This window comes from Heptranchias perlo, chromosome 13, assembly GCF_035084215.1.
Source record: "Heptranchias perlo isolate sHepPer1 chromosome 13, sHepPer1.hap1, whole genome shotgun sequence".
Classification (NCBI taxonomy): Eukaryota; Metazoa; Chordata; class Chondrichthyes; order Hexanchiformes; family Hexanchidae; genus Heptranchias; species Heptranchias perlo.
This window is the reverse complement of record NC_090337.1, coordinates 51,599,781-51,743,959: the sequence shown is the minus strand read 5'-3', so window position 1 is coordinate 51,743,959 and position 144,179 is coordinate 51,599,781. Positions and strand designations below refer to the sequence as shown.

The window sequence follows — 144,179 nt, the reverse complement described above, 5'->3', positions numbered from 1 at the left end:
CCCATCTGGGTTAGTGGTAGAGGTGCCTACAGTTTGCCTCAGCACCTCTGCTTCAGTCAGGGGAAAATCAGCTAGGGTTCACACCTCTGATCGCCATTCAATGATCCTTGCTGGAAGTACATATGTGTGGACAGCAGATGAGGACAGAATCAGTCTCAGCTATGGTTCTACCTGTGGCAGAATAGACTGTCTGCACCCACACATGGGCACCTGGCTGAGGTACTGGAGGGTGCCTGGGCACTTGTAGAACCATGCCCGGCAAGGAGTTGACATCCTCAGGAGGAGACAAGAGGGAAGAAAATGACCAAATAAATTGAACACTGGAAATGAACCCAAGATGGCAGAAATGTCAAGGCTAGGGAATACATAAGTATAAGATTCAATTAAATTAATGTGTCTAGATATCAGGAAATAGTAATTCAAGAGAATGAGAAAAGAATTGAGAAATAAATTAGGAAGTAAAATTGTACAGTGAAAGTTGCGGTGAATCAGGAAGCCAGATAATTGGAGTACTGATAATAGAAGTTCTACTGCAAACTATTAAAGTGTGGGATGAAATGAAGAATAAGACCATTGGAAAATATAAAGACAAATTAACAGATAAAATTGATGGGAAAAAAAGAATCAATGGACATTAGGAAATTTAATAGATTTTTGGGGTAAATTTTTAGCAAATACAATGGAACCTTCAATGTCACCATAATAATATGAGGGACGGGAGAATGGGTGGATAATTGATAGTCCCTCAAATTTAGGCACATTATTGAAGGCAGGTACAACATAAATGACTTAAACTGAATTTAATCTTTCTTGGGGTGTGGGTTGATTTATGTCAGACAGGAGACTGTTCTCAGCAAGTTGTATAATGAGGTAACGTCTCATACAAGGCTTTGATCTGTGAAAGTTCTGGTGGATAATCAGGGCACCAGGTAATTGGAGTGCTGATAAAGATACCAGTAATATTGCTCCTTGGTAACAAGTGAAGTGGAGAAAACAATAACAGGAACTAAAATGCTCTGTCACTCTTCAACAATGTTCACTCCAGACACCATGGGAGTGATTTTAAAATGGAGCCGGGAAGGGGGCGGGGGGTCAAATTGAGGTCGGGAAACCCATTATGTAGAGATGCCGGTGATGGACTGGGGTGGACATATGTAAGGAGTCTTACAACACCAGGTTATAGTCCAACAGCTTTATTTGGGCGCCCGGTAATTGGAGTGCTGATAAAGATACCAGTAATATTGCTCCCTGGTAACTAGTGAAGTGGAGAAAACAATAACAGGAACTAAAATGCTCTGTCACTCTTCAACAATGTTCACTCCAGACACCATGGTGTTGGGAAACCCAACCTGGTGTTGGGAAACCCATTAGAATGGGTTTCCTGGACATCCTTACGATTTTGACATAAGAACGTCTTTTATATTTTTTTGTCGATTTCCTGCCTGACTGACCGGCTGATTGACAGGCTGGTCTCAGTCAGACGGGAGACCAGCCAGGGAGAGGACGTCTACAGGTAAGTCTTTGTATGGATAGGGGGGTGCATGGGTGGGCATGGGGCATGGGTGGGCATAGGTTGGTACAAGGGTCGCGAGTCATGGGGGATGGGATCGGGGGTCAGTCACGGGGAGGGGTGTCGGGATCGGGGGTTCGCGATCGTTGAGGGGGAGGATTGGGGTCGGGTCCGCGATCAGGGGTTGGGGGTCCACGATCTTTGGGGGGGTCGGTGCAGGTGGGTTTGTTGGGCCTGGGGGAAGCGCTCCTGCTCCTCCTGGCCCACGAGCTGTGCCTTTCTAGGAACTTACTTGTTAGTCTCCAGCCTTTTTGCCTCCTTTCATGAGGTGTAAAACAGAAGGCCCGGGAATCCATCCGCCCCCCCCCAGGGTTGAAATTGGGAATTGGTGAAAAATGGAGGCCTGAACCCTCCTTGAAAGGTTTTAAGGCCTGACCCGCCTCCTGGGAGTGGGTTGGTCGCCCATCCCTCGTCCCGCCCCGTTAAAAAATGGAAGTGGGCGGGTTGGGGGAGGGTCTGAAATGATGGTGATTTTCAATGCCCCCTGCCCCCAACCCACCTGATTTTTTTAATTTAAAAATTGAGCCCTTACATCCCAACTAAACTCTGAAAAAAGTACTGACTCCTCACTTTCAATTCCCCTCTATCTATCTAATGTGTCTCTTTCCATCCTCCCTAGGATTCATCAAAATTGTTTTCATTTTGGGAATATATCCTGCCATTTTATTGGATATATTTTTTAATTTAATCCAACAAATTTAGTAACTGAATAACAAGAATGCTTAAACCACATGAATTCTGGTATCCAGCATGGGCCAAGCAAGTTTTCTGTTCCTCCATTTTAAATGGAACAAATCACTCCTTATCACTAGTTTCACTTTAATTCAGGACTCACTTTAAAAAAAAATTGAATTGCAAGTATTACTACACATAATTAGTATAATATCTCCACTGCTATTAACTGGTGTCAGGAGGACATTGCATTGATACTGGGCAGGGCAGCCACTTTAACCTACAAAAGGCAGAACAGCAACTTATACAGCACCGTTAGTGTAGGAAAATGACCCAAGCTACATCAGAATGTGATCGTGCAGAGGTATGGGAAAACCCTCCAGCTGTTAATTTATATAATGAAATTAGTCTCAACGCTACGGCACACAGTTTGAATTCTATTGTGGTGTAAGCAACTTCACAAACGCTCACCTTTAGGATCATTCCCATTACACAGTTCGGTTATCACTGGGTTACTGGTTGCGTTACTAACTGGGTTCTCTGTTACACATCTGTATGCACGTTGTTCCTCTTCATTAACATGGTTTATCACCAGTATTGCCCCATTATGTATCCTGTTGCTGGCTCCAGGTAAGTGATATTTTTGCCAGTAAAATGTGACATTGGTTCCCTTGGAAACAGAGCAGCTGAGAGTGATATTTGGAGTTGAACAGTTACCAATAATTACTGCCACGGGCTGGGAAACTGGTTCTGAAAAAGACAGAATACAATGGACATGGAACCTGTTTATTTTAAAATAGTGATCTTCACCAAATGATGCATTCCCTCCATCGATGCTGTAATGCATAGCCAATTAACCAAAGTGGTGTCTGCAGGGGATGAAATTCCTCTTTCAATGGAAAAGAGGAGAACGTCTGTTTTTTCCATAATTACTCACCCGTTAACAGTATCACAAGAACATGCCAGATTGAAATATGCAATTTCTGAGAATGTGATTGACGAGTCTTTAAATAAGGAGAAAAACAGGCATCCTTCTGTGTTTTTATTAAGAGAAATTTCATCCTGTAAATATCTGTAAAAGACAGATTCTGACTTGCCAGTAGATGTGACTGACTGAAAAAGTCTCAATTCACAGGCAATGCTTTTAAAAGGTGCAATGTTCATGAAAAAACATTTGGCAAACTTTTGTTTTCGCAAGGATATTGCTTTGCTGTGTTTTGACACAAATTATACCACCATGTTCATTTGTGAAGATTTGCCAAACACGATCACATGAATACAGTGTCCATTAAACTGGTTTCCATAAACACTGGGGCCCAGAGGTTCCTCCAGCTCTGCTCCATTGATGGAGGAGCAGTGGACCTCTGGCCGCCCATCTTCTCCAATGTTGACCTCAACACAAATCACACGGATCGGGTCACGTACATAAAGGCATCCCCTGCACTCTACAGTGTCCAGCTGATGAGTGGGGTTGGGGAGGGGCAAGAATTTGGAAGCCTCACCTTATCGTTCTATCGGGAAAAGCTGGCCATTCTGGCCAAAGATTAGAATGGTCTTTTTTTAAAATTGCTGCCGTTTCATTCTTGCCAATTGGAAACCAGCGTGAGGTCCCCACTTCTGTGGTCACTTACCAAGCACGTCCATAACATGCAGGCCTACTTTCTGTGGGCTTCAAGAAAGATGGACCTACTGAGATTTCTGGTGACTGCATCGTCCTGCGAGTCCTGCCTCTTTCAGTGATATCAGGATGGAAGGGGGTGAGTGCAGGTCCTCCTTGTCCTATTGGACTTTTGGATTGTAGGGAGAAGGCGGCAGAGAGCTGGCCGAACAGGGTCCTGCCCCAATATCCTGCCCTCCCATGCCCTTTCAGTTGAGTTTTATGTTGAGTAACAAAATCTAAAGATATTTAACTGCTTTGAACTCTGTTTTGAGGGCAGCGTTAAATACTTTTGTTCCAATAACAGCTTGAAACTGGCATATCCAGAACCTAACAATGCATTTCAGTGGGGAGGAGAAGGAATTTGTGCACCAACAATAAAGGAAGGGAAGGGACTTGTTATAGTACAATAGACAAATACCATTTCACGAACAGTAAAAATTTCCCAACAGTAACTTTAAACAGAGTTTTCTAAGATTATTAATTAACTTACCAAATACGTGGAGCTTGAAAATATTTCGATTACTGCTCACCAACTCTGTGCGGTAGTAGTTGAATTCTATTTCGTACTCTCCAGTGTCGTTGACCTGTACATTGTACAGTATTACAAAACTGCCTCCCTGTATTTGTATTCTGTCTTTATATAAGGGGTGTATACTGTGTGATTTTTCAGATGTCCATCCTACTATTTTAGTAGTAACTGGGAATTTGATTCGAAATGTCACTTCATCTTGATCTCTGCCTTGGTTGTTTACAGAGAAGTGGACCTCGTCTCCTACAGCGACAGTAGTGATTGTACCTGGGATGGCCTGTGTTACTGCTCCACACACTGTAAGCAGATGCAATACTAGGGAATAAAAATTGCATTTGGATTTCAGTACCGATTATTGTTTAGAATCTGTACAAAAATGGTGTTAATATGATGCAGTTTCATTACCTGGGATTAAAATCGTCATTTTTATAATGTTTAAGAAATGTTGCTCCTGATATCTGTACATGTTCCTGTTCTCTGTGTGATTTCCACCTTGGGTTCCTTTCTGTACTAGAAGCATTTGTCTCTCTTTCTGTAAAACAAACGTCTTCTCTTGAAATTTGCGCAACCCAGGCTCGTGGACAATCCGTTTGCCCCAGTTAAGCGTCAAGATGTCTGTTTGACATTTGTTTTTAGTGAATTTTATACTTTTATTGGGAGGAATCCTTATATTTTTAACCCAGATAATAAAACAGGAGAAAAGGCAGAAAGCTACTTTTTAAAAAAAAAACAGATGGAAGGGACGTCCCCTTTTTGCGATGATGGGGGAAGCCATGCCTTCCTTCTGCATTTTAACAAAATAAATGCAAAAAAAATAGCAGCCGTGAAGCAGAGGTAGAATTTTGCGAGCCATTTAGAGCACACATTTCCTTCAGTTTACATATAAATCACTGGGATCCTGAGGTGATTTACTACCTGCCTGGAGTAAATTAAAATGTGAATTTAAAAATGGAATTTAATTTGGAAATAGGTATAAATATTGCATTTAAATACACAGTTATTTAGGGAGATCAGTGCTGAACTAGAATTATATTCCAAAATGAACCAGGTTGAACATTCTATGTTTGCTTTTATGACTATTTGAACTGAGTGCAATTCAGGACACTTGAGATCCTGATCCTGTCCCTTTGCCTTTTAAAAATGCTCATACGGAATGACATTATTCTCATGTTCCTTGTGCATATGGAAGTACAAAATACACCTTAGCATCTCTGCATTTGAATGGAGCCATAAGCGTCAACTTGGTTTAGTTGGTAGCACTCTTGCATCTGGGTCATATGGTGATAGGTTCAACCCCTACTCCAGAACTTTACCTCATAATCTCACAATACTCTAACCTCAGATTTCCTATGCTGCTGAGGTCTGCAGAAGGAATTTCCCTCCCTTCATCAAGATAGATGCACCAACATAGATGAGAATCCTGTCAGGAGCCCACCAAAAAATATTCCTGTGAACCTGACCCAGGGACATAGTGGGGGTGGAGCGCAGGCATAGGGCTGGCAGAAAAATCGACCCTAGTGAATGCCTTTGATCTCATGTCTAATATTTGCCCATATGAATACAGCGGTGTAGTGGTTACTGCACTGGACTAATAACTCAGAGGGAGGTGAAGTCAAATCCCACTGAGGCAAAGTTGTGAAATTGAATTGACTAAATCTGGTAATAGTACGAGAAAACAATGACCGTGAAAGCTGTTAGATTATTGCAAAAGAACTAACTGCTTCACAAATGTCCTTCAGGGTAAGGGACCTACCAACCCTTATTTGGTCTGGCCTACACATGACCTCACCCGCACAATGTTGTCACATTTTGAGATTTTTGGCAATTTTTCAGTTATGTTTTTGAAGCAAGATGTATTCACATAAGTTTAAAATAAAAACTTAGTTAAAGATGGTTAGAATGCTATTGAGCTGGGCGTTGAAGTTGTTTCCCCAAAGACTGAAGTCAAAACGCTGTTTGTTGGCCTGTTTTGCTACTTGATAAACACCTCACACTCTCAACCCATTGTGTTGGGAAGTCCCTGCTGCAAGAGGCTTGGCAGAGCTTGTCAGGCACAGACACTGCCCTCTGGTTATGAAGATTGGGAGATAAAAATAGGGGCAGAAACATACATTGGCAGTCAGGTATTTAAACAGAAAGTTGCTAGGGCAGGCTTTTGTCCAAACTCTCATGATTAGGATGAAGTAGAGTAGTTAGAAATGATTTTGCTTAAATCGAGCAAGATGACTCATTGATGTGGGAAAGTATACCATGTTCTTTATTTTGCATTATTACACAAAAACTGTTGCACTGGATGTTCATTTGCTGTCTATGAAATAAAGCAACTTAATGATTTTTGTTTTGCCTTCAAAAGGATGCAGAAGTACACATGGGGACATGTGCAAAAGAGGTGATATCCAGTTTGTGCATCAAGGGAGGCAGATTGTTACATCTCCCGGGTTATGCTATTGTTAAGTGGATATTGGGCAGTGTGAGTCAACTCTGGCATGCAAAGAACATGGGGTCCATTCATGGGAGTGACTGATGCCATTGAACCTGAGAAGGTAACATTGATTGACTCTGAATGCCCTCCGAAGTGGCCTAGCAAACCACTCCATTGTAAAACAAATGCATCAAGAAGGCAACCCACCAGCACCTTCTCAGGACAACCAAGGATGGGCAATAAATATGGCCCTGCCAGCATTTCCCACATTTATAATGAAAATAATTTATAATGGGGAACAAGGAAATGGCAGAGCAATTAAACAAATACTTTGGTTCTGTCTTCATGGAAGAGGATACAAATAACTTCCCAGAAATGCTAGGGAGCAAAGGGACTAGTGAGAAGGAGGAATTAAAGGAAATCAATATTCGTAAAAAAAATAGTGCTGGAGAAATTAATGGGACTGAAAGCCGATACATCACCAGGGCCTGATAATCTGCATCCCAGAGTACTAAAAGAGGTAGCCATGGAAATAGTGAAGTTGTCATCTTCCAAAATTCTATAGATTATGGAACAGTCCCTGTAGATTGGAGGGTGGCAAATGTAACCCCACGATTTAAAAAAGGAGGGAGACAGAAAACAGGGAACTACAGACCGGTTAGCCTAACATCAGTAGTAAGGAAAATGCTAGAGTCTATTCTAAAGGATGTGATAACAGGTCACTTAGAAAATATCAACAGGATTAGACAAAGTCAACATGGATTTATGAAAGGGAAATCATGTTTGACAAACCTACTGGAGTTTTTCGAGGATGTAACTGGTAGAATAGATAAGGGAGAACCAGTGGATCTGGTTTATTTGGATTTTCAGAAGGTCTTTGATAAAGTCCCACAGAAGAGGTTAGTGTGCAAAATTAAAGCACAAGGGATTGGGGGTAATATACTGGCATGGATTGAAAAATGGCTAACAGACAGGAAACAGTAGGAATAAATGGATCTTTTTCAGGGTGGCAGGCGGTGACTAGTGGGGTACCGCAGGGATCAGTGCTTGGGCCCCAGATATTCACAATATATATCAATGATTTGGATGAGGGAACTAAATGTAACATTTCCAAGTTTGCAGACGACACAAAACTAGGTGGGATCGTGAGTTGTGAGGAGGATGCAAAGAGGCTTCAAGGCGATTTAGACAAGTTGAGTGAGTGGGCAAATACATGGCAGATGCAGTATAATGTGGATAAATGTGAAGTTATCCACTTCGGAAGGAAAAACAGAAAGGCAGAATGTTATTTAAATGGTGATAGATTGGGAAATGTTTGTGTGCAAAGGGACCTGGGTGACCTTGTACACCAGTCACTGGTGCATGGTGCAGGTGCAGCAAGCAGTTAGGAAGGAAAATGGTATGTTGGCCTTCATTGCAAGAGGATTTGAGTACAGGAGCAAGGATGTCTTACTGCAGTTATACAGGGACTTGGTGAGACCACACCTGGAGTATTGTGTGCAGTTTTGGTCTCCTTACCTAAGAAAGGATATATTTGCCATCGAGGGAGGGCAGTGAAGGTTCACCACACTGATTCCTGGGATGGCAGGACTGTCGTATAAGGAGAGACTGGGTCGACTCGGCCTGCATTCACTCGAGTTTAGAAGAATGAGAGGGGATTGAAACATATAAAATTCTGACAGGGCTAGACAGACTGGATGCAGGGAGGATGTTTCCCCTGGCTGGGAGGTCTAGAACGAGGGGTCACAGTCTCAGGATACGGGGTAGGACAATTAGGACTGAGATGAGGAGAGATTTCTTCACTCAGTGGGTGGTGAACCTGTGGAATTCTCTACCACAGAAGGCTGGGGAGGCCAAGTCACTGAATATAATTAAGAAGGAGCTAGATAGATTTCTAGACACAAAAGGCATCAAGGGGTATGGGGAGAGAGCGGGAATATGGTATTGAGATAAAGAATCAGCCATGATCATATTGAATGGCGGAGCAGGCTCCAATGGCCGAATGGCCTATTCCTGCTATTTTCTATGTTTCTATTAAATGAAAACAAATAGTAAACCCCTGTGGTCTAGTGGTAGGTTTTGCCCCATATTACTTTGCAGTATCTAAAAAGTATTTGGCCTCCATTTCTCAAAGCATGTTGGCTTCACTAATAAATTTTACTACTACCGATGCAGAAGAAAAGAAATACGTTTCCATCCTAGTTATCAGCAATAACAGGAATAAATAGTAGCAGCCAAGTGACATCCTCTTCGACGCTTGTAATGTATCATTTGTAGTTAAAATCAATAGGGCAGCCTAAACTTTAACTTTCACCCTTTATATACAGGATTATTTAAATATAGAAAATGGAATCAAAGTTACATCATAAAGAGAATTAATTTTTTTATATAGGACTCAACCACCAAGACTCTTGCTATATTTAACACTAAGGTAAGCCTTGTCTTACTTTCAGTTTAACAAAAAGTCAAGATCAAGATAGTAAAATTTTACCTTGTGTCACAAAATGTGCTCCCAGAGGGTATCGTTGAATCTGTTTTAAAATAATTAACTACATTCTGTAGATTTGCATTTTTTAAGAATAAAGCTGTTTTAGAAATAGAAACCATACTTCTATAAACAGAAAGATCATTGCACTCATATCAGGAAGTGGGGATCATAGCTTTTTTTTTGTTGTTTCATTTCATGGCCAGTTAGTGACCATAACACCTTTTATGGTGATCGAGATAGATGTGGCCATCACCTTCATTTTTTCCATGAGTGGCATTGCTGTTCTGGCTGCATAACAAGCTTCCTTCCATCTCGAAACCATGTTTGTGTTACTCCTTAGTGTTTTGTCATTGCCTTTAGTAGTTTCAACTTCTGCTGCAATTACACAGATAAAATAATGGCTTAAATTTAATACAAAAATTTAAACTCTTAAAAGACAAATTGAGATTTTAGTTTTTTTAATGAAGTTGGCCACTGAATGGCCTACTAAACCTATATGCCTATATTTTCTACTTGGGTAGAAAATTGCACGGTGGGCTTTGTCCACTGACTCTGGCATATTTTCCAGCGATGCTGCCAATCCTTGCGTCCAGCGAGGCTATGGTGGTAATGACAGAAAATGTGAAGACAGTTTGCATATGCCTGGCCATATATGGGGGCCGATTTTCGGATGGCCGAGCGGGTGCGTTGGGAGCGGGGTGGGGGGCTCTGAAAATGGCGGAACCCCGGAGCGGGTTTAGAGCCCGGCTCCAACCCTCTAACTTCCGGGTTCCCCAATGACGCGTTCGGGTGCGTGTGCAGCTCCTGCATGTGGGACTCCCACTGGCAATTAAAGCCGGCGGGATGATAATTTAGATACTTATTTAGCTATTTGAGGTACTTGACAGACCTCATTGAGTGGAGATTTTTGCAGGGGTGCAATTTTGAAGGATCCTCAGCGTGTTTCCCATGCTGTGGGAAACACTCCCAGTTGGAGCAGACGTGTTTCAGCCAGCAGCCAGTGGGAGATGCAAAGGATTTTTTGACAGTTGGGGGGAAACCTCATTTATTGCAGCAGACAATAATTCACTTCAGACAAAGTTTTGGCTGCAACATCTTTGTCTTTCCACTCAAAATGATTAATTTATACCCAAAACACTGCTGTGCAAACACATTTACCTACTTTGCGGACCCCTCAAACTCACACCATCAGGATGCGGGGCGCCATGGCTGCATTCATCACTTCATCCGAGGACGAGCAACATCGCCAGGCACGTCGTTCACCTCCGCCACATGGAGCTCCACAACACAGTACTGTGCCATAGTGCACCTGCACAAAATAGTCGTGCAACTACACATACACCCACTGTAGGATGACCCAATGAGTGGCATCAAATGTGGGTGTTCATGGTGAACCTCATGAAAGGGACTTATTACACAAGCCAGTCAAGAATGGCCAAGACGTGGCAGTAGTGGTGACAATAATAATATTTAATGTGCCATTAACAAAAATCAAATATAAATAAAAAATATAACAAAGCGTCAAACACCCTTATGCATCCCCTTTGTGCTCACAAAACCTTTGCCTTACGCTTCTGACTACTCCTACGTGGTGCTTCCCCTGTGGCTGCAGCAAAGGTAGTGGCAGGTTGCTCTTGTTCATGCCCTGACCGATTAGATGCTTTGGGCCTACGCCTTCTGAGTTTCGGTGCCCGTGAGGGCCCCTCCAAAGACTGCTCCACCTGCACCTGTGCAGGGGCAGACTCAATCACTTGGAGAGGAGGCAGTATTGCGGGTACTGGTTGAGGGGGGGCAACCGGTGAGACGTGGGAGCGCTTTGAGTGGCACCCAACTTCCATGTCCCCTTTCGCCATCACCCCTATCCTGGGCCAGGCCCACATCACTCCTACCACCCTGCTGGACGACAGTTTGGAGGACATGTGTGAAGCCTTTTAAGGCCAGTGCTACTGTATCTGCCTGCCTGTTTAAGGCAGCAGAAAGTTGCTCACCCTGAGTCTGAAGGGCCGTTCTCAGGGCCTCAATGGACTCATTGGTGAGCCGTGATTGAAGCTCGATGGAGGCTGGCCTTCCCTCCATCGCAGACATTCCCGCATTTACCCGTGACACTATTTCAGAGATGCCCTCACATCCCTGTGACAGTATATCAGAGATCCCCTCCTGTACCTGTGCCACCATTCCACTCATGTAGGAGTTGGACTCCTCCATCCTCTGCGTGATTGTGGAGAGTGCGCGTGGCACCTGTTCCAGCACCTCGCAAATGTGCTGCTGCCCCTCGATCATTCTCCTTTTAAAGGATGGCCCCCAGGGTTCAGCATCTGTGTCCAGCTGAGCAGAGCCTGGAGAGGAGTGCTCCCACCGATGCTGACTCTCCACAGCTGCCTCTGCCACCAGTGTCTGCTCCTGCTCACGTATGCAGTGATTCACCGTGTGCGACTCCAACTAAGTGAGGACGGGGACCCACCGAGGTGTGTGTATCTGCGCTGGTGGATGGCTCGCTCAGGTGTGACGGTGCCCCCTCAGAGGCCGCAGGTCCTCTGAGGAATCGCCCTCCGCCATCAAGGCGGTCACTGAAGGCCCTGTAAGAGAACAGAAGGCAATATTAAGCATGATGACAGATGTTGAGGTGCTGAAGATGGCAAGGCATGTTAACATCATTTGCTATTGTGAATGTTAAAGTTCTGTCACAAGCTGTTTGTCGGGTGGCAGTCTCGGCATCCCCGGCGGACAGGTACTCGAGGGTGCGGCTTAGTTCAAGAGTCCCCTGCTCCGCGTCCGTGAGGACGACCTGATGTTGCGGCCCTCCTCCGGTCTTCATCCTCTCCCGTGCATTCTGGGCTCTCTTCTCCTGTAAGGGGAGAAAGTAGAGAGGCATGAGTGAGGGATGGTGACGTGGCCAACCGCTGAATGTATTGGTTTGGGTGAGGCTGACCGTGAAAGAGATACATCAGAGGGTGAGTATGAGACAGAGCCATGACATTGTATGAGGATTGGATTGAGTGGTAGTGGTGGGATGAGTACTGGGGAGGTGAGTAAGTGCAGGTAAGTCGAGAATGAGGTTTGAGTGGGTGTGAGGAGTGATGTGATAGAGTAGTGTCGGCAGTGCAGAAGGAGTTGTGGGATGGGGCCGGTGATGTGGAAGATGGAGTGAAGGAGAATGAGTAAGTGTACTCACTTTGGCTGACCTAGTTAGGTCATTGAAGTCCTGCACTGGATCCATGTGCGGGAGACATTGCTGCTGCTGGTGACCTCCTCTGCCACTTCGAGCCAGGCCTTCTTGGTAGCAGAGACAGGCCACTTCCTCCCGTCCGCCAGGTAGAAAATATCCCTCCTCCTCCTCACCCCATCCAGTAAGACCTGGAGTGAAGCATCAGTAAATCTAGGAGCAGCCTTTCCCCTGGTCTGCTCCATTCTATAATTTTGGTTCTTTGCTGCAGGAGCAGCATTGGAGGACTGCCCCTTTAAGTAGAGCTCCTCCAGCTGACAGCCTGTGATGCGGGTGCGCAGTCCGCCCGCTGTGCAGGTTTCCGACGGGAAACCTGGAAGCCATGTTAAGTGGCTTCAATTTACCAGCGATCGTGTGGGGGAACAGACGGATTTTACTGGGCGGGTTGCCCATGCACCCAGTTGCCCCCACCCGCTGCCATCCCGCCTCCCTGGTAATATCGGGGCCATGGATGGGTTTCGGGCAGATTATCCTGGAAGTGATGTCAATCAGTGAGGAGCTGGCAGAGCATTTCCCCAGATGATTTTCTGCCCCATCCACCCCACATCTGTCCAAAATCAGACAGAATCTGAGTGGAAGATCCCAGCTCTAGTGTTTAACGCCAAAATGTTTAGTGCCTCATATTTGGTAACACGTGGGAACCATGCTTGATGACAGTATGACTGCTACCATCTACAAGGTGATCATTGTGAGTGTTAAGATTACAACTCATTTGGCCATGACACCAAATACGGAAGTAATGATGCCAGTAACTCGTATGGCTGCAGGGTGCCAGGGACAACTCCCTAGTCCTAAGTCCAGTAGGAGATGTGCACGGAGAGCAGCAATAGAGAGTGAGGACTTGGCAAGAATTCAAAGCCCAAAGATAGTGAGCTAGAATATTTTAGAGATGTGAACAGTCAGTGCTATTCTCAAGCGTCACAGAGGGGCCGTCACTGGTCAATAGTTCAAACCCAGAATACACACACTTGATACAACGGGGATGAGATCCTTGCACTAGCGGTTCCATCTGAAAGCTGCTGGCTTGATAAAGCCTGCAGCAGGGAAGCTAGGAGAAAAGGACAGAATTTAGCCAACTCTTGAAGGAACAAATCAGCTTTGGATTCTCTGGGAAACCAGTTTATTGCTTGATTTGAGAGAATAAATGCCTTCCAAAAATCTATATATACCACTTCTACTGCGTTCCTTTTATCTATCCAATCAGTGACTACTTCAGTCTGAAAGAACGTCGGCAGCCAGAATTCTAACAGAGAGCTCAGGGAATGTTGTAAAGTCACTGCATTCCTGAAGAGCATAAGGATTCTTGTGGCTTGTAAACTCAGGGTTGCAGGGATACAAGAGCTGCTTTGTTCCAACCAACCTCAGTTTATGGATAAAAGGCTGTGGGATTCTGGGCAAGCCTGTAGGAGCACCATTTAACACATGAGAAAAATAGCCCCTGTACACACGCCAATCTAGAACACTCACAAAGTGAATGAACAGCTTCAAAAAGTTGCTGACAACTGACAATACAGGCTCCAATCAAAAAAATATGGTTTTTGCAGTGGCAGATTTAGAAATTTCTGTAAGAGGAAATGTTTAATTAACAGTTTCTTTATGATTCTGTAACAAAGTGCATTATTAATATAGTGACCCTGAAATGTTGCTGGGGTTCTGATGGATTCCTGCAGTAATTTCACCAGGAGACCAGCAGAACCCAACAGAAAACAATGGATGCCTGATTGTGCTGGGAGTTTACAAGATTGTAAGGGGCAGAACTATTGCTCACCCTTTAAAAGGCAACCATCATTGGGGGAGACAGAACCTGGGTGGGGACTCCCTATGCCAGGAGTTCCAGCTTGCCTGGCCTTTGGATGGGCAAAAGTGATCCTCACTGGTGGGGTCCAGGCAAGGAGAATGGTGAAAGGGACGTGACTGGGGTCACGGTAGAGAGGCGGGGGATGGGAGAGGTGCCTGTAGTGGCGATTGCACCCACCTGCCGTGTGCAAATTAGGTGCCCTCCCACTGGCCCCACAAACTCCAAAGGGGTCACCGCTGGTGGGCAAAATTCCACGAACCATTGGAGTTTTGTCCAGATTTACATACCATGAGCCCAAGAATTTCTGGCTGTTTTGTCAAGTAAAAAAATATTTTATAAGGGTTGTACAGCAGATCAAATGCCCTTGGTTTAATTTCCGGCCTGTCTGAGCAGGGGCCGACCCAGAATCCACTAGATCGCTTGGCCATGCAAGTGCAGAAGAGAATTGTGGGGCATTCTGGGACAACCTCAGGAGGGCAGTCAGGCAGCGTGGGAAGTGCTGATTTTTTTTTGTCAGCGCAGATCTCTGCAAATGCTGACAGCCATCAATCAGTAACGGCGAAAAAAATCAGCGAGCAAAGCAAGTAACCAGCGGAATGAAATGGGGCAGTTTAACAAGAAAAAAGGCTAATGACAAACTTTACTTCACTGTAAGCTTGAAGCTGTCTTTGTGCTGAGAATTGGAGCAGTGACTGAAATTGTGTGACAAAAACGAGACAATACAGTTGGATGGAATTTAACTCTTAATTTCTTCAGCGAATAACCTAATAATTAAATAAATGCCATTAGACACTTATACAATGATATAGTATCATAGTAGGTCCAGCACAGGAGGAGGCCATTCGGCCCATTGGCTCTTTGAAAGAGCCATCCAATTAGTCCCATTCCCCTGCTCTTCCACCATAGCCCTGTAATTATTTTCCCTTCAAGTATTTATCCAATTCCCTTTTGAAAGGAGCGATCCATCAGGAAGAACATAGGTATCAGGGGTGGACGATCCCAGGCAGCGGAGGCTCTCAGGTTAAGGCCTCCCTGTACATGGATGAAATCACCATCTTCTGCTCCGATCAGCAGTCGGTCCACACACTGATGGGCACCTGCGACCATTTCGAGCTGGCCTCGGGGGCCAGAGTGAACCAAAATAAAAGCGAGGTCAGGTCCCTTGTCCCCTTCATCATCAGGTCTGACTACCTGAAGGTGCTGGGGACCTGGTTCGGGGGGCCCCTGGCCTGCATAAATAACTGGGAGGAGCGGATCGGCAAGGCCAAACAAAAGCTTGGTTTGTGTGTGGGGCGATCCCTCTCCATAACCGGCAGGAACCTGGTGATACTCCCAGTGTTGCTCTATGTGGCCAGGGTCTGGCCCATTCCCCACAACTCCGCCGTCACAATCACATGAGTTATCATCCACTTTGTCTGGAGGTCCAAGTTCGAACGCATCTGCAGGACCATCACGTATGAGTCCCCAGATAGAGGGGGGGAGAGCGCCTCCACGCCGCTCTGATCCTGATGGCCACCTTTGTGTGTGGCTGCCTCAGGATATGTGTAGAGCCCCAGTACGCAAACACCAAGTGTCACTACGTGCTGGGTTTCTACCTGTTCAACACACTGAGAAGGCTGGGTCTGGCTACGCTGGCCGAGCAAGCGCAGGACATCCTGTCCAGCTGGACTGCCCCCCCCCACCTGTCCCAGGTAGAGAAGTTCCTGAGGATGAACCACTTCGACCTCAAGGTCATCAGACAGTGGGCGACATGTAACGTTCTAAGAGTCCTGCAAGGAACAGAGAGGGTGGACTCGATCATACGGTCGATACTATTTGGCAGAACGTCTCGTCGCCGGAACTGACCAACAGGCACCAGGATGTAGTCTGGATGGTGGTGAGAAAGGCCCTCACAGTGCGGTCCTTCCAACATGCACAGAATTTCAGTACCACCGCGAGCTGCCCTCGAGGCTGCGGCAGGGAGGAGACCGTCGTCCACCTCCTGATGGGCTGCCCCTTCGCGCAGAGGGTGTGGAGAGAGATGCATTGGTATCTGTCCCGATTCATCCCAAACAGTTCGGTAACACAGGACACTGTGCTCTACAGGCTGTTCCCCGGGACATTCACCAGGATTGATATCACCTGCGGCTGGAAGGTGAAGGAGGCCCTTTGGTCCGCCTGAAACATGCTGGTCTTCCAGCTGAAGGAGCTGTCCACGACCGAATGTTGCCGACTGGCACACTCCGAGGTCCAGAAGTGCATGCTGTGGGATGCACTAAAGCGAGCTGCGACCTACGCAAGGCTCTATGGGGATAGGCCACAGTGTAAAGCCATCCCACCCTGTATTGTGCACCATGGGTCATAAGAAACACTGAGTTTGAATTTTAATAATGAGATCACTTTGTGTACGATCCTGTAGTGTTTTGGTTTGAATTGTACTGGTTTGGAATTGTGATATTTACATTGAACTGTGTGTACCTTTAAATTCTATGAAATAAAATATATATTGAACTTAAAAAAAAAGTGCAGATGAAGGTTAGCCAAAGGACACCATCATGAATTATACAAGGAATTAAGGCTTTTTATATTGGAGGGCGTACTTTGTGATAATATGATTTGGGTTTTAAAAATGATTAAGGGAGTGGATTCTATCTACGTGGATAGGTTATTTGAGCTAGATAGGGTGGAGCCTAAAATACAAAAACAAAGAGTATGGGCCTGATGTTACCAGGGCTGCAGGTTCATGGCGGGGGGGGGCTATTGCGCCCGGTGAAATCAGTCTGCCCCTCGATCGCAGCCTAATTGGATCCACTTACCTGGTCTTCCGGGTTCCCCACTGCTGATCTGCGCGTCGGGCGGACTGCGCATGCGCAGTAAGATATGTCAGCTGGAGGAGCTCTATTTAAAGGGTCAGTCCTCCACTGACAGATGCTGCAACAAATAGAAAAAAATACAGCATGGAGCAGCCCAGGGGGAAGGCTGCTCCCAGTTTAATGATGCCTCACTCCAGGTATCATTAGATGGGGTGAGGAGGAGGGGGAGGACAGAGATCTTCCCCCCAGCGGGCGGGAGGAAGCGGCCTGCCTCTGCCACCAGGAAGGCCTGGCTCGAGGTGGCAGAGGAGGTCACCAGCACCACCAACATATCGCCCACCTGCATACAGTGCAGGAGGCGCTCCAATGACCTCAGTAGGTCAGCCAAAGTGAGTACACTTACTCATTCCCCTACACTCCATCAGCCACATCACCGCCCCCACCCCACATCTCCTTCTGCACTGCCAACACTACTCTGTCACATCACCCCTCACACCCACTCAAACCTCATCCTCATCTTACCTGCACTTACTCACCTCGCCAGTACTCATCCCGCCACTACCACTCAACCCAATCCTCATACAATCTCATGGCTCTATCTCATACTCACCCTCTCATGCATCTCTTTCACAGTCAGCCTCACTCAACCTGCCACTACCTATGCTGCAGCCACAGGGCATGCATCACATATGTGCAGTAGGCAGCGTAAGGCAAACGTGTCGTGAGCATGAAGGGGATGCACAAGGGTGTTTGAGGGTTTGTCCTGGTTTTTACTTATATTGAATTTCTGACCAACTCACATTACATATTATATTGGCACCACTACTGCCACGTCTTTGCAAATCTTGTCTGGTTTGTGCAATAATGCCCTTTCCTGATGATCACAATGAAGACCCACAACTGCTGCCACCCATTGTGTCACTGCAGAGTGGGTGTAGGTGTATTTGCAGGACTCTTTTGTGCAGACGACTGAGAGACGTCGGCGATGTCCCCGGTGGCACCCTGGAAGGATGCGGAGGAGAAGTTGTTGAGGGCAGTGGTGACTTTGACAGCGACAGGTAAGAAGATGGTGCTCGAGCCAGCCGGGAGCAGCTCGGCATGAAGGAGGCTGCAGATGTCCACGACTACATGTCGAGTGACTCTGAGCCTCCGTGTCACTGCTGCTCAGAGAGGTCCAGGAAGCTGAGCCTCGGTCTGTGGACCCTGTGGCGAGGGTAGTGCCCTCTGCGACGCATCTCTCTCTGCGGTTGCCCTCCCTCCTGCTGTACAGGTGGATGTGTCACAGCACTGTGTTGTGGAGCTCCACGTGTCAGAGGTGGACGGCGAGGCTGGTGATGCTGTTCGCCCTCCGAGGAGGTCATGGCTGCAACTACGGCGGCCCCCATCCGGAAGATGTACATCTGAGGGGGTCCGCAAGGTAGGTAAGTGTGTCCTCACACCGGGGTTGCGGTTCCAGGTCGGTGAATTATCTTGTTAGGAGGAGGGTGGTGGAGGCCAACCTTTGTCCAATGTGACGGAGTGGCCACCTGTCGAATGCACCTTTGCAGCTGCCACAGGCTGCTGGCTGCAACACCTCCGTTTGAACTGGGAGTGTTTCCCCCAGTATGGGAAACAGTCTCAGTTCAGTATAAAATCCCACCCCTCCTAATAAAACAGCTCAATCAGGTCTGCAAACAACCTGAACAAGCAACATAAATAATTTCAAGTGGCATCCCGCTGGCTTTAATTGCCTGCGGGATTCCCACCTGCGGGGGCTGCGCGCGCACGCTGGCACGTCAGTGGGGAACCCGGAAGTGGGCGGGTTGGAGCCGGGCTCCGGACCTGCTCCGGGATTCCCCGATTTTCCGAGCCCCCCCCGCCAGGAACGCACCCGACAGTGGGTGCTAAAATGATGCCCTATATGTGGCAGCAAGTATTTCTTTTCGGAGTCTGTGTTTTTTTTTCTCTGAGGAGCCTGCATGATGGGGTTGGGGTGGGGGTGTGGGGGAAAGGTTCGCTGGTCCATATAGGTTGCACCATGTGGATCAGATGGGCTTGATGGACCAGCTGGTCTTTTCCTATCCTTTTTCACATTCATCTGTTTGTCGTTTTCCCAATGTCCTGATAAACGTTTATTCCTGAGGAACACCACCAAAACAGATTAGCTGGCCATTTACCTTATTTTGCTTTGTGATTTTGCTTTGTCCAAAATAGCTGCCGTGTTTGCCTACATAACTACTGTAACTATACTTCAAAATTAATTAATTGGTATAAAGTGGTTTGAGACATCCTGGGGATGTGAAAAGCACTATGTAAGTGCAATTTCTTACTCTGACTCAATACAAACCTTGCAAGTTTGTCAGCTATCTGAAAAGCTTGAAGGTGGAGCCAAGCCTTCTTTTAGAACAACCATAGACTGTGTGATTTGTTTAGTTTTATGTGTGTGACAGCCAATTATTTTTATGGTCAACAGCTATGCAAATCCAGGATGTGCCAATAACTGTCTTTGTGGGTATTTAATGAGTTGTAGCTGCTCTGAACTGACTTGAGTCTGTTCGGAAGTTCCAAAAGATATAGGTCAGAGTCACAGAGCTCCCTCTTGTGGTAAGAGAAACAAGGAGAAAAGAAACACCGTATCTCAGATGTTATTTACAAAAGACCAGTTTAGCATTTAGATTGCAACCTTTTATTGTTTTTCTTTTGAGGAGCTAGACAAAAGGATTTCTCTTGTAAGTACGTATATGTATTATATTATTGTTATTTACTCACTTGTTCATCTGTTATTAAATAAATTTGCTTAATAGTGTAAACTTAAAATGAAGTCTGAAGCCCTGCTGCTTATTGAGGACAGGATAGAGATCCTATTCCAGCAGCTAAAATAATTAACAGAAAGTTTGTACTGTTTATTATCCTGGGTACATTACTGAAAGTTTATCTGGATATCCAAGGTGAATGACGATGCTTTTGGTGGCATTTAAAGTTGGGACAACCTATAAAAGTGATCTAAAATGTGTGGTCTGACCTCTCTGGGATCACTTTGTTTCATCCTCCTTTTCTTCCAAACACCTCACCTAGGGATATCCCCATTGGGAAAGCCATTGGTGCCAATAATGGTACTGGAGGAAATGGAAATTAAAATTGGGAGAGATGTAAAACGGGCTGCCGACTCGCTATCACCCACTTTACATTATCACACAAAGTTAAGTTATACCCCTTCCAGTGGGCACCGGAAATGATGATAAAAAATGGGGAAGGCGCTAAAGTGGATGACCATCCGTCATAATGGATTTCTGACCCATTTCTCACTGCTGTATGCCCACTTAGCACCACCAAATTGGGCAGAGGCCAGGGAAAGTCTCAGCTAAACTACCTGCTCCCAGTCTGCCTTTGGCCGACAAGTTGAAAACATAAGACAAGAACAAATAAAGACTGAGAAACCAGTAAGTGTATAGGTATCTATCTATCAAATTATGTGGGGGAGTTCTGTCTAGGTGTTGGTTGTGTTACTTTCAGTGGTTGATTCACAGCCACAATTATTGGAAGATTCAGAACACATTAGTCTCATGATGTGGGGAGAGCAAAAAGAGGTGTGGGAGGGAAGACTTTTCTTCTCCTTTCTATCTCTATGTGGGAAAATGATTGGTCTCCATTTGGTAGCATTTTGAGATTGGTAACTTAAGATGTGGGGAACCATGGGCACAATCCCACTTTCTAGAGTGCAGCCTATTAGTGTTCCTCTAATGTCCCTTTATAACAATTAGGACGATATGCCAATTCAGATGGATACACTTCCTCTTAAGGCTTCAAATCGTGTGGTTTTGATGCCTAAAAAGTGCTCTGCAAATGTTAGAGTATGTGCAATTTCCTTTGAAGTATCAGTTCCTTATTTTGATATGTGCGAACATTTTCAGCTGGCAAGTTACACTGTGCTTTACAGCAACGACATCAATTTGCATTTATTTGGTGTCTTTAACGTAGAAAAGTGTCCCTAGGTGTGCGTACTGTGGCTTTTACAGTTTTATAAGTGTCGAGGTATATCGCAGCATTTTATGCAAATAAGCATTTGTTTCTCATGTATTAATTCCTGCATGGAAATTACAACATAGAAACATAGAAAATAGGAGCAAGAGTAGGCCATTCGGCCCTTCGGGCCTGCTCTGCCATTCAAAATGATCATGGCTGATTGTCTAACTCAATACCCTGTTCCACAACTAATACCTGACTGGCATAAATTGCTTTTCTGATATGCTTTGGTGACAGTATTGTACACCTAAGTTTGGTTTGCACTTCCTAAGGTAAAATTGCAGCAATTTTGTCAAACAAATTAAGTTCCTGCAACATGCCATGCTGTTAAACATTAAAATTATGTAGCAAGTACTATTAAGAATAGTTTCATGAAAATATTTCCCTCTAATACCTGAAGCTGTGCACTGTTGGAATTCTCTCAGTAATTTTAAGATTTGCTTGAGGAATGTTCAGTGCTTCTCATCTTTGCATTTTTTTTTATTGGGAGTTTCCAACCTAAAACATAGAGTTACATAGAATTTACAGCACAGAAACAGGCAATTCAGCATAATGCTCCACACGAGCCTCCTCCCACCCCTCTTCATCTAACCCCGTCAGCAAATTCTTCTATTCCTTTCTCCCTCCTGCACTTATTTAGCTTCCCCTTAAATGCATCTATGCTATTCACCTCAACTACTCCTTGTGGTGGCGGGTTCCACATTCTTACCACTCTTTGGGTAAAGAAGTTTCTCCTGCATTCCCTATTGGATTTATTAGTGACTATTTTATATTTATGATCTCTGGTTTTGGATTCCCCCATAAGTGGAAACATCTTCTCTACGTCTACCCTATCAGACCCTTTCAAAATCTTAAAGACCTCTATCAGGTCACTCTCAGCCTTTTCTTTTCTGGAGAAAATAACTCCAGCCTATTCAGCCTTTCCTGATAAGTATATTCTCTCAGTTATGGTATCGTCCTTTGATGAAGACAAAAAAACTTCCATCCTGATCAATTATCCTTCCCTTCTTGAGCAATAAGTGAAGAAAACCTTATTGTGGGTGCCAGTCAAGAGTAGGATTTAAACTCAGGGCGTGTTCTGGGTTGGCCTTTTTTCGTTCATGAAGGTGACGAATGGAACTCTTTTCATTTCAGGCACCCATCAAGCACTCCCAGGTTAGCTATAGCACAGCCAGATGCAAAGTGAAGCTCTCTCCCCTCAGCCCCAACTTCAGCACACTGCACCAGTGTGACACTTTCTCTAGTTCCAATACCAGCCATCCTATTGGCCTCTGAGCGTAATTGTCAATTAGTGCCTCCTGTAACCTCCACAAGTCCTACAACCCTCTGAGATCTCTGCTCTCTTCCAATTCTGGCCTCTTGCGCATCCCGATTTTCGTCAGATGCAAGTGAATGTAGCAGCATTGATAGACAATGACTTGTTCAAACACATTAGGGTGGGTTTTAACTCTCTGGGAGGAAGCTGGGGGTAGGGAGCTGATGGATGGGACGGGCCTCATCTCCATTGTGCCGGCCAGCTGCCCACTCGAAATGGGCGGAAAGCGGCAGCTGGCTGGCTCGGAGGCCATCTTCTGGCTCCAAGGTAAGTCATGGGGGAGATCATGGGGCCCAGAGCAGCACTCCTGCTCTTCCTCACCCCATTAAGGCAGTGTAGTCACTGTTGCAATGTAGTTAATTTGCGCACAGCAAGCTCCCACAAACAGCAATGAGATGACGACCAAATAATCTATTTTAGTGCCTTTGGTTGAGGGATAAATATTGGCCAGGATGAACTCTCCTGCTCTTCTTCAAAATAGTGCTGTGGGATCTTTTACATCCACCTGAGAGGGCAGACGGGGCCTCAGTTTAACGTTTCATCCCAAAGATGGCACCTCTGACTCCCTCAGTACTGCATTGGAGTGTCAACCTAGAATGCATTATCTAGTAGGTATCACTGGATGTCAATCAGAAGCACGAACCCTGACTTTTGTTTTCTCTCGTCTTCCAGCCCAGGCGCACTGAGACCAATTATACATTGCCTATTACCACCTCAGCTAAAATCAGCTCACGTAACACAGACTGAACATCAAGCCTAGCACCTTCTGGTCTGTTTGGGATGTATATTGTGACTTTACCAACAGAGCCATTAGGGGAGCACATTGAAAGGTTTATGAACTGCTGGGTCTGAAGACAAAACTGGTGTTGTAGGGCTATGAAGGTATTGAATCTTCTACCCAACTCCCAAAAGTGTCCCTACAAGTGTTCATCTCTAGAAATTATTAATTTTTCAATCACATTTTCCTCTTCAATATGTTATACTCATCCAGTGTGCTAGCAACATGAAGTTCAATGAACAGAGTGAGGTGCAGCTTGTGGTTTTGTTTTGCGGGAATAATTGATCTTATATACAAGAAGAGGTGTTAATACAACTGACGTGTAGTTGGGCAAACAGAAACACTTTTTTTTTGCTTGTCTAGCAGAAGAGCCAAAGGAAGATGGAAAGTCTAGAGGTTATTAATGGAAATTGGGCAGCGAGGGTGAAATTAGTTTTGGCTAACTGGGTGAATTGCCTGAGAAACTGTACCTCAGCTAGAGTCACTACCTTTCGAAGGAGAGAAAAATTAAGAAAATTTGGAAACAAATCAAAAATTTGGAAACAAATCAAAAATTAAAGCACTGCAAGCTGAAACAGCGTTCAGTACCATAGAATGATATGTCCAATTAAGGTCAGGAATTGAGCAATTTTCTCTTCCCTAAGTAACGTAGGCCTAGAATTTCCACACGATGAGTTGCAATGAGAAAAGATTTGCATCCACTGAGGATCTGGGGAGATAGTTACACGAGAGTTTCCTGGATCAGCTCATTTGCATGTCCATTGGAGGAACCACTGGTGTAAATCCAATGTAAAACGGATGTAATTTGCATGGAAATTAGAGTGCAGCCTTTAAAAAGATAGTTTTGGATGAAGACTGCAGCAGCAGACTGGGAGACAAGCGGGTAAGTAAGGAGCAGTGCTTGTCTCACTGGGTTGACTGTCAGCTAACTTCACTGCATGTGTCATGAATGTTTTTCTGCCACTTTTCAAGAATGTCTACCACAGGAGCAGCTGGCCCAAGCAGCCCAATAAGGCAGCAGGACATGCCACACAGGCACAGAAGATGATGCCACAATTTCACAGACTCTGACCTCTAAGTTTTCCTTTAGGAAATTGAGATCAGGAAACCATTGCAGCATTCCTGGCAGAAATGTCACTCGTCACCTGAAGGGAGGTGGCTCTGGCACTGAATGCCAACTCCCTCATCCTTGGGACTGCAGACTATTTCTGCAAGAAATTTAATGACCTCACTAGGGCAGCCAAGGTAACATACTGGCCACTCTCCCTTTCCTTCCTTGGGCACCAGCGCACTCTTCACCCACTTGTACAATTGACCCTTCACAATGCACCCTGTTTAAGGGGAGTTCTAACTCAGGATATTGCACTAGGGCTGCCCATCTACTCTAACGGAAGTTACTTACATGCTCCTCTGGGCCCCACAAAAATAAGCTGGTCCTCTGTCGTCCCCGACTCCCTCCCTCCCCCACCCCAGGACTTACTTACCTTGCTGCCAGTCGAACGGCCTCGGGGCCCCCCAATATTGCATCAGATTCATCTGGCGAGCTGCTTCAGGATGCCCATTGGGGGCGGACAGCTCACCGGTTCTATTCAAACTATTTAAATGAGGTCCAGGCCTCAAAACGGCTTGGGCCTCTTCGGTCCCAGCACAAGGTGGTCTGCTGGTCTGCTGAAAGTTAAAATGTACCCCTTGGTGTTGCTTATGGGTGCCTGATAAGATTAGATAGTTTTAAATATGCTTCACCTCAAAAAGGGAAACTGATATGTGATGAATATCTGTTCAAATAAAACATTTGGGTCACTTGACCTTAGTGGAGTTGTCCTTATTAATTCTCTAATGTAGGAGCTCATTTGAAAGCTTTGCGATGGTTAATGTGAGCTTGTTTAAGCTTCCAATTCATGTGCTTGACCACAAAAGTGCTTAACCACACAAGGCTTGCTGCCTTTTTAGTCAGAACTTGTGGGTGTCTGAAAGCATTTTTGCATTCACTGTGTCTTTTAATGTTGCTACCTGGGACGTATGACCTTCATGTGCTACTTTGTACCCTTTATATTCAGCAGTCTCTATTGCTGTCCCGGTCTGTGTGTATAATATGCAAATAACCACAATCAGCGTTGCTGAAACCAGCTGGCCTTAACCCGATGGCAGATTCATAGGCTCACATTTCCGTGGGTTTAGACTCTGTTGCTTTGCTGCAGGCTCTGCTGTTTATACTTAGGAATGCAGATGATAGAATGGAGAATGACGTACCTGGAGTTGGCTGCAATATTTTAATGTAAAAGCACCTAAGAACTAATGAATCAGCTGACCACAACGCAGGAGTAAGAACATAGAATTGGCACAAGGCATTATATAATTTCCAGCAAAATATGAAATACATATACCCTTTTATTACCATAGAAATTTACAGCTCAGAAGGAGACTATTCGGTCCATTGTGTCTGTGTTGGCTCTTTGCTAGAGCATTACAAAGCTAACCCCACTACCCTGCTTTCACCCTATAGCCCTGTATCTTCCTCTACTTCAAATATTTATCCAATTTTTCCTTTAAAAGGTGAAATGGTTCCCAGCTCATTGACTCCCTATGGCAAAGAATTCCATGCTCCAATAACCCTCTGTGTAAAGAGTTTTCTCCTAACCTCTCTCCTTGATCTCTTGATGACTATTTCAAATTGATGATCCCCTGTCACTGACTCTGCAACTAAAAGAAATAATCGTTCCCTGTTCACTCTATCAAAACTCTTAATAATTTTAAAAACTTCTCTGAAATCTTCTCAGCCTTCTCTGCTGCAGTGAAAATAGTCGCAGTATCTAACTATAGTTTCTCATTTCTGACATCATCCTGGTGAATCTACAATGTACATTCTCTATGGTTTTGATATCCTTTCTATAATTGGGCTCCCTAAACTGCACACAGCACTCTAACTGCGGCTTAACCGAAGTTTTGTACAAATTTATCGTTACTTCTTTACTTTTGTACTCCAGGTCACTATTTGTAAATGCTGTTGGCTTTTCTTATGACTTAATCTACCAGCACTCTCACCTTCTGGGAATGATGTCTTTGAGCCCCTAGGTCTCCACACCTCTCAGTGCCTTTCCCATTGAGTGTTTGCTCTCATTCCTTGTTTTTCTCCCAAAATGTATTACCTCACACTTATCCACATTAAATCCTCAGTGTGCCCGCCTCCCACCCCTTCCCCAGCCTTGACTTTGGTTCAAGCCCAGACAGAAAGATTAAAGCTTCCTTTGGTCATGTGCTGTTAGTGCTAAGTGATATAATTGAACATTCTGGTCCTCCATTTTCATTGGTACACTGCACACTCACCCTCACTACTGATAAGTTTTGGCTTTGACAAATGCCTTATGGCTATGGGCCTGAAGAAGGGTTCTAATTTGACTTTCTGCTGTTTATTTACAGGGGACTCTAGCCAATTTAATTTAGACTCAGAAGCTGCATTGTTCTACATTGCAGCACCTGCTGTGAAGTCAGACATTTTGTAGGCAGAAATGACAAACTCAGTCACGCTTTAAGCAGCTTGGGATGTGCCAATGTACTGTTCCACTAAAGCTACTTTTTTATTTGCTTTCTTTGGAGTGCTGGTACTGCCAGTTTCTAATGAGCGGATCTTTTACAGCTGTCGGCGATCCCAGAATAAACTTGGGGGATTCACTAAAGTCGCCCACCTTTGAAGATTTGCACTTTACTGGCTTTTCCCGATGGCCAGCCTGAGTGAATCCAATGAGTTTACTCTGGGAGTGCTGCTGGCTGCACGGGACCCACGCGTCAGGAGCCCAGTGGCCCCAGCGCCCCCCTGAAGCCAATATAAAAGCAGCTAGAGTGGAATGCCATTTCCTGTATGCTGGGGTCCCGATCTCAACTTGGCCATCAGGGGAGATGGAGAGCAGAGGCAAAGTACTTTCCCAGAAGGGGGGAGGGAAAATTGGAAGCAGAGTTATCTCTTGCAGAACTAGTAGTTCGAGATCATTGTCATTTGGAGCAGGTCGCCTGCCTGCTCTCCCAATCACAGAAGGGCAAATGGAGTTGGGGACCTAAAGAATTGCAAAAGGTGAGGGAAATATTACAAAGAAAATTGCAAAAAGTGAAATTTTATTTTACATTCATATTTTACTAAGTGATAGTTCCTTACAAGATTTTCACCAAAAGCTCCTTTCCCTTTTGAATTTTGGTTAATTTGACTGTGGAATATTTTTGATAAACTTTAAAATGTAAAAGATTTATGGAATTGAGTCCTGTACCTATTACTAAAATTAATGAAAGCTTTACCCTAATGGCTGTCTGGCATCTTACCAATTACACCCTGTAGCATGTTGACTTGGCAGCTGGGCCTTTTGAATTCAAACCATCCATCCATTTGGATTTTTAATATTCTGAACTAAGATTTGATATGGAAGTTCACATTATCCAATAAGATAGCCGGGTTTCCACACAAACAATGTCAGTCTAAACAGTAGGATAGCACTGATGACTGAAATGAATGTGACTTAGTCACTTTGAGATCTGTGGAAAATACATCAAAATGCTGCTGCCCCTGAGAATTTGTGCAAGAGATAAAATTTGTTTCTTGTAATACGACAGAGTTCTTGGGCTGTATATTGTGGAACTAAGAAGACAAAATATTTATGGATAGTTTTAATTTCATATCAAAGTACCATGCAGGCTCCATTTTCTGTGGAATGGTTAAACTGTTCTTCTTGGCTTTAGTAGAGTGGTGTATGTGGGTTCAATAAATTTACTTGTGAAGGCAATTGTTTGTTCATTATGTTCCTGTGTTGCTCTACCTACAAAGGCAAAAAAATAGAACATAACTTATACAGGCACAGATCTTTTTTTTCGTCCTGAACTGTTAGAGTCCGGTGAGGGCAGGAGCAGCAAGAGGGCGCGGTGAACAGCGAGCAGGGGAAAAAGCATAGGTGGGTAGGAGCTGTGAGCCTTCATTAATTTTCCCCTTCCCCAGAGGTTTCACAAAAGGATTTACCCAACACTTTGTCCCAATTTTAACCTAGCCTGGTGAGAATTGGATGGTTTTGGGTCAGATACCCAATTTACACTCCACCTGATTTAATGTTCCGTCAGTGGGTTGGGTTAAAGTCGGGGCTTAATTGTTTTTGAGTTCACTTTACACTTAGCGACTTCCCCAGCATGGTCAAGTCATGTTCTAATTTTATACATACATAGTTCACTTTGAGGAAAACAATTGAACTGACAAATGAAATCAGTCTTAAAAGTTTTATTAATTAACTTATACTTTGCATGCAACAAATTATTTATTTAATTCTCAGCCAGCGGGCCAGGCAGCCTCTCAAGTGGAGAATATTTATAGGCTATTTTTCGTCAAGGAGATGAGTTTAATCAGAAAAAGAAATAGCGTAGGTTGCCATATATTTATTTGAAAAATACCAGGTACTGCTATGAGTTGTGAACTTGTTCAGCAGAGGTAAGGGTTCTGGTGTCCGGAAACAAATTAAGGCTGGGAGATGTAGCTTGGAGGACCAACCTGGGAGAGAGTCACATGTAGTCTAAGGCAATAGAACAAATAGGGCCTAAAAGAATAAGTTTTAGTTTGGTGGAAAAGTGTTACAGATAGGCAAGATGTAAATAGTGTGATTTATAGGAAATGTGACAAATGCCAGATTCTTCTGTGATTTGGAGGATGCATTGTTTTATGTTATGTGATATAATATTAGGGCCACCGATCCATGGTGATTGAATAAGTCAAATTGTGTTTTTACTACAGAGCATTGTTGGTGTGTTAGTGATATTTCTGGGCTTGAATTCTATGATTATGTGCATTATTTGCATTGAAACTGTAAATCAGTGGCCTTGATCACTATTAAAAATCTGTTCAACAATATAGTCAGTTTTATCGCTTGGCCATTTTTAAAGCTCAGGATACAAAAAGATAGTACAGCAGATATTCCGGGTTACAGGTTGGTAAGTTGTAGCAACTGTATGTAGCAGTAGTGACAATTTGGGGGAGTGAGCATGTGTGGGTTGGTGGTATTGGGAGTGTGATCATCTTAAGAGTTTCCCCAGCAATGAGAAATCAGCAGTTATTTATGTTAAATAATACATGTTTCATATGAACAGGCCGTGTAGTTGATAGTGAAGAGGATATCTGTAGACTCCAAGAAGATATCAATGGGTTGGTGGAGTGGGCAGAAAGGTGACAAATGGAGTTCATCCCAGAGAAGTGTGAGGGCAAACAGTAAAAGGGAATACGCAGTAAACAGGAATATATTGAGAGGGGTAGAGGAAGTGAGAGACCTTGGAGTGCATGTGCACAGGTCCCTGAAGGTGGCAGTACAGGTAGATAAGGTTGTGAAAAAGGCATATGGAATACTCTCCGTTATTAGCCGAGGTATAGAATACAAAAGCAGGGATGTAATGATGGAAATGTATAAAACTGGTAAGGCCACAGCTGGAGTATTGTGTGCAGTTCTGGTCACCACATTACAGGAAGGATGTAATTGCTCTGGAGAGAGTGCAGAGAAGATTTAGAAGAATGTTGCCAGGGCTTGAAAATTGCAGCTACGAGGAGAGATTGGATAGGCTGGAGTTGTTTTCCTTGGAGCAGAGGAGGCTGAGGGGAGACTCAATTGAGGTGTACAAAATTATGAGGGGCCTAGATAGAGTAGACAGGAAGTACCTGTTTCCCCTAGCGGAGAGTTCAAGAACTAGAGGACATAGATTTAAGCTGATTGGCGGAAGGTTTAGAGGGGACATGAGGAAAAACTTTTTTACCCAGAGGGTGGTGGGTGTATGGAATTCTCTGCCCGAATTGGTGGTAGAGGCAGGGACCCTCAACTCTTTTTTTTAAAAAAAGTACCTGGACCTGCACCTAAAGTGCTGTAAGTTGCAGGGCTACGGACCAGGTGCTGGAAGGTGGGATTAGAATGGGCACCTGGTTGTTCTTCGAGCTGATGCGGACACAATGGGCCGAATGGTCCCTTTCTGTGCTGTATCTTTTCTATGGTTCTATGGGAGCAGGCCATTCAGCCCCTCAAGCCTGTAGCTTATGGGGCTGAATGGTTCTATAGGAGTAGCCCATTCAATGAGGTCATGGCTGATCTGTATCCTAACTCCATTAACCCGCCTTGGCTCCATATCCTTTAATACCTTTGGCTATCAAAAATCTATTGATCTCAGATTTCAAATTATTAATTGAGCTAGTATCTACTGCTTTTTGTGGGAAAGAGTTCCACATTTTTACCACACTTTGCATGAAGTGTTTCCTAATTTCTCTCCTGAATGGCCTGGCTCTGATTTTAAGGTTATGTCCCCTTGTCCTAGACCCACGAGTGGAAAAAATTTCTCTCTCTCTAACCTATCAATTCCTTTCAAAATCCTAAAAACTGCAAACAAATCACCCCTTAACCTCTCATGTTCCAGGGAGTACAAGCCTAATTTATGTAATCTCTCCTCATAATTTAAGCCTTGGAGCCCTGGTAACGTTCCAGTGAATGTGTGCTGCACTCCTTCCAAGGCCAATATATCCTTTCTAAGGTGAGGTGACCAGAACTGTACACAGTACTCCAGGTGTGGTCCAACCAGGGCTTTGTATAGCTGTAGCAACGCTTCCTCCTCTTTATATTCTAGCACTCTATATATAAAGGCCAATATTCCCATAGCCTTTTTGATTATTTTGTGTACCTGACTACTACATTTTAGTGATCTGTGTACAAAGACCCCTAAATTTCTTTAGACCTCCACTGTTCCTAGTTTTTCGCCATTTAAAAAATACTCGGATCAATCCGTTTTGGTCCAAAATGGATGACCTCACACTTACCTGCATTGAAATCCATCTGCCACATTTTTGCCCACTCACTTAATCTATCAATGTCTCTTTGTAATTTTATGTTCCCGTCTACACTATTTACTATACCACCAATCTTTGTGTCATCGGCAAACTCGGATATATGGCTCTCTATTGTGTTATCTAAGTCATTAATAAATATAGTGAATAGTTGAGGCCCCAGCACAGATCCTTGTGGGACACCACTAGTCACTTCCTTCCAATTCAAGTACATACCCTTTATCCCTACTCTCTGTCTTCTACCGCCTAATCAATCTCCTAACCAGGTCAATAATTTGCCTTCACTTCCATGAGCTTTAATTTTAGCTAAAAGTCTCATATGTGGAACCTCATTGAATGCCTTCTGGAAGTCCATATAAAGTATGTCCATAGACATTCCCCGTCTACTAATTTAGTTACTTCCTCAAAAAAATTTAATTGGGTTAAATAGGCATGACCTACCCTTTACAAATCAATGTGGGCTCTCTCCAATCAACTCAAATTTCTCTAAGTGCTCAGTTACACTGTCCTCAATTATAGATTCCAATAACTTCCACACAACAGATGTTAGACTAATGGGTCTATAATTTCCTGGTTTCTCTCGCTCACCTTTCTTAAATAATGGAGTTACATGCGCAATTTTTCAATTTAAAGGGACACTCCTGAATTGAGGGAGCTTTGAAAGATTATGGCTAAAGCATCTCCAATTTCCTCACCTGCTTCCTTTAAAACCCTGGAGTGGAAACCATCATGTCCAGGGAATTCGTCAGTCATTAGTGCCATTTTTTTTCTAATACTGTTTTCTTGCTTACGTTAACTTTAGTGAGTTCCAGTCCTTGATTCATTATTAGTTTTCCTGGAATGTCAGGTATATTATTCCCTTCCTCTACTGTGAAGACTGACACAAAGTAATTATTCAACAAGTCTGCCATTTTCTTATTTTCATTTGCAATATTACCCGCATTTGCTTTTAAAGGACCCGCATTACCCTTGACTACCCTTTCTCTTGTAATAAAATTGTAAAAACTTTTTGTGTTAATCTTGATATCCCTCGCAAGTTTCTTTTCATATTCCCTTTTGTAGCTCTTACTATCTTTATTGTCTTCCTTTACTGTTCTCTATTTCTCCCAGTCTTATTCTATTCTTTGCACTTTTGCATGCTCTTTCCTTTAGTTTGATGTTATATCACACCTCTTTTGTCAACCAAGGCTGTTTTATTTGGTAAGTAGAACTCTTACCCCTCAGGGGTATATAGTGGTCCTGAATTAAGCTGAATTCTTTTTTGAACACCTCCCACTGTTCACCTGTAGTTTTACTCGATAACAGTTTTGACCAGTTTGCTGTCGTCAGTCTCTGCCTCATCCCGTTAAAGTTAGCCTTACCAAAATCTAGAATCTTAGTAACTGTATTATGTTTCTCCTTTTCAAACCTAATATTGAATTCGATCATATTATGACCATTGTTAGATAAATGTTCCCTTATACTGTTAGATTATTAACTAAGTCTGGCTCATTACTCATTACTCAATCTAGTATGGCCTACCCTCTTGTTGGTTCTAGAACATATTGCTCCAGAAAACTATCTTGAATGCACTCAAGAAATTTACTACCTTTCTGACTTGAGCTACTCTGCTCTTCTCAATCAATATGAAAATTAAAGTCTCCCATTAAAACATCACTGCCTTTGTTACAAGTCTCTCTCATCCCTGAATTAATACATTCTGCCACTTCATTGCTGCTATCAGAAGGCCTGTAGACAACTCCCATTACAGTTTTAAGTCTTCTCTTATTCCTCAATTCCAACCTTGGAGTCTCCGCTGATTGCTTTCCCTTACCTACATCCTCTCTTACTAATGTTGTAATAGTATCTTTAGTCAATAAGGCTACCCCTCCTCCTCTTTCCATTTCCCTATCCTTTCTAAAGACCTTTTGGGCACAGATACTGCTTTTTTAATTTCTCTCATATTTAGGAGACTTGCTTCCACAGAAATTCTTAAAATAGCTTAAAATGGATAATTACAGATTTGTTTCTTAAGACATACATAGAATTTAATATCTAAACATTTTTAATTTAGATCACTTTTATCTTCAAGGGGTTTTATTTTGGTCTATTGCTAAAGCTTTACTAAAGAACTGTCCAGAATCCTGGAACTGTCATCATCATGTTCAAAGTTGGTTTTATTTTCCTACCAAAGAAGGTGAAAGGGTTTTGGTATATTCTGCATCTCCCAACAACTTGACCTCTAAAGGCCCAAAATAGCCACGTCACAAAGGATCATCTGTTCTGCCCTACATGATTAGCTATTTGTATGTTTCTAGAACTCCATAAACTCATTACTTTGCAAATACCTTCACCTTGCCATAAAGGAGCCAATGCTATCAGTTCAATAAATTCCATATTGAAATTGTAACAGCCTTGAGAATATTTCTGAAACGTTTGTCAGTGACAACGGGGGGAAAATTGGATAAGGTCTGTTTTTGGGCGGGAGGAGCATGATCCACTATTTTCCCGCTCCCAATGGTCCCTGCGCAGGCAGGATGAGATTTTCGTCAGGCTTGAGGACTCACCTGCAATCTGCGTTGGAAATCAGCATCGAACGAGGATTCCATGCAATTTGCACTTTCCATCTGCAGGGGGAGCTCCAATCTCTTAAAGGCAGGCTGTCTGTTGGAAATCTCTCTTAAAAGGTAGCTGCTACCTATTATTTGCTGAATATAACAACCTGCTGTCTGCACGGAGTCTGAACGGAGATCAGACACATAAATCACAGATGCAGGTCCCATCTCTATGTTTACATACTGATGAGTTATGTTTGAATAAAGGTTGCGCACCACTAAATCCCACATCCTCCAATCTGCATGCCAGACCTCACCAATCTGCCAATCTTAGAGTCCATGCACCAAGGTTCTCTGCTGATGCACCAGAGGCCTTGGTGCAAGAGGTGGACAGAAGGAGGGACATCCTATATCCGCTGGGGGGGGGGGGGGGGGGGGAGCAAGAGGCCCTCCAGACATGCACCCAAAATGCAGTGGGAGGAAGTAGGAGATAAAGTCAATGCCAAGCGCACAGCATCATGAACCTTGATGCAGTGCAGGAAGAAGTTCAATGCTTTGACATGAGTGGTCAAGGTGAGTGAGGTCAACTGTCAAGTGGCATCTCCTACCAACTGCACCACCAGTCACATCTACTCCTCCACGCACTACACCCCCCATCACCCACCTACCAACAATCTCTTTCCATCAGTACTCAACTCTTCCAATCAGATACTTCCTCTCACCCTCACACATTACCACAGTTGCAAGCCGCAGACCCACAACTCACAGGCCACACACACTGGCAGCTATTCATACATGACAGGCACATTGCCCAGACACATGTCCCGCTTTCTTGCAGGAGAAGGTAGCGCATATCAGTAGCAGCAAATGGCAGTGGTATTCAGCCCCTCGAGCCTGTTCCGCCATTCAGTGAGATCATGGTGGACCTGTGACCTAACTCCAAATATCCGCCTTAGCCCCATATCCCTTAATACCCTTAGTTCACAGAAATCTATCAATCTCAGATTTAGAATTCACAACTGAGCTAGCATCAACTGCTGTTTGCAGAAGAGCTTCCCAAACTTCTCCCAACCTTTGCATGTAGAAGCATTTCCTAACTTCACTCCTGCACGTCCTGGCTCTAAATGCTAGACTATGTCCCCTAGTCCTAGAATTCAAGTATAGGAGACCTCCAAAAACAGATACAAATGTCTCAGCAGCCAGAAGCAATAATCCAGCCACTAACCTATAAATCCTGCATGGTCCCTTTAAATAGCGCCGGTGGGGGGTCCTCCAGGCACTCGAAGACACGTTCAGATGGTCGGGGTTAAGACTGTGCGTTGAGTTGAGCGTTAAGGCCCAAAATGGTGTCTATCACTTTAAATCAGCGTTGTACACTGATTGAAGCCATTTTCTCCCTACTTTACATGATTCCAGCGTTCGTTATCTGCGCCTGCGCTAACTCCTATACCAAGATGGCGTCTGGCGCAAGTCACGCTGGAAACGTGCGTGTGCATCTACGACGCCATCTTGGATGTCAGAGAGGCCGTGTAGCGCCAAAACAACGGGTGCTACACGGCCCAATTTAGCGTCCTATATCTCTAAATGGTCACGAGTCCCATCTCAATACTGAGTTTTAATGAAATACTCGTGTCTACTATCTCTACGCTCCCCAGGAAACTGGAGACTACACTGTTGGAGCTCTCCAAATGATGTCCCATTTCCTCAACAGAACTTCGACATTGAAAACTCTGCCCACAAAATGGGTTAGAAATACCATTTGTTACAACCATGTTTTCACCACAACGTTACCTGTTTCTTTGGAAATGATTGAATACCAGACGAAAAGCGACACCGGTATAAGACTGAGTAAAATTATCCAGAGCAATCCTAAAGTAGAAAAATTAAATTGGAATGCGTTAACTTTCTTGCATAAACAGAAACGATTGCTTAGTAACAGTTTGAGATGAATAGAGATGGATAAACAGGAAGTAACTACAATAGTTTCACAAAGGTTCAAAAGGAAAAAATAAAATCAAACATTTTAAATGGTGCTTATAAAACCACGCAGCACAGTCTGACTCACTGGATCATAAGCCTGTATCCTAACTTTGTCGTTCTAAATTGCATCTTGTCATTGGGAAAGATTTCCAGTCATCAGTCCACTAGAACACTTTCCATCCTATGTGGGAAGAACTCGTTCGACCAGTGCTGCCCTTCTGGAAGAACACTACCTGCTAATGGTGGTGCTGCACTGTTAGCAAAGGTCTAGTCCAGGCTGTCCTGCTCTCCCCACATGAGGTGGAGCTGTCTGCTCTGAACTGTCCTACTATTAAAAAGAAAGAAAGCTTTGCATTTATGTAGTGCCTTTCGTGACTTCTGAACGTCCTAAGATACTTTACAGCCAATTAAGTGCTTTTCAAGTGCAGTCACTGTTGTAATGAAGGAAACGCAGCAGCCAATTTGCACACAGCAAGGACCTACACACAGCAATGTGATAATGACCAGATAATCTGTTTTTAGTGATGTTGGTTGAGGGATAAATATTGGCCAGAACACCAGGGAGAACTCCCCTGCTCTACTTCAAATAGTGCCATGGGATCTTTCACATCCACCTGAGAGGGCAGACGGGGCCTTAGTTTAATGTCTTATCTGAAAGATGGCTCCTCTGACAGTGCAGTACTCCCTCAGCACTGCACCGGAGTGTCAGCCTAGATTTTGTACTCAAGCCTCTGGAGTGGACTTGAACCCACGACCTTCTGACCCAGAGGCGAGAGTGCTACCAACTGAACCAGAGCTGACATATTCCAAATGAAGAAGGAAGCATAGAATTACAAGGCATCTCCATGAAACCTAACGGGAGAAAAAATATAACTATTAGAAGTGGCTTTTGTAGGATAGATTTTTTTTTAAATCTCTCACCTTTATTCCCATTACACAGCTTGGGCTTCACTGGATCACTAGTTGAATTACTGACCGGGTTCTCTGCTATGCATCTGTATTCATGTTGTTCCTTTCCGTTAACGTCGTCTATCACTAGTTCTGTCCCTTTGTATGTATCACCGATGGCTCCAAATAAAGATTGTTTTCTCCAATGAAATGTGACATTTGTTCCATTAGAGGCCGAGCAGCTCAGAGTGATATTTGGAGTTGAACAATTACCAATAATTTTCACAGCAGGCTGGGAAACTGGTTCTGAAACAGACAGAATAATAATGGACATGAAACCAGTTTGTTTTTAAAAACAAGAATTTTGTTCTAGATTTCCAACATCTGCAGTTTTTTGCTTTTTATTTATAAGTGAATTAAAATAACAAAAATGAAAGGTATGTCCCAATAATTGCAGCTGGGTTATTAGATAGAACAATGGCTTTTATACCAATGTTGATGTTCACTTTCCTTCAGAAAACACAGCAGTCCCTCCTTGACAAAAGGAAGACTTTACAAAATGTGGCTGCACTTCAAAAGGATAATGATGAAAACACGAAGGGTAGGAAAAGCATTGGCAAAATGGGAACACTGAGTAAGTGAATAGCTTAAGTAAGTGAATCATGTTTGCCCAATAATTGACTTAAACAGTCTCCACTGTATTTCATGGCTTGGTTATAAACTTCAGGCTCCAAGCTGATTTTATTTTGATGCAGGAATGCTAATAGGGTACTCAATTAACGTGTGCACGTGCGACTTATCACCAATCAGTACTTACCAAACACGCACAGTTCAAAATACATTTTATCACTTTTTCAGTTCTGTGCTGTAGTAGTTGATCTCTATTTCATATTCTCGACTATCATTGATCTGTACATTATTCAACACCACAGCACGGGTCACGTTCCATTGAACTCTGCCTTTATACAGCTTGTGCATATTCTGTAGTTTCACTGAATTGTTGATTGCCCATACTGCAATCATAGCAAATGGGATTTTGGAGTTAAAGTTTACTTCATACTGATCTGCACTGTGGGGAGTTAGACAGAACAGGACCTGTTCTCCTACGGTGATTTCAGCCGTTGTATTGGGGGTGACCAGTGTCACTGCTCCACAAACAGTAAACAGGTGGAATACTGGAAAAAGAACAAAATATATCAGCATCAATTTATTCTTTTAAGTGAATAAGTGTGATTACGGTAATAATCTGTGCTGAAATGATCTATTATGATGTTAAAATGTTACCTGGGACAAAACTTGTGATTTTTATAATGGCTGCCGAAAGCCTAGACTTCATGCCGCACTTAGACACTTTGGACATGCTTCTCTTCATCCACGGATTCTCTTCATTTCACTAGTTTGTTACAAGCATTTCTCCCTCTCTTGCTCTGCAAAAACAGACGGTTCGTGAATTTCTTAAAAATCATATTCCATTCTAGTTTAAGTTAGGTCAACTTGTAGAAGATCTGGAAACTTTGTGTTCCTGATTCTGGTTAGTACGTCGAAATATTGTGGAGAAAATGTGTACTTAATGGGCTCAGCAATAGATCTTCATGTACATAAATATAAAGTAATGCATGTTGGAACAGGTACCAAATGTTTAGTTGATGAAAGGTGGAAAAAGATCTGGATCATGTACTGAAAGTTTTCAGTCGGCCTGAAGCTGCTATCAACAAAACGAATCAACAATTAGGATAAATCTTCAGTGTTGGACCTCCTGTCACAAATTTGTATTTTTAAAAAAATGAATAACAAAAATGTGAATTTTACATGTTTTTTTTTAAAACTCCACAAGAATTTGGCCACTTAGGACTTCTCCCCAGTAATGTGGAGCACAGGAGGTCGAGGGAGCCCGAGAATTCCTGGCAGGGTTTAAAGGTCAGAGCTGTCAACTGTAACTTTATATGTACATTATGCAAGCTGCTGCAGTCACTCTGGATATCCCAGTCATGCTAGGCTGAGGAAAGGTTTTTGACAAAACTCTTAATGGTTTCAGTTGCTGACCCAACTCCGTGAGAAAGTTTCCTCCTCCCCTTGCTGATTTGATGTTTGTAAAATAATCTTTACAGAATTTGTCTGAAGGGGAAATTCCCATTTGTGCTTTGGGATTAGTCTTAATTTAGATAAAAACGGATTCCTTCATGTAGTAAATGAATATATTTTACAACATCTGTGCATTGTATTTGGGGCACGTTACAGACCAGAAAAATTGGCTGGGCAAAATTAAGAGGGAAGGACAGATGGGAAGAGTTGAAGAGGAAAAGGAAGAATCTGAGGGCGACAGAAGAATTCTAGAACAAAGGACAAGACTCCACCTCCCCACTCAAACTTACTGACCTGATTTTTTTTCCTAGCGATTCCCCCACATGCTAGTTCAAATTTCCCAAGTGTTCCCTCCCTCCTACCCCCATTCACTGGCAGAAGTTTGCTAGGGATTCCCACATCTATTGGCTCTGTGCAACAGACTCCCAGAAAAATAGTTGAGGCTGAGTGAATTAACTCCATCAAAACGGAGCAGGAAAAGTACCTGATTGGGAATGGGGTCAGAGAGTATAGGGATTGCGTGGATGGGGGTGATGATTCCTCTTTTGATGAAAACAAGTAAATGGGAGCTTTCCCCATCATCAATGATTAGCTAACAAAGTTGCATTCCCAGAAATTCTTTTTGTCAAAGCTACATCTTTTCTGACTATGGTGATGTTAATTATGGAGAAAAAGAGGTAATGTCCCATTTTCTTTAAGGGGAATTTTGCTTTATATGATGTGATGGTTTCTTTGCTACTGGAGCCAAGGGAGGTTGGGAATGTTGCATATTAGTGATGATTATTGGAGATGTGAAGGTGAATGAACATAATGGATTTTTTCTTGATTAGATTTGGATATTAGGGAGTATTTACAAAGAACTTTCCCTGAGGGAATTAATCGTGTTGGGTAGAGTCCATCATATGTGAAAGGAACAGTTTTAATGGGCATAAAATGCCATTCTTGTGTTTTAAATAGTTAATTTCTGTTGCAATAATTTATTCCACCTCCCTAAACATACAAACAGGTGCTAAAAAGGCAACACTTTTTGCACATTTCATTTCTAGGACTATTTCTTTTGAGTTTTGCATGATTTGTATTGGGGAATCCAAGAGTATGAATTTAGAGGTTTCCCATCGGCATGATATTTAATAGCTGAGGTAGTGTCCTTGATAGGATAGATTGCACATGATCTGAGGAAGGAGTGGCGTTGATGGGGTGAACGGCCCATTTCATTCCAGGAGCATGCATTCTGAGTTCTCACATCACTAACGCCTGCTTTTATTCTTTACATAGAATTACAAAAGAGTCTACATTACAGAAACAGGCTATTCGGCCCAACTGCTCTAAGCCGGTGTTTATGCTCTACATGCATCTCCTCCCACCCCTCTTCCTCTAACCTTATCAGCATATCCTTCTAATTCTTGAGTTTGTGCCAAACAAAAACCCGATCGCCAGTGGTCAATAGCAGCGATCTGCAGTATGAGTGCAAAAACCACAACATTTTGCAGTTAAGTTCTCATGCGAATCTCGAAAGATACTGGGAAGGAAATGCTTTACAAACAGCTTGCTTAGCTCTCGCTTGTATGCCATATCAGAACAATTTAGTAACAACAATGAGATCCTTTATCTTTAAAAGATAAGGACAAATACAAAAAAGAATCTGAAAGATTTCTGCTACTATCCTGACATTAATTACCCTGTTTCCACCAAACCAACCAGTGTGCTTCTATATATAGATAGATAACCATATTGACATTTCCTGAATCATGTAAGTCACAATAGATTTATTCATAGAAACAGTGAATAGTGGAATTACCTAAATAGTCTGGGCTTTAACTCTGGCAGTGGAAGGGGGAAGGCTTTTAAACTTTTAAAGAAATGTACCAAATTTCTGAGTGATTCTTTGTATGGGCTGATGGCCTTCTATATAATGAGAAAATGTCTAGTAAGATATGTCTAGTTTTCTGTTCTTTCATGAGGTTTTGCTGATAAGTTACACCTCCATTATCCTCACTCCAATTAGTCATCTTCCAAATAACCCAGCACAATTTTTGAGAAGCCTTCTGTGAGGCTTTGAAACTACATAATGTTTCTTTTGTTATTTGTATTGTAATTGTCTTCATTCCTGTCCATTGGGCATTGTTGGACCATACATGGAAGATGAAATTTTGAGGGCTTATGATAATCTGGCTAGGGCGGCTCCATTACATCATGTTCTGCATTAGTCAAGTTTAGAGGTCTTTTTTATATAACAGATCGGCACTGAAAAAAACTAATAGATGTTGGTTACCAGACCCTAACCATGCACTCCAGTGTTGCATAATGTCAGCAACAACTTACCACAAATACCACAATGCTGAATTTTTAAATGTTTGTCATCTCTCAGGCATTGATGCCCGTCCTCACACATTAACAAAAATCAGTCTGTTGGTAACAATTTAATTTAACAGGTCAATTTGTGTAATGAAAAAAGTAATTACATTAAGTTATGCTGGAGTGAGTGAGTAATCTAAATTACGTCAGATTTATTTGAATTGCTTCTGAAAGAAAATCCAATCAAGTTTTTAGACAAAAAAATCATGAGGGTTTTTTTTGCTGCATTTTGCTAGATCTTGGGATCTGGTCAACATTGGAAAGGCAGTATTTATTGCCCATCCCTAGTTGCACTGAGGGCATTAAGACTCAACCACATAGTGCGGGACTGGAGTCACATGTACGCCAGATTGGGTAGAGTGGCAGGTCCCTTTCCTTGAAGGCATTAATAAACCAGTTGGATTTTTGCAACAATATAGCAGCTTTTCATGGTCAATCTCTGTGCTAGCCCACACATTACTAGATTTCTTTGAATTCAATTTTACAACCTGCCATTTGCATTTGAACTCCTGATCTCTGGATAGCAAGTCCAGTACCATACCTACTAGGCTACCAATTTCCTCTTTAAACTCTGCCAAAGGCCTGCTCCCAAATATTAATGTTGTTCTTTGGATTTATAACATCAACTTGTGTAGAACCTATTGATGGGGCAAAGTGCTCCAAGTTGTTTTTTTCATTTTATTCATCCCAAAGTGGTTTACAAACGTGGACTTTTAAAAAAATTTGTTCATGGGATGTGGGCGTCGCTGGCAAGGCCGGCATTTATTGCCCATCCCTAATTGCCCTTGAGAAGGTGGTGGTGAGCGGCCTTCTTGAGCCGCTGCAGTCCGTGTGGTGAAGGTTCTCCCACTGGAACACCTAGCAGGGATTTGGGAGGAGGATTAAGAGCAGTGACTTATCGGTAGGCCCAGTGTGAGGGTAGTACGGACAGATTTGTCCTCTTTGTCAAACCAAATAGCATCTCTGGGACTGGGAACTATGCAAGTGAGGAACTGTGGGTGAGAATCTATTCCCTACGAGACTGTGGCACAGCGTGTTGATGCAGCCAAAAAATCTTCCATTAAGGAACGTTTTTCAGGCAGGAGCATTATGCCACGACAAACTGAAAATTGGTGAACATTGTACAGCTAAAAGGCGTTTTGCTGTGTCTAAGAGCAAAAAGAGGGAAAAAAGAGCAAAACTGCCTTAGAGAAGAGAAATTATACAAACAAAATTAGCTTCCATATAATTGTGGAAGGTAATTTAGATAAATGTGAAAAATTAGTGAGAATTTGTTTTTTAGTCTAATATTTGTACTTCAGCATGAGCACAAGTTGAATCTAGATGAGGATTATTGTCCGAGAGACATCAAACATAGGTTTGCAGAATTATTTGGAAAAAGGAAATAAAAGGCAAAACGATAGAGAACTGATAGGCAGCGTTACTTCTGAAGAAGGGTGAAACATCAAACTTTACCTTTTAATCTTTTTTCTGTCTTTTAACTTTCTTGCCTTTTATTTCCATTTTCAATAATTCAGGTAGTCTATAACCCATTCTTGAAGTTTCTTTGGAATTTGTGAACTCTTCCTCATAAAAGACATTACTAGGGCAAGTCATTTGTTGCTGCAACTGATTTGATATCCCCTCAGAAATTGACATTTTCACTGCCTCTTCTATTTTAATGGCACATTCTTTTTTTTTATTCGTTCATGGGATGTGGGCATTGCTGGCAAGGCCAGCATTTATTGCCCATCCCGAATTGCCCTTGAGAAGGTGGTGGTGAGCCGCCGCCTTGAACTGCTGCAGTCCGTGTGGTGAAGGTTCTCCCACAGTGCTGTTAGGAAGGGAGTTCCAGGATTTTGACCCAGCGACGATGAAGGAACGGCGATATATTTCCAAGTCGGGATGGTGTGTGACTTGGAAGGGAACATGCAGGTGGTGTTGTTCCCATGTGCCTGCTGTCCTTCTAGGTGGTAGAGGTTGCGGGTTTGGGAGGTGTTGTCGAAGAAGCCTTGGCGAGTTGCTTCAGTGCATCCTGTGGATGGTACACACTGCAGCCACAGTGCGCCAATGGTGGAGGGAGTGAATGTTTAGGGTAGTGGATGGGGTGCCAATCAAGCGGGCTGCTTTGTCCTGGATGGTGTCAAGCTTCATGAGTGTTGTTGGAGCTGCACTCATCCAGGCAAGTGGAGAGTATTCCATCACACTCCTGAATTGTGCCGTCGTAGATGTTGGAAAGGCTTTGGGGAGTCAGGAAGTGAGTCACTCGCCGCAGAATACCTAGCCTCTGACCTGCCCTTGTAGCCACAGTATTTACGTGGCTGGTGCCACACTCGGTCAAATGCTGCCTTGATGTCAAGGGCAGTCACTCTCACCTCACCTCTGGAATTCAGCTCTTTTGTCCATGTTTGGACCAAGGCTGTAATGAGGTCTGGAGCCGAATGGTCCTGGTGGAACCCAAACTGAGCATCTGTGAGCAGGTTATTGGTGAGTAAATGCAACTTGATAGCACTGTCGACGACTCCTTCCATCACTTTGCTGATGATTGAGAGTAGACTGATGGGGTGGTAATTGGCCGGATTGGATTTGTCCTGCTTTTTGTGGACAGGACACACCTGGGCAATTTTCCACATTGTCGGGTAGATGCCAGAGTTGTAGTTGTACTGGAACAGTTTGGCTAGAGATGCGGCTATTTTTGGAACACAAGTCTCCAGCACTGCAGTCGGGTTGTTGTCGGGGCCAAAGCCTTTGTTTTATCCAGTGCACTCAGCCGTTTCTTGATATCACGTGGAGTAAATCGAATTGGCTGAAGACTGGCTTCTGTGATGGTGGGGATATTGGGAGGAGGCCGAGATGGATCATCCACTTGGCACTTCTGGCTGAAGATGGTTGCAAACACTTCAGCCTTGTCTTTTGCACTCACGTGCTGGACTCCGCCATCATTGAGGATGGGGATGTTTACAGAGCCTCCTCCTCCCGTTAGTTGTTTAATTCTCCACCACCATACATGACTGGATGTGGCAGGACTGCAGAGCTTTGATCTGATCCGTTGGTTGTGGAATTGCTTAGCTCTGTCTATAACATATTGCTTCTGCTGTTTAGCATGCATGTAGTCCTGTGTTGTAGCTTCACCAGGTTGGCACCTCATTTTTAGTTATGCCTGGTGCTGCTCCTGGCATGCTCTTCTACACTCCTCATTGAACCAGGGTTGATCCCCTGGCTTGTTGGTAATGGTAGAGTGAGGAATATGCCGGGCCATGAGGTTACAGATTGTGCTGGAATACAATTCTGCTGCTGCTGATGGCCCACAGTGCCTTATGGATGCCCAGTTTTGAGCTGCCAGATCTGTTCTGAATCTATCCCATTTAGCACGGTGGTAGTGCCACACAACACATTGGATGGTGTCCTCAGTGTGAAGACAGGACTTCGTCTCCACAAGGACTATGTGGTGGTCACTCTTACCAATACTGTCATGGACAGATGCATCTGCGACAGGTAGATTGGTGAGGACGAGGTCAAGTAGGTTTTTCCCTCATGTTGGTTCGCTCACCACCTGCCGCAGGCCCAATCTGGCAGCTGTCTTTCAGGACTCGACCAGCTCAGTCAGTAGTGGTGCTACCGAGTCACTCTTGGTGATGGACATTGAAGTCCCCCACCCAGAGTACATTCTGTGCCCTTGCTACCCTCAGTGATTCCTCCAAGTGGTGCTCAACATGGAGGAGGACTGATTCATCAGCTGAGGGAGGGTGGTAGGTGGTAATCAGCAGGAGGTTTCCTTGCCCATGTTTGACCTGATGCCATGAGATTTCATGGGATCCGGAGTCAATGTTGAGGACTCCCAGGGCCACTCCCTCCTGACTGTATATCACTGTACCGCCACCTCTGGTGGGTCTGTCCTGCCGGTGGGACAGGACATACCCAGGGATGGTGATGGAAGAGTCTGGAACGTTGACTGAAAGGTATGATTCTGTGAGTATGGCTACGTCAGGCTGTTGCTTGACTAGTCTGTGGGACAGCTCTCTCCCAATCTTGGCACAAGTCCCCAAATGTTAATGAGGAGGACTTTGCTGGGTCGACTGGGCTTGGTTTGCCTTTGTCGTGTCCGGTGCCTAGTGGTCCAATGCCGGGTAGTCCACCCAGTTTTATTCTTATTATGGCTTTTTGTAGCAAGATTTTCGAGATTTTTCTTGTATTTGGGTAACAAATTATACCATATACAGTCAGTAAGTGTAGCCATTTGTGAGACTTTTTGCAGATGTCAGGTCATAGGAAATTATTTTGCCCCAATATAATTTTATATGAAGAGGAAAAAAATACATTTGTATACAGTGCTGGGTGCCCCATTATAGAAATGTCTTTATGCAGCAGGTTTTTAGAACATGGAATGTTTTACCACAGGGAGTAGTTGAGGCAAAGATGATTGCATCTTTTAAAGAAAAATTGAATAAATATTTGTAGCAGGGGAAGATACAGAACTATGGGGAGACGGCAGAGCAGTGAGATTAGCTCTAGCAAAGAGCCAGCACAGATACAAAGAGCCAAATGGCCACCTCTTATGATTCTATGAAGTGCTCGGCTTAAAACATATTTTTAAAATTTATTATATGTATGTTTTTTCTGGGTGAAATGGGAATTTCTTTTTAAGTTTCAGAAGTATGGGATGATTTTTAAGTTACAGCTTTCAAAATGAAGAAAGGGATTATGATCCCGTTACCTAAACTAAATAGATATTTCTGAAGCGTAATTATACTGCTGGTTTTGTGTCTATGTGCAGCAATTGTGACTGTGCATCAACTCAAAAACAATTGCATAACCCAGGTGTGGGCTAGTGAGCTGAGTCCTAACTGTATGAAAACTAAGACATATAAACGATTAGGAATTTTTAAAAACTTACTTTTTAATGTTGGCAGAGAGTTGGCATTCTGTTGGATGTCTCTTTTATGTTATAAGTTAAACTAGCTGAAAAGAGGAGCTTGGCTGTCACTGATAGAGAGTGATACAAGAGCCAGCACCATAACTCAGGTCAGCCAGCTCTGTTTCATACTCAACAGGTCTAAAACCAATACCTGTGGGGCAGTGGTTCCCAATATAAGTAACTGGTGTTCAATTACCCTAACTTCTGTTGAAGCATTAGTTTTATGCTTTTTAGGATTATTCAGTAATATACAATACATCCTGTCCATATAAAGAAATTTACATTTACATTCTTCACAAAGTCCCTGGATGTTCTGATAGTTAATATTAGGGCAAGTCACTTGTTGGAAATTTTTTATTGTCCACACAGAGTCCAACATTTCACTGGACTATTTATGCAAAATTGTCATACGCGGGCAACAAATTTCACTCCATTTAGCGCCTGTAATTTGTGGAATATTGCACTGTACTAAATAAGAATTAAGAAGACTATTCCTTGGACACAAGATTTAGAAGAGAATTTTTGTCTAACTCAGTCCTTTGGCATTCCATGGTATCCAGATGAATCTCTTATACAAAGCCAACTTGACATCCTATCTGTTGCCTATGGGATCAGAATTTTATAATTCTTGGCTGGATTGTTCATTTTCATTGTGTTCCAGGGAACCAGGTTAAAGCTGACCTTGTTAATGGTTGGGAATTGCATATAGAATTAATGGGCATCATTTTAGCACCCGCCTTTGGGTGCATTCCTGGCGGGGGGACTCCGAAAATCGGAGAATCCCGGAGTGGGTCTGGAGCCCGGCTCCAACCCGCCCACTTCCGGGTTCCCCACAGACGCGCCAGCGTGCGCGCGCAGCCCCCGCTGGTGGGAATCCCGCAGGCAATTAAAGCCAGCGGGGTTCCACTTGAAAGTATTTATTTTGCTTGTTCAGGTCATTAACTGACCTGATTAAGGGATTATGTGAGGAGGGGTGGGATTTTATAGCAAACTGGGACTGTTTCCCACACTGGGGGAAACACTCCCACTTCAAATGGACCTGTTGCAGCTGTCAGCCTGTGGCAGCTGCAAAGGTCCATTTGACAGGTGGGGGGTGGGGGGAGACCCTCACTCATTGCAGGAGGCCACTCTGTCACTTGGGACAAAGTTTGGTCTCCACCACCCTCCTCCTGACAATCAAAGTCAGTAACTTGCACACTTACCCCGGGGTCCAGAGACATGTACCTACCTTGTGGACCCCCTCAGATGTACATCTTGCGGATGGGGGCCGCCGTAGCTGCAGTCATGACCTCCTCGGAGGGCGAACAGCATCACCAGCCTCACCATCCACGCCGTCCACCTCTGACACGTGGCGCTCCACAACAGAGTGCTGTGACACATTCACCTGTACAGCAGGAGGGAGGGCAACTGCAGAGAGAGATGCGTTGCAGAGGGCACTACCCTCGCCACAGGGTCCACAGACCGAGGCTCAGCTTCCTGGACCTCTCTGAGCAGCAGTGCACATGGAGGCTCAGAGTCACTCGACATGTAGTCGTGGTCATCTGCAGCCTCCTTCATGCCGAGCTGCTCCCGGCTGGCCCGAGCACCATCTTCTTACCTGTCGCTGTCAAAGTCACCACTGCCCTCAACAACTTCTCCTCCGCATCCTTCCAGGGTGCCACCGGGGACATCGCCGACGTCTCTCAGCCGTCTGCACAAAAGAGCCCTGCAAATACACCTACACCCACTCTGCAGTGACACAATGGGTGGCATCAGTTGTGGGTCTTCATAGTGATCCTCAGGAAAGGGCATTATTGCACAAACCAGACAAGATTTGCAAAGACATGGCAGTAGTGGTGCCAATATAATATGTAATGTGAGTTGGTCAGAAATTCAATATAAGTAACAACCATGACAAACCCTCAAACACCCTTGTGCATCCCCTTCATGCTCACGACACGTTTGCCTTACGCTGCCTACTGCACATATCTGATGCATGCCCTGTGGCTGCAGCACAGGTAGTGGCAGATTGAGTGAGGCTGACCGTGAAAGAGATGCACGAGAGGGTGAGTATGAGATAGAGCCATGAGATTGTATGAGGATTGGGTTGAGTGGTAGTGGCGGGATGAGTACTGGCGAGGTGAGTAAGTGCAGGTAAGATGGGGATGAGGTTTGAGTGGGTATGAGGGGTGATGTGACAGAGTAGTGTTGGCAGTGCAGAAGGAGATGTGGGGTGGGGGCGGTGATGTGGCAGATGGAGTGTAGGGGAAAGAGTAAGTGTGCTCACTTTGGCTGACCTACTGAGGTCATTGGAGCGCCTCCTGCACTGTATGCAGGTGCGTGATATGTTGGTGATGCAGGTGACCTCCTCTGCCACCTCGAGCCAGGCCTTCTTGGTGGCAGAGGCAGGTCGCTTCCTCCCGCCCGCCAGGGGGAGGATCTCTGTCCTCCCCCTCCTCCTCACTCCATGTATTGATACCTGGAGTGAGGCATCATTAAACTGGGAGCAGCCTTCCCCCTGGGCTGCTCCGTGCTATAATTTTTTCTATTTGTTGCAGCATCTGTCAGTGGAGGACTGCCCCTTTAAATGGAGCTCTTCCAGCTGACAGATCTTACTGCGCATGCTCAGCCCGCCCGATGCGCAGATCAGCAGTGGGGAACCCGGAAGACCAGGTAAGTGGATCCAATTAGGCTGCGATCGCACGGGTGGCAGAATAATTTCATCGGGCGCATTACTCACGCGCCCAATAGCCCCCCCGCCGCGAACCCACAGCCCTGCTAACATCGAGCCCAATATGTTTTGCAGATTAGAGTAAATGGGTTGAATTCTTTGTTTACCACAGATCACATTTTTTGTTTGGTTAGCGGAGTGATTGATATGTCACCATCTTTAATAGCCAAAGCAGACTATTGAGAAATTTGCAAAGATAAAGTTTGTTTGCCTGATGTGGAGTGCACACTCTCTGTCTGTCTGTCCATACATACCCCATGGAGCTAAGGACCAAAGAACGTAGGCGCAGGTTGCCAAGAGTCAAGACTTGGGGACTTCAAAATATCTGCTAGTGTAAAGGAGCTTAACCAGGTAAAACTGGAGAGTTTCCCAGCATAGTAAGCTTCCTAGTGCTTGTCCAGCTGGGATCTCTATCGGTTAGGACACTGGTCAGTGAGAAGAATCCTAGGGGGCTAAATTGGGCCATGTAGCGCCCGTTGTATAGGCACTACACAAACTCATAAGCACTGAAAATGGCATCCGAGAACCGGCGTGACATGTGCAGGATGCCTTATTGGTAAAGGTGTTTGTGCACGCACACTTAACGCAGCATGTAAAGTAAGGAGATTATGTGGTAGATCAGTGTGCAATGCTGATTTAAAGGGACAGCTACGATTTTGGAACTCCAAGCTCCAGCCAACGCATTGTCTTAGCCTTGCACAGCTGAATTGGTCTTAAACGGCTTGGTGGACCGCCCCCTTCCCTCACCCCCCCCCCCCACCGACCACCACTATTAAAAAGGATCATGCAGGAGTTAAGGGGTTATGCCGGAAATCCCAAGAAAACTAATATTGAATCGGGGACAGGGACTCGATAAAATTAACATAAGTAAAGCAACAGTAATGAAGAAAATAATAGCACTAAAGAGTGACAAATCCCCAGGACCAGATGGTTTCCATCCCAGGGTTTTAAAGGGAGTAGGTGAGCACATTGCAGATGCCCTAACTATAATCTTTCAAAGTTCTCTGGATTCAGGAACTGTCCCTCTAGATTGGAAAATTGCACATATCACTCCGCTTTTTAAGAAAGGAGAGAGAGGGAAACCAGGGAATTATAGACCAATTAGCCTAACATCTGTTGTGGGGAAAATGCTGGAGTTTATAATTAAGGATAGGGTGACTGAACACCTCGAGAATTTTCAGTTAATCAGAGAGAGCCAGCATGGATTTGTGAAAGGTAGGTTGTGCCTGACAAACCTGATTGAATTTTTTGAAGAAGTGACTAAAGTAGTGGACAGAGGAATGTCAATGGATGTTATTTATATGGACTTCCAGAAGGCATTTGATAAGGTCCCACATAAGAGACTGTTAGCTAAGATAGAAGCCCATGGAATCGAGGGAAAAATACGGACTTGGTTAGGAAGTTGGCTAAGCGAAAGGCGACAGAGAGTTGGGATAATGGGAAGGTACTCACATTGGCAGGATGTGACTACTGGAGTCCCGCAGGGATCTGTCTTGGGGCCTCAATTATTCACAATATTTATTAACGACTTAGATGAAGGCATAGAAAGTCTCATATCTAAGTTTGCCAATGACACAAAGATTGGTGGCATTGTAAGCAGTATAGATGAAAACATAAAATTACAAAGCGATATTGATAGATTAGGTGAATGGGCAAAATTGTGGCAAATGGAATTCAATGTAGACAAATGTGAGGTCATCCGCTTTGGATCAAAAAAGGATAGAACAGGGTACTTTCTAAATGGTAAAAAGTTAAAAACAGTGGATGTCCAAAGGGACTTAGAGGTTCAGGTACATAGATCATTGCAGTGTCATGAACAGGTGCAGAAAATAATCAAGAAGGCAAATGGAATGTTGGCCTTTATATCTAGTGTAACTAGAGTACAAGGGGGCAGAAGTTATGCTGCAGCTATACAAAACCCTGGTTAGACCGCACCTGGAGTACTGTGAGCAGTTCTGGGCACCGCACCTTCGGAAGGACATATTGGCCTTGGAGGGAGTGCAGCGTAGGTTTACTAGAATGATACCCGGACTTCAAGGGTTAAGTTACGAGGAGAGATTACACAAATTGGGGTTGTATTCTCTAGAGTTTCGAAGGTTAAAGGGTGATCTGATCGAAGTTTATAAGATATTAAGGGGAACAGATAGGGTGGATAGAGAGAAACTATTTCCGCTGGTTGGGGATTTTAGGAGTAGGGGGCACAGTCTAAAAATTAGAGCCAGACCTTTCAGGAGCGAGATTAGAAAACATTTCTACACACAAAGGGTTGCGGAAGTTTGGAACTCTCTTCCGCAAATGGCAATTGATACTAGCTCAATTGCTAAATTTAAATCTGAGATAGATAGCTTTTTGGCTATTAAGTATTAAGGGATATGGGCCAAAGGCAGGTATATGGAGTTAGATCACACATCAGCCGTGATCTTATCAAATGGCGGAGCAGGCACGAGGGGCTGAATGGCCTACTCATGTTCCTATGTTATAGGATCATTGCTGGATTATTGCTTTTGGCTGCAGGTGCATTTGTAACTGTTTTTGGAGGTCTCCTATACTTGAATACGAGGACGAGGGGGCATAGCCTAAAAATTAGAGTCAGGACTTTCAGGAGTGAAGTTAGGAAACGCTTTTACACGCAAAGGGTGGTGGAAGTTTGGAACTCTCTTCATGCCCTAAATTGAATATCTTGCACATTGCAACGCTTGAAAACACAATTGATTACTCAGTAATTGAAGAATGTTATCAAAAACACTTTGATAATTTACTAATCCAGTTCCAAACATTCGCTAAATCCTAATTGAGTTTTAAAGCAAATTAGAGCATTTTCTTTTGACAAATCTTAATTGTTAACCCTGACAATAGTTTGAGTTAGGTCATTTACTCTAAAGGCCAGTTTTCCGTATGACTGAGCTACTAGCTACAGAGAGCCAAGATTAACATAGCCTTATGCTTAATCAAAAGCAAAATGCTGCAATTGCTGGAAATCCAAAATAAAAACAGAAAATGCTAGAAATGCTCAGCAAGTTAGGCAGTATCTGTGGAGAAAGAAACAGAGTTAACATTGCAGATCGGTGACCCATCGTCAGAACTGTTTCTCTGCTTTTTCCACATATGCTGCCTGACTTGCTGAGTATTTTCAGCATTTTCTGATTTTATTTTATAGCCTTATGTTTACCTGATTTTGATTTTCGAGTAGTTAAATTCTCATCTCCACTGTAAGTTACTGTGCAGATTGTTGAACATCATAGTTGCATTGGCGGATCTCACCCAGTCCCATGGCTGCAAACGTCTGGTGTGAGAAACGGAAGCAGCAGCAACATTTTTATCAGAGATAGTAACACGCTCGCCGATTTATTTTAATATGTGGCTTTTATCGAGTTGGTTGATCCATTTCCTGCTATTATTGTTAGTATAAATGAGTGCTGGTTACCGTCTCCGCTATTTCTGACTTCAGGTGGACGGTTACTATATAGCTTACATTGTGCTTGTGTCCGTTTCAAAACCACACTATTTTACAGTTGAGATCATTAGCTCCAATAGTACACTGCACTCCTACAATTTTCAGTCTTAGAAAGAAAAATCTACGCATTTTCATTTCCTCCTTCTTAAACCAATACATATTGCGATCAATGGGATTCAGCCACTAGTGTCCTTTAAAAACACTGGGCCAGAATTTGCCGTCAAAATAACAGTGAGGCAATTGGCCCTCGCAATTGTTTATGCGCAAATGCTACAGCAACTTCAGGCAAGGGGCTGATGCGCGGTTAAACGCAGAAATCCAAAAGTTGCTGTCCAGTATGCGTCACTCCGCCATTAGCTTCGCAAAAACAGCATCTCTCTGTCTGCCTCACCATTGAAATGCATTGAATGGCGTGCATTGCATCGTGCAATAGATATGAACTAAACTCACCACAGAAAGTTAAATCTTGTCCATTTCAGTCTAAGTATCCATTTAACAACATGACAAGTGTTAATTACTGCCAGTCAACCGCTCTGGCACTGAAAATTAACTATTACAAGTGTGGAGTCTCGTTCCTGATGTTGAAGATTTTAAAAATGTACAATTTAAAATTTAAATTTTTAAAAACTTTTCCTCTCTGTCACTTTTTTTTCTCTTTCTCTTAATCCAGTCTTTCTTTCCCTCTCTTTATTTTTCTTTCTATACCTGATTTGACATTGAATTCACCCACTTTAAATTGCACTTCCTTCTCAGTTCTTGGGCTGTTAGTTTCACAATCCTTCAATCTGGTTGGTTGAGGAGATACACAGTTGCTTGCCCTGATCACTCAGGTCCCAGATGCCCTGTTTCCTTCGCTGTGATGTTATCAGCTTGCACTTTCAGCAACTTGCCACGCAAAAAAAAGATTAAAAACCTATATGTGCAAGAGCAAGACTAACTAATGGCAGATGCCATTAGATGCCCTGCGACAGCAAATTATGGCCCAATTTTTTCTTTATTTAAATAGAAATCTGCTACTAAAGTTTAATTTTTGCAATGAATACATCAAGTTATCCTCATTCAACCAGCAAAGGAATTAACACAGATACTCCTCCCTCTGATGCTTGAGCTTTGACTGCACGGCCATGACCAGTGACAGATGTGGTATTGAGGTCTTTAAATATGTCACTTGCTGGATTTATTTAGGTGATTTGAGAACGGGCTGGTTGAAGTACGGTACTGGTTAGTCCCACGAGCTGACCCTGATCTAAGATGTGAGACTCACTAAATAAGGACATCCTTTGCTGAGGTATATTAAATTAAGCAAGCTACAATTTTATCCCAGAATCACAATACATGTGCAATCATTACTATTGTGAAATTGTTTTGTTAACATAACTTCTCTGCTTTTCAGTTCTATTCCTATAGAAATGAACCCCAGTGCTTTGTTTGCATTTTTATAGCCTTGTTAACCTGCCTTGTTACTTTTAATGATTTGTGAATTTGTACCCCTAAATCCTATTGTTCCTGTACCCCATTTAGACTTTTATTTTCCAAGGAGTATGTGGCCTCTTATTCCTCCTACCAAAATGCACCACCTCACATTTACCTATATTGAAATTCATTTGCCATGTACACGCTCATTCTTCAAAGAGATTTCCTCAGTATTAACAGTACCCCCCAAGTTATAAACTTGGCTCCTGGTCTTTGGTATAATTGGGTCCTAGAGTTTGTAAAACTTATCATTCTGTGGTCACTCTCCCCACCCCCCCCCCCCCCCCACCCCACCAAAGGTGCTTTGACTTCCATTTCTTGTTTAGGTCAGTTACAAATGCCAGGTGAAGATGAGACAGTGAGTAGCTGAGCCATGCAGCACATTGAAGTCCCAGGTCCAATTCCCTGGTCCGTGTTTAGTTGCCTAATCTCAGTGGGATAATGCTGGAGGTGGTACAATTGGACTTGGTGCTCTGGCTTAGTGAGATGAAAATCAGCCAGGGTTCCCATTTCTAATTGCTATGAAGCAGCTTCTAATGGAAATGTGCGTACATGGACTTTGGGTGAGGATAGAATCAGGCCTGGTCATGAGGATGTCTGTGGTTGAATAAACTGCTGACCTTCACTATCGAGACTCATGCATGAATCATGGACAAAAACCAAAATACTACAGGTGCTGAAAATCTGAAACAGAAGACATTGGAGACACTCAGCAGGTCAGGTAGAATCTGTCAAGAGAACACAAATCAGTTGATGTTTCAGTTATAAACCCTTCCTCAGAAATGAGAGATATTCCAGATGAACAGCATTTGGAAAAAAAAAAGCAGAAGAGGAAACGGAGAAGGGGGAAACACAACAACCACGCATATAGGAAAAGACATAGAATGACCTATAAAGTGTTAGGTGGGATCACGCGATGGTTAAAGGGAAGGCGTGATATATGCAGGAGACAAAAGGAGACATTGTAAGAGAAATTGAAGAAACAAAAGACATATTCGAGACACTGAGAGTGTGAGAAGAGCTAAAAGGAATAGGTAAGTAGAATGGGAAGCATGAAAATCTAGCAAAGGCTCCAGCAGCCCAGGAGTCTGGTGAAAATAAAAGTAGATCTATATCAAAATATCTACCAAACAACAGCTTCAGGAGATTGTCTGTGATTTAAAGGCAACACCAACATTTCCTCAAATGGCAGGTGGAATATATGGAAACCTGACCATCAACACTTGGTCTTGGCAAAGTTCAAATTCCTCCCAAGGTAGGGAAGATCCTATCATATTATTGCAGGGTCTTAGTATAGGGATTAATGGCATTTCTGTGCCCACTACCCCTTTGGTATGCCACATATGCTCTTTGTTTGTGGCTTCTCAAACTGGTAGGAAAGATAATGGAATCTTTACTCAAAGATGTAATAGAAAGACATGTAGAGAACAAAAATATAATAAAGAATAGTCATCACAGATTTCAGAAGGGAAAGTCATGCTTGACCAACCTAATTGAATTCTTTGAAGAAGTAACAAAGAGTAGACAAGGGTGATGTAGTAGACGTAATATAGTCAGGATTTTCAAAAGGTCTTCGATAAGGTACCACATTGTAGGTTCCTGGCTAAGGTCAGAGCATGTAGAGTCAAAGGACAGGTAGTAGAATCGATAGTAAGTTGGCTACAAAACAGAAAACAGAGAGTAGGGGTTCAGGGTAACTACTCAGACTGGCAAAAGGTGGGATGTGGTGTACCACAGGGATCGGTGCTGGGAACATTGTTGTTCAAAATTTACATTAACGATTTGGATTCAGGAATCGGAAGTACAATTTTCAAAATTTGCAGACGACACCAAATTGAGGAGTGTAGTTAATACAAAGGAAGAATGCGTCAAAATACAGGAAGACATTAATAAACTTGCAGAATGGGTGTGTAATTGGCAAATGAATTTCAATATGGTTAAGTGTGAGGTGGTCCATTTTAGTAGGAAGAAGAAGAAGGTCACATACTGCTTGGATAATAAGAGTCTAAATGGGATAGAGGAGCAAAGGGATCTAGGGGTACAGATACACAAATCACTAAAAGTAGTGACACAGGTTAATAAGGCCATAAAAAAGGCAAATAAAGCACTGGGGTTCATTTCTAGAGGGATAGAATTGAAAAGCAGAGAAGTTATGTTAAACTTGTATAGAACCTTGGTTAGACCACACTTGGAGTTCTGTGCACAGTTATGGTCTCCATATTATAGAAAGGATATAGAGGCATTGGAGAATGTACAAAAAACATTCACAAGGACGATACTAGAACTGAGAGGAATATCAGGAAAGGCTGAACAGGCTGGGGCTCTTTTCTCTAGAAAAGAGAAGGCTGAGGGGTGACCTGATAGGGTTTGATAGGGTAGATGTAGAGAAAATGTTTCCATTTGTAGGGGAGTCCAAAACTAGAGGTTATAAATACAAAATAGTCACTAATAAATCCAATAGGGAATTCAGGAGACACTTCTTAACCCAAAGAGTGGTAAGAATGTGGAATGCACTACCACAAGGAGTAGATGAGGCATATAGCATAGATGCATTTAAGGGAAAGCTAGATAAGCATAAGAGGGAGAAAGGAATAGAAGGGTATCCTGATAGAGTTAGATGAAGCAGAGAGGGAGGAGGCTCGTGTGGAGCGTAAATGCTGGCATAGACCAGTTGGGCTGAATGGCCTGTTCCTGTGCTGTAGTTTCGATGTAACTCGATGTAACTGGTACAGTGGTAAGTTTAGCTGCTGTTCATCCAGTGAATGGACTGTTGCGAGGAAAATATGTTTGGTCATCTGAAAGGAGGCTGGACTTTCCATCTACTGAGGCTGATTGACACTAATAGTGTCTTTATAGCCTCACTAGCAATGGTTTACTGACCTCATCTGTAGAATACTTGCAAAATGAGATGAACCGGTAGCTGGGTGTTGTACCTTGTGGGTCTAAGGCACAACCACTTGATGTGCCAGTCTTTGTGAATGCATGTGCTGGGAATGCACAGGAAATCCACAATATGGTAATTAGACAAATATCTAAATCCTAATTTAAGTGTACTTGTGGCAAAGAATAAGTAGTGCCGTAGTAGCAGAAGGTGAAGAGCACAACTTTAAATGAAGGACGCAGTGAGAGTACCGAAGTATCTACATTGTGTGCCCAACTGCACAAGGATCTTTAACAGTCACGAGCTGGAAACTTCATGTTAGGCAGACTGAGAGAGGCAGAACACCAGCACTTTTAAAACATGCTGCTAATTAAAATATAAGTACCAATGGAGAGAAAAATTGGTGAGGAAAGCTGTGCTGAAGGGTAAAAAAACACAAGATTTGTTGTGGGACATTGCACTGCTTCACCTGGACTAGAAAAGTAAACCTGCAACATTGCAGATTCCTACATGCCCTACAATTTTGGGGCAGTCATTTATGAGTATTTTTGGCAGATGTAATAGTTATTGTTGACAATGATAATATCATTAATAAACATTGTGCATAGGGTATTCATTCACGAACCTCTCAACATATCTGCTTCTGATGTGTCACTGCTTATGGATGAGCATTTTATTGGCCCTCACAATTACAGAGCAACTAAACCAATATAACGTTTTGAGGGGTCTCGTCAGAGATAGCGAAGCATTTTGGAGTTTGGCAGCTCAATACTGTGATTCCTTTTTTGGTCTGCAGTTGCATAGACTGTACAGCACAGAAACAGGCCATTCGGCCCAACAGGTCCATGCTGGTGTTTAAGCTCCACACAAGCTTCCTCCCTCCCTACTTCATCTAACCCTATCAGCATATCCTTCTATTCCTTTCTCCCTCGTGTTTATCTAGCTTCCCCTTAAATGCATCTATGCTAATCACCTCAACTATTCCTTGTGGTAGCGAGTTCCATGTTGTAACCACTCTCTGGGTGAGGAAGTTTCTCCTGAATTCCCCATTGGATTTATTAGTGACTATCTTATATTTATGGCCCTTAGTTCTGGTCTCCCCCTCAAGTGGAAACATCTTCTCTACGTCTACCCTATCAAACCCTTTCATAATCTTAAAGACCTCTATCAGGTCACCCCTCAGTCTTCTTTTTTCTGGAGAAAAGAGCCCCAGCCTGCTCAATCTTTCCTGATAGGTATAACCTCTCAGTTGAATTGCTATGAATGTATATTTGGTTTGAAAGTCAAAATACAAGAAGGACGTTAGATGAAGCCTGATGGTGCACAAAATAATTGGAGCCTTGTTCACCTGCTGCCTTATTGTGGCAAAGTAATGGGAATTTTCATTTCAGACAAGCTTGTTTTATTATTTTTCTTGGGAGGTGAATGGTACTTCCAAGGTCACATTTCTTGCCCAACCCTAGTTGCTCTGAGAAGGTGGTGAGCCTTCTCCTCGAACCACCGTAGTCCATGTGCTGATGCTGCTCGGTAGGGAATTCCAGGATATGCATCTAGTGATGATGAAGGAATGGCAGTATATGTCGTAGTTAGGATGGTGCGTGAATTGGAGTGGAACCTGGAGGTGACTGTGTTCGCATTGTAATACTCTGATAAGAGTATTCATCAAGGGAACCAGACAGATCCTTAACCTTTCACCTTCCTCGTCAAGGAACTATCTGAGATTTACCACCCAATTAATGCCTAAGTGTTAATGACACCTAACTTTGGCTCACAGAGCTGTCATACATCAACCAGTTCAGATTATATTAGCTTTTACACTACCATCTCCCATCAGAATCTGCACAAGCTTCTGCGTGAATTAGCCCTTTCTTTCCAATTGTCAAAGAAGAAATCAGACAACGAAGTTATGAATTAATAATTGTTTATTAACCGTAGAATCATAGGGGGTAATTTTCAGTTTGGGAGCAGACCAGAAACGGGTGGTACTGGATCGGCTGCCTGTTATACACCCTGTCCGATCTTCCTTTCCATTGAAGTCAGTGGGTTGGGTGGGGTGTATAACAAGCAATCGATCTGCTACTGCTTGCTTTCTGCCCACGTTCAAACTGATCCTCAAAGTTAGCAGCACTTAAACCTTGAGTATGCAAATAATTGGTAGATAGGATGAATTGACAAAATAAATAAGAGGTTACAAAGGCAGTTCAGTTATGTCAGAGTAATTCAGCTTTAACTGCATGCTGATACATTTACAGTTGAAACCAGTGAGATATAAATTGGTCAGATTAGTTTAGGATTAGACTCTTTAGCTGACAAGTTAACAGCATTAGATAGCCTGTCTATTGCTAACTACAAGCATATAGAATTTAATCTATTCAATGCTTCCAGAACTTGTACAACCTCGATCTTACAACCTGCTGTGAATGAACTGGTTGCCTCGTCTTTCTCTGAGAGGATGCTGTTGGCCTTGTGAGATGTCAGAGTAATGAACCTCTGTCTGTAGAGGAGCTATCCATTCCTCCTGGATCCTCTGCTCCTGGGTAAATTCATCCTCCACGCGGGTAGCTGTATCTGGACTAGCTGTCTTAAATCTCACCTCCCTAGATCTTGGGGAAATTCATACATCTAGGTGATGCACTTGTATCTGGCTGGTATGGCCGTACAATCCTAACTCTAATCTTCCTCTTGCTCTCTCTCACAGAGATGCATTTTCCAATTTTTTTTTTACAGACAACCTTCAACATATATTAGACACAGGACTTCTACACCTTCTACTACACAGACTACTAAAATAACTAGAACTAAACTAAGAACTAAGGACTGAAGATTGAGAACTGAAACTTTAGTGTCAAAAGCACTATCTTACATAGTCTTAATATCCAAAGAAAGCTGTTCAGTTCTATTAATCATGTGAGTGACATGCGTAGTTGAATTCAGCCCTTCTGGTATTAATAACTTCACACAGCCCTGTTGGTAACCTTGATGACCTCCAAATCAATGAAGCACCAGCACCTAGACATGCCAAGTCTTTCGTTTAGTCCCTACCTTCTCGGGTCTTTGCTAACAAAGGGGTCAAAGGTCCAGATAAGGAAGGACATCTTTATGTTCCCCCTTACTGAGCCATCTGTGGGCCTGTGGACTTGATGGCATGTTTTCTATCCCTGATGAGAAATGTTTAGTTTGTATAAGCCTTCATAGTTTAATTAACTGTAGCTCTTTCTTTTCCTAACAGTTTGACGACTGACTTCATTTTGTGAACACGTTTAAGGCATTTCTCCTACATCATAATCTTGCTGATTTCCTTCACCATCAAATATCAGAGAAGACCAGAATTTTAAAATCCATAAAACAGGCTTCATTTATTTTTGTATGTGTAATTTATTTCTTCCCATTTTCCTTTGCTTGAGTCTACACATGTTCTCCAGCCAGGAGTAGGGCTGCCATCTTTTAACCTTTTCCAATACCGGGCAGGGAACAGAGAGGTGACTGCACAGCTTGCACAACAGCAAATGGCCTGCTTGTACGTGTGTGGAAAATGAAACTTCTAATGATTGGTTTAGAATTACTGGAAAAATTACTGGACAGCCACCACCCCAAAACTAGACTTTCCACACTAGTCAAGCGATCAGACTTGTATCAATGCAGTGCGCTAGCTGGTTACTAGGATGCAAACAAGAATGGCTTAGAGTGACTCACCCTCCAATTTTCCCAGCCTCTACTCAGTGCCTCCTCACAGTGGCATGACTGAGATGAAGAACTCACTGTATGGGAAATCATACTTGCAAAGCCTGTGACCAACCACTCCACGTGGCAGTGCTTATAGTTCCATTATAACAGCATATTAGGCACAGTTGCATGTTCTGCATTACAGTGACAGTGCTGGAAGAGTAAGTCTGGACATGACTTTGACTCTATTTGCTGCTCCCACAGAACCTTCTGGAGGTCAGTTCTATAAGTACGAGTGCAGTCAGTCTTATTGTGGTTTTGTGCCTATGGGGTCAATTTCAGGATGGCCGAGCGGGTGCGTTCGGGGGGGGGGGGGGGGGCTCCGAAAATTTGGGATTCCCGGGGCGGGTCCGGAGCTCGGCTCCAACCTGCCCACTTCCGGGTTCCCCAATGACGCGTAGATGCGCGCGCAGCCCCCGCATGCAGGACTCCCACCGGCAATTAAAGCCGGTGGGATCCCACTTAAACCAATTAATTTGATAGTTCAGGTCATTAGCAGACCTGATTGGGAGGATATTTTAGGCGGGGTGGGATTTTCATCTAAACTGAGCGTGTTTCCCCTACTGGGGGAAATATTCCCAGATGAAACAGACGTGTTGCAGCCACCAGCATGTGGGAGCTGTAAAGGTCCAAAGGTGGGGGGGGAGGTGACCCTCACTCAATGCAGGAGGCCACTCTGTCACTTTGGACAAAGTTTGGCCTGCACCACCCTCCTCCTAACACTAAAATTCACCAACTTGCAACCTCAACCCCGGTGTGCAGACACATTTACCTACCTTGCGGACCCCCTCAAACATACATCTTCCGGATGGGGGCCGCCATAGCTGCAGTCATGACATCCTCAGAAGACGAACAGCGTCACCAGCCTCGCTGGCCACGCCGTCCATCTCTGACACGTGGAGCTCCACAACACAGTGCTGTGACACATCCACCTGCACAGCAGGAGGGAGGGCAACCGCAGAGATAGATGCGTCGCAGAGGGCACTACCCTCGCCACAGGGTCCACAGACCGAGGCTCAGCATCCTGGACCTCTCTGAGGGAGCAGTGCACACGGAGGCTCAGAGTCACTTGACATGTAGTCGTGGACATCTGCAGCTTCCTTGATGCCGAGCTGCTCACGGCTGGCCTGAGCACCATCTTCTTACCTGTCACTGTCAAAGTCACCACTAACCTCAACAACTTCTTCTCCGGATCCTTCCAGGGTGCCACCGAGGACATTGCCGGCGTCTCTCAGTCGTCTGCACAAAAGAGCCCTGCAAATACACCTACATCCACTCTGCAGTGACACAATGGGTGGCATCAGGTGTGGGTCTTCATGGTGATCCTCAGGAAAGGGAATTATTGCACAAACCAGACAAGATTTACAAAGACGTGGCAGTAGTGGTGATAACAAATTTTAATGTGCTTTGCAAAACAAACAAAACTAAATCAAAAACGTGACATTCTGTCATACACCCTTGTGCATCCCATTTGTGCTCACAAAACCTTTGCCTTACTCATTTTGGCTGACCTAGTTAGGTCATTAAAGCACTTCCTGCACTGGACCCAGGTTTGGGAGATGTTACTGCTGCTGCTGAACTCCTCTGCCACCTCGAGCCATATCTTCTTGGTGGCAGAGGCAGGCCACTTCCTCCCGTCCGCTAGGAAAAACATTTCCCTCCTCCTCTTGACCCCATTGAGCAGCACCTGAAGTGAGGAGTCTGAGAACCTTGGAGCAGCCTTGCCTCTGGGCTGCTCCATGCTGCCAATTTGTTTCTTTGCTGCAGGAGGAGCAATGGAGGACTGCCCCTTTAAATAGGGCTCCTCCTGCTGACAGCCTGTGATGCGGGTGCGCAGTGTGCCCACTGCGCAGGTCTGGAACAGGAAACCCGGAAGCACGCGTAAGTACCTTCAATTAGGCTGTGATAGCGGGTGGAGCACCCCGATTTCACTGAGCACGTTACCCACGCGCCCAGTCGACCCCCCGCTGCCAACCCGCCTCCCTCCTAATATCGGGCCCTATATGTATCACAGTATTTATTTGAAGTACCTTGCTGAACTTTAAGGTCAGTTCTTCTGGCGATATGTTTTTAGTGGGCATGTGCTATTTTTTTAGCCACAAGGTAGTTTGCTCTCTCTGAGCATTGCTTCTATGTTCTTGCTTTGTCAATTGTTCAGTTTCCAAGAATCTTTGCCCCATTTTTTCTGATGTTCACATCACTGTTATCCACTATATATTTAATTAAATGCAAATTTTAACACTTTTTATTGTACCATGAGATCTGAGTTGCATCCAGGGAGAAAGCAGTACACATGACCTGAGTTGAAGCAGGGATGGAGCTGGAAACAAGGCCTAATTTTGAAGCAGGCTTGGAGGAGGACACGAGGACTGATTTTTAGGAAAGGCTTGGAGGGGGACTTGAGGCCTGTGTTTAAACAGGGATGGAGTGGGACATGAGGCCCAAGTTGAAGTCAGGTTGGATTGGAATACTAGGCCTGAATTGAAACAGAAATGAAGCAAGAAATAAGGCCTGAGTTGAAGGAAGACTAGTGCTCAACAGGAGGTCTGTGTTGAAGTAGGGGCGGAGCCAGATACAAGTCCTGTGTTGATACAAGAATAGACTGGAACCTGAAGCCCAAGTGGATGGAGTTATGGATCAGGACTCCAGACCTGAGTTGAAGTAGAGAAAGGGCAAGATACCAACCCCAAGTTAAAGCAGGAAGACAAGGGGACATGAGGCCTGATTTGATGCAGGGATGGAGTGGAACATGAAGCAGGAAAGGAGATGTTGGGCTGCTTGTTATCTAGCAATCAGGAACATCAAGCTCTTTGACATTCCTGTGGCCAAAGCATCTCACTTAGTCAAGCCGCACCATGGTGAATAACCACCTCTTTATGGTGTTGGTCATCTGAGACCAATATATAAGGTATTGGTGAGACCGCACCTGGAATACTGCATACAGTTTTGGTCTCCATACTTAAGAAAATACATACTTGCTCTCGAGGCAGTACAAAGAAGGTTCACTCGGTTAATCCCGGGGATGAGGGGGTGGACATATGAGGAGAGGTTGAGTAGATTGGGACTCGACTCATTGGAGTTCAGAAGAATGAGAGGCGATCTTATTGAAACATATAAGATTGTGAAGGGGCTTGATCGGGTGGATGCGGTAAGGATGTTCCCAAGGATGGGTGAAACTAGAACTAGGGGGAATAATCTTAGAATAAGGGGCTGCTCTTTCAAAACTGAGATGAGGAGAAACTTCTTCACTCAGAGGGTAGTAGGTCTGTGGAATTTGCTGCCCCAGGAAGCTGTGGAAGCTACATCATTAAATAAATTTAAAACAGAAATCGACAGTTTCCTGGAAGTAAAGGGAATTAGGGGTTACGGGGAGCGGGCAGGAAATTGGACATGAATTTAGATTTGAGATTAGGATCAGATCAGCCATGATCTTATTGAATGGCGGAGCAGGCTCGAGGGGCCTACTCCTGCTCCTATTTCTTATGTTCTTATGAGACTTGACTGAGGTATAGTTCCTGATATGGTGCTACACAAATCACATCTCCAGCAAGAACATAAAACTCACTGTGGGAGGTTAAGGGCAAAAGAATCTTTGTTTATTATCATATTAATAAAGGAGAAAAGGGGGAAGGTTTGGGGAGAGAAGAACAAACAAATAAATAAAGTACTTGGATTTTAAGCAACTACTGCAAATCCACCCTGGAGGTAAGAGCAAAGAAATATTGAAGAAAATTACTGTTCTCATTTAACTAAAACATGATGAGTTGAAGTTTGTATTCCACTCAGAACTAGATGGTTTTAGCAAGAATATCCTAATCCTAACCTGGAAATGTTGAGGATCTAGCCCTCACAAATGACAAGACTCATTCTCCATTGAGAATAACATTGCCTATAATTTACTGCTTTACGTGTGGCTAGAGAAAAGAGTAATCTAAATGGAACATTCTAATAGTGGAAGCTCTAAGCTAGGGCAGCTCTCTAATGCTTAAAGGCAGTGCTGCCAATGTTAATTCCAGGCATCCTATCCATGTACAAGAAACGCTGTGAGCATGTTTCCATCACAGTGTCTATGCTGTGTACTGATGTTGCCATGGATACAAGGAATCAAGGGCTGAAAACGATCTTGCTAAAAGAACCACAGTGAAAACCTTTTGCTGTTTTACAGTTCTGGCCCAAGCTCATACAGATTCATTGATAATTTTTCTCTAACTTATGTAGGAGGAATTCAATCAACATATGAGAGAAGGAACACTAAGTGTTCTGAAGGACCTTATCATAGGAACAGGAGTTGGCCATTCAGGATGGAAATGAAAATAACATTCACAGGTGTAGTGTTTAGAAAAGATGGAGTCGACAGAATTTAAAATTTGACATTTTTTAAATCTCTAAGAATTGACTACATGCAGGAATGAGACTCAGCAGTTTAAATTGTTCCCTTTCTGGACCGGAGAGATTGATTGGCATTGCATTAATAATTATCACATTGGTAAAAAGGTACTTATGCTGTTAATCATGAGCTTTCACTTTCTGCTGGCGAGTTTATTGAGCAATTGATCTGCAAATCCAGCAAGTTCTTAAAAATATTGGGGAGGCTAAGGGCGAGATGCCGTTTGTGTGAAGCAAATGGGGGAGTGGCGTAAATCGACCAGCAACTTCTGGAGATTTGCAACTCACTCAACTTCTCCCCCTGAACTTGCTGACTGATTTGCCCATTAATAACGACGTGTATCGTGAACTCGACATTATTTTTCCAGGAAGATTTGGCCAAATATATTTGTGGTGTTCATGATCTCTCTTCCTGTAATTCTGCTTTCCCATTCTGTCTTTATTTGTCTTCTGCTTCTCTCTCTTGCATTGTTTGTGTGTGTGAGTCAGTTTGTTACTGACTTTTAAAAAAAATTCTGATTCTTAAGTCGCCCCTTTACTGTTTCCTCTTAAGCAGAAAGAACAAACTTGCATTTATACGGCACCATTCATGTCCTCAGAATGTCTCCAAGTGGCAGCATTTGGGGAGGGTAGTGCCTGAAAGTGGCAGAATTCGGGTCTAGAATCTAGATAGAGCAGGAGCAACAAAGCCTGAAGTTTGGTTAGGAATGGATAACCTGGCTCTGAGGGCAGAGGTACCCACGAGGCATTCACTTCTTGCATGTGCAGAGAAAAGCAAGGGTCATATAAAGTATACAAACTCCACGAGCGGAGTACAAGGTAAGCCCCACAGAGATGGGAAGGACAGCATGGGGAAAGTTGTTGGAGGAATTTCTGCCAATATAAAATAGGTAACTTTATAAGCAGGTTTAGCATTTTTACTTCTGGACCTTTCTGAAACTGACAGGGAACAGACACGCACATCAGCAGTGGAACTGGATATTTGCCGCCACTGTCAAAAAGTTGGAAATCTCCCACCCACCCCTGCCCATTACAGGTAAAGGTTTATTTTTGAATTAAGTGTGGTGCAATTTGTGTTCCCCATAATGCTGAGTTTACCTCAACCATGTTACTCTGGGGAAAATGCCAAGTGAAATTCTATTGTCTCCCCACATGCGGGCCGGGGGGTGGGGGGGGAGGAGAGAAATGTGACCCGTGCACATTTCCTCAAGGATTAAAAGCATGGCTGACGGAATCCTGGGAGAAGACCACTTGCTGCAGTTGCTGTGTGGCCAAAGATTTACCTCCTCTTTCAATGCAGTAGTTATCTCAAAGTAATGGTGAGGAAAATACATGCTGGTGTAACTAAAGTAGAACCCAAAGAAGGGCATTGTGTCCAAATTAGGAAAATTTGGTTCTTCAATGAATTCACCAAAACTGGTCCAATTGGTCACTTTGGATTCAGGCAATAATTTAAGTTATTCCTTTGGCTCGCTGCTCTTTATGTTTTTTTTTATTCGTTCATGGGCTGTGGGCGTCGCTGGCGAGGCCAGCATTTATTGCCCATGGGAAGGTGGTGGTGAGCCGCTTTTTTGAACCACTGCAGTCCGAGTGGTGAAGGTTCTCCCACAGTGCTGTTAGGTAGGGAGTTCCAGGATTTTGACCCAGCCACAATGAAGGAACAGCGATATATTTCCAAGTCGGGATGGTGTGTGACTTGGAGGAGAACGTGCAGGTGGTGTTGTTCCCATGTGCCTGCTGCCCTTGTCCTTCTAGGTGGTAGATGTCGTGGGTTTGGGAGGTGCTGTCGAAGAAACCTTGGCGAGTTGTTGCAGTGCATCCTGTGGATGCTACACACTGCAGCCACGGTGCGCCAGTGGTGAAGGGAGTGAATGTTTAGGGTGGTGGATGGGGTGCCAATCTAGCGGGCTGCTTTGTCCTGGATGGTGTCGAGCTTCTTGAGTGTTTTTGGAGCTGCACTCATCCAGGCAAATGGAGAATATTCCATCACACTCCTGACTTGTGCCTTGTAGATGGTGGAAGGCATCAGTGATCCATAGCAGAAACGCTCCTTATCTTTGAACAAAAATGACAATGCTAATTTTTACAATGCGTTATTCGTTGCCCAGTACGCTACAATTAAATTTTAACTGGTGCTTGGTGTTACAAATTTTATTGTGAAATGTTGATATAGGCTGTGATCTTTTTACATCAAAATCAAATCCAATAGTCACAGCATCAAAAGAAAATAATGTACATTTTGACCAAATAATCAACAGGAAAAATACATTCAAGACAGAGAGAATGATTGACAAGCACAAAATTTAGTTGAAAAGGCGACTGGCAATTAAAATTTTATTCCATTTGACAAGATTTAAAATGTAAGTAGCTTTAGGTTATGAAACAGTAGATCATGCACATAACATTAAAAGTTTCAAATATTCATTCATCTGCATATTAAAAAAAAAGATGTGCACTTAACACATTTTTCACACTCCAGACATCAAAGTGTTAAAAGTTTTTTAAAAAAACATCAGTCATTTCATGCTGATTTTGGACCTGGAGCTGGGAATTTATTAGCACCTGCTAATCTGCCAAATTTCTTATTTATAACAATGAAACTTTGTGGCCTTAAAGGGACAGACCATAAAACCACGTAGCAGCAGAATAATGCATTACACTCATTATAAAATAGAGTATCTTCCTTCTTACTATGAGCAACACAATGGGAGCTCCTCAAGGTAAAATGTAACAAAGCAATATTAAACAAATAAGAACATAAGAAATAGGAGCAGGAGTAGGCCAATCGGCCCCTCGAGCCTGCTCCGCCATTCAATAAGATCATGGCTGATCTGGTCCTACCTCAAATCTAAAATCATGTCCAATTTCCTGCCCGCTCCCCGTAACCCCTAATTCCCTTTACTTCCAGGAAACTGTCTATTTCTGTTTTAAATTTATTTAATGATGTAGCTTCCACAGCTTCCTGGGGCAGCAAATTCCACAGACCCACCACCCTCTGAGTGAAGAAGTTTCTCCTCATCTCAGTTTTGAAAGAGCAGCCGCTTATTCTAAGATTATGCCCCCTCGTTCTAGTTTCACCCATCCTTGGGAACATCCTTACCGCATCCACCCGATCAAGCCCCTTCACAATCTTATATGTTTCAATAAGATCGCCTCTCATTCTTCTGAACTCCAATGAGTAGAGTCCCAATCTACTCAACCTCTCCTCATATGTCCACCCCCTCATCCCCGGGATTAACCGAGTGAACCTTCTTTGTACTGCCTCGAGAGCAAGTATGTCTTTTCTTAAGTATGGACACCAAAACTCTGTGCAGTATTCCAGGTGTGGTCTCACTAATACCTTATATAACTGCAGCAATACCTCCCTGTTTTTATATTCTATCCCCCTAGCAATAAAAGCCAACATTCCGTTGGCCTTCTTGATCACCTGCTGCACCTGCATACTAACCTTTTGATTTTCTTGCACTAGGACCCCCAGATCCCTTTGTACTGCAGTACTTTCCAGTTTCTCACCATTGAGATAATAACTTGCTCTCCGATTTTTCCTGCCAAAGTGCATAACCTCACATTTTCCAATATTGTATTGCATCTGCCAAATCTCCGCCCACTCACCCAGCCTGTCTATATCCCCTTGTAGGTTTTTTATGTCCTCCTCACTCTCTACTTTCCCTCCCATCTTTGTATCATCTGCAAACTTTGATATGTTACACTCGGTCCCCTCCTCCAAATCGTTAATATAGATTGTAAAGAGTTGGGGACCCAGCACCGACCCCTGCGGAACACCATTGGCTACTGGTTGCCAGTCCGAGAATGAACCATTTATCCCAACTCTCTGCTTCCTGTTAGATAACCAATCCTCCACCCATGCCAGAATATTACCCCCAATCCAGTGATTCTTTATCTTGAGCAATAATCTTTTATGTGGCACCTTGTCGAATGCCTTCTGGAAGTCTAAATACACTACATCCACTGGTTCCCCTTTATCCACTCTGTACGTTATATCTTCAAAGAACTCAAGCAAATTTGTCAGACATGACTTCCCCTTCGTAAAGCCATGCTGACTTTGTCCTATTAAATTATGTTTATCCAAATGTTCCGCTACTGTCTCCTTAATAATAGACTCCAAAATTTTACCCACCACAGATGTTAGGCTAACTGGTCTATAATTTCCAGCCTTCTGCCTTCTACCCTTTTTAAATAACGGTGTTACATTAACAGTTTTCCAATCTGCCGGGACCTTTGCCGAGTCCAGAGAATTTTGGAAAATTATTACCAAAGCATCCACAATCCCTACTGCCACTTCCCTCAAGACCCTGGGATGTAAGCCATCAGGTCCAGGGGATTTATCCACCTTGAGTCCCATTAATTTACTGAGTACCAATTCCTTAGTGATTTTAATCGTATTTAGCTCCTCACCCCCTAGAGCCCCCCGTTTGTCCACTGTTGGGATATTCTTAGTGTCCTCTATCGTAAAGACTGAAACAAAATATTTGTTCAGCATTTTTGCCATCTCCATGTTTCCCACCATTAATTTCCCGGTCTCATCCTCTTAGGGACCTACGTTTGCCTTAGCCACCCTTTTTCTTTTTATATAACTGTAGAAACTCTTGCTATCTGTTTTTATATTTTTTGCTAATTTATTTTCATAATCTATCTTCCCTTTCTTAATCAATCCTTTCGTTACTTTTTGCTGTCTTTTGAAGACTTCCCAATCTTCTATCCTCCCACTAAGTTTGGCTACCTTATATGTCCTTGTTTTTAGTCGGATACTATCCTTAATTTCTTTACTTAGCCACGGATGGCTGTCATTTCTTTTATACCCTTTTTTCCTCAGTGGAATATATATTTTTTGAAAGTTGTAGAATAACTCCTTAAATGAACACCACTGTTCATGTACCGTCTTACCCTTTAAACTATTTCCCCAGTCCACTTTAATCAATTCCGCTCTCATACCATCATAGTCTCCTTTTATTCAAGCTTAGTACGCTTGTTTGAGAACCAACCTTCTCACCCTCTAATTGGATATGGAATGTAACCATGTTATGGTCACTCATTCCAAGGGGATCCTTAACTAGGACATTATTAATTAATCCTGGCTCATTACACAGGACCAGGTAAATCTTAAATTACAAACAAAATTAATTTGTACAAGGCACATTTGAGGGAAAATCATAGAATCACAGAGCACAGAAGGAGGCCATTTGGCCCATCGTGCCTATGCTGTCTCTTTGAAAGAGCAGCCCAATTAGTTCCACTCCCTCACTCTTTCCCCATAGCCCTGCAAATTTTTCTTCTTAGGATGGCATCCCTGACAGTGCAGCACTCCTTCAGTACTGCACTGAAATGTCAGCCTAGAAATTGTGCTGTAGAGTGCGACTTAGAATCATAGAATGATAAACACAGAAGGAGGCCATTCGGCCCATCGTGCCTGTGCCGGCTCTTTGAAAGAGCTATAAAATCTGTTCCACTCCCCTGCTCGTTCCCATAGTCCTGTAAATTTTTTTCTTCAAGCATGTATCCAATTGACTTTTGAAAGTTACTATTGAATCTGCACCCACCACCATTTCATACAATGCATTCCAGATCACAACAACTCGCTGCATAAAAACAAATTCTCATGTCGCCTCTGGTTCTTTTGCCAATCACCTTAAATCTTTGTCCTCTGGTTACCGACCCTTCTGCCACTGGAAACAGTTTCTCCTTATTTACTCTATCAAAACCATTCAGGATTTTGACCACCTCTATCAAATCTCCTCTTAACCTTCTCTGCTCTAAGGAGAACAATCCCAGCTTCTCCAGTCTCTCCACATAACTGAAGTCTTTCATCCCTGGTACCATTCTAGTAAATCGCCTCTGCATCCTCTCTAAGGCTTTGACATCCATCTTAAAGTGTGGTGCCCAGAATTGAACACAATATTTCCAGCAAAGGCCTAACCAGTGTTTTATAAAAGTTTAGCATAACTTCCTTGCTTTTGGACTCTGTGCCTGTATTAATAAAGCCCAGGATTCCATATGTTTTTTTAACAGCCTTCTCAACTTGTCCTGCCACCTTCAAAGATTTGTGTATGTGCACCCCCAGGTCTCTCTGTTCCTGCACTCCCTTTAAAATTGTACCATTTAGTTTATATTGCCTCTCCTTATTTTTCCTACCAAAATGTATCACTTCACACTTCTCTGCATTAAATTTAATCTGCCATGTGTCTGTCCATTTTACCAGTCTGTCTATGTCCTCCTGAAGTCTGTTACTATCCTCCTCACTGTTTACTACATTTCCGAGTTTTGTAAACTTTGAAATTATGCCCTGTATACTCAAGTCCATATCAAAAAGAGCAGTGGTCCTAATACCAACCTGTGGGGAACACCACTGTACACTTCCCTCCAGTCGGAAAATAGTTCACCACTATTCTCTGCTTTCTGTCCCTTAGACAATTTCATATCAATGCTGCCACTGTCCCTTTAATCCCGTGGGCTTTAATTTTGCTTACAAGTCTATTATGTGGTACTTTGTCAAACGCCTTTTGAAAGTCCATACACACAACATCAACCACACAACCCTCATCAACACTCTCCATTACTTCATTAAAGAATTCAATCAAGTTAGTCAAATACGATTTGTCTTGAACAAATCCATTGAAACCACAACCTTCTGACACAGCGGTGAGAATACTACCACTGAATCACGGCTGACATTTTTTTTATAAAGTTGAAATAAAAGTTCAGAAATAATAAATACATTTATGCTGCCAGTGTTGAGACACAACTTCATTCTTTTTAATTTCCAATGGATATTTCCGATTGCAAATCTGGGCTTTCAGAATGAAGAAAATGCTAAATATAAATATCACTCAAGTGTTTGTTTGGCCCACCATTTGATAGATTGAAGAAGCACATGTGCAATAGACATGAATATCTAATCCAGATCACAAGGGGATGCTATTGTTATGTCCCTGGGCTACCCCATCATGCAGGTAGATATAGAGCAGTGTGAGTCAACTCCCAAAACAAGTAGGATTCTCGGACTGCTTATGGGAGCAACAGATTTTTTAAAATTCGTTCATGGGATGTGGGCGTCGCTGGCAAGGCCGGCATTTAATGCCCATCCCTAATTGCCCTTGAGAAGCTCTTGTCCTTCTAGGAGGTAGAGGTCACGGGTTTGGGAGGTGCTGTCGAAGAAGCCTTGGCGAGTTGCTTCAGTGCATCCTGTGGATGGTACACACTGCAGCCACTGTGCGCCGGTGATGAAGGGAGTGAATGTTTACGGTGGTGGATGGGGTGCCAATCAAGCGGGCTGCTTTGTCCTGGATGGTATCGAGCTTCTTGAGTGTTGTTGGAGCTGCACTCATCCAAGCAAGTGGGAGAGTATTCCATCACACTCCTGACTTGTGCCTTGTAGATGGTGGAAAGGCTTTGGGGAGTCAGGAGGTGAGTCACTCGCCGCAGAATACCCAGCCTCTGACCTGCTCTTGTAGCCACAGCATTTATATGGCTGGTCCAGTTAAGTTTCTGGTCAATGGTGACTCCCAGGATGTTGATGGTGGGGGATTTGGCGATGGTAATACCGTTGAATGTCAAAGGGAGGTGGTTAGACTCTCTCTTGTGGGAGATGGTCATTGCCTGGCACTTGACTGGCGCTAATGTTACTTGCCACTTATCAGCCCAAGCCTGGATGTTGTCCAGGTCTTGCTGCATGCGGGCTCGGACTGCTTCATTATCTGAGGGGTTGCGAATGGAACTGAACACTGTGCAATCATCAGCGAACGTCCCCATTTCTGACCTTATGATGGAGGGAAGGTCATTGATGAAGCAGATGAAGATGGTTTGGCCTATGACACTGCCTTGAGGAACTCCAGCAGCAATGCCCTGGGGCTGAGATGATTGGCCTCCAACAACCACAACCATCTCCCTTTGTGCTAGGTATGACCCCAGCCACTGGAGAGTTTTCTCCCGATTCCCATTGACTTCAATTTTACTAGAGCTCCTTGGTGCCACACTCGGTCAAATGCTGCCTTGATGTCAAGGGCAGTCACTCTCACCTCACCTCTGGAATTCAGCTCTTTTGTCCATGTTTGGACCAAGGCTGTAATGAGGTCTGGAGCCGAGTGGTCCTGGCGGAACCCAAACTGAGCATCGGTGAGCAGGTTATTGGTGAGTAAGTGCCGCTTGATAGCACTGTCGACGACACCTTCCATCACTTTGCTGATGATTGAGAGTAGATTGATGGGGTGGTAATTGGCCAGATTGGATTTGTCCTGCTTTTTGTGGACAGGACAAATCTGGGCAATTTTCTACATTGTCGGGTAGATGCCAATGTTGTCGCTGTACTGGAACAGCTTGGCTAGAGGCGCAGGTTGTTCTGGAGCACAAGTCTTCAGCACTACAGTCGGGTTGTTGTCGGGGCCCATAGCCTTTGCTGTATCCAGTGCACTCAGCCGTTTCTTGATATCACGTGGAGTGAATTAAATTGGCTGAAGACTGGCTTCTGTGATGGTGGGGATAGCAGGAGGAGGCCGAGATGGATCATCCACTCGGCACTTCTGGCTGAAGATGGTTGCAAACGCTTCAGCCTTGTCTTTTGCACTCAGATGCCACTGAACCCGAGCTGGTATCTATGACAGACCCAAATTTGTAGCAATATATCTGGTTTTAAATTATAGTAACTGTGAAATGAGAAAAAATACTATCACAGGGCAGCTTTAAATGAAGAGGGTCATTCGGCTCATTTAATTTAACTACCCAGAGAGTGGTTAGAATTTGGAACTTGCTACCACATGGAGTAGTTGAGGTCGATGGTATCGATACATTTAAGGAGAAGCTAGATAAGTGCATGAAGGAGAAAGGAATAGAAGGATAGGCTGATAGGGTTAGATGAAATAGGGTGGGAGGAGGCTCGTGTGGAGCATAAACACCGGCATAGACCCGCTGAGATGAATGGCCTATTTCTCTGCTGTAATTTCTATGTAATAAATGGCAATGTTGTATCAACCTCTTAACACCCGATGGCAATACTTTTGTTAATCATCGCATGAGCTGAATTATCAATTTATCCGAAATTCTTGAACATTTATGGTGCAATAATAGATATAGCTGCCAACAACACAACAGGGCTAAAAACTGCTCATCAAACAATTCCCAAAAACATCATTCTACTTTTTTTTAAGCTGTCACAATCCATTATAATTTTACATTTTTGTTACAATTAACATATTGCAGCAGTAGTGTACTGTAGCAAATGTTAAAGTTGAAATTTAATTTGACGCAACACTTGTATAGGTTTCATTTTTGCAAAGTTAACTACCAGGAGAGCTTGCCAGTCATCAGCTGCCGCAAGAATAAGTTCCACTGAGTAAATTGTAGGAGATGATCAATAAATCCCACTCGAGGGTAGTTGCTGCCTGATCATTCACTTGTAGTATCTGAAAAACATAGCAACAACAACAACAACGTGCATTTATATCGAATGTTAACATAATCCACTAAGTTTTTATGCAAAATTCTTTCACATGTTGATAAACCAATACAAAAATATTATACAACCATTGTGAAATTACACTACCCAAAGTTATAGAAGCATTGATTTCATTAATGTTGGCTAATATTTAATTTTAAAATCCAGCTTTTATTTTATGAATTAAATGATGTGATGGTAGTGGATTATGTTTATGTTTTTCTTTGTTATTTAACCCTCAAGATCACCAATACGGCAACAAAATCTTCAAGTCAATCTAATTATTAAAATTGGCACTTTCTGTTCAGACTGTCCATTGACACCACGGTGTCAGCCAATGGGTTGCATTGTGCCAGCCACTGAGTTGGAGGCGAGACGGGACTTACAGCAGTACACACGGCAAACAGCGTATTTAACAGCGAAACAAGTCTATTTACTCAGCAGAGTCTATTTAAACAGCGCACTACAACAAACTGTCTACAGAGACTATTTAAAAAGAGTCTCTACAAACTGCAGCAAACAGAACTCATGACCGAAACTACAGCAACATCTCCTGATAAAAGCAGGGTGATTTCTCTAGCAAATGCAGTGAGTGGAGGATAGTTATATATAAATTATGTGTGTAAAACCAATCCCAGTCACTTACAGCAGTAGTCAGTATCCCACCAGGCTATGCATTTTTCTACAACCATCAGGAAAAATCATTGTTCCCTCGTGTGTATGACCTGAACTCAAAAGTCAACCACTGGCTCACTTTATGATAGGCTGGTTTAATATGCCCCAACGCTCCAGTGTTTGAAGAAAGGAAGGAACAAAATAGACCTGGCAGAATTGCATCACTTGGGCAGAATGGTACCATGGAGAGTAGCACCATCCCTGGCTATCATCATGTATCTGTCCTGAACAGATTTTGTTGCAAAATTTGTGATTTGCAATTGCAAATTTGTGTAATTTGTGCTGGTTTATTTTTAATGTAAAAACACAGCTATGGTCAGTCAAAGGTTAATTACGTTTGTGCTTTTAGCCTATTGAATGTACTTCAAAGCAGCTCACCTTCTCACTCCTAAATTAACTTAATTATAGGTAATTCTCTCTTTGAAGGGAACTAATACTCCTCGGTAGTGTCAAATTTTGTATCCTGTCACAAATGACAATTTTGTCTATCTGGAATCTTGTTTATATGAAGTCTGTTAATAGATTGATGTCAGACATAAATGTGCCTTTGTTGTTTTGTGCCAATAATAGCTGTCCAATATATGTGAAGAAAGTCAATATTCCAAATCAACATAGGCATCCGCACACACTCAAATGTGGAGGGAGCTAAGATTCCACACACGTCTCATTTGCATTCCATTGTCTTAATTGTGCAAGTGCTTCTTTGATCACAATTAACTGATGCTGTATCTTCACGATGCTTGTATAAAACAAGAGGATCTTTCAGTTTTCAGTAGTTATGCTTTGATTTCTGGAGTTTGCCCAAATGCAAGAACTGTGTAAACATTTGACTAACGATCGCCTTTAAGAAATTCTGGTTTTACATATACCACAAGAGAGAACCTGAAAATGAAATTTAAGAAGTATTTGCTGGGACTGCTTTGATTTTAATTGGAGAAAGCCTGAAGCTTGAAATGGCTGAATTAATCCCTTGCAGACGATTTCTATACACTTATTCATTCTACTGAGTTGAATTTGCCTAATAATTTCACTGTTGTAAATGAATTGCAAGTGAATTGGATTACTTGTTTTGTCTTGTACAAAGTTGTCTTGTCATGAGGTATTTTTAATCTTTCAAAAGTCTGAAGACATAGCAGAAATCCTACATAAATACAGTAAGCAACCCACTGCAAACAGACCTGGGCTGTGCTTAATTATGCTTGTCAGAAAGCAAAATGCACAGATTCAGTTTGTGAGGGACATGATCCATGTCCAAAAAAATGCCCTCATGTCATTTCAGCCAGAACTATAAAGTTTAAAACTTAAGCCTATGTAGGTTTTTAAAAAAATTTCTTGTCAGACCTAAAGCTCTGTGCAATTAGGAATTTAGTAACGGATCATTCATGACAAGAAAAACACCCCTGATATGATAGCCGTATCATATTTTCTTTTAATTGGCCCACAAATGTTCTCGTCACTCCTTTAATTGATAAATTTTCTTACAATAAAAGCATCCAGTTTCTCTACAAGTACTACCACACATTGAAGTAACAGACCATTGGACAGTGTTGTTGCATTTTTCTGTGGTTTCATGCTAATTTGAACTGTAGCACTTACCGCTTTTACTGTGGAAAGTTTTGTAGAGGTACACACTGGTTGAAGCCAGAACTGCCATTAACAGCACCACAGGGACCAGGACCATCAAACAGTTTCTTTTACCTAAAATAGATTCATAGAATTTTACAGAACAAAAGGAGGCCATTCAGCCCATCATGCTTGTGCCAGCTCTCTGACAGAGCTATCCACTACGTTCATTCCCTTGCCCTTTCCCTGTATCCTTTTAAATGTTTCTTTTCTCAACATTTATCCACTTCCCTTTTAAAAGCCATTATGGATTCTGCTTTTACCACTGTTTTTAGTGAGGCAGACCATATCCTAACAACCCATTCCATTAAAAAAAAATGTCCTAACCTCTCCCATTACTCTTTTGGTGATAAGTTTATGCCCTTATTGATGAGTGGAAATAGTATTTGCTGATTTAACTTACTAGCCTTCTTTTTTTCTAAAGAAAACAGCCTGTTTCTCTTGCCTCTCTTCATAACTGAAAGCTCTCATCCCAAGTATCATCTTAATGAATCTCTACTGTACTCTCTCTATGCCCTTGACATCTCTCCTAAAGTAGGTTGCACAAACTGTACACACTTTTCTAACTCCAGCCTAACCAAAGATTTGTATACGTTTAGCATTATCTCTTTGCTTTTGTATTCGATACACCTAATTATAAAACCTAGGATCCCATATGCTTTTTTTTTTACAGCTTTATCAACTTGTCTTCCGCTTTTAAAGCTAACCATATTCCCTATCTTTGGGTTGTCTGCGAATTTTGACATTGTGCTCCCTGTACCCAAGCCCGCTGATCCTCCAGTCCGAAAAACATGTTAACCATTACTCTCCATCTTGTATCCTTTAACTAACTTAGTATCCATGCTGCCATCTTTAAATACCATTCATTTTATCAACAAGTTTCCTGCGTGGCACCTTATCAAATGCTTTTTGAAAATCCATATACGCAACATTCACGGCATTTCCTTTGTCCTGGTATTTCCTAAAAGAATTACATTGAATATGTCAGACACGACTTGCCTTTTACACTGGTTGATCTCCCAGTGGGGCAGTCAAGACCAAGTGATGTCTTCAGATCAAACAGGGTTAGAGAGAGGGGGTATAATTGGATCAAGGTAGAAGAGGGGGAGAGGAGGAAAGGGGAGGTGAGGGGTTCAGTTGGGGGAAGGGTTAGGGGTTAGGGAATCTCCCATAGTTGGGGGAAGCGGTGGTGGTTGAAAAAATCCTTCAGCGATGGGGTGGGAAAATATCTGTGAGGCGGGGGTGGGGAAAGAGTTGGAAAAGTTGTTCAGTGGGGGAGGGGCTGGAAAAGTAGTTCAGTGGTGGGGAGGTGGGCGCCCCCATGTTCCAATAAATAAAGCGTCCGATTTTTCAACAAATGAAGAGGTCCCAACATTTCTAATATTGAAGAGGTTCTGATTTTTTTTTTAACAACAGACGCCAACTGTATTGATTTTTTGATTTCTGAACACGGGCCCATGTCTCCAGCTTTGCTCTTTAGGGTCATATGGTGTTACTAATGATGATGTGGAGATGCCGGTGATGGACTGGGGTTGACAATTGTAAACAATTTTACAACACCAAGTTATAGTCCAGCAATTTTATTTTAAATTCACAAGCTTTCGGAGGCTTCCTCCTTCGTCAGGTGAACGATGTGAAAATGAAATCCTCGAAATGTTTTTAATATAACGGGTCAGTTGCTGTCTTTTCTATGTTTCTACCTCTCTATCTCTTTTTTTTTGTTTGTTGTTTTTTTTTGGTGATTTGTATATTCTGAGACCTGGCAGGTAACACCTGTCTGTCTGCACACTGATTGCCTTGGCAACGGGCAGTTGAAAAAACTGTCTGTACTCACCAAGCATTGTTCTGTGAATTATAAATGCGATTTCATTTCGAGGATTTCATTTTCACATCGTTCATCTGACGAAGGAGGAAGCCTCCGAAAGCTTGTGAATTTAAAATAAAATTGCTGGACTATAACTTGGTGTTGTAAAATTGTTTACAGTTACTAATGATAGCAACGCTTAACATTCAAAAGTACTATCACTGCACCACCTACAGGTATAGAGGGTATTGCAGGTAAACGTGGACACTTTTTCCCCAGTGGAATTATCCATCGGGCCAGGTTGACGTGGGAGCTTTCAATGCATTTTAAAATGGAATCTTGTCACCCACCTGCCATTTTAAATATATAACGGTTGTTGGCTGTCTTTAATTAATTCATGTCTCTCTAAGCCAGTACTAATTTTATCTTGTATTACGGTCTCTAGAGGCTTACCCACTGCCAGTGTTAAGCTGACTGGTCGATTGTTACCTGGTTTATCCTTTGCTTCCTTTTTGAACAGAGGTATTACTTTGGCAACCCTCCAGTTCTCTAACACAACTTCCACATTAAGGGATGTTCGATAGGTTTCAAGGTAAATGAAATTAACTTTCTGATCTTCAAAATATAATACCATGTCACTGAATAATAAGATTAATGGCAGTTGGATGGTATAGATGAAAGAGAAACTGCAAGAATCAAGTGTAAATTGACTTCAACACAAAAAAGATTGATTTACAAATGTTAAGCTGTATTCTGCAAAATGTTCACAATACATATTTGCATTCTGGAAGTTTTGCAAAATTTTTCTAAAATTACTTGTATTGCCTTGAAATAAAGACCTGGATTCCCATCTCAGGCGGGTCAGGGCAGGAAATCCCCTGCCACCCCGACCCTGAGCCGCTTTCCTGTGTTGGAGGTCATTATGAATGCAGGGTGGGATGCCCACCAGCAAGCAAGGGAAAGTTCTGCTGGTACTGCTGCAAAACCACCCCTGTAACACCAGAAGATGCGGGCAACAGTTAAAAGGGGGAACAGCTCCAAAGGTAAGTATTCCATTTATTTTTTAGTGAAGGTCTCGGCTAAGGATCAGGATGAACTAGTGGGAGAGAAGGCCACTGCTAGGCCTTCTTCCTCTATCCAAGGACTAAAGAGCCTTCTTGTCACTACCCCAGGGACTATTGCCATGCTTCTCTTGGCAATACCAGAGGGCAGTGGCAAGAGGGCCAGATGGGAGGAACGTGGGATAGTTGGTTCCTGTATGCGGTGGATGGGGAAGTGATGGTCAGTGGCGAGGAGGGAAATTAAAGTTGAGGCAGGGAGGCTGAGGTAGGCCTTACTAACTGTTTTCTTTTATTCCTCTGCTGTTTCTGGAGATATCCCACCCGATTTTGGGTGGAATAGTGGTGGAAAATCCAGCCTGTATTGCCCGATTCACAAATTCTCCAAACCTCATTGATAAGTTAATGTGTAAAGACCTGTGCTAATTGTTTGAGAGTATTTATGCACATGACGATGTACTGTCCTTGTGCATGATGTGAAGGATTAGTTGCAGGCGGCAAAAGCAAAATGTTTTGCTCCAAGTGCCTGGATATTTGTTACTGAGAACCTAGCTAATAAAATCAGCTGATTTTTAATGTGCTGATGCTCCATTGCCTCTTAATGAAAGGAGAAATAAAATTGTGAGGAAAGTCTGAATATTGGTTTTTAAAAAATCCAAATTTGGATGGCATGAAAAGGAAAACTGGCTACAATACGCAGAAGCTACCCCAAGTCACAAGAAGAGGATTCACAGCTAAAGTTCAGTGATGGAAACAGGGCATCACACTGAAACCTTTATAAATCCACAGCTCAACTATGGAAAAGGGAGAAGATGTTTGAATCCTCTATCTCTAGACACTGCAACACATCCTACACAGGTCTGTCAATGTTCCATTCGTAGACCTGTCAAACTGACCTGACTTAAAATTAAATACTCAGACAAAAGATTTTGAAGTTGGATGCAGTTCATGCTTGTAAAATTCAAAAGATTCATGGGCCATCTGTTTGCAGGCTGAATTGGGATTAAACAAAATAGTTTGTAGAAAGATTGTTGGACAAAGTCAACAATGACATTTTTTGGAATATGGATTTCATCAGTTAAGACTTCTGTTGAAATAGCACCAGCATGAATCTGCTGTCGTTTAAAATATTCCGTATTTCCAAATTAAAGTAACAAATATGCAGCAGTATAAAACTCAATATAAGGGAAAACACAGAGCAAAGCAGTAATCCTATCTGCTTACGGAACTGGATTGGTGTAGCTTTAACAGCTTCTTGGTAGTTGATGTTCAATGTAGATGTGTAAATAGTGCTCAGTAAATGGGGAGGGGCTAAGTTGAATTACAGCTACCTTAAGTTTGATAGTATTGATAAAATGATGTGCATGAAAAGCATTACACTACCCCTGTACTGACTGAACATTGCTCCAGATCTGAACAACTTTAGTTTGTTCCCAAACCCACTGTTTACCATTTGCATTATTTTTGAACGTTTTAAATTTCTGGCTCAAAATGCATATGTAATTTTGAAATTGTGGTTACAGGACAGACTGGCAGCTCTAAAAATAAACTACTTGACACCCAATGAAGAGGGATGAGTTTAAATGTCAGTTCTGAATGGATATATGATCTCCTTTATCCTCTGCCTGCTGCTGAATGGAGCAGCATATGGACACATAGTACATGGTCATCTGTGCAAATGTACTCACAAACAATTAGAACAAATTTTACAGATTAATTAATCAATGAGATTTGGAGAATGTGTGAATCAGGCTATAACGGGCTGGATTTTCCTCCATTATCCCACAGCAGTTGGAACACTCCATCTCTCGGTAAGAGGAACATTCCCTGTACCCCCTACCTACAGAAGTTGACAGATTTTGCAGTTGTATTAGCCATGGATATAGTGGAATGTGTGGGTCAGAACAACATCATTCCACATTCCCAGGTGAATTCCTGTGAAGCACTAACAAGAAGGAAAACTATAAGTAAAGAGTTGCTTTTACAATGCAGAACATTTTCCAATTTCTCACCGTTGGGATTGGTCCCGTTATGTATGTCGGCAGTCACTTGGTTGCTGGTTGCATTGCTGACTGGGTTTTCTGCTATGCACCTGTACACATGTTGCTCCTCGTCAGTAACACAGTCTATCACAAACACTATCCCATGATATGTCTCCTTGATAACTCCAGACAAGGACACCTTTTCCCAGTGAATCATGGCATTTGTTCCTTTGGAGACCGAGCAGCTCAAAGTAATATTTGCTGCATTCATACAGTTACCAAGAATCACTGTCACAGGTTGAGAAACTGGTTCTGAAATACACAGATGAAAATTAACCTACATAACATAGTCATTGCACTTTAGAGTAAATTTATGTGTTGCCTTGTGAGACATTTGAGCGACGTGATAAACCACTAAATAAATGCAAATCTTTTCTTTTTGGTTTTTTATTAGTAACTGATTAAATGTTCCAATATAATCGAGGTCCTGGATATTAACTAATGCATTCTTTTTGTACTTCACAAATGCATCCAGTTTATGTAGGAGACAGTGGATTTCTTGGTAGCGCAATGCTAAGATTGTCACGTGCGGTGGGAATTTTCTTGGGGCTTCTCCCACTTCGCTGCCATAATATTAATATTGGCGGAAGTTTGGAAGAAACTCCGTTTACCCGTGTAAACAGGGGGTGCCACCGAACTTCTGCTAAACCTTTGGCAGCCAGTTGGGAGAACCCCCGCGATTATATTGTTCTCATGAGTGAGGGAGGACACAAATGGTAAGACATGACATTGTAAAATATCAACTTGGGTACTGTCCAAACAGCATTTTTGGGAGTGAGATGGCAAATATTCATAGAACACAAATTTGTAGTTAAGTGCTTTCTCGTGCAATGTGGTTATATATACCGGATGCAACTTTAATCGTGTCTGATGTATTCTCTGACACACAGTCCTGTCTCTTCATTTGTACCATTTTCCTCAAACAAGCGAACACTGATACTGTACGATAACTAATATTTATAATAATGTTCTGGCCCAAGGAATTCTTCTGCTGCAGAGAATGACAAAAACAATCCAAAGTAGTTTTCCGATTTCCTAATTAGCCAGGTGCTAATGGTATATTCTATAAAATACAAGTATCAGTAATGGCAGTAAATCAGCTAGTGAGAATGCAGATGGTATAAAGTTCAACAGTTGATTTCAAGAAGCTTCCGAAAGTTAAGACTTCAGTTTATGTATAAACTGTTATGCATAAAATGTCAGCTGTGGCTCAGTTAGTAGCACCCTCACCTGAGTCAGAAGGTTGTGGGTTCAAGTCCCACTGCAAAGACTTGAACACATAATCCAGGCCGACACTCCAGTGCAGTACTGAGGGAGAGCTGCACTGTCGGAGGTGCCGTCTTTCAGATGAGACGTTAAACCGAAGCCCTGTCTGCCCTCTTAAGTGGATGTAAAAGATCGCGTGGCACTATTTCGCAGAAGAGCAGGGGAGTTCTCCCTGGTGTCCTGGGCAATATTTATCCCTCAACCAATATCACCAAAACAGATTATATGGTCATTATCACGTTGCTGTTTGTGGGACCTTGCTGTGCTTAAATTGGCTGTCACATTTCCTACATTACAGTAGTGACTACACTTTTTAAATAGCGTACTTAATTGATTGTAAGGCACTTTGGTGACGATGTGAAAGGCACTATATAAATGCAAGTCTTTTTTTTCATATAACCCAGTTTGTCCAAAAACAGTGACTGAAAACAGTTACCTATTCTATGTTTGATTAGGGGATAGCTGTAATGTTAATGTAATCCTCTCCATGAGGATCTTGCTTTTACTCTCAGCCAATAAGGTCCAGAATGTCACCCTCATACCTTGTCCAAAAGGAAGTGGTACTGCTTTCAGCATGCTCACTTGGTAAACCCAATGGTATGTGGCTGAGGGTTGTGTGGGTTGATTATTTATGATTACAGGTTTTGGCTCAGTTGCAACTCATTCTGCTCAGGGAAACTATCAACTAATCGTAAATGTGAGCAAGCTGCTGGTGGAAAAATAATCACTCTTTGTTTTCACGTGTCAGGGACCCTTATTTAGGCTTGTTTGAGTGACTTGTTTGGTGACTGTCAACATTTGCTGGTTTTGCACGACTGAGCTGAAAACTTACAAAACCGGTCTGTGCAGGAGCCTACTTGGATTAGTGGATTCATTGGGGCATTAATGATGAAACTAGTTCTTTTAAGTACATTGCAAATGATAAATTGATGCAAAATTGTATATACTGCACCAGTATATACAATTTTTTGATCCAGTTCTTTACTTAATACAGAAACTGTTTAAAAGTAATAAAACACAATTTATATCATGATCCCTTTCAGGATTCAAGGAGAAAAGTGAGTTCATAATAGGGTGAAGTTAGCAGAAGTTTCAGAACTGAACACTTACCAAATACTTGGACCCTGAAAGTACTTTCAACACGGTTTTTCAGTTCTGTCCCATAGTAGTCAATTTCCATTTTATATTCCCCAGTGTCATTAACCTGTACATTGCACAACACCATCGAACCTCTGTCGATTTCAACTCTGTGTTCATACAGTGGGTGGACAATGTGGAGCTTCTCTGGAATATTGGATTTCCATGCTAAAATCTTAAAGGCTAGTGGAAATCTCAATCTAAATGTTACTTCATACTGATCTTTGCCTTGGTGCTCTGTAGGGAACAGGACACATTCACCTGCAGTGGCGTTAGTGATGGTATCAGGACTGGCAAGCAATGCTTCACACACTAGAAACAAATGGAAGACTGGAAAACACAAACATAAATAGCACACATCAATTTTTTGTTGCCAGTCTAAGAACAATAAAACATATGATCAACTCATGACTAGTGAGGGTGAAGGGAAAGGTGGGTAACCAGGGTTGAGTTTGTTTCAAGACAAAATACCGGGAGATGGGAGATTAGAATTGGCTCGATCCTCTGTGGCCGACTCTGTAATCTGTCAACTAAGCCAAGGGGGCCTTGATGAGAGTTAGAAGGGTTCACTTGTTAGTGGAGGCTGAAATTCTCCCTGTGCTGGTAGGCTACGTGATTTGAGCAGTTTCAACTCCATCAGTAATACCATAAACACTTGGGGGTCTCTGACCCATGGTCTTCCAATCAGCTCCTAGGTTCGTCAGGCTTAGGTAAGTGGGTATGTTCCTATGGACAGGGAGCTTGCACGCATTAGCAGATCAATGTTACCTCTACATGTACGAATTACTCAGTAATATCATTTCTTGTAAACATAAGGATAGGTTTCCACCAGTAACGTATATCACCTGATGCAAGTTGGAAGGCGTTAACAGTCAACGAATCTGAGAATTTCATTCTATACTTCTGTACCCTATGCTCCTTTTTCTTTTCTTATTGAACGCTGGCTGATCCTAAAAGGAAAAGAAACAATTATCCTGACAGAAGATATAATCCTCGGTAGGGGGTCTCCTGCAAGCATCAGCTACCTGAGCATGAGTGAAGAAAGACTTGCATTTATATCACACCTTTCATGACCTCAGGACGTCCCAATGCATTTTACAGCCAAGGAAATGCTTTTGCAATGTAGTGACTGTTGTAATGTAGGAAATGCAGCTGCCAATTTGTGCCCAGCAAGGTCCCACAAACAGCAATGTGATAATGACCAGATAATCTGCTTTTATCTGTCTGAGGGATAAATATTGGCCAGGAATATATTTGGAAATGGAATATGAACGGAAAAGTAGTGCATGAGGAGGTGCAGACTCATAAAGGAACACATGACTGAGGTGTATAAGAACATAAGAAACAGGAGTGAGAGTAGGCCATAAGGCCCCTCGAGCCTGCTCCACCATTCAACAAGATCATGGCTGATCTTCAACCTCAACTCCACTTTCCTGCCCTATCCCCGTATCCCTTGATTCCCTTAGTGTCCAAAAATCTCAATCTTGAATATACTCAACGACTGAGCTTCCACAGCCTTTTGGGGCAGAGAATTTCAAAGATTCACAACCCTCTGAGTGTACTAACTGATCCATAAAAACCTGCATATATATTAACCCATTTACCATGTGGTACTGATTGCAGTGAAGGTCATCATTGCTTTTCACCATTCCTGTCACAGGATCCTTCTGTGTGAGCATAGAGTAATGGTCACCTAGTACGTTTTGAAATTCCTTCCTCATGGTTCACTAAGTTTAAGCCTAATATGACCGCATTTTACCATTAGGACCCCAAACCCTCTTTAGTGACAGTGGGAGCATTCATAGGATTTGGTCCTACTGCACTATGGCCTGCATAATTGAGCTCACCACTAGTGTTGCCACTTGCTCAATGGCAGATTGCGATGCATACAATTGTTGCTATACAACATGCTGGCGAGTACCTTTACAGTGTAGCATGTATGAAGGAAAATAATTCCAGAAATATACTGCTGCTCCAACAACAAGCCCAAGATAGGTTAGTTCCAGTTAAAGAAGCAGCAGGAAGCTGGCTTCAGTTTATTAGAGTCCACTAGTATCCCTTCACATGATTGAGAGTTCTAGTGCCTTGGCTGTTGCAACCTCCATCGTTTTTTTAATTCGTTCATGGGATGTGGGCATCGCTGGCAAGGCTGGCATTTATTGCCCATCCCTAATTGCCCTTGAGAAGGTGGTGGTGAGCCGCCTTCTTGAACCGCTGCAGTCCGTGTGGTGACGGTTCTCCCACAGTGCTGTTAGGAAGGGAGTTCCAGGATTTTGACCCAGCGACAATGAAGGATCGGCAATATATTTCCAAGTCAGGATGGTGTGTGACTTGGAGGGTCTTGCTGGTGGTGTTGTTCCCATGTGCCTGCTGCTCGTCCTTCTAGGTGGTAGAGGTCGCGGGTTTGGGCGGTGCTGTCGAAGAAGCCTTGGCGAGTTGCTGCAGTGCATCCTGTGGATGGTACACACTGCAGCCACTGTGCGCCGGTGGTGAAGGGAGTGAATGTTCAGGGTGGTGGATGGGGTGCCAATCAAGCGGGCTGCTTTATCTTGGATGGTGTCGAGCTTCTTGAGTGTTGTTGGAGCTGCATTCATCCAAGCAAGTGGAGAGTATTCCATCACACTCCTGACTTGTGCCTTGTAGATGGTGGAAAGGATTTGGGGAGTCAGGAGGTGAGTCACTCGCCGCAGAATACCCAGCCTGTGACCTGCTCTCGTAGCCACAGTAATTATATGGCTGGTCCAGTTAAGTTTCTGGTCAATGGTGACCCCCAGGATGTTGATGGTGGGGGATTCGGCGATGGTAATGCCGTTGAATGTCAAGGGGAGGTGGTTAGACTCTCTCTTGTTGGAGATGGTCATTGCCTGGCACTTATCTGGCGCGAATGTTACTTGCCACTTCTGAGCCCAAGCCTGGATGTTGTCCAGGTCTTGCTGCATGCGGGCTCGGACTGCTTCATTATTTAAGGGGTTGCGAATGGAACTGAACACTGTGCAGTCATCAGCGAACATCCCCATTTCTGACCTTATGATGGAGGGAAGGTCATTGATGAAGCAGCTGAAGATGGTTGGGCCTAGGACACTGCCCTGAGGAACTCCTGCAGCAATGCCCTGGGGCTGAGATGATTGGCCTCCAACAACCACTACCATCTTCCTTGCGCTAGGTATGACTCCAGCCACTGGAGAGTTTTCCCCCTGATTCCCATTGACTTCAATTTTGCTCGGGCTCCTTGGTGCCACACTCGGTCAAATGCTGCCTTGATGTCAAGGGCAGTCACTCTCACCTCACCTCTGGAATTCAGCTCTTTTGTCCATGTTTGGACCAAGGCTGTAATGAGGTCTGGAGCCGAGTGGTCCTGGCAGAACCCAAACTGAGCATCGGTGAGCAGGTTATTGGTGAGTAAGTGCCGCTTGATAGCACTGTCAACGACACCTTCCATCACTTTGCTGATGATTGAGAGTAGACTGATGGGGCGGTAATTGGATTTGTCCTGCTTTTTGTGGACAGGACATACCTCGGCAATTGTCCACATTGTCGGGTAGATGCCAGTGTTGTAGCTGTACTGGAACAGCTTGGCTAGAGGCGCAGCTAGTTCTGGAGCACAAGTCTTCAGCACTATCACTGGGATGTTGTCGGGGCCCATAGCCTTTGCTGTATCCAGTGCACTCAGCCGTTTCTTGATATCACGTAGAGTGAATCGAATTGGCTGGAGACTGGCTTCTGTGATGGTGGGGATATCGGGAGGAGGCCGAGATGGATCATCCACTCGGCACTTCTGGCTGAAGATGGTTGCAAACGCTTCAGCCTTGTCTTTTGCACTCGCGTGCTGGACTCTGCCATCATTGAGGATGGGGATGTTTGCAGAGCCTCCTCCTCCCGTTAGTTGTTTAATTGTCCACCACCATTCACGACTGGATGTGGCAGGACTGCAGAGCTTTGATCTGATCCGTTGGTTGTGGAATCGCTTAGCTCTGTCTATAGCATGTTGCTTCTGCTGTTTAGCATGCATGTAGTCCTGTGTTGTAGCTTCACCAGGTTGGCACCTCATTTTTAGGTACGCCTGGTGCTGCTCCTGGCATGCTCTTCTACACTCCTCATTGAACCAGGGTTGATCCCCTGGCTTGTTGGTAATGGTAGAGTGAGGAATATGCCAGGCCATGAGGTTACAGATTGTGCTGGAATACAATTCTGCAGCTGCTGATGGCCCACAGTGCCTCATGGATGCCCAGTTTTCAGCTGCTAAGCTCCTCAACTTTGGTAAATGGAATGCACACCAATGGTTCAGAGCTTGTGTACTTCATATCAGGAAAACAGAAACTATACCTGTGTGGGTTTCTCAACAGCTTGGTTTGGAGACTCTTCAGTTTGGTGGTTTGAATCCCTCCAGTCAGGTTTCAGCCTATGCTACAGCTCTGAAAAGGCCCTTATCAAAGTCACAAATTACATCCTACATGACTGTGACCATTGTAAACTATCCCTCCTCATCCTTCTTGACCTGCCTGCAGCCTTTGACATGGTTGACCACACCATCCTCCTCCAATGCCTCTCCTCTGTGGGTGGGACTGCCCTCGCCTGGTTCCATTCTCATCCAGTCATAGCCAGAGAATCACCTGCAATGGCTTCTCTTCCCACTCCCACACTGTTACCTCAGAAATCCCTCAAGGATCTATCCTTGGCTCTCCTATTCCTCATCTACATGCTGCCCCTTGGGGATATCATCTGAAAACACGACGTCAGGTTCCAAACGTACGCTGACAATACCCAGCTCTACCTCACCACCACCTCTCTTGACCCATCCACTGATTTGTCACGTTGCTTGTCTGACATCCAGTACTGGATGAGCAGAAATTTCCTCCAACTAAATATTGGGAAGACCGAAGCCATTGTCTTTGGTCCCCACCACAAACTCCGTTCCCGAGCCACTGACTCCATCCCGCTCCCTGACCACTGTCTGAGACTGAACCAGACCGTTCACAACCTTGGCGTCCTATTTGACCCTGAGATGAGCTTCCGACGCCATATCCACTCCACCACCAAGACTGCCTACTTCCACCTCCGTAACATCGCCCATCTCTGCCCCTGCCTCAGCTCATCTGTTGCTGAAACCCTCATCCGTGCCTTTGTTAGCTCTAGACCTGACTATTCCAATGCTCTCCTGGCCGGCCTTCCATCTTCCACCCTTCCTAAACTTGAGCTCATCCAAAACTCTGCTGCCCGTATCCTTACTCGCACCAAGTCCCGATCACCCATCACCGCTGCGTTTGTTGACCCACATTGGCTCCCAGTCCGGCAATGCCTCGATTTTAAAACTCTTATCCTTGTTTTCAGATCCCTGCATAGCCTCGCCTCTCCCTTTCTCTCTAACCTACAAACAGCCCTACAACCCTCCGAGATCTCTGCGCTCCTCCGATTCTGGCTTCCTGCGCATCCCCGATTTTAATCGCTCCATCATTGGTGGCTATGCCTTCAGCTGCCTAGGCCCTAAGCTCTGGAATTTTCTCCCTAATCTCTCGGCCTCTCTTTCTTCTTTCAAGACACTCCTTCAAACCTACTTCTTTGACCAAGCTTCCTGTCCTAATATTTCGTTAGGTGACTCAGTGTTAAGTTTTGAATGGTAACATTCCAGTGAAATGCCTTGGGACATTTTCTACTTTAAAGGCGCTATAAAAATGCAAGTCATTGTTGGTGGTGGGTTTCTGTGTCAGGTACTTGGCTAACCAAAAAACTATACCTACACTGATGCCTGCTTTAAATGGGGTGGTGATGATTGGTGCTCATGTATGTGGACCTCTTGAGGTGCACGTTTTACATCACTGTATCCTCCAGCAGACTCTCCACTATTGCTTCCTGATTGATGGTCTCCAACTGGAGGTTTATTCCCTCTAAATTCCTGCTCCTCCTGGTCCTGGTTATCTGAGAGCAACATTACACCAGATCAATTAGTTTGTAATTAAAATATCTCTCCCGTTTATCATTAAAAACAATATGGGGGTTAAAATGGGCCGCGTAGCGCCCGTTTTTTAGGCACTACATGGACAATTAAGCCTCGAAAATGGGGTCCGAGATGCGGCGCACACTTCCGACGGGAAGTGTGCAGGACGCCATCTTGGTAAAGGGGTTTGTGCGCATACCTAATGACCGCCGGCAACATGCAGAGTAGGGAGAGTATGATGCAGCTCAGTGTGCAATGCTGATTTGAAGGAACAGCTGCTATTTTGGAAATCCGCCCTCCACCCAATGCCCTGTTTTAACCTCTGACAGTTGATTACGATGCTAAACAGCATGAAGGACGTCACAACAGTACTTCATGATCCATTAAATTGCACTAACAGTTAGTTGCTGGATTATTTCTTCTGGCTGCTGGTGCAATTGTATGTGTTTTTGGAGGTTTCCCATGCTTGGCTAAAGTTTAAGTAAGTACTCTACAGGGAGTGGTCTGGCTGGTCTTGCATCATTTTTGGTGACATTTAAGATATTGTGCTGAAAAAAATTTTAGACATGCATGGCCTGATAGGGCTGCCTCTGGGAATTGAACATGATTGGGAGAATGAAGAGAGGCCACGCAGAGCAGGACAAACTACTAGAAGATGGGGGGAAAAGGAGGTGGAGCAGGGCACTCAGCAGGAGGCCATATCCACAGAGGGCCTTCAGGGAGCAATTCTCTTACCTCAACTTCAGCGATGACCAGTGCATCAGACATCTACGGTTCAATAGAGAGGTCATGACTGACATCTGTCATCTGCTGTAGCCTCAACTGTAGGGCAAGGACAGCATTGCCTGTGTCTGCCAAGGTGACTGTGGCTCTTAATTGTTATGCCTCTGGCTCCTTTCAGGCTGATGCTGGAGGTATAAGCAACATCTTTGCAATGTACTGCGGTATAAGGGAGGTCACTGAGACTCTATACAACGAGAAACACATTCATCTCAATCCCTCTTGCTGGAGACAAACAGGAGGAGTGAGCACGAGGGTTTGCTCGCATTGCAGGCTTCCCCATGGCACAGGGTGCTATTGACTGCACGCACATTGCCTTGCGTGCTCCATACCTGAACTCGGACATATTCATGAACAGAAGTGGATTCCGCTCCCTCAATGTGCAGCTGATGTGTGTCTACAGGCAGCACAGGTCAATGCCCGCTACCCGAGCAGCAATCATGATTCATTCATTCTGCGGCAGTCCTTTGTTCCACCTATAGTTGAACCATCAAAGCAAGTCAGAGACTGGCTACTGGGTGACAAAGGTTATCCCCTCATGAAATGGCTCATGATTCTGGTCAGGAACCCATGCACACAAGCTCATAATGAAAGCTATGCTGCCACAAGGAACAGCTTCCTCAAGTAATGCTTCCTCTTTCTGGAGAAGCCCAGCAGTACTCAGTTGAGCGGGAATCGAGATTTATGGTTGCATACTGCACAACTTGGTCATTGTGAGGAAGTGGAGGAAGAGGAAGGGAGGCTATTAATGAGCATAACCTCAACGACACCTCCCCATTCACCAACAGTCCCACACTCCTTACCTTTCCTCTCCCACATGACCATCAAGTCGTTTATTTACATGTTGGTTCCTCCCGCACTCACCACAGAAGTAAAAACCATCACCAAATGCAAATTCAAATCCGCATTTATAAATTAACTCATGAAATAATACATACAAAATGAGACTATTCACCCCTGTGCATTCACTTAGTGTCTGTCGCTCGTGTTCCTTTACTTTTTTGTTTATTCGTTCATGGGATGTGGGCATCGCTGACAAGGCCAGTATTTATTGCTCACTCCTAATTGCCCTTGAGAAGGTGATGGTGAGCCGCCTTCTTGAACTGCTGCAGTCCGTGTGCTGAAGACTCTCCCACAGTGCTGTTACGTAGGGAGTTCCAGGATTTTGACCAAGCGACGATGAAGGAACGGTGATACATTTCCAAGTCAGGATGGTGTGTGACTTGGAGGGGAACGTGCAGGTGATGTTGTTCCCATGTGCCTGCTGCCCTTGTCCTTCTCGGCGGTAGAGGTCGCGGGTTTGGGAGGTGCTGTTGAAGAAGCCTTGGCGAGTTGCTGCAGTGCATCCTGTAGATGGTACACACTGCAGCTACAGTGCACCGGTAGTGAAGGGAGTGAATGTTTAGGTGGTGGATGGGGTACCAATCAAGCGGGCTGGTGCCGAGTGGTCCTGGTGGAACCCAAACTGAGCATCGGTGAGCAGGTTATTGGTGAGTAAGTGCCGCTTGATAGCACTGTCGACGACACCTTCCACCACTTTGCTGATGATTGAGAGTAGACTGATGGGGCGGTAACTGGCCGGATTGGATTTGTCCTGCTTTTTATGGACAGGACACACCTGGGCAATTTTCCACATTGTCAGGTAGATGCCAGTGTTGGAGTTGTACTGGAACAGTTTGGCTAGAGGCGCGGCTAGTTCTGGAGCACAAGTGTTCAGCACTACAGCCGGGATGTTGTCGGGCCCATAGCCTTTGTTGTATCCAGTGCACTCAGCCGTTTCTTGATGTCACGTGGAGTGAATCAAATTGGCTGAAAGCTGGCCTCTGTAATGATGGGGATATCGGGAGGAGGCTGAGATGTATCATCCACTCGGCACTTCTGGCTGAAGGTGGTTGCAAACACTTGGAGGAAGCACTGAAGGTAGCAAGGGCACAGAATGTACTCTGGGTGGGGGACTTCAATGTCCATCACCAAGAGTGGCTCGGTAGCACTACTACTGACCAAGCTGGCCAAGACCTGAGGGACATAGCTGCCAGACTGGGCTTGCGGCAGGTGGTGAGCGAACCAATAAGAGAGAAAAACCTACGTGACCTCCTCCTCACCCATCTACTTTTCGCAGATGCATCTGTCCATGACAGTATTGGTAGGAGTGACCACCGCACAGTCCTTTTGGAGACGAAGTCCCGTCTTCACACTGAGGACACCAGTGTTACGTGGCACTACCACCGTGCTAAATGGGATAGATTCAGAACAGATCTAGCAGCTCAAAACGGCATCCATGAGGCGCTGTGGGCCATCAACAGCAGCAGCAGAATTTTATTCCAGCACAATCTGTAACCTCATGGCCTGGCATATTCCACACGCTGCCATTACCAACAAGCCAGGGGGTGAACCCTGGTTCAACGAGGAGTGCAGAAGAGCAGGCCAGGAGCAGGACCAGAAAAATGAGGTGCCAACCTGGTGATGCTACAACATAGGACTACATGCATGCTAAACAGCGGAAGCAACATGCTATAGACAGAGCTAAGTGATTCCACAACCAATGGATCAGATCAAAGCTCTGCAGTCCTGCCACATCCAGTCATGAATGGTGGACAATTAAACAACTAATGGAGGAGGAGGCTCTGTGAATATCCCCATCCTCAATGATGGCAGAGTCCAGCATATGAATGCAAAAGACAAGGCTGAAGGTGGTTGCAAACACTTCAGCCTTGTCTTTTGCATTCATATGCTGGACTCTTCCATGGCGCCACGGTGGGGGGGGTGACCTCAGCAATCCTAGTGATCAGCTGGAGAACAGATTGCCGGACTGCTGTGACAGCTGGAAGCCCCTTTCAACGGTGGTACCCAGAACCACAATAGCAACAGTCTGAGCTTCTGAGCGCAGCATAAAGGAGAGTCCCGAGAGCGGGAAGAGAGTCCGAGAGGTGAACGCAGTGTAAATCTAAGGCAAGTCATGGTAGCAGAGCTCGCACCCGTGATATGCTCCTCCTGCACTATGTGGGAAGTCATGGACACTCCCGGTGTCCCTGGCGACCATGTGTGCAGGAAGTGTGTCCAGCTGCAGCTGCTGGCTAACCGCATTTCGGGTAGATTCACTGTGGAGCATCCGCGATGCTGAGATTATCGTGGATAGCACATTCAATGAGGTGGTCACATCGCAGGTAAAGATTACGCAGACAGAAAGCAAATAGGTGACCGCCAGGCAGAGTAAAAGGACTGGGCAGGTAGAGCAGGAGTCCCCTGGGGCCATCTCCCTCTCAAACAGATATACCGCTTTGGATACTGTTGGGGGAGATGGCTTATCAGGGGAAAGCAGCAAGAGCCAAGTTCGTGGCACCATGGGTGGCTCTGCTGCACAGGAGGGGAGAAAAAAAAAGTGGCAGGGCTATATTGATAGGGGATTCAATTGCAAGGGGAACAGATAGGCGTTTCTGCGGCTGCAAACGTGACTCCAGGATGGTATGTTGCCTCCCTGGTGCTAGGGTCAAGGATGTCACGGAGTGGCTGCAGGGCATTCTGGAAGGGAAGGGTGAACAGCGAGTAGTTGTGGTCCATATCGGTACCAACGACATAGGTAAAAAAAAGACGAGGTCCTGCAAGGTGAATTTAAGGAGTTAGGAGATAAATTAAAAAGCAGGACCTCAAAGGTAGTGATCTCACGATTACTACCAGTGCCACGTGCTAGTGAGTATAGGAACAGGAGAATAGACCAGATGAATGCGTGGCTACAGGGATGGTGTAGGAGGTAGGGATTCAGATTCCTGGGACATTGGGAACAATTCTGGGGAAGGTGGGACCTGTACAAGAGGGACGGGTTACACCCGAGCAGGACCGGGACGAATATCCTCACCGGGGTGTTTGCTAGTGCTGTTGGGGAAGATTTAAACTAGAATGGCAGGGGGATGGGAACCTGAGCAGGGAGACAGAGGGGGAAACAAGGATAGAAACAAAAGACAGAAAGGGAAGAAGCAATAGTGGAACCAACACGAGGGAAAAACTTACTTGACCTGGTCCTCACAAATCTACCTGTTGCAAATGCATCAGTCCATGACAGTATTGTTAGGAGTGACCACCCACAGACCTCGTGGAGATGAAGTCCCATCTTCGCACTGAGGACACCATCCAACGTGTTGTGTGGTACTACCACCGTGCTAAAAGGGATAGATTCAGAACAGATCTAGCAGCTGAAAACTGGGCATCCATGAGGTGCTGTGGGCCATCAGCAGCAGCAGAATTGTATTCCACCACAATCTGTAACCACATGGCTCGGCATATTCCTCACTCTACCATTACTAACAAGCCAGGGGATCAACCCTGGTTCAATGAGGAGTGCAGAAGAGCATGCCAGGAGCAGCACCTGGCATACCTAAAAATGAGGTGCCAACCTGGTGAAGCTACAACTGAGGACTACATGCATGCTAAACAGCGGAAGCAACATGCTATAGACAGAGCTAAGCGATTCCACAACCAACGGATCAGATCAAAGCTCTGCAGTCCTGCCACATCCAGTCGTGAATGGTGGTGGACAATTAAACAACTAACGATGGCAGAGTCCAGCACGTGAGTGCAAAAGACAAGGCTGAAGCGTTTGCAACCATCTTCAGCCAGAAGTGCCGAGTGGATGATCCATCTCGGCCTCCTCCCGATATCCCCACCATCACAGAAGCCAGTCTCCAGCCAATTCGATTCGCTCCACGTGATATCAAGAAACGGCTGAGTGCACTGGATACAGCAAAGGCTATGGGCCCTGACAACATCCCGGCTGTAGTGCTGAAGACTGTGCTCCAGAACGAGCTGCGCCTCTAGCCAAGCTGTTCCAGTACAGTTACAACATTGGCATCTACCCGACAATGTGGACAATTGCCCAGGTATGTCCTGTCCACAAGAAGCAGGACAAACCCAATCCGGCCAATTAACGCTCAGTCTACACTCAATCATCAGCAAAGTGATGGAAGGTGTCGTCGACAGTGCTATCAAGCGGCACTTACTCACCAATAACCTACTCACCGATGCTCAGTTTGGGTTCCGCCAGGACCACTCGGCTCCAGACCTCATTACAGCCTTGGTCCAAACATGGACAAAAGAGCTGAATTCCAGAGGTGAGGTGAGAGTGACTGCCCTTGACATCAAGGCAGCATTTCACCGAGTGTGGCACCAAGGAGCTCCAGTAAAACAGAAATCAATGGGAATCCGGGGGAAAACTCTCCAGTGGCTGGAGTCATACCTGGCACAAAGGAAGATGGTAGTGGTTGTTGGAGGCCAATAATCTCAGCCCCGGGACATTGCTGCAGGAGTTCCTCAGGGCAGTGTCCTAGGTCCAACCATCTTCAGTTGCTTCATCAATGACCTTCCCTCCATCATAAGGTCAGAAATGGGGATGTTCGCTGATGATTGCACAGTGTTCAGTTCCATTCGCAACCCCTCAAATAATGAAGCAGTCCGAGCCCGCATGCAGCAAGACCTGGACAACATCCAGGCTTGGCCTCATAAGTGGCAAGTAACATTTGCGCCAGACAAGCGCCAGGCAATGACCATCTCCAACAAGGGAGAGTCTAACCACCTCCCCTTGATATTCAACGGCATTACCATCGCCGAATCCCCCGCCATCAACATCCTGGGGGGTCACCATTGACCAGAAACTTAACTGGACCAGCCATATAAATGCTGTGGCTACGAGAGCAGGTCAGAGGCTGCGTATTCTGCGGCAAGTGACTCACCTCCTGACTTCCCAAAGCCTTTCCACCATCTACAAGGCACAAGTCAGGAGTGTGATGGAATACTCTCCACTTGCTTGGATGAGTGCAGCTCCAACAACATTCAAGAAGCTCGACACCATCCAGGACAAAGCAGCCCACTTGATTGGCACCCCATCCACCACCCTAAATATTCACTCCCTTCACCACTGGCGCACAGTGGCTGCAGTGTGTACCATCCACAGGATGCACTGCAGCAACTCGCCAAGGCTTCTTCGACAGCACCTCCCAAACCCACGACCTCTACCAACTAGAAGGACAAGAGCAGCAGGTACATGGGAACAACACCACCTGCACGTTCCCCTCCAAGTCACACACCATCCAGACTTGGAAATATATTGCCGTTCCTTCATCGTCACTGGGTCAATCCTGGAACTCCCTTCCTATCAGCACTGTGGGAGAACCTTCACCACACGGACTGCAGTGGTTCAAGAACGCGGCTCACCACCACCTTCTCAAGGGCAATTAGGGATGGGCAATAAATGCCGGCCTCGCCAGCGACTCCCACATCCCATGAATGAATAAAAAAAAATAAGGAGGCAGAGAAAACAAGGACGAGAAACAAATCGGGCCATAATCCAAAATGAAACTAAGATGACTAGCAATCTTAAAAAGACAAATCTAAAGGCATTGTGTCTTAATGCGCGGTGCATTCGCAACAAGCTAGATGAATTAACAGCGCAGATAGATATTAATGGTTATGATATAGTTGCGATTACGGAGACATGGCTGCAGGTTGACCGAGGATGGGAACTGAACATCCAGGGGTATTCAATATTTAGGAAGGACAGGCAAAAAGGGAAAGGAGGTGGGGTAGCGTTGTTAGTAAAGGAGGAAATCACGATGTGGAATCTGTATGGGTGGAGCGAAGAAACACCAAGGGGCAGAAAACGTTGGTGGGGTTTGTCGAAAGGCCCCCCAAACAGTCGTGGAGATGTAGGGGAGGGCATTAAACAGGAAATTGAAGACACATGCAAGAAGGGTACAACTATAATCATGGGTGACTTTAATCTACATATAGATTGGTCAAACCAAATTAGCAATAATACTGTGGGGGAGGAATTCCTGGAGTGTGTCCGTGATGGTTTTCTAGACCGATACGTTGAGGAACCAACTAGAGAACAGGCGATCCTAGACTGGGTATTGTGCAATGAAAAAGGATTCATTAACAATCTTGTTGTGCGGGGTCCCTTAGGGAAGAGCGACCATAACATGATAGAATTCCTCATTATGATGGAGAGTGAAGTAGTTGAATCCGAAACTAGGGTCCTGAATCTAAATAAAGGAAATTATGATAGATTGGGGAATTTTACTAAAAGGGATGACGGTGGATAGGCAATGGCTAATATTTAAAGACCGTGTGCAGGAATTACAACAATTATTCATTCCTGTCTGGCACAAAAATAAAACAGGAAAGGTGGCTCAACCGTGGCTTACAAAAGAAATTAGGGATAGTATTAGATCCAAAGAGGTGACATATAAAATTACCAGAGAAAGCGGCAAACCTGAAGATTGGGAGCAGTTCAGAATTCAGCAAAGGAGGACAAAGAGATTGATTAAGAGGGGAAAAATAGAGTTTGGAGAGTAAACTAGCAGGGAACATAAAAACTGACTGTAAAAGCTTCTATAAATATGTAAAGAGAAAAAGATTAGTGAAGACAAATGTAGGTCCCTTACAGTCAGAAATGGGGGAAATTATAATGGGGAACAAAGAAATGGCAGAACAATTAAACACATACTTTGGTTCTGTCTTCATAAAGGAGGACACAAATAACCTCCCAGAGATGTTAGGGAACCAAGGGTCTAGTGAGAGGTAGGAGCTGAAGGAAACCAGTATTAGTAAAAAAAAAGTGCTAGGGTAAATTAATGGGGCTAAAGGCTGACAAATCCCCAGGACCTGATAAACTACATCCCAGAGTACTAAAGGAAGTGGCCCTGGAAATAGTGGATGCATTGGTGATCATCTTCCAAAATTCTACAGACTCTGGAGCAGTTCCTACAGATTGGAGGGTGGCAAATGTAACCCCACTATTTAAAAAAAGGAGGGAGAGAAAAAACAGGGAATTACAGACCAGTTAGCCTAACATCAGTAGTGGGGAAAATGCTAGACTCTATTATAAAAGATGTGATAACAGAACACTTGGAGGGCATTAACGGGATTGAACAAAGTCAGCATGGGTTTATGAAAGGGAAGTCATGCTTAACAAATCTGCTGGAGTTTTTTTGAGGATGTAACTAGTAGAATAGATAGGGGAGAACCAGTGGATGTAGTGTACTTGGATTTTCAGAAGGGCTTTTGATAAGGTACCACACAAGAGGTTAGTGTGTAAAATTAAAGCACATGGGATTGGGGGGGGGGGAATAATCTGGCATGGATTGAGAATTGGTTGACAGACAGGAAACAGAGAGTAGGAATAAACGGGTCTTTTCCCGGGTGGCAGGCAGTGACTAGTGGGGTACCGCAGGGATCAGTGCTTGGGCCCCAGCTAGTCACAATATATACCAATGATTTGGATGAGGGAACTGAATGTAACATTTCCAAGTTTGCAGACCACACAAAGCTGGGGTGGAATGTGAGCTATGAGGAGGATGCAAAGAGGCTCCAATGTGATTTAGACAAGTTGGGTGAGTGGGCAAGAACATGGCAGATGCAGTATAACGTGGATAAATGTAAGGTTATCCACTTTGGTTGTAAAAACAGAAAGGCAGATTATTATCTGAATGGTGATAGATTGGGAAAAGGGGAGGTGCAACGAGACCTGGGTATCCTTGTACACCAGTCGCTGAACGCGAGCATTCAGGTGCAGCAAGCAGTTAGGAAGGCGAATGGTATGTTGGCCTTCATTGCAAGAGGATTTGAGTACAGGAACAGGGATGTCTTACTGCAGTTATACAGGACCTTGGTGAGAAGACATCTGGAGTATTGTGTGCAGTTTTGGTCTCCTTATCTGAGGAAGGATGTCCTTGTCATGGAGGGAGTGCAACGAAGGTTTACCAGACTGATTCCTGGAATGGCAGGACTGACGTATGAGGAGAGATTGGGTCGACTAGGCCTATATTCACTAGAGTTTAGAAGAATGAGAGGTGATCTCATCGAAACATATAAAATTCTAACAGGACTGGACAGACTAGATGCAGGGAGGATGTTCCCGATGGCTGGCGAGTCCAGAACCAGGGGTCACAGTCTCAGGATACAGGGTATGCCATTTAGAACTGAGATGAGGAGAAATTTCTTTACTCAGAGGATGGTGAACCTGTGGAATTCTCTACCACAAATGGCAGTGGAGGCCAAGTCAATAGATGTATTCAAGAAGGAGATAGAAATATTTCTTAATGCTAAAGGGATCAAGGGATACGGGGAAAAAGCAGGAACAGGGTACTGAGTTAGACGATCAGCCATCATCATTTTGAATGGCAAAGCAGGCCTGAAGGGCCAAATGGCCTACTCTTGCTCCTATTTTCTATGTTTCTAAGGCTGCAGTCAGACCTTTGATAGCAGCTGTTTGTGCTGCAATGGAAGCTGTGACATCGGTCATCAGACGCTGTATCATGGTGGGTTCCACAGGTGTGCAGATGGAGTGACCACCCGTTCCATGTGGGAAAGGATGGGCTCCAAACTCTGCGCAAAGCCCTGTATCAAGTTGGAGCTGGACTCCTCCATGCTCCTTGACATTGTGCGCAGGCTTTCTGGCAGGCTTTCCAGTGCACCAAGCATTTGGTTGTGTACGCCCATCAGCCACCTTCTGTAGCCTGGGCAATTGAAGTCCTCAGCTGAATCCTCTGCTGCAGACCTTGCCCTCCGGTGAGCTGGCATGTGTGGTATCCCTTCTCCCCGCCCTGGATCCTGCACACTTGTGGCCAGTGTCTCACCACGTGCAGATCCTCCTCTATCCTAGCCTCTGAAGTATACACAGTGTCAGTCTCTGAGCTGGTGTCTGCGAGTGTAAGATCGAGTGACGGTGTCTGTTCATTATCACTGTCTTCTTCCTCTGCCTCCTCTGACTGGGCAGGTTCCAGTTCTAGAGTATCTGAAATGATAAAGGGACACGGGTTGAGTTGTGGTGAGGGAAGAGGAGAAAGTAAGACATGCGTGCTTGCACCACCTGCAGCACGTGAGTCAGAAAAGATTGTGGGATGAGGGATTAATGGGAAGAGAGAAGGAGGATTAGGTATACAGAAACCCTCATCGTCAATACCTCCAGCACCGCCAGTAGCCACGGTCTCAGCGATGGCCCTTCCCATGATGGCCAGCACTGCCTCCTCCATGGGAGTTAGGACATGTAGGCCAGTGCCTGTCCTCCTCCGGTTCTTTCTTGCTGCCTCCTGTTATGTGCCATCTTCTTCTGCAAGAAAGAGAGAAGTGTGTCAGCGAGTGTCCTGCTAGATGTTTGGGTGATGTGGCTGTCATGGTTGAATAGCCGTCAGTGTGTGTGAGATGTGAGTTGTGGGTGTAAGGCTTGCACCAATGCTAATTGTTTGAGGGTGAAGTAAACCATATGAATTGAAGGATTGCGTATTGATTGATAGAGATTGTTGGTAGGTGGGGGGTGCAGTGCATTGAACAGTGGATGAAGCTCGTGGTGCAGTTGGCAGAATATGCCATCTGAAGATTGAACTCACTAATCTTGACAACTCATGTTAAATCATTGAAGTTCTTCCTGCACTGCATTCATGCTCTTGGAGCTATGCTCCTGGCATTGACCTCCGCCGCTATTTCCTCCCACTGCCTCTTGTTTATATGTCTGGACGGCCTCCTGCCCCACCGTAGATACAGGCTGTCTCTCCTCGCCGCTCCTGATCATGTGTGGTATTCGAGCTGGACCTCAGCCATTAATGTGGTCCAACCTATCTTTTGGCGTTGATCATCCCACACAAGGTGTGGTTGTATCAGTGTTAAGGTACACTGGGTGTTGCGTAATCCTTTACTGGGTTGCCTGTTGACTAAGGCTGTTTGTAGAAATTACATAAAATTACATAGAATGTACAACACAACAACAGGCCATCAGCCCCAACTGGGCCATGCTCCACATCCCCCTTCATCTAACCCAATCAGCATAATCTTCTATTCCTTTCTCCTTCATGTGTTTATCTAGCGTTCCCATAAATGCATCTATGCTAGTCACTTCAACTACTCCTTGTGGTAGTGAGTTCCACATCCTAACTACTCTCTGGGTAAAGAAGTTTCTCCTGAATTCTCTATTGGATTTATTATACTGTGACTATCTTATATTTATGGCTCCTAGTTTTGGTCACACCTACAAGTGGAAGCATCTTCTCTGTATAAAATAGTCACATATGTTATTTGCTGTTTCAGTTTGTACATGTGCATTGGATTGACAGAAAAAAAATCCATAAGCATTTTACTTGAAAATGATGATATCAGACATTCAGCCCAGGATGACGAATGGAACACCATTTATAAAAAAAAGGTTCTTCAGTGATTAGACACCACCAGTGTCACAATATAAGATCTCGATACATACTTTATTGAGCAAATTTACTAACTAATAGAAAAACAATGAATTACAGTTTGTTTATATATAATTAAACTATTATTTTATAGTTAACCTTTTCATATGCATTTATTAATTTTGTCTTATAGGCTTAGCAACTTTGGGAGCTATCTACCTTGATCTATCTCTTTGAAAATTCTAAAATGCTCAATGATTTGAACAGTCCAACCTCAAATATTCCAGCAGTTATAGATTTGAATAACTATTCAAAAGTAACTGCCAGTCGTACACATAAGTGAATAAATCACAATATATTTATGTTTGAACTTGGCTTGGCTTTTCTCTCTAACATGTAGCCTCAGAGACAACTAAACAATTCTTCACAACATTTGTGTCGAGTAAGCTGCAGGTGTGATTTTGAATGCAGCTAGTTTTCAAACTCCTTGGCCCCGAAATTACCAGGGAGGTGGGATGGCAGCAGGGCTGGGTGGTGGTGGTGGTGGTGGGGGGGGCGCGGCTGGGTGCGTGGGTAACCCGCCCAGTAAAATCCATCCGTTCCCCACGCGATTGCGGGTAAATTGAAGGCACTTATCGTGGCTTTCCGGTTTCCCGTCGTCAACCTGCGCAGTGGGCGGACTGCACACCCGCATCACAGGCTGTCAGCTGGATGAGTCCTATTTAAAGGGGCAGTCCTCCAATGCAGCTCCTGCTGCAAACGAAAAGTACAGAATGGAGCAGACCAGGGGAAAGGCTGCTCTTAGATTTACCGATGCCTCACTCCAGGTCCAACTGGATGGGGTGAGGAGGAGGAGGGGTATTTTCTACCCAGCGGATGGGAGGAAGTGGCCTGTCTCTGCCACCAAGAAGGCCTGGCTCGAGGTGGCAGAGGAGATCACCAGTGGCAGAGGAGATCACCAGCAGCAGCAACATCGCCTGCACATGGATCCAGTGCAGGAAGCGCTTCAATGACCTAACGAGGTCAGCCAAAGTGAGTACACTTACTGATTCTCCTACACTCCATCTTCCACATCACCGCCCCAACCCCACAACTCCTTCTGTACTGCCAACACTACTCTATCACATCACTCCTCACACCCACTCAAAGCTCATCCTCAACTTACCTGCACTTACTCAACTCCCCAGTACTCATCCCACCATTACCACTCAACCCAATCCTCATACAATGCCATGGCTCTGTCTCATACTCTTCCTCTGATGCATCTCTTTCACGGTCAGCCTCATCCAAACCAATGCATTCAGTGGTAGGCCACCGAATAACTAGGGTGGTCGAGAAGGCTTTAAACTAAATAGAGGGGAGGAAGGGCTCAGGTGGGGCGAAATTTAGATTGATAAAGAGAAAAGATTTGGAAGTAGTACAGGAAATTGATGGGGGTAATAATAAACAGAGTGTGTCAGGAAGGGACAGAGCATACAAACATAAGAGTGCACTAGCAAATGGGGCCGGGGTAGGAAAGAATGGTAAAAAGACAAAATTAAAGGTTCTTTATCTGAATGCGCGCAACATTCGTAATAAGATAGATGCATTGACGGCACAAATAGAAACAAATGGGTAAGATCTCGTGGCCATTACAGAGACGTGGTTGCAAGGTGACCAAGGTTGGGAGCTAAATATTCAGGGTTATTTAACATTTCGGAAGGATAGGAAAAAAGGTAAAGGTGGTGGGGTAGCTCTGTTAATAAAGGATGAAATTGGTATAATAATGAGAAATGATCTTGGCTCAGAAGATCAAGATGTCGAATCAATTTGGGTGGAGGTAAGAAATAGCAAGGGAAAGAAATCATTGGTGGGAGTAGTATATAGGCCCCCTAACAGTAGCTACACTGTAGGGCAAAATATTAATCAGGAAATAAGGGGGGCTTGTAAAGAAGGTAATGCAATAATCATGGGCGATTTTAACTTTCACATAGATTGGACAAATCAAATTGGCAAAAATAGCACTGAGGAGGAGTTCATAGAATGTATTAGGGACTGTTTCTTAGAGCAATACGTCTGGGAACCAACCAGGGAACATGCCATTTTGGATCTGGTAATGGATAACGAAACAGAATTAATTAATGATCTCAAAGAAAAGGATCCCTTGGGAAGCAGTGATCATAACATGATAGAATTTCACATCCAGTTTGAGAGCGAAGATCTTGGGTCTGAAAGTACTGTATTAAACTTAAATAGGGGTAATTAAAAGGAATGAGGGCAGAATTGGCTAAAGTGGACTGGGTAAACAGATTAGATGGTATGATGATGGATAAGCAGTGGCAAACATTTAAAAAGATATTTTATGACTCGCAACAAAAATATATCCCTGTTAGGAGGAAAGAGTCCACAAAAAGGGTGAACCAACTATGGCTAACTAAGGAAGTCAAGGATGGTATCAGGTTAAAAGAAAAAGCATACAACATGGCAAAGATTACTGGTAAGCCCGAAGGTTGGGAAAACTTTAAAAACCAGCAAAAGATGACAAAGAATAATAAAGAGGAAGAAAATAAATGATGAGAGTAAACTAGCAAGAAATATAAAAACTGACAGTAAAAGCTTCTACAAGTTTATAAAAAGGAAGAGGGTAGCTAAAGTAAACATTGGTCCCTTAGAGGATGAGACTGGGGAAATAATAATGGAAAACATGGAAATGGCAGAGGAATTGAACAGATATTTTGTATTTGTCTTCACAGTTGAAGACACTAATAATATACCAGTAATAGTAGAAAATCAAGGGGCAAAGGGGAGGGAGGAACTAAAAACAATCACTAGAGAAAAAGTACTAGGTAAACTAATGGGTCTAAAGGCTGACAAGTCCCATGGACCTAATGGCTTGCATCCAAAGGTCTTAAAGGAAGTGGCTACAAAGATAGTGGATGCATTGGTTGTAATCTTCCAGAATTCACTAGATTCTGGAAAGGTCCCAGCAGATTGGAAAACCGCAAATGTAACATCCCTATTCAAGAAGGGAGTGAGACAGAAAGCAGGTAACTATTGACCAGTTAGCCTAATATCTGTCATTGGGAAAATGCTAGAATCCATTAAGGTAGTAGCAGGACATTTGGAGACTCATAATAAAACCATGTTGACTCTCCTTGATTGTATGAAGGGGAAATCGTGTCTGACAAATTTATTAGAGTTCTTTGAGGAAGTAACGGGCAGGGTGGATAAAGGGGAACCAATGGATGCAGTATATTTGGATTTCCAAAAGGCATTCGATAAGGTGCCACATAAAAGATTACTGCACAAGATAAGAGCTCATGGTGTTGGGGTAATATACTGGCAATGGATAGAGGATTGGCTAACTAACAGAAAACAAAGAGTCGGGATAAAAGGGTCATTTTCAAAATGGCAATCTGTAACTAGTGGGGTGCCGCAGGGCTCAGTGCTGGGACCTCAACTATTTTCAAAATATATCAATGACTTGGATGAAGGAACAGAGTGTCTGTGGCCAAATTTGCTGATGATACAAAGATAGGTGGAAAAGCAAGTTGCAATAAGGACACAAAGTGTCTGCAAAGGGATATTGACAGGTTAAGTGAATGGGCAAAAATTTGGCAGATGGAATATAATGTGGGAAAATGTGAAGTCATCCACTTTGGGAGGAAAAATAAAAAAGCAAAATATTATTTGAATGGAGAAATACTACAAAATGCTGCAGTACAGAGGGATCTGGGTGTCCTCGTACATGAAACACAAAAAGTCAACATACAGGTGCAGCAAGTAATCCGGAAGGCGAACGGAATATTGGCCTTTATTTCTAGGGGGATGGAGTATAAAAGCAGGGAAGTCACGCTACAACTGTACAGGGTGCTGGTGAGAACACACCTGGAGTACTGCGTACAGTTCCGGTGCCCTTATTTAAGGAAGGACATACTTGCACTGGAGGCAGTTCAGAGAAGGTTCACTAGGTTGATTCCGGGCATAGTCTCAGAATAAGGGGTCGCCCGTTTAAGATGGAAATGAGGAGGAATTTCTTCTCCCAGAGGGTCGTGAATCTTTGGAATTCTTTACCCCAAAAAGCTGTGGAGGCTGAGTCATTGAATACAATCAAGGCTGAGTTAGACAAATTTTTGATCAGCAAGGGAGTCAAAGGATATGGGGGAAAGGGCGGGAAAGTGGAGTTGAGGTAAAAATCAGATCAGCCATGATCTCATCGAACGGCCTACTCCTGCCCCTATCTCTTATGGTCTTTTGGTCACCATCCCTCACTCACGCCTCTCTACTTCCTCCCCTTATAGAAGAGAGCCCAGAATGCACAGGAGAGGGTGAAGACCGGAGGGGGGCCGCAACATCAGGTCGTCCTCACGGATGCGGAGCAGGAGGTTCTTAAACTAAACTGCACCCTCAAGTGCCGATCCGCCGAGACCGCCACCCAACAAACGGCTGGTGACAGAACTTTAATATTCAGCAGTCACAATAGCAAATGATGTTAACATGCCTTGCCATCTTCAGCACCTCAACATCTGTCATCATGCTTAATATTGCCTTCTGTTCTCTTACAGGGCCTTCAGCGACGGACGAGGGAGGGCAATTCCTCAGAGGATCTGCCGGCCGCTGAGGGGGCACCGTCACATCTGAGCGAGCCATCCACCAGTGCAGATACACACACCTCGGTGGGTCCCCATCCTCACTTAGTTGGAGTCGCTCGTGGTGAGTCACCGCACACATGAGCAAGAGCAGACACTGGTGGCAGGGGCAACTGTGGAGAGTCCGCGTCGTTGGGAGCACTCTTCTCCAGGCGCTGCTCAGCTGGACACAGATGCTGAACCCTGGGGGCCATTCTTTAACAGGAGAATGATCGAGGGGCAGCAGCACATTTGCGAGGTGCTGCAACAGGGGCCACGTGCACTCTCCACAATCGCACAGAGGATGGAGGAGTCCAACTCCTGCATGAGTGGAATGGTGGACAGGTACAGGAGGGAATCTCTGAGATACTGTCACAGGAACATGAGGGCATCTCTGAGAGAGTGTCGTGGGAATGTCTGCAATGAAGGGAAGGCTAGCCTCCATCAAGCTTCAAGCACGGCTCACCAATGAGTCCGTTGAGGCCCTGACAACGGCCCTTCGGACTCAGGGTGAGCAACTTTCTGCCACCTTAAATAGGCAGGCAGATACTCTGGCACTGGCCTTAAAAGGCTTCACACATGTCCTCCAAACTGTCGTCCAGCAGGGTGGAAGGAGTGATGTGGGCCTGGCCCAGGAGAGGGATGATGGCGAAAGGGGACATGGAAGTGGGGACGCCACTCAAGCACTCCCACATTTCACCTGTTGGCCCCCTCTCAACCAGTACCCGCAATGCTGCCTCCTCTCCAGGTGGCCGAGTCTGCCCCTGCACAGGTGCAGGTGGAGCAGTCTTTGGAGGGGCCCTCACGGGCACCGAACCCAGAGGGCGTAGGCCTAAAGCATTTAATCGGTCAGGGCATGAACAAGAGCAACCTGCCACTACCTCTGCTGCAGCCACAGGGGAAGCACCACGTAGGAGAACTGGTAAGTGTAAGGCAAAGGTTTTGTGAGCACAAAGGGAATGCACAAGGGTGTTACATGGTTTGTCATGTTTTTTTATTTATATTTGATTTTTGTTAATGGCACATTAAATATTATTATTGTCACCACTACTGCCACGTCTTGGCCATTCTTGACTGGCTTGTGTAATAAGTCCCTTGAGGTTCACCATGAACACCCATACTTGATACCACCCATTGTGTCACCCTACAGTGGGTGCATGTGTAGTTGCACGACTATTTTGTGCAGGTGCCTGTGGCGCAGCACTGTGTTGTGGAGCTCCACGTGGCGGAGGTGGACGACGTGCCTGGCGAGGCTGGTGATGTTGCTCGTCCTCGGATGAAGTGATGAATGTAGCTATGGCGCCCCCCCATCCTGATGGTGTGAGTTTTAGGGGGTCCGCAAAGTAAGTAAATGTGTTTGCACAGCAGTGTTTTGGGTATAAATTAAGAATTTTGAGTGGAAAGACAAAGGTGTTGCAGCCAAAACTTTGTCTGAAGTGACAGAGTGCCCTGCTGCAATACATGAGGTTTTCCACCCACCTGTCAAATAATCCTTTGTATCTCCCACCGGCTGCTGGCTGAAACATGTCTGTTCCAACAGGGAGTGTTTCCCATAGCACAGGAAACATGCTGAGGATCCTTCAAAATTGTACCCCTGCCAAAATCTCCACTCAGTGAGGTCTGTCAAGTAGCTCAAGTATCTAAATAACTCTGAAGTAGCATCCCGCCGGCTTTAATTGCCGGTGGGAGTCCCGCATGTGGGAGCTGCGTGCGCACCCAAACGCGTCACTGGGGAACCCGAAAGTCAGCAGGTTGGAGCCAGGCTCCGAACCCGCTCCGGGATTCCGCCATTTTAGGAGCCCTCGCCCCCGCCCCCGGAAAATCGTCCCCCTTATGTATGAACCACTATGAAGTCAAAAGTAGACAAAATTATTCACTTTTGTCACATCTGCATGTCCATATATGAGTTAAAACGTGTACCATTATTGTCCTTCCTTATTTGATACATTTCTTCTCATTAAAAACACATCTGTGCATCCTCCCAAAAGCAGCGAGCCCCAAACACAGCAATTATCTCATCTGCTGTCTTTCTGTACGGGGCAGATGGAATGCAGCTTCTTTGTTTTTCCCTTCATCTGAAAGATTATATTTCTGTGCTGTTCTACTCAGTGAATACCTGCAGGATATTGTGATCAAAGCAGACATTTCTGGACCACACTTCCCCCCTACCCTACCACCATCATTCTACCCTCCCCATCCCTCAACCCCTGCACACACACCCCCCCGTGTCCCTGCGCCCCCCCCCACGTCCCTCTACCCCCCCCCCCCCACGTGTCCCTCTACCCCCCCCCCCCCCACGTCCCTCTACCCCTGCACACCCCCCCCCTCTATCCCTGCCCCCCCACCACCACCACCACCACCATCCCCTCTATACCTGCCACCCCCCATCCCCTCTACCCTTCTGTCCGTTTCCCTCTCCACCCCCGAGTAAAACGATAGCCTTTAATGTGGAAAGTAACACTCACAGGAACCTTTTTCGAAATACTGTACTTCAAATAGTTGTTCTCCGTCAGCTGAAAATTCCTTTCCGAGAAATCTTGATCTGTCTCCCCAGGTCGACAGATTTACAGGACCTGCCTTTCGATCTTTATCCAATTTGAATACCATTTACACTCGAACTTTTCAGGACACAGCTCCTTCAGGTAAACGAGGCACCAATAAATAAATTCGCGCCTTTTTCCCCAATTGAAGCGGGATTTGGCTCGTTTCCAGGTGATTTGCACAGGTGCAGGTGCCCCATCGTTATCTGACTTGGCACTGGTCCAAACTCACTCAACAAGGTCGGCGGGACAATTTGTTACAGTAGTTTAAAATGAATTGTCTTTTTTAGATGTTTACGGTGAAATTAATATACATTATATAATTAAATCGTTTGTTTTGTGTTTGGAATTAACTGATAGTATTGATGGACGATTGATAAATTATCAAGTCAACTAAATTTCTCAACACATTAAAATGCATTTCAGAGATTGTTCACGACTTAAGACTGCCAGCATTGAACGCGTTCTTTGCAAACAAAAAGGAACTGATTTAAGATTGACTCTTTCTTGCAACTAACATGAAGCGAGCAGTTTGGGAAGTACCAACGACTGAAAAAGTCAGTTTGCAGGTACCGGGATTGCTGTGTGACTCTGTTTTGAATTTTAGACGCACTCTGCTGCTCTTCAGGAATGTCGAACCTATGAGCCGCAGGTAAAAACAGAAAATGCAGGAGAAACTCAGCAAGTCAGGCAGCATCTGTGGAGAAATAAACAGAGTTAATGTTTCAGGTCGAAGACCTTTCGTCAGAACTGGAAGGTGTTGAAAGAGTTAAAGTTTTTGAACAGGTGGTGGGTGGGGGGGGGGGGGGGAGGAGAGAGAGAGGGAGGGAAGAGGGAAGAACAAAAGGGAAGGTCTGTGATAGGTTTACTAGAATGATACCCAGACTTCAAGGGTTAAGTTACGAGGAGAGATTACACAAATTGGGGTTGTATTCTCCAGAGTTTCGAAGGTTAAGGGGTGATCTGATCGAAGTTTATAAGATATTAAGGGGAACAGATAGGGTGGATAGAGAGAAACTATTTCTGCTGGTTGGGGATTTTAGGAGTAGGGGGAACAGTCTAAAAATTAGAGCCAGACCTTTCAGGAGCGAGATTAGAAAGCATTTCTACACACAAAGGGTTGTAGAAGTTTGGAACTCTCTTCTGCAAATGGCAATTGATACTAGCTCAATTGCTAAATTTAAATCTGAGATAGATAGCTTTTTGGCAACCAAAGGTATTAAGGGATATGGGCCAAAGGCAGGTATATGGAGTTAGATCACAGATCAGCCGTGATCTTATCAAATGGCGGAGCTGGCACGAGGGGCTGAATGGCCTACTCCTGTTCCTATGCTAGGGTAGAGTTTAAATGACAAAAGGGATGATGGTGCAAGGGATACGGTAGCTGAGTGGTTATGTTACTAGACCAGTAATCTAGAGGCCTGGACTAAAATCTGGAGTCATGAGTTCAAATCCTGCCATGGCAGCTGGTGAACTTAAATTCAATTAATTAAATAAAAATCTGGGATTAAAATTCTAGTATCAGTAATGGTGGCCATGAAACTACTGGATTATTGTAAAAACCCATCTGGTTCACTAATGTCCTTGAGGGAAAGAAACCTGCCATCCTGACCCGGTCTGGCCTATATGTGACTCCAGACCCACAGCAATGTGATTGATTCTTAATGGCCCAGCAAGCTACTCAGTTGCAAAATCTCGCTACGAAAAGTCATAATAAGAATAAAACCGGACGGACCACTAGGCACCGGACACGACAACGGCAAACCAAGCCCAGTCGACCCTGCAAAGTCCCCCTCACTAACATCTGGGGACTTGTGCCAAGTGGGAGAGCTGTCCCACAGATGAGTTAAGCAACAGCCTAACATGGCCATACTCACAGAATCATACCTTTCAGCCAACGTCCCAGACTCTTCCATCACTATCCCTGGGTATGTCCTGACCCACCAGAGGTGGCGGTACAGTGATATACAATCAGGAGGGAGTGGCCCTGGGAGTCCTCAACATTGACTCCGGATCCCATGAAATCTCATGGCATCAGGTCAAACAAGGGCAAGGAAACTTCCTGCTGATTACCACCTACCATCCTCCCTCAGCTGATGAATCAGTCCTCCTCCATGTTGAGCACCACTTGGAGGAAGCACTGAGGGTAGCAAGGGCACAGAATGTACTCTGGGTGGGGGACTTCAATGTCCATCACCAAGAGTGGCTTGGTAGCACCATGAGCTGGCCGAGTCCTGAAGGACATAGCTGCCAGATTGGGCCTGCGGCAGGTGGTGAGCGAACCAACACGAGGAAAAAACTTACTTGACCTCGTCCTCACCAATCTATCTGTCCATGACAGTATTAGTAGGAGTGACCACCGCACAGTTCCTCGTGGAGACTGAGGACACAATCCAACGTGTTGTGTGGCACTACCACTGTGCTAAATGGGATAGATTCAGAACAGATCGAGCAGCTAAAAACTGGGCATCCATGAGGCACTGTGGGCCATCAGCAGCAGCAGAATTGTATTCCAGCATAATCTGTAACCTCACAGCCTGGCATATTCCTCACTCTACCATTACCAACAAGCCAGGAGATCAACCCTGGTTCAATGAGGATTGTAAAAGAGCATGCCAGGGGTACCTAAAAATGAGGTGCCAACCTGGTGAAGCTACAACTCAGGACTACAAGCATGCTAAACAGCAGAAGCAACATGCTATAGACAGAGCTAAGCGATTCCACAACCAACGCTCTGCAGTCCTACCACATCCAGTTGTGAATGGTGGTGGACAATTAAACAACTAACGGGAGGAGGAGGCTCTGCAAACATCCCCATCCTCAATGATGGCGGAGTCCAGCACGCGAGTGCAAAAGACAAGGCTGAAGCGTTTGCAACCATCTTCAGCCAGAAGTGCCGAGTGGATGATCCATCTCGGCCTCCTCCCAAAATCCCCACCATCACAGAAGCCAGTCTTCAGCCAATTCAATTCACTCCACGTGATATCAAGAAACGGCTGAGTGCACTGGATACAGCAAAGGCTATGGGCCCCGACAACATCCCAGCTGTAGTGCTGAAGACTTGTGCTCCAGAACAACCTGTGCCTCTAGCCAAGCTGTTCCACTACAGCTACAACACTGGCATCTACCTGACAATGTGGAAAGTTGCCCAGGTATGTCCTGTCCACAAAAAGCAGGACAAATCCAATCCAGCCAATTACCGCCCCATCAGTCTACTCTCAATCATCAGCAAAGTGATGGAAGGTGTCGTTGACAGTGCTATCAAGCGGCACTTACTCACCAATAACCTGCTCACCGATGCTCAGTTTGGGTTCCGCCAGGACCACTCTGCTCCAGACCTCATTACAGCCTTGGTCCAAACATGGACAAAAGAGCTGAATTCCAGAGGTGAGGTGAGAGTGACTGCCCTTGACATCAAGGCAGCATTTGACAGAGTGTGGCACCAAGGAGCCCTAGTAAAACTGAAATCAATGGGAATCAGGGGCAAAACTCTCCAGTGCCTGGAGTCATAGCCAGCACAAAGGAAGATGGTAGTGGTTGTTGAAGGCCAATCATCTCAGCTCCAGGACATTGCTGCAGGAGTTCCTCAGGGCAGTGTCCTAGGCCCAACCATCTTCAGCTGCTTCATCAATGACCTTCCCTCCATCATAAGGTCAGAAATGGAGATGTTCGCTGATGATTGCACAGTGTTCTGTTCCATTCGCAACCCCTTAAATAATGAAGCAGTCTGAGCCCGCATGCAGCAAGACCTGGACAACATCCAGGCTTGGGCTCATAAGTGGCAAGTAACATTCACACCAGATAAGTGCCAGGCAATGACCATCTCCAACAAGAGAGAGTCTAACCACCTCCCCTTGACATTCAACGGCATTACCATCACCGAATCCTCCACCATCAACATCCTGGGGGTCACCATTGACCAGAAACTTAACTGGACCAGCCATATAAATACTGTGGCTACGAGAGCAGGTCAGAGGTTGGGTATTCTGCGGCAAGTGACTCACCTCCTGACTCCCCAAAGCCTTTCCACCATCTACAAGGCACAAGTCAGGAGTGTGATGGAATACTCTCCACTTGCTTGGATTAGTGCAGCTCCAACAACACTCAAGAAGCTCGACACCATCCAAGATAAAGCAGCCCGCTTGATTGGCACCCCATCCACCACCCTAAACATTAACTCCCTTCACCATTGGCGCACAGTGGCTGCAGTGTGCACCATCCACAGGATGCACTGCAGCAACTCGCCAAGGCTTCTTCGACAGCACCTCCCAAACCCGCGACCTCTACCACCTAGAAGGACAAGAGCAGCAGGCGCATGGGAACAACACCACCTGCACGTTCCCCTCCAAGTCACACACCATCCCCACTTGGAAATATATCGCCGTTCCTTCATCGTCGCTGGGTCAAAATCCTGGAACTCCCTTCCTAACAGCACTGTGGGAGAACCGTCACCACACGGACTGCAGCGGTTCCAGAAGGCGGCTCACCACCACCTTCTCAAGGGCAATTAGGGATGGGCAATAAATGCCGGCCTCGCCAGCGACACCCACATCCCATGAACGAATAAAACAAAAGGCAAGGAGGGTAATAATGAGACAGGTTAAGAAACAAAAGGTTAGTCAGGAGTAGCTGTAATTGGCAGCAGCAGAACCATTACCAGGACTTGCTGTCCGAAAAAAATGGGAGCATTGGTTATGATCTGAAGTTATTGAAATCAGTATTGAGTTCGGAAGGTTGTAAAGTGCCTATACGAAAGATGAGGTGCTGTTCCTCGAGCTTACATTGAGCTTCATTGGAACAGTGTAAAAGGTTGAGGACAGAGAAGTCAGAGTGGGACGGGGAATTAAAATGGTAAGCGAACGGCAGGTCAGGGTCACGCTTGTGGACAGAGCAGAGGTGTTTAGCAAAGCAATCACCCAGTCTGCGTTTGGTCTCCCCAGTGTAAAGGAGACCACATTGTGAGCAGCGAATACAGTACACAAAATTGAAAGAAGTACAAATAAACCGCTGTTTCACCTGGAAGGAGTGTTTGGGGCCCTGGGAGGTGGGAAGGGAGGAGGTGAAGGGGCAGGTGTTGCATCTCCTGTGCTCGCACGGGAAGGTGTCGTGGGGAGGAGAGCAGACGTTGGGGGTGATGGAAGAGTGAGCCAGGGTGTCGCGAGGGAGCGGTCTCTTCGGAATGCTCAAAGGGGAGGGGAGGGGAAGATGTGTTTGGTGGTGGGATCGCGCTGGAGTTGGCGGAAATGGCGGAGGATGATACCCTGTCACAGACCTTCCCTTTTGTTCTTTCCTCCCCTCCCTCCACCCCCACCTTTCCCTGGCTCTGTACTTGCTTAAAAACTTTAACTCTTTCAACATCTTCCAGTTCTGATGAAAGGTCTTCGAATGGAAAGTTAACTCTGTTTCTTTCTCCACAGATGCTGCCTGACTTGCTGAGCTTCTCCAGCATTTTCTGTTTTTATTTCAGATTTCCAGCATCTGCAGTATTTTGCATATGAACTGGACGTCTGCTTGGGTGATTCACCCCACTGTGGTTTACTTTCAATATAAGAAAGCAACGAGTGACTGGTATTTCTTGTCAAATGTCCATGGGCCAGAACTTGCTCCGGAAATAACGAAGGAACTCAACAGGCATTTTAATGGAGCATCTAAGAAGCAAGTTCCCGCGTTTGCACACGTGCAGTGAAACGCGGAAATGATGAACATCTCCTATTGGTTCACCGGAGATTTGACTGCGGCGAATTAAAGGGACAGCGCACTCTACAATCATTGAAATCATTAAATAAATCGCAAACTTGCTCATCTGCCCAGCTGGAAAGTAACTAATTATGCCACCAAACGGTACACTTAAAATACCAGGTCTAAACGAAGTTTTAAAAATGCGGTTAGTACTGTTGACTGCAAAACAACTAAAAAATTAAATTTTAAAAACGTGGAGTCTCATATTACACATGAACATAAGAAATAGGATCAAGAGTAGGCCATATGGCCCCTCGAGCCTGCTCCGCCATTCAATAAGATCATGGCTGATCTTCAACCTCAACTCCACTTTCCAGCCCGATCCCCATATCCCTTGATTCCCCTAGAGTCCAAAAATCTATCGATCTCAGCCTTGAATATACTCAATGACTCAGCATCCACAGCCCTCTGGGGTAGAGAATTCCAAAGATTCACAACCCTCTGAGTGAAGAAATTCCTCCTCAGATCAGTCTTAAATGGCCTACCCCTTATTCTGAGAATATGCCCCCTAGTTCTAGGCTCACAAGCCAGTTGAAACAGCATCAGCATCTACCCTGTCAAGCCCCCTCAGAATCTTATATGTTTCAATGAGATCACCTCTCATTCTTCTAAACTCCAGAGAGTACAGGCCCATTCTACACAATCGCTCCTCATAGGACAACCCTCACATCCCAAGAATCAATTTAGTGAACCTTCGTTGCACCACCTCTAAGGCAAATATATCCTTCCTTAGGTAAGGGGACCATTGCTCCTTGGGGCAGACCTTGTGCAGAGCAGCGTGGCAACGATCACTGCAGCTCCTGCAAAATAAATTTACGAATGTACTTACTGCAGACTCTGTGGCGTCGACTTGCGTGATTTTTGAACTTTTAAAGAATTGTGCTCAATGAACCCAGCCTCTGAACAACGTAGGTTGATTTGCACGGAAATGTCTGTGAGAATAGAAGACACGCCCACAAAATCTGTCAGGAAGCAAAGTCACGCCCACTATCAGATGAGCAGACTTCATTCATTTAAAATTAATATTCTGGAAGTCATTGTAAACAAATATTTTTTTTAATGAAAATCCAAAGAAATAATTGAATTAAATTAAAGAGACAGAAGGGAAAAGTAAAAAAAAATTAAAATTTTTAAATTAAATGTTTTTTTTAAATGACCAAAAACTATTAAAATAAGGAATAATTTTAAAAATTTAATTCTTAGTTGTTTGGCAGTCATAAAGAGTTATTGCTTTTAAAACTTAGTTTAGACCTGATATTTTGAAGCCATTTGGTGGCGTAATTAGTTACATTCCAGCTGGGCGGATGAGCAAGTTTAGGATTTTTCAATGATTTCTATGATTGTAGGGTGCGATGTCCCTTTAATTCACTGCTGTCAAATCACCGGCGAACCGATTCGTTCACTATTTCCACAATTTCCTGTGCATTTGCAAATGAGGCGACTTGCTCCTTCGATTCGCCATAAAAAACGGAGAGCGCTGTTGAGCTCTCCGTTATTTCGGGAGTAAGATCTGCCCCCTTCTTATTTTAATAGCTTTTGGTCATTAAAAGAAAAATTTTTTAAATTAAAAAAAAAAATTTTTTTTACTTTTCCCTCTGTCTCTTTAATTTAATTCAATTATTTCTTTGGCTTTGTAAATAAAAAAAAATATTTATTTTAATAAAATGACTTCCAGAATACTAACTTAAAATGAATGAAATCTGCTTGCCTGCTTCTGGGCGGAACTTCTATTGTCACAGACATTTCGATGCGCATCAATTTACTCTGTTCAGAGGCTGCGTTGATTGTGCACAATTCTTTAAAAGTTCAAAATCACGCAAGTAGACGGCACAGAGCCCGCAGAAAGTACATTCGTAAATTTAATTCACGGGAGCTGCAGCAATCGTTGCCACGTCACTCTGCACAAGTTCTGGCCCCCTGTTTCTAAACCACCAGCCCCATCAAAACTGAACCTACGGCCTGTTTGCTGTATGCATCATGTTCATCGTGTTGCATCTATTTTAATTGCGCTGGAGTTCTGTCCCTTCTCTCTAGCCCCAATTCTGAGGATACTACTCTGATATCTGGGGCTGCACTTTTGACATGGAATAGTCAGGCTTATTGTTAAAAGTAATGGGAATGAATAACAATGATGAAGTCACAAAAACGTTTACAGTGACTTAACTATATTGTGCCATCTCTCTTTCTCACATTTTATCTCTGCCTTGAATTTCTATTTTTCTCGCTACTTTCTTCTTCACTTCTGTTTCTGTGCCTCTGTTCTGCTTCAATTCTGTGTCTCAGCAATAATTGCAACATTTCGAATCACGTTTAGCTTTTAATGATAGAATCATAGAAAGTTACAGCACAGAAGGAGGCCATTCGGCCCATCGTGTCCGTGCCGGCTGCAAAAGAGCTGTTCAGCTTAATCCCACTTTCCAGCACTTGGTCCATAGCCTCTACCACCCTTTCAGGTAGTGAGTTCCAGACCCCCACCACCCTCTGGGTGAAAAATATTTTCCTCAGGGCCTGTCTAATCCTTCTACCAATTACTTTAAATCTATGCCCCCTGGTCACTGACCCCTCTGCTAAGGGAAAAAGGTCCTCCCTATCCACTCTATCTAGTTCCGTCATAATTTTATATACCTCAATTAAATCTCCCCTCAGCCTCTTTTGTTCCAAAGAAAACAACCACGGCCTATTCAGTCTTTTCTTATAGCTAAAATTCTCCAGCCCTGGCAACATCTTCGTACATCTCCTCTGTACCCTCTCTACTGCAATCATATCTTTCCTGTAATGTGGTGTCCAGAACTGTATGCAGTATTCAAGCTGTGGCCTAACCAATGTTTTATACAGTTCTAGCATTACCTCCTTGCTCTTATATTCTATGCCTCGGCTAATAAAGGAAAGTATCCCGTATGCCTTTTTAACCACCTTATCTACCTGTTCTGCTACCTTCAGGGATCTGTGGACATGCACTCCAAGGTCCCTCATTTCCTCTACATCTCTCAGTATCCTCCCATTTATGGTGTACTCCCCTGCCTTGTTTGCCCTCCCCAAATACATTACCTCACACTTCTCTGGATCAGCAAAACATTTTTATCTTTTACTGGCAAAGCCAAATTCTTATCCTGCTAAATACACAGGAAATCCTGATTAGCTCAGACCAGTTAAGCAGCAAACACTAATGAGTATTGAAGAATTGTAAAGAGAACCCGAGCTGTTGGAACAATAAATATCTGGTAACACCAGCTCGTGAAATGTAGAAAACTCCATGAGAAAGTAATGTTCACAATAAAATGTTGCCATAATTACTTTTTTGAGACACATGCATAGATAATATAACACAAACTTTCATGGCAACTCACAAGGATACTTATAGATTATAAAGCTTGAACTTCATAACATTAGCATTAAAAGCATTTAACCCAGCTGTGCATTAGGAATGTTGCCCTCTACTGACTAGTGGCAGTTATTGCACACATTAGGAGAAATTCTGTGAGGTTGGAAAATCAGGGCTCACTGTTGCAAGTGTATCTCGATAATTACAGATAAAGAAGGCTATTCATCCTATCTTAGTTCATTTTTCTAGAGAGATCCTAATTCTTCCCTCTCCAGTGTAGCATCCAATTGTTTGTTAAGTGATATTAAGAAAAAGAAAGATCTTGCATTTATATAACGCCCATCAGGATGTGCCAAAGCGTTTCACAGTCAAGGAAGTTATTTTGAATTGTGGTCACAGTTGTAATATAGGGAAATGTGGTAACCAATTAACACACAGCAAGAACCCACAAACAGCAATGCGATAATGACCAGATGAACTTTTTTTGGTGGTCTTCTGCCCACTTACATATATATCCTACTCTCTTGGAATTTCTAAGCTGCCTCCTCTGGTTCCACTGCCCCTCCTAGTTTGATATAGTATCATCATAGTAGTATCATAGTATGGTACAGCACAGGAGGAAGCCATTCGGCCCATCATGCCTGTGCTGGCTCTTTTAAAGAGCTATCCAATTAATCCCACTCCCCTGCTCTTTCCCCACAGCCCTGTATTTTTTTTTCCCTTCAAGTATTTATCCAATTCCCTTTTGAAAGTTCCTATTGTATCTGCTTCCACCAACCTTTCAGGCAGTGCATTCTCGATCATAACTACTCTCTGTGTAAAAACATTTTCCTCATCTCGCCTCAGGTTCTTTTGCCAATCATCTTAAATCTGTGTCCTTTGGTTACCAACCCTTCTGCCACTGGAAACAGTTTCTCCTTATTCACTCTTATCAAAACTGTTCATGATTTTGAACACCTCTAACAAATCTCCTCTCAATCTTCTCTGTTCTAAGGACAACAACCCCAGCTTCTCCAGTCTCTTCACATAACTGAATTCCCTCATCCCTGTTACCATTCCAGTAAATCTCTTCTGCACCCTTTCTTGGGCCTTGATGTCCTTCCTAAAGTGTGGTGCCCAGAATTGAACCCGGATTATTGTCTCTAAAAGTTTCCCCACCACTGATGTTAGGCTGATTGGCCTGTAATTACCGGGTTTATCCCTCGCCTCTTTTTTGAACAGGTGTATAACATTTGCAATCCTCCAGTCCTCTGGCACCAACCCATATCTGTGTCCTGGAGGATTGGAAGATTGTGGCCCGAACCTCCGCAATTTCCACCCTTACTTCCCTCGGTAGCCTAGGATACATTCCATCTGGACCGGGTGACTTTTCTACTTTGAGTACTGAAAATCTTTTAAGTATCTCCTCTTCATCTATTTTTATCCTAGCCAATATCACTACGATCTCCTCCTTTATTGCCACATTGGCAGCATCCTCTTCTCTAGTGAAGACCGATGCAAAGTATTCATTTAGTACCTCAGCCATGCCTTCTGCTTCCACAAGAAGATCTATTTTTTTGTCCCTAATCAGCCTCACCCTTCCTTTGACTATCCTTTTACTATTTATATGTTTATAAAAGATTTTTGGGTTCCCTTTTCTGTTACCCATTAATCTATTCTCATACTCTCTCTTTGCCCCTCTTATTTCCTTTTTTAGATCTCCTCTGTACTCTCTGTATTCACCCTGGTTCTCCACTGTATTATGAACCTTAAATTTGCCATAAGCCTCCATTTTCTGTTTCATTTTAATCTCTATATCTTTAGTCTTCAGCTTTAGCTTTGGATGCCCTTCCTTTCCCCCTCGTGGGAGTATGTCCACTCTGTACCCGAACCAACTCCTGCTTGAAGGCCTCCCATTGCTCAATTACTATTTTGCCTACCAATTTTTGACTCCAATCCACTTGGGCAAAATCCCTTTTTAACTCACTGAAATTAGCCCTCCTCCAGTTAAGTATTTTTACGCTTGATTGTTCCTTGTCCTTTTCCATAACTATTCTAAACCTGATGATATCGAGATCATTATTCCCCAAATGCTCCCCCACTGAAACATGCTGCACTTGCCCCACTTCATTCCCCAGAACTAGATCCAGCACTGCTTCCTTTCTCGTTGGGCTGGAAACACACTGATCAAGAAAGTTCACTTGTACACAGTTCAGGAATTCCTCCCCCTCTTTGCCCTTTACACTGTTACTGTCCCAGTCTATATTGGGATAATTGAAGTCCCTCATTATCACTACTCTATAGTTCTTGCACCTTTCTGTAATTTGCCTGCAAATTTGGTCCTCTATCTCCTTCCCACTATTTGGTGGCATATAGTATACACCCAGTAGCATAATAGCTCCTCTATTGTTCCTTAATTCTAACCAAATAGATTCTGTCTTTGACTCCTCAACTACATCGTCCCCTTTCCAGTGCTATAATAGTTTGGTCAATACCGCCACCCTCTCCTTTCTTTCCTTTCCTATCTTTCCTGAATACCTTGTAGCCAGGAATATTAAGTCTCCAATCCTCCCCTTCTTTGTGCCAGGTCTCTGTTATTGCCACTATATCCCATGTGGTGACTTGTGCCTGTAGCTCACCAACCTTATTTACCGCGCTACGTGCATTTATGTACATGCACTCCAAACTCGTCTTAGACAGCCTCACATTTGCCCCTTGTTTGATACCTCTTATTTCTGAATTATCCTTTACTCCAGTGCTATTTGTCTCTCCCAGTCCTCTGTGCACCTTGTTTCTCCTCTCTAATGTTTCATCCTGGTGTCCAGATTCTGCAAATTTGTTCACTATGCATCGTGTTTCTGAATTCAGGTCATTTATGTAAATTAGAAACAGCAGTGGCCCCAGCACTGAGCCCTGAGGTACCCCACTCAGTACTTCCCGCACCCCCCACCCCACTCTGACGTAGCTCCTCTAATGAGTACTCATTGTTTCCCACCCTTCAGCCAGTTTCATATCCATTCCCCAGGTTTACCCTGAATCCCCCGAGCTTTGAGTTTAATTAATAACTTTTTGTGTGAAATTTTTGTCAGAAATCTTTTGGAAGTTGAGTTACACCATATCATAGGATTTAACACAGTCCACTTGGATTGTCATTTCCTCAAAGAAGTCAAGGATTTGGCCAGGCAGGATCTTCCCATTCTGAATCCACACTGGCTGCTGTTAACTAGGTTATTATTGTACAGCCGACCTTCAAGTTTATTTCTGAAAATCAATTCCAAATTTTTACATGGAAGAAAAGTTAGACTAATGGGTCTGTAGATGCCTGTGTCTGTTTTGTCACCATTTGTGAATATGGACAAGTTAATCTGTTTCAAATCTTCTGGTATTTCTGCAGTGTCCATTGACTCCCTCATTATGACTGTCAGTGCCTCAGTAATCTCCTCCCTAGTATTTTCCAGCACTCTGGGATGCATACCATCTTTCGCTGGAGATTTAGTTTTTTTGAACCTATTTAACCTGTCTTAGACTTCCATCTCATTTACACTGAAGTTGCTGATTTTACTTGGGATATCTTTATCTGGAGAAGGCATGTTGGTCCTATCATCTCTCACGAACGCTTGGAGGGAGTGGTCATTCAGAATAGTTGTGATTGTATGCTCCTCCTCAGTTTCAAGCTGCTTTGTATCTTTTATGGTTTTCACTTCTTCTCTGGCTGCCTCTTGCTGTTGTAGTACTGAAATAACTTTTTACTGTTTTACTTAGCCTCAGCTGCTATGCTTCTTTCCAGATCTCTCTCTCTGCCCCTCTGATCACCTTTTTAATATATTTCTGCATTTTCTTAAATTCATCCCAGTGGGCCCCTTCTCCTTTCTCCCTGCAGGATTTGTACAGGACATTTTCCCTCTTTATCTCACTTCTAATCCATTAATGGGCATGTTTCCTTAGTCTGAGCAACTTAGCTTTGGGAATGTATTTATCATGTATCTTCAACATTATACCTTTAAAGCTGCTTCACTTGTCTTCTGCTGAAGTACTATTAAACAACCTCCCCCAATTTTAGTTGCTCCCTCCTTTCATCACATTTAGCCCTTTCAAAGTTGTACACCTGGCTCTTGTTTCTAAGTATTTCTGACTCCAAAATCATATTATCATTCTATTGGTCGGCGTCCCCCAGTGGTGCTACGACCTCCGTGTCTTGTACATTTTCTGGGTCATCAATGAATACCAGATAAAGAGGGGCATTGCCTCTCATATCGTTTTTGAGACACTGGATCAAGAATCAGTCATACACTATATCTACCAACTCCTGGCTCTAAACAACTTAAATTTTCCCAGTTTATATTAGATTGATTGAAGTCTCCCATTGAAATAACTTTCCTGCTCTTACACACCCTTCCTATCTCTTCATAGGTGCATATCGTCCTTCTTACATTGACCAGGTGGTCTATTGCATACCTTATGTTAGCTTAGATTTTTTTTTGTTTTAGAGATGTCCAACCAGAGTAGTTCATTTTATAGCTTTCTAACCCCCCCACACAGGATCAACTTCTTTTACCTCCCAGGTGCCAAAAGACTGGCAGAATATATGGACAAGATGGGGACAGTTACCCAAATAAGAGTTGTGTACACAAATTCATTTGGCATAAGAAATATAACAAGTGAGTTAGAAGCACAAATTCAGCTTAAAGGGAATGATGTCGTAGCCATTACAGAGAACTGGCTACAATCAGGGCATGATCGGGAGCTAAATAGGAGGAAGAGTAGCAATATTGATAAAAGACAGAACTACAGCAGTAGAAATAAAGCATTTCAGTAAGGGTATCAGGCAGTTGAAACACCATGGGTAGAATTGAAGAATAGTAGTGATGTATTGGGGGATGTATAAATGCAGAGATCAGAGAAGCATGTAGAAAAAACAAAGTAGTTGTAATGGGAGATTTTGATTTTCACACAGACTGGGAGGAGCAGAACAGCTTAATTGGTAAAGGCAATGAATTTCTAGATTGTATTCTGCATCGTTTTCTGGAACAATATATTTTAGTATTGATAAGGGAATAGACCGTAATAGATTTAGTGATGAGTAATGAACCAAAATTAGTTAACGATTTGACGGTAAGGAAACATCTTGCAAATAGTGACCATAATATGATTGAATTTGATATTAGGTTTGAGAGTGGTAAGAGAGTGTCTCAAATCAGAGTTTTCAATTTAATTAAGGCAAAATTCAAAGAGATGAGAGATGAATTGACCACAGTAAACTGGGCTGAACTGTTAATGGAAAAATCTACAGACAAAACAGTGGGAAGTATTCAAAGAAGTACTTGGTATAATACCAAACCAGTACAAACCTCTAAAAGGCAAAGGCTCCACTGGTGTAGTTAAGCAACCGTGGTCAACACATGAAGTAAGAGACAGTAATCCAACTAAAAGGAAAGGCTTCCATAAATGCAAGGAAAAGTAGAAATCCACTGGACTGGACAAAGAAAATAATGAGATGCAAAATGAGATTATGAGAAAAAACTTGCATGGGATATCAATGCTAACAGCAAAACATCTTTAGAAATATATTAAGAGAGAGTGGTAAAGGAGAATGTGGGCCCATTAAAGACAGATGCAGATGAGATTATTATGGACGATAAGGAAATGGCAGACTTGTTAAATGAGTACACTGTATCTGTTTTCACAGTGGAGGAAGAGGACAAGTATGAGCTGATCAAAGAGGGTCAGCTTGAATTTGTGAAGGGCAAGTCATGTCAGACTAATTTAGTTTAATTTTTTGAGGCGATCACTAGCATGATGGATAGTAGAGTATATATGGATGTTGTTTATTTAGACTTTCAGAAAGCATTTCATAAGGTTCCGCACAAGGGATTATTAACAAAAATGAAAGCGTACAAAATTGGAGGTAACCTTGTAACATGGGTTGGTAATTGGTTGATACATGTAGAGTAGGGATAAAGGGAACATTCTCTGATTTGTGGGTTGTGGCAGTGGTGTTCCCCAGGGATCTATACTGGGGCCTCAGCATGTCACCAAATGACTTGGATGAAGGAATAGAGAGTTGTATATCCAACTTTGCAGATGATGTTAAGTTAGGAGGCACAGTAAGTTGTGTAGATGGGAGCAGGAAGTTACAAAGGGACACAGACAGACTAAGTGAGTGGGGGAAAAACTCTGGCAGATGGAGGTCAATGTGGGGAAGAGTGAAGTCAACCACTTTGGATCTGAGAAAGACAAATCAGAATATTTTCTTAATGACGAGAGACCAAGAGCTATACAGAAACAAAGGGATTTTGGTGTCCATGTACACAAATCATTAAAAGCTACTGGCAGGTACAAAAAGTAATCAAAAAGACCTATGGAATGTTGGCCTTTATCTCAAGGGGGCCGGAATACAGAAGAATGGAAGTGACACTACAGCTGTACGGAGCCTTGGTCAGACCCCATCTGGTGTACTGCATTCTGATTTGGGCACCGCACCTCAGGAAAGATATATTGGCACTGGAAGGGATACAGCGCAGATTCACCAGAATGATACCAGGGCTTAAAGGGTTAAATTAAAAGGACAGGTTGCACAAACTTGGTTTGTATTCCCTTGAATTTAGAAGGTTCAGGGATGATTTAATCAAGGTCTTTAAAATGATAAAGGGATTTTGATAGAGTAGACACAGAGAAACTATTTCCTCATGGTGGGGAATCCACAACATAATCTTGAAATTGAAGCTGGGACATATAGAAGTGAAATCACTTTTTCTCTGGAATTCTATCCCCTCAAAAGGCTGTGAATGCAGAGTGAATTGAAATGTTGAAGATTGCGATTGATAGATGTTTGTTAGGTAAGGGTATCAAGGAATATACACTTGATTTTTCTCCAAATATTTTCACACAAATTCCAGAATAGAAAGAAAGAAGTGTCAGCCAGATTGCAAAGACCCAGGTACACATGCCTGGTTCTCCACAAAATATGTTCTCTATGGGAGCTGGGACATCTGAAGTGGATACTGAGCAGAGGCAAACTGCTTCCCTGTTGGGAGAATCAACCCGAGCCATTTCATGCACATCCCATCAGTCACTTAAAAAGTGCAATTAGTGGGGACTTGGGGAGAAGGTCCTTCTTAGGAAGTGGTATGTGTGAGATGGGGAGAGCTTGGGGGGACCTTTAGAGGAAGGAAAGCTCCAAACTTTAAATAGGAGGATATAATACAATAAAATACAAATAAAGGGCCTGGGTGGCAGAATGAGTTAAGACATTGATTTTTCACTTCTAGAACCTTGGTTAAAATGTAGATGATGGGAATGAAATATTCATATGCTCTCTCTCTCTCTCCCTCTCTCTCTCCCTCTGTTCGTTCTAAGGATCCTATGTGAAATCGGCTTGTGGCTAAGGGTCAGGAGCATAAAAATGGCACTAAATTGGCAATTTTTATCAGGTTCCAGGAATGATTGGTGTGGAAAACAGAAAATTAAAAGAACTGGGACTCGACATTTTAGAGAAGTGTAGATGTGGAGGTGACCTGATTGAGGTTTATAAGATGATGAAAGGAATAGATTGTGTTAGAGTTGTCAATTTATTCCAATTAAATAGGTTAGGGAGGACCAGGGGTCACAATTTTAAGTTGTAAAAGGCCAGATTGACATTAGATGCCTGGAGGTGACATTTTTCCCAGAGAATAGTGGACCTCTGGAACAGGCTGCTGGTTCATTGAACTCCTTCAAGCGAGAGCTGGACCTGTTTCTGGCTGGGGTGGAGATCACCTCTTACAAAAGGTAGAAAATGCAATGGTTAGAATTACCATGGCCAGAGTGCTCTCCTGGACTGGTTTCGATCGCCAAAGGGGTCGGAGAGGAATTTCCCAGAACTTCCCCCCCAAATTGGCCTGGGTTTTTATCTGTTTTTTTGCCTCTCACAGGAGATCACATGGTGTGGGGTGGGGAGTGTACATATTGTGATACACAAGGTATCACGATTGTGTGGGACAGGCTGGATGGACCAGATGGTCTTTTCCTGTCAGTCATTGTTCGTATGTTCGAATTTTTTTAACTAATGGTTCATTCTTTTTGTATAGTTTTCATTTAAAACTATCATTTAAAATAAGGGACTGATGTAAAATGAGTTAATTCCATCTCTTCCTGTCAACCCAGTTCCTGGGAAATGGGATAAGGCTACAGATGGACATATATACTAGATAATCAATGGCATAACACCATTGTCAAAAAAAAACATGGTAAACTATTCATCATTCTGTAAAGATGGATAATAGGATAAACTTTGTCCAGGTCACTGAAAAATGGCATGTATCATAGTATCATAGTGGGTACAGCACAGGAGGGGGACATTCGGCTCATCTTGCCTGTGCTGGCTCTTTGAAAGAGTTCTCCAATTAGTCCCATTCCTCTGCTCTTTCCCCATAGCCCAGCAAATTTTCCCCCTTCAAGTATTTATCCAATTCCCTTTTGAAAGTTACTACTGAATCTGTTTCCACCACCGTTTCAGGCAGTGCATTCCAGATTATTGCAACTCACGACATAAAAAAAATATTTCCTCATGTCGCCTCTGGCTCTTTTGCCAATCACCTTAAATCTGTGTCTTCTGGTCACCGATCCTTCTGTCACTGGAAACAATTAATCCTTATTTACTCTATCAAAACCGTTCATAATTTTGAACACCTCTCTCAAATCTATCAAATAACAAGAAGAAAGTATGTTTTCTCATTCGAAATGGTTGTCTGACCCAATCCAGGTAACTGCAGCCATATTCTGTTCATGGCGTCAATTAAAGAATAATTCTCAAACTGCACAGGGTCACTGTATTCATAATTTTTAAAGTTTCCATTTAATTTTACTCCAAATGTTTTCACACAAATTCCAGAATAGAAAGAAAGTGTTAGCCAGATTGCACTAACATTCTAAAAGGGTACACCAACAGTGGTGAAACACAGGTACACACTCTTCATTCTCCACAAAATATGTTCTCCATGGGAGCTGGGACATCCGAAGATGATACTGAGCAGAGGCAGGCTGCTTCCCCGTGGGCAGGTAAAACAGAGGGAAAGTCAGCCTGAGATATTCTCATGCGCATCCCAGCAGTCACTTACAAAGTGTAATTAGGGACATGGGGAGAATGTCCTTCTTAGGAAGTGGTATGTGTGAGATAGGGGGAGATGGGAGGACCTTTAGAGGAAGGAAAACTCTAAAAGGGGGATATAATACAATACAATACAAATAAAGGACCTGGGTGGGACAATGAGTTAGGACATTGGGCCAGAACATGTGCAGAGTGGCATGGCAACGATCGCTGCAGCTCCTGCTAATTAAATTTATGAATGTACTTACTGCGGGCTGTGTGGTGTCGACTTACGTGATTTTGAACTTTTAAACAATTGTGCGCAATCAACCTAGTCTCTGAACAGGGTAAGTTGATTTGCATAGAAATGTCTGTGAGAATAGAAGTCATGCCCACAAAATCTGTCAGGAAGAGAAGTCCCCCACAGGCAGGCGAGCAGACTTCATTCATTTTAAGTTAGTATTCTAGAACGCACTGTAAATAAAAATTTTAAATCATTTTAATAAAAAACCAAAGAAATAATTGAATTAAATTAAAGAGACAAAAGGGAAAAGTAAAAAATAAATACCTTTTTAATTTTTAAAATTTTTCTTATAATGACCAAAAACGACTAAAATAAGGAATAACATGAGACTCCACATTTTTAAAATTTAATTTTTTGTTGTTTTGTAATCAATAAAACTGAACAAGATTTTAAAACTTAGTTTAGATCTGGTATTTTTAAACGTACCTTTTGGTGACGTAATTAGTTACTTTCTAGCTGGGCGGATGAGCAAGTTTGCGATTTTTCAGTGATTTCTATGATTGTAGGTTGCAATGGCCCTTTAATTCACAGCTGTCAAATCGCCAAGGAATCAATAGGAGCAAGTTCCCAATTTCCCTGTTTTAGTGCACATGTGCAAACACGGGAAATACTCCTTCAATTCTCCATTAAAAACGGAAAGCGTTGTTCAGCTCCTCGGTTATTTCGGGAGCAATTTCTGGCCTATCGTTTTTTCACTTCTAGAACCTTGGTTAAAATGCACACTGATGGGGATGAAGCAGTCACGTGCTCTCTCTCTCTCGCTCTCTTTATCTCTCATTCTTCATTCTACGGATCCTATGTGAAATGAGCTTGTGATCATGGTCTGGAGCACAAAAATGGCAGTAAATTGGCAATTCTTCTCAGGCTGCAAAATGACTGGTATGGAAAACGGAAATGTTGCTTTTCCTGGAGGAGTAAGGGGTGCTGTTCTGAAGTGGGACTACAGCATATTGCTGAGGCAAAGCAGAAGGAGCTGTACTGTGCTACTGGCTTTTATAGACCAGAGCTGGAAGTGCTTGATGCTTGCAATGGAAAAATGCTCTTTTTATTGCTGATATCCCTCCTCTTTATGAGTACAAAATTAACCAAAAAAAGGAAACAAATACTTACAGCTAAGCAACCAGGCAAGATTACATATTGATTCATACATTGCTTCACATTATATTTCAGGACGTGTTACACTGGCTCTCATAGCAGACCAGGATACTATTTATTCATAAATAACTTGAACCTGGAAATGAAATGTTTTCCAGCAAGACTAAAGGAAATACCAATCCCTCTCTTCATTGTATTTCTGCTGCAGTGATGAGGTTTGTGGAGGAACTTGTTGCAATGTGGACTGAGTAATCTGGAAGTTATACAGGAATTGTACAGCTTTGGGTTTTGTGACGGATGAGAGTGGTGTCTGAGAAAACAAATCTTCCCAAGAAAGAAAGAACTTGCATCTAATATAATGCCTTTCACAGCCTCAGGACATCCCGATGCACTTTACAACTGATGCAATACTTTTGAAGTGGAAATGCAATCATTATTGTTATGTAGACAAATGCAGCAGTCAATTTTGCACACAGTAGGGTTCAACAAACAACAAATGAATGAATAACCAGATGATCTGTTTTTGGTGATGTTGATTGAGGGAGGAATGGTGGCCAGGACATCCGGAGAACTCCCTGTTCTTTTTCAAATAGAGCCATGGGATCTTTAACATCCACCTGAGTACGGCAGATGGGGCCTCATTTAACATCTCATTCGAAAGTTGGCACCATTGACAGTGCAGCACTCCCTCAGTATTGCACTGAAGTGTCAGCTAAACGAGAGCCTCACCTTACAAAAGCACATCAATGGGCTGATCGGTGCTGGGGAAACAAAGTGACTCAATTGACAGCAATGTCCTCAGATCAGGCAGTAGAATAAATTGCCTGGGCCTTGATCACAACCCAGCATCTGCCACCTGAAAGCATGCATGTATAGATGCTGGGTGAGGCTATAATATTAACTTCAGTTTTGTTGGAGTGTGGTGGCAGCATAAAATTCATCACAATTCCAGTAGAACGGAAAGAAAAATCCCATACCAATGATCCTCATTCTGCAGCTCCATGCAATTCAATCAATTCCTTCCATTTTTTATAGTTAGTTGCTCTAAAAGCCTCTGTTCACAGGGAGTCTAAGAATGCAAGTAACACTTAGTGTTTAGCTTGTATCAATTCTAGTAATATATGTGGCTTCAATAAGTCCATCTCTAAGGTAAGATGTTTCTTCGTTGCTCTCTTGTGTTGCTCTATCTGAAATGTACATGAGATTCACATCATTTTATTACTTTTTGAAAACTAGTCAGAAAATGCGTAATTCCACCAAACAATCATAACACAAGCGTCCTGCTCTGTTCATTCAATGCCCAGCAGTCAGGGGATCAACATTTCTGTGAAGTATTCTTCTCCTGTATAGTTTGTGGGTGGAAGAACCATTGTCAAGGTTTGGCTGGTATTGAAATTTAAACTATTGATGAGACCTGAATTTGCATCCAGGACCAGGAACAATGCTGAACCACACTATCAACATGAGAGGCCCTCGTTGACGGACCCATTCCACGTGTTATCTGAGCAGCCACCTCCCTGTTTGAGAAATGGCTGTTCTTTTACATTAATAACATTTTAAAATTTAGTAATGAGGTCACAAATTCAAACAAGAGCCAGAAAACCAACAGAGGATGATTACATAAGTGTTGTTCTTCTACTCACTCTCTCATTTCTGCTATGTTTATAGCAATCTACCAATATGGGACGAGATGTCTTTAGATTTCAGCGAGGCTTTTATTACCGTGCCACACAAACAAGTGGTCCACAAGCTAGGAAGGAATGGGTTAGGTTGTTAACCTCAGCAGTGGAATGAAAATTGGATAAACCAGAGAAAGCAACGGTGCTTGTGAGTGGGGGGTGCCAGGGATCAATGCTGGAGCCTTTGTTGTTTACACTGTGTAGAAATGACTTGGAGCTGGGGACAGAAATCAAGCTAAATTTTCAGATGACACCACAGTGGAGGGAGGGATTCAGCAGAAGGAAATCGGTAAACAGGATACAAAAGAATCTGGACAGGTTGGGAAGATGGACCAAAGTTATGGCAGGAGCTCAGAGAGCCCCACAAGGAAATTCTACCCGAATGAGTATAGTCTTGATGGGCATAACACAGGAGAGAGATCTGGCAGATTAGGTGGATAGCTCACTGTAACCAACAGCACAATTTCAGGGAAAATTTCAGGGAGAATTGGATCGATATTTGAGGGGGTGGGCAATTGAAAGATATTAATTTTGGAACCATCCAAATGGACTGATTAGTCTTTTCTAGTTGTGCACTTTATGTTCTTAATCTGCAAGAATAAAATGTTTCGGCTTGTTGTTTAATAATTATTAAAAGTGCTACCCAATAATCCTGAGGGTTGATTTTTTAAATATAACTTCTGCATGATTTACAATGCAGTCCATAAGCCTGAAATCACTAAGTATATACACCAGCTGTGTATTTTCTGAATATTTTCAGGAGTACTTTTTGCTGTCTACAAATCTTAGAATACATGGAATAAATAATGAACATCCTTGAACTTCTGCTGAAGCCTCATAGTTTTGTCTAATAATAATAGTTGTACTTACTGCTCCCTTTATCACCAGCAGTCTGTGTTATTTTGTAGCGGATGTATACAATTAAAACCAAAACTAGCAGCAATAAGGATGCAGCAATGGTGTGAATCACCCAGGACAATTTCTGACCTAAAATGGATCACAGAGGGGTTAAAGTTTGTAATGCATTAAAACATTAACAAATCTGTGATGTGACAGATTTAGTGGAAAGCAATTATTAGTTGTACACCAACGTATGTGTATATGTGGATAGATTCAGGCAAAATACAGTGAGTATGTCTGGAACTGTTGTATTGTGTCTTGTTGATACATGGGTAATTTACTTCCTTAAGCAGAGAGAACGAGTTTAAAACGAGTTTCCAGGGAGTGCAAGAAAAATCAGGAGTAAGAGATCTAACCTACAACTTGAGGCCTATGAGTATTTTCTTTATTAATAATAGCCAATCTCCCATTTTATTGCTCATGGGTAATCTGAGATTTGGAGCATGGTAGTAATGATTAGTTTGTAAGGTGGGGCTGCTTTTAACCTGGTCTGTCTCTTTTTAAAGTCATTGCTCAGTTATTTGGTGTGGAAGTGATCTAAATATAAACATTTTTTGCTCAATTAGAGGCTAATTATTGAGGGAAGTTTCTGTGATTCGCAGGTATTCATAAACCTTTAGCTGAAGAGACCAAATTACTGAGCTCAGAAAAAACCCCACAGGATATGATTAGGCTTCTTCCTGCTTTTATATATACTTTTGACACTTTGAAGTGTGACTGCACATGCTAGATGCAAGACTTTCCCATATGCACAGTGGAATCCCTCTGCAGTGTTCGCTCTTGGTCGTGGTCAAGTGAATGCATTGCTCAATTATGAAATACTAAAACCACACAGTATTGAATGTGGTACCTTTATAGCTGCTTTTATTGCTCACTGTGAATCAATTGTGTAGCTCAGTTTGGCTTAGATTGTAGCTTTTCCCTTGTCATTTTTACAAGCTGTCTGTTTCTGGTAATAAGAGCTTCTGTGGATAGATTCAGCAGCTGAGAATTGCAGAACACTTGAATTTTATAACCCTTCAATGTTCAATACTATATAATGCTGTTTAGTGTTTTTGATACCAAACATTTTACAAACTTTGAGATCCTAATTCATTTAAATAGCCATCTATATTGCTTAGTTGGAACTGGTGCCTATCAGGTACTGGCAAATCAAGAACTATATCCTGATTGTCATGGACAAATAGTGCATACTAACGTTGATTTGAAAATTCAAAAGATATAATCGGTGAACAAAAGCTATCAAGGAAGTCAAGTAACTTTCAGTGTAAAGAAAAAGATTTTGCATTTATATAGCAGCGACCACAACCTCATGAATCCCCCAAAACGATTCACAGCCAAAGAAGTGTAGTCACTGTTGCAGTGTAGGGTAACAGAGCAGATAATTTACGCAATGCAAAGTCGCACAAACAGCAGTAAGATGTTTAACCGATAATCTGTTTTTACAACTTTTGTTGTGGGATAAATATTTGCCAGAACACTGGAACAATAGAGGAGCTTTTACACTGTTGGGTGTATACTGTAGGCCACCAAATAGTGGGAAGGAGATGGAGGAGCAAATATGCAGGCAAATTACAGAAAGATGCAAGAACTAGAGTAGTAATAATGGGGGGGGGGGGGGCTTCAACTATCCCAATATACACTGGGACAGCAACAGCATAAAGGGCAAGAAGGGGGAGGAATTCCTGGATTGTGATCGACAACTTTCTGGAACAGCATGTTTCCAGCCCAACCAGGAAGGAAACAGTGTTGGATCTAGTTCTGGGAAATAAAGTGTTTTATGGGAGAGTATTTGGGGAACAGTGATCATAATATCATTAGGTTTAGAATAGTTATGGAAAAGGACAAGGAATAATCAAATCTGAAAGTGCTTAAGTGGTGGAGGGCAAATTTCAGTGAGTTAAAAGGGGATCTTGCCCAGCTGGATTGGAATCAAAAATTGGTAGGCAAAACAGTAATTGAACAATGGGAGGCCTTCATGGAGGAGTTGGTTCGGGTATAGAGTAGGTACATCCCTATGAGGGAGAAAGGCGGCTCACCACCACCTTCTCAAGGGCAATTAGGGATGGGCAATAAATGCCGGCCTCGCCAGCGACGCCCACATCCCATGAACGAATAAAAAAAAGAACATCCAATGCTAGATCTCCCTGGATGACTAAGGATATAGAGATTAAAATGAAACAGAAAAAGGAGGCTCATGATGAACATAAGGTTCAGAGAACCAGGCAGAATACAGAAAGTACAGAGGAGATCTAAAAAGGTAATTAAGAGGGACAAAGAGAAAGTATGAGTATTAGGATCACTGCTCTTTTTATTTTATATTAATGACCTGGACTTGGGTATAGAGGGTATAATTTCAAAGTTTACAGATGACATGAAACTTGGAAATGTAGTAAACAGTGTGGAGGATAGTAACAGACTTCAAGAGGGCATAGGCAGACTGGTGAAATGGACAGACACATGGCAGATAAAATTTGTTGCAGAAAAGTGTGAAGTGATGCATTTTGATAGGAAGAATGAGGAGAGGCAATATAAACTAAATGGTACAATTTCAAAGTGGGTGCAGGAACAGAGTGACCTGGGGGTGCACATACACAAATCTCTGATGGTGGTAGGACAAGTTGAGAAGGCTGTTCAAAAAGCATACGGGATCCTGGGCTTTATTAATAGAGGCATAGAGTCCAAAAGCAACAAAGTTATGCTAAAGCTTCATAAAACACTGGTTTGGCCTCAGCTGGTGTATTGTGTTCAATTCTGGGCACCAAACTTTAGGAAGGATGTCAAGGCTTTAGAGAGGGGGCAGAAGAGGTTTACTAGAATGGTGCCAGGGAAGAGGGACTTCAGTTATGTTGAGAGACTGGAGAAGCTGGGGTTGTTCTCCTTAGAACAGAGAAGGTTAAGGGGATATTTGATAGAGCTGTTCAAAATGATGAACGGTTTTGAAAGAGTAAATAAGGAGAAATTGTTTCCAGTGGCAGAAGGGTCAATACCCAGAGGACACAGATTTAAGATGATTGGCAAAAGAGTCAGAGGTGACATGAGGAAACATTTTTTTTATGCAGTGAGTGGTTATGATCTGGAATGCACTGCCTGAAAGGGTGGTTGCAGCAGATTCAATAGTAACTTTCAAAAGGGAATTGGATAAATACTTGAAGGGAAAAAATTTACAGGGCTATGGGGAAAGAGCAGGGGAATGGGACTAATTGGATAACTTTCTAAGAGCCGGCACAGGCACGATGGGCCGAATGGTCTCCTCCTGTGCTGTACCTGCTGATACTGTGAACTTTCCTGCTCTTCATCGAGTATTGCCATGGGATCGTTTATGTCCAACTGAGAAGTCAATAAGACCTCAGTTTAACGTCGAATTGAAAAACAGTACCTCCGACAGTACTGCACAAAAGTGCCCACCCAGATAATCTGTTCATCTCTCTAGAGTGGAGTTTGAACCCCCAATCTTTTAACTCAGAGGTAAGGGTGCTACAACTGAGCCGAGACTGACAGCTACATATCTGTAACTAACTTAATGTACTATTAACTTCCACTGTAAAAGAACATGAGTCGAAAGTCGGTACAGTCAAGTAACTGCATCATTGTACTGTTACTTCCACAATAAAAGATATTTGCCAGAACTCCAAAGTTACGCTGGACGGTCAGGAGAAGCTCCAGAGAAATTAATGACGCATGAGTCAGAAGTCGCTACAGTTGTGACTTGAATTCATGACTCATATATGTTCAGAGTACCCTGCCTTTTCATCAAGTCATTTAAAACATAAATAGACTCGAGCTGTCAGCACTTTGGATATCCTCTCTCCCGATTCTAATTTTACGAATTTTCACAAATGCTGAAACCGTCATCCATTCCTTTTTTTATCTCTGGACTTGACTATTCCAATGCTGACCTGGCCGACCTCCCACCTTGCACCCTCTGTAAACTTGAGCTCACCCAATACTCTGCTGCCCGAATCCTAAACTCCGCATTTCCACCTCACTCTCCTCCTTTAAGACGCCCCTTAAAACCTACCTCTTTGACCAAGCTTTTGGCCACCTCTCATAATATCCTAATTTCCCATATGGCTCGGTGTCAAATTTTGTGTGATCACGCTCCTGTGAAGGGCCTTGGGACATTTTACTACTTTAAAGGTGCTATATAAATGCAAGTTGTTGTTACCTGTACAGAATAGAGCCGCTTTTTTTTAACTAGGCATAAGAAAAGTATTTCTGTATCAGTGCTCTGTCTCTCATTAGTACGGCTGTAAGAATAGTCTTTACACTTTCTCACCTTTAGAATGATTCCTATTACACAGCTCTGTGGACCATGAATCACTGGTTGCATTACTGACTGGGTTCTCTGCTGTGCACCTGTATTGTTCCTGTTCACTGACATGGTCTATCACTAGTTCTGTCCCATCATATGTTCCATTGATGACTCCAGACAAGGGTTGCTTTTCCCAGTGAAATGTGACATTTGTTCCCTTTGAGACAGAGCAGCTCAGAGTGATATTTGGAGTTGAACAATTGCCAGTTATTGTCATCACAGGCTTGGAAACTGGTTCTGAAATAGAGGCAATAGTTAGGAGGTGAATTAAGAGACTTTATAGTATTTTTCTAAATTTCAACATTTTACATTTAATGGGACATAAATGATTAGTTAAGTTCCAGCAAAGTACACAAATCTATTAGGTGAATAACTGGATTGCTGGAAATCCTTAGTCAATCATTCATTACAAAACATGAGCCCTGAGGTATCTGTATTTACAGTAAAATCTCTGTCCACGTTAATCCTCCAATTAATTCTACAAAATTACTACAGTTTAAACAAGTTAATACAAAACTTAGAAATACACAACAGTCTCTGACATAGGAGACATTTTCAAAATGTTAACTTAACTATTCTGTTTTCAGATGCTGTGTAAATAACAATTCTCGAATAATGAGAAGGAAGCCCACAGAGTGAGCATAGCGCCTTCCTCCCCCTCCACCGAGCTCCTGATCTCAGCTGGAGTGCTGAGTGGAGGCCTCGAACCTCCTCATGGAGGGAGCAATCCCCAGTGCACGCTCTTATGCCTCCCAGTAATTGTCTCAGAGTGACATTGACAGAGGGCGTGGAGCAGGTCACTTGCTTGGTCACCTTGACTGCAGGTGATGTGAAAAAAGGAGAGAAACGTTTGATATTTCCTGTCCTCGCAAAAAGTTAAAAGGAGTATGGCACAGTACATGTTTAGAGATATATTTTGAGTTTGAAAACCTTAGTTTTATTTTAAAGTTATATTATCAAGAAACCTACCAAACACATGCAAATCAAATAGTATTTCAACTGTTGTGCTGTAGCACTCGAATTGTATTCCATACAGTTTAGTGTCATTAACCTGTACATTGCGCAGCACCACAGAACCATTCGTGCTCCTTTGCAGTCTGTCTTCGTACAGTGGGTGTCTATCAGAATTGTTGGATCTCCATGAAGCAAGTTTGGCACGAATTGGGGATTTTGATTGAAACATTATTTCATACTCAGCTCCACATTGATTGTGTACAGGGAACAGAACCTGTTCTCCCACAATGACATTAATGACTGTACTGAGTATGGCTGAGATCTCTGTCCCACACAGTGTAAGCAAATGGAATACTGGAATGGAAAATAAATGCATCTACATTAAATTGATGAATATTTATATTTCTGAACAACAATTAGCTTAATAATTCTAAAAGTGTATTACCTGAAAGCAGTGGCAACATTCTCACATTTGAGAGGTCCAAGCAATTAGTTCTTTATATCTGTGCTGTATACGGTTTGTATTTTGTTTCTTGTTTGCAGTGGCTGATCACAAAAGAACTTAATCTGTAGAACAGTAAAAGAAATTTGTTGACTAACAACACTGCCCTTTCATGGGAATCTAACCTTCTCCCAGTTGGAGTATGTTGAGGCATTTTGTTTTTAAATTGAGAAACGTAAGTGATGGGCAAGGGTCGCAGTATAAGTTACCAGCAAGACTGAAAGAAGGAGATCAGATAACTTAAGAAGCAGTGTTATTTGCTGCCAAGCTTGGGCTTTAAAAGTATAACAATTCTAGGAGGGTCAACTGAAAAAAAAGTACGGAGGTGTACAGTTGCGAGGTCCTGGGAAAGAATGAGTAAGAATATAGAGAGAACTAGGAGTACATAAGAGGATGCATTTGGAACTCACAAGGAGCAGGAGAGGAAAGCTCAGAGGACCGGTGGTCGGAATAGAATCAATAAAATCAAGAAAGGCAAGAACGTTGTGACAAAGAAGGAGGTTTGAGGTAGAGAAAGATTGTCTGTCATATGACCAGCTATATCTTGTTTCCTGTCCAGGAGTGTGAGAAGGTGTTAAGAGACTCTCCATATATGGTATGGTGTCTAACCTGAAGAAGGAACACAATGGGCCATAATTTGCTGTAGCTGGACATTTAACAAAGTCTGCCGTTAATTAGACTTGCCCTTGCACTTACAGGTTTCAACATTTTTTGCGTGGCAAGTTGCTGAAATTGTGAGGTGATAACATCACAGTGAGGGAAACAGGGCATCTGGGAGCTGATTGATCCAGGCACAACTGTGTATCTCCTTAACTAATCAGATTGAAGGATTGTGAAATTAACAGCACAAGGTCTGAGAAGGAAGTGTAAATCAGAGTGGGTGAATTCAATGTCAAATCAGGTACAGAAAGAAAAATAAAGAGAGGGAAAGAAAGATTGGATTAAGAGACAGAGAAAAAAATGATAGAAAGGAAAAATAAAAAACATTTTAAAAACATTTTAATTTTGATTTTTAATATCTCGAACAATTAAAACCTGAAGGAATGAGACCGCACACTTGCAATAGTTAATTTTCAATGCCCGAATGGTTGACTGGCAGTAATTAACATTGGAACATAGGAACAGGAGTAGGCCATTCAGCCCTCGTGCCTGCTCCGCCATTTGATAAGATCATGACTGATCTGTGATCTAACTCCATATACCTGCCTTTGGCCCATATCCCTTAATACCTTTGGTTGCCAAAAAGCTATCCATCTCACATTTAAATTTAGCAATTGAGCTAGTATCAATTGCCGTTTGCGGAAGAGAGTTCCAAACTTCTACCACCTTTTGTGTGTAGAAATGTTTTCTAATCTCACTCCTGAAAGGTCTGGCTCTAATTTTTAGACTGTGCCCCCTACTCCTAGAATCCCAAACCAGTGGAAATAGTTTCTCTCTATCCACCCTATCCGTTCCCCTTAATATCTTATAAACTTTGATCAGATCACCCCTTAACCTTCGAAACTCTGGAGAATACAACCCCAATTTGTGTAATCTCTCCTCGTAACTTAATCCTTGAAGTCCGGGTATCATTCTAGTAAACCTACGCTGCACTCCCTCCAAGGCCAATATGTCCTTCCGAAGGTGCGGTGCCCAGAACTGCTCACAGTACTCCAGGTGCGGTCTAACCAGGGTTTTGTATAGCTGCAGCATAACTTCTGCCCCTTTGTACTCCAGTCCTCTCGATATAAAGGCCAGCATTCCATTAGCCTTATTGATTATTTTCTGCACCTGTTCATGACACTTCAATGATCTATGTACCTGAACTCCAAGGTCCCTTTGGACAACCACTGTTTTTAAATTTTTACCATTTAGAAAGTAACACTTATCATGTCATTGAAAGGGTACTTAGACGTGAAATGATCTGACTTAACTTTCTGTGTCGAGTTTAGTTTGAATCTAAGGCGCAAATACGGTAACTTGATGCCATTCAATGCATTTCAATTGTGACGCAGACAGAGAAATGCCGTTTTCGCGAAACTAATGGCGGAACAGCGCAACTTGGACAGCAACTTTTGGATATCTGTGTTTAACCACGCATCTACCCCTCGGCTGAAGTTGCTTTACCATTTGCGCTTATTTCTTAAATGGGAATGTAATGCATCACCACAATTTGCCAGTCTCAAGTGTGTAGAGTCTCTCCAGTTCTAGGCTCGGGGAAAGAATTTGCAACAGCAAAGCATAAACCACAGGGGAGAATAAAGTGACTTCGCCTGCCTCGCCCCATTAAAATCTCACCTCCTACTGACCCATCAAGAGATACATTCGGTAAAGTGAGAAGCCTGCGGTTGAGACCACAGAGCAGTTGCAGCTGAAGCTGGCTGTGTGAAGGCAAGTGGCTGTGTGCAGAAGCAACTCAGGTGTTAACTTTGGGACAGGTTCCAATTTTTACCCTGTTAATCTTCCCACAGACTACATTCAAAAAGTCATTCAAGGATCATTTCAAATTTTCAGTGAAACAGAGCATCATATAATTTCTCAGCATAGCTTTCTATAAAATACAAGAACAAATCCTTTCGCATGAGTGTATCTGAAATACATGATTAGAATATTAAACTTTACTGATTCAGCCTTTTACTTTTGGACGTACAACAGGAAATATCAGAAAAGTTAGTTTCCATTTCTGACTTAATTTTATCTCCTGTACACACAAAAATAAACAAGGTGTCAGTAAAAAAATGACTGAAAAATTATTGTGAAGATCTTCATGTTGCTAGCCAGACATTAATTTGACCAAAGAATGTCTTATTTTTAAAAACTGGTCACATAACCAGAATATATTATACATTTTAATATATAACAGGAACACAAGCGAAGATTCCAGGAGATAAATCTAACATCACAGTCTATGTATTCCAACCCAGAGCAGTTGCAGTCCACAGGACATTCTCATGGCCCTCATAGGGCTCGATCCATTGTGTGCTGGAGTGTAATTAATACATTATCTATGTCTACTTTACGCCCAGAATCCCCATTCAATGCCAGTCATCCAGCTCCTTGTGCTGTGTTAACAGCATTAAACTACTATTAATGGGAATCTATTCCAAATATCTACTATTTCTTGTGTGTGTGAGAGAGAGAGAAAGAGAGAGGTAGCTAATTGTCTCTCATTTTAGTTGAATTTTCTTCGTACTCATATTCTTGAGTTTTATGATCACAATTTAAGTGAAATGATCGACTTTACCAAATACTTGGCTGACAAAGTGCAGTGTGAGAAAACAATATTTGACATTTTTTATATTAAACTAGTTTAAAAATTTTATGCGAAGGAATATAAACAGGAATAATGGAAGATTCTGAAATATCTCCACTTAGATTACATCAGGCAAAGGTTTTGTCTGTGCACCAGGTGGAACAAAATTGTAAAGGTGATTATAAGGATTTTGCTACAGCCAATGCAGAGAGGAATTCTTCACCCATCGAAGTAAATTCTCCGACTAAAGAGTAGAAAATGCAAATAAGAACAGGATTCTCTTAAAATATACAAATGTAAAAAATAATATTTAGCCAGCACTGTGAATATTAAATTCATTCCATGTATAACAGTCAGTTTTAATGCTGCGATTACAAATTGTCCTTAGATTCTGCTTTATCACCAATGCAATTTACCAAACTAAAATTCAGTTAAAGTATTTTCCTACATGAAGAATGTGTTGTATTTATTGAAGTGCTAAATTAAAAAAATTGTCACAAATCATTTTGCAAACCTCCTTTTGTTAAGAAACTGAGAGAAATTCTATGCAGTAGGAACTCGGGAGTTGAAGTTAAGGAGGGAACAGGTTCATAACTAAAGAGTTACTTTCACATACTGATCTTTCTATTTACTTTTTAAATTTTAATTGATAGGAAAGGAAATTTCAAGCTCCAAGCAGTTCACATTTAACAACAACTTGCATTATACACCGCTTTTAATGTAGAGAAAAGGAGCTTCGCAGGGACTGTAATCAAACAATAAATTACACTGAGCCAAAGGAGGAGATATTAGGAGGGGAGAATCAAACACAGAACATCCCGACCAAAACCAGCTCCCTGCGTTATGTTGATTTTCATGATTTCATTCACGCTGGAAAAAGTATTTCAAATTGGATATTTCACACTGGCATTACGTGCTGTGAAAATTCATCATTGTCATGTTTATTAAACTGTATATTTTTAATCTCTGGGTAAAAAATACCGCAACAGATTTCTGCAGATTAACATCCAGTCTTCAGATCTCTCCGTTCACCATTGTGTTAATGAGATCTCCCTCGCACCCTCAGCATTTTGGAATCGCTCTCGTTCCACAATGTTAGGAACAAATGTATAACTTGTACAAGCTACTAATTACTTCTGTTGTACAACCCGCTAATTATGTTTGCTGATTTTTTCTTTAACGTATAATCTACTTTAGATTTATAAAGATGAATTAGCACTGCTTCCTCTCTTAAAACGTGGGGAATGTCCGCAAATCTGCAGAACAGCATTTTTCCCGCTAACTGTGTTCTGCCCGTCGGGTTCAATGAACGGTGCACTTTATATGGCCAAACATTCACTTCTCAAAATACAACAGTGCAGCAAATAACAACAGGGCTTGAGAAAGAGCAGCGGGAATCACAGTGCAAATTCTGTCAAATGTCGGAGAGTCACTAAAAGCAGCGCTGCAGTCCTCTGCTCATGGACATTTCAGAACACATCAATTCCTTATTAGTTCACCCAGATTTGAAGACAAAACCTGTTGCATTTCACCCGCACTTTGAAAGTTTAATATATCTGCTAACCGTACAATGCAGATAAGTAAAATACTTTCAACATGAATTATTAATTCACGAGTGAAATACATTCGAGAGAGAACAATATATTACAAAACATTGAAATGACAACTTAATAGACTCGCTTTATAAAAAGCCCGTATCATATTATTACAGGTCAAATATATTGTTTGAGAACTTTCTTATTTCAAATGGTAGAAGGAATAAAAATTGATCTTTACCGGAAAATCGGCGATTGCGTTTCACTTCAATGTAAACGAAAAAGGGAACTTGCCGGCTTGTTTTAACTTTCCTCCTGCTTTTTATTTACTTCGAAATCTCTTTCACCTTGATGTAAATTCTGGGTCAAATATTCTCGCCAGGTTTTTTTTAATGTCCCACGCAAAACAAAGAGTACAGTGTCTATTAAACGGGTTTATAATGACTCCACTCTCTCTCACACACCGTATTATATCTGTACAGTCCGAGTCTCTCAGTCTCCCCTCTCTCTCACACACCGTATTATATATGTACAGTCCGAGTCTCTCAGTCTCCCCTCTCTCTCACACACCGTATTATATATGTACAGCCCGAGTCTCTCAGTCTCCCCTCTCTCTCACTCTTAGCTGTATTGTATGTCCAGCTCGAGTCCCTCAGTCTCACCTCTCTCTCACTCTTGGCTGTATTATATGTACAGCCTGATTCGCTCAGTCTCACAGCCTGCACTCTCTCTCACTCACTCCTTCCCCAAGCGGCTCCTCTCAATTTCTTTGAGGTGTCCTGAACGCGGGTCAGATACAAGAACAAGAGACCAGAGCAGGACTCGGTGAGTGACGTGTGGTGAATTCTGTCTGGTCACACGTACGCTGCCCTACTGTTATTCAGAGCTGTCAACATTGGGAAAATAGTATGTAACATTTGTAAAGTGACATATTGTAAATTCGTGTGTGTGGAACTGTGTTTAATGTTGAGTACATTCAAATACTTCTCATTTTTAAACTGACTGAATGATTGTAGCGGCTAATGAGTGTCACTTGGCAGGGCTGAGTTTTTTTTTAAATTGCAGCTTAATGGTTCATTCTCGGACTGGCAACCAGTGGCCAGTGGTGTTCCGCAGGGGTCGGTGCTGGGTCCCCAACTCTTTACAATCTGTATTAACGATTTGGAGGAGGGGACCGAGTGTAACATATCAAAGTTTGCAGATGATACAAAGATGGAAGGGAAAGTAGAGAGTGAGGAGGACATAAAAAACCTACAAGGGGATATAGACAGGCTGGGTGAGTGGGCGGAGATTTGGCAGATGCAATACAGTATTGGAAAATGTGAGGTTATGCACTTTGGCAGAAAAATCAGAGAGCAAGTTATTATCTTAATGGCGAGAAACTGGAAAGTACTGCAGCACAAAGGGATCTAGGGGTCCTAGTGCAAGAAAATCAAAAAGTTAGTATGCAGGTGCAGCAGGTGATCAAGAAGGCCAACGGAATGTTGGCTTTTATTGCTAGGGGGATAGAATATAAAAACAGGGAGGTATTGCTGCAGTTATATAAGGTATTGGTGAGACCGCACCTGGAATACTGCATACAGTTTTGGTCTCCATACTTAAGAAAAGACATACTTGCTCTCGAGGCAGTACAAAGAAGGTTCACTCGGTTAATCCCGGGGATGAGGGGGTGGACATATGAGGAGAGGTTGAGTAGATTGGGACTCTACTCATTGGAGTTCAGAAGAATGAGAGGCGATCTTATTGAAACATATAAGATTGTGAAGGGGCTTGATCGGGTGGATGCGGTAAGGATGTTCCCAAGGATGGGTGAAACTAGAACGAGGGGGCATAATCGTAGAATAAGGGGCTGCTCTTTCAAAACTGAGATGAGGAGAAACTTCTTCACTCAGAGGGTAGTAGGTCTGTGGAATTTGCTGCCCCAGGAAGCTGTGGAAGCTACATCATTAAATAAATTAAAAACATAAATAGACAGTTTCCTAGAAGTAAAGGGAATTAGGGGTTACGGGGAGCGGGCAGGAAATTGGACATGAATTTAAATTTGAGGTTAGGATCAGATCAGCCATGATCTTATTGAATGGCGGAGCAGGCTCGAGGGGCCGATTGGCCTACTCCTGCTCCTATTTCTTATGTTCTTATGTTCTTTTCTTTATTTTTGGTCTTTCTTAATCTCTTGCTGACAACAGTTAATTTTCAGGGTGGATGTGGGTGTCAGACTGATCCCATTGGATTCTGAGGAAGGTATAAATCAGTCAAGGTCCCAATCAGTCCAGAGTGAGCTCAGAACTGGGATAGGTGTGTTTTTAATCTTTGGTTTATCCCAGGATGTATAGATTTTATACACAGATAATTTTACTTATTGGTGAAAACAACCACGTGTACTACCCAGAGTAAAAGGTTCAGTAGTGTGGTGTATTGAATTAGATTACATCAAATGAGAGGTAAATGAGAACTGTCAGCTGAGAAATGCCGCAAACCAAGCCCACAGCACAAATAACTGCAAATCAACATTTCCTTAGTTTGGGCCATCCTTGAGGTAAGGGATTCATTGTGGGGCAGCATCCTGCAAAGGAACTCAGCAAATGACTACAGGTACCCCATGAAGTATGATTTTGCTGCCCCAGTACCACAATTCTGCAGAAAAAGTACCAGAGGCCGCGGAACTGCTGGTTTCTGAGCCGATCTGAGTGATAACAAATTAATTGCTGCAACAGATCACTTGCTCTAATCATCTGTTTTCTGACCCTCCTTTGGATATTGCAGGCAAACTGCTAAGAATATCAACTAATTAAAAATGTTTAATTATGAAATACAGTTATTTTGATTGCCAGGTTGATAAATTCCAATGTGAAAATATTCACATCAAAAATGCCATCTCACCCACTGCGGCGTTGCTGTGTAACTTGACCTTTCTTCACGGGCGTGGGCGAATTACAATTTCTTATGTTCATCTATTTATTCCCCACATTTTTATTGGTGTGTAGGCTGATTTTGTGTTCACAGAGTGCTAACACCAATTCCCTCTGCACTGGGCATTGCAGA

General features: G+C 43.4%; 4 protein-coding genes across 6 annotated transcripts in view; all 4 read right to left on the bottom strand.

Moving 5' to 3' along the window:
• LOC137331102 (SLAM family member 7-like) overlaps positions 1 to 9,787 on the bottom strand; it is a 12,452-nt gene extending 2,665 nt beyond the window's left edge. For both annotated transcript variants that reach the window (XM_067994706.1, XM_067994705.1), the window contains exons 1-4: positions 9,595 to 9,787; positions 4,837 to 4,963; positions 4,393 to 4,746; positions 2,714 to 2,992 (exon numbers count right to left, since the gene is read on the bottom strand). In XM_067994706.1, coding sequence (XP_067850807.1) covers positions 2,714 to 2,992; positions 4,393 to 4,746; positions 4,837 to 4,963; positions 9,595 to 9,663 — 829 coding nt within the window. In that variant the 5' untranslated portion in view covers positions 9,664 to 9,787. The remainder of the gene's footprint in view (positions 1 to 2,713; positions 2,993 to 4,392; positions 4,747 to 4,836; positions 4,964 to 9,594) is intronic.
• A 17,631-nt stretch (positions 9,788 to 27,418) lies between these two features.
• Positions 27,419 to 51,790, bottom strand: LOC137331593 (carcinoembryonic antigen-related cell adhesion molecule 21-like). Its single transcript, XM_067995490.1, has 6 exons — positions 51,696 to 51,790; positions 37,770 to 37,912; positions 37,303 to 37,660; positions 36,519 to 36,791; positions 35,409 to 35,486; positions 27,419 to 28,048 (listed from the first exon to the last, which is right to left on the bottom strand). The coding sequence occupies exons 3-6, from the start codon at positions 37,325 to 37,327 to the stop codon at positions 27,948 to 27,950; spliced, it is 477 nt and encodes a 158-aa protein (XP_067851591.1). The 5' UTR covers positions 37,328 to 37,660; positions 37,770 to 37,912; positions 51,696 to 51,790; the 3' UTR covers positions 27,419 to 27,947.
• A 21,875-nt stretch (positions 51,791 to 73,665) lies between these two features.
• Positions 73,666 to 108,613, bottom strand: LOC137331101 (SLAM family member 5-like). 2 transcript variants are annotated; one of them, XM_067994704.1, is made up of 6 exons: positions 108,443 to 108,525; positions 84,339 to 84,443; positions 83,467 to 83,823; positions 81,061 to 81,342; positions 76,160 to 76,261; positions 73,666 to 73,856 (listed from the first exon to the last, which is right to left on the bottom strand). In XM_067994704.1, exons 2-6 carry the CDS (start codon positions 84,385 to 84,387, stop codon positions 73,840 to 73,842), a joined length of 807 nt encoding a protein of 268 aa, XP_067850805.1. In that variant the 5' UTR covers positions 84,388 to 84,443; positions 108,443 to 108,525; the 3' UTR covers positions 73,666 to 73,839. The 2 variants fall into 2 exon arrangements, with proteins under 2 accessions (XP_067850805.1, XP_067850804.1); XM_067994703.1 differs by lacking the exon at positions 84,339 to 84,443 and having other exon boundaries at positions 108,443 to 108,613.
• Positions 108,614 to 127,175: 18,562 nt separating this feature from the next.
• LOC137331592 (SLAM family member 5-like) lies at positions 127,176 to 141,949 on the bottom strand. Its single transcript, XM_067995489.1, has 6 exons — positions 141,379 to 141,949; positions 136,314 to 136,435; positions 135,884 to 136,222; positions 134,879 to 135,151; positions 130,570 to 130,686; positions 127,176 to 129,207 (listed from the first exon to the last, which is right to left on the bottom strand). Exons 2-6 carry the CDS (start codon positions 136,330 to 136,332, stop codon positions 129,116 to 129,118), a joined length of 840 nt encoding a protein of 279 aa, XP_067851590.1. The 5' UTR covers positions 136,333 to 136,435; positions 141,379 to 141,949; the 3' UTR covers positions 127,176 to 129,115.
• Between the last annotated feature and the right edge of the window lie 2,230 nt (positions 141,950 to 144,179).

Coding starts and splice junctions, on each gene's coding strand:
- LOC137331593 (XM_067995490.1), bottom strand. CDS start 37,327: ATGTATTTTGAACTGTGCGTGTTTG. Junction 36,792..37,302: donor TTTTGAACTGTGCGTGTTTG/GTAAGTACTGAT, acceptor TGTCTGTTTCAG/AACCAGTTTCCCAGCCTGCT. Junction 28,049..35,408: donor AATCATTTCCAAAGAAACAG/GTAACGTTGTGG, acceptor TTGCCTTTGTAG/GTAGAGCAACACAGGAACAT.
- LOC137331101 (XM_067994703.1), bottom strand. CDS start 108,584: ATGGTATTCAAATTGGATAAAGATCGAAAGGCAGGTCCTGTAAATCTG. Junction 81,343..83,466: donor TTTCAGGGTCCAAGTATTTG/GTAAGTGTTCAG, acceptor TGTGTATTTCAG/AACCAGTTTCTCAACCTGTG. Junction 76,262..81,060: donor TAACGGGACCAATCCCAACG/GTGAGAAATTGG, acceptor AATCTATTTTAG/GTAAAAGAAACTGTTTGATG.
- LOC137331592 (XM_067995489.1), bottom strand. Junction 135,152..135,883: donor ATTTGATTTGCATGTGTTTG/GTAGGTTTCTTG, acceptor CCTCTATTTCAG/AACCAGTTTCCAAGCCTGTG. Junction 130,687..134,878: donor TAATAGGAATCATTCTAAAG/GTGAGAAAGTGT, acceptor GATCCATTTTAG/GTCAGAAATTGTCCTGGGTG.